Source organism: Bos mutus, chromosome 5 (genome assembly GCF_027580195.1).
Source record: "Bos mutus isolate GX-2022 chromosome 5, NWIPB_WYAK_1.1, whole genome shotgun sequence".
Lineage (NCBI taxonomy): Eukaryota > Metazoa > Chordata > Mammalia > Artiodactyla > Bovidae > Bos > Bos mutus.
Window position 1 is genome coordinate 20024468 of NC_091621.1, and position 144179 is coordinate 20168646.

Sequence of the window (144179 nt, forward strand, 5' to 3'; positions counted from 1 at the left end):
AATACAGTATTTGTTTACATAAGAAATTTTTTAAATTACTATGTACTGCTTATTAGAAATAGCAAAACTTGGCACCTTGAGTAAGTTAATCAAGTCAAATATCCAATTGCCTTCTCTTAACACTTTTAGGTAAGTATCCTGAACAACAACTCAACTATAGTAATAACATAGTCTTTGTAAATGATAAATATTTTGAAGGTGAGATCTGTGTCAATTATTAGGCTATTATCTCTCAACTCTAAATCTACCTTTCTATACTTTTGTGACTCTGTGGCTATGACCCTGCAAATTACATTTCTCTTCTCTCAAATTACGTTTCTCTCAGCTACTATCAAGGTGCATTCCTGATAGGTTCTGCCAACAGGGAACACTAGAGGAAGACCAAAAGGCAAAATGAGAGGAGGAGGGATTGCTTCCTGTCCTGGTGGCTAGTCACCCTAGGCATGACTCCTCACTCTTGTGTCAGCCACCTGCCTATTTTGGTACTGCCACAACTAGCTAGCCTCACTGCAGCCCTCAGAGGCACTGGCAGCTGTGAAGCAGTCTCCTCTCCCCAGAAGTCTTGGTCAGGGATCTGTGGCACTACTTCCTCATGGTACCAGGAGAAACTGGGTTACATCCCCTCCTTAGAAGTTTCAGGTTCAGCTCCATAGGGCCTCACCTTTTCTTTTACTCATTCAGCCCCAGGAGATCTAGCTGCTTCTTTGTAACCTCAAATTTTCCATTTTTGCATTTTTAACCTTCAGAAACTCAAGTCCCAGCTCCCTAAGGTAAATTACATTCTCTCTATTGAAGAAACTAATGTGGGTTCTGTCTTGTTGACTAGACTGATACACAGCACACATTTATATTAACAGTGCCCAGAACTATACTCAGGGGATGATTAATAGTTATTAAACAAATATTTATTTTTGCTTTTAGGAAAAGCAGTGAAAGGGGTGAGGAAAGAACATGGGTGCCAACTGAAAATAGGTGCTCACTTCTTTCTTGTTTTCCCTTTCCTCCCTTCTTTCATTTCTCCTTTTCTTTCCCTTGTCCTTCATTTCTTCTTCCTTTTCTATCTTTGTTTTCTTCCTTCCTTTCATTATATTACTTAAATAACTGGAAAGTAAATACTATCACCCTGAATTTTACAAGCTAATAAACTGCGTCTGAGAAAATTAAGGTGACTTGCCCAAGTGAGAAATCTACTAAATGTTGGTGAAGGATTTATACAAATCCATTAAATGGCAATGAAATATTTATACTGCCTGCACCTAAAGTTCAAGTATGCTTTATTACATCACACTTAATGAATATAAACCAAATCATAATCTGAAAAGAACAAAGAGGAGAAGTAATTTCTTCTCTTCTGTACTCTCTAGAAATCAGCATTTAGTCTAAAAACATCATGTAGTTTCACATTAATGCTTGGGGTTTGGCTATCAATTTTTGGTAAGAATTAATGTTTTTAATATGTACTTCTAACTTACATGCTAAGAACTATAAAACATTGATAAAGGAAACTTAAGACAATTCAAAAAATGCAATGATTTTTTGATTTGTCTTCAGATCCAAATCCTGTCTTGGATTTGAAGAATTAATGTTGTTAAAATGGCCATACTACCGAAAGCAATCTATAGATTTAATTCAGTCCCTATCAAATTACCCATGACATTTTTTGGAGAACTAAAACAAATAATCCTAAAACCTGTATAGAACCACAAAAGACCCAGAATTGCCAGAGCAATTCTGAGGAAAAAGAACAAAGCTGGAGGTATAAACCCCCCAGAGGTCAGATAATACTACAAAGATACAGTAATCAAAAAATGATATTGGTACAAACATATGAATCAATGTAACAGAACAGACAGCCCAGAGATAAACCCAACACCCATAAACTCTCCTATTTGACAAAGAAGGAAGGAACATAGAATGGAAAAAAGACAGTCTCTTCAGCAAGTTGTGTTGGGAAAGCTGGACAAGTACACAAATCAATGAAGTTAGACCATTCCATCACACCATACACACCATACACAAAAATAAGCTAAAAATAGCTTAAGGGCTATATCCAGTTTTAAGTACTGGATATATTGCCACTTGATAAATTGCCCAGTGTCCAGTTCTCAAAAGATGGGAGAAACAGAGCATGACAAAAATTACTGCAGAATCAGAACAATTTCTAGAAGCATTGACAATGTACACCTTTAAAATTTAGCAGTTCATTTTCTATGTTATTTATTTCTAGACAACAATTCCCAATTTGTTTCATATTACTTGTGATTTGCAAATTATTTTTATCCTAAAATTTTAAGTAGATTTTTCATGAAGAGCATTCTGTGCGTGTTCTATTCTGTAATCTGTGTATACCGTTCTGTTGCTTTCACATACAAATGACAAGTAATATGCAGCACAGAATTCTATGTCACATTTTTTCCTTCACTACCACGTGCAATATCATTTCATCATTACTATACCATTCACGACTGCATGCAAGAAGTCAGAGGTAAGTCCAATTTTGCTCGTTTTAAATATTACTTCTAAAGTCTTGGATTACTGTGGAGTCTTTTTCCTTACCTGTAGATTTGGTAAACCCATCAAGATTTTTGTTTGCTTTTATATCTTTAGTATGTATTTATTTTTAGCTATGGTTTCCTGAAACTTGACTCAGGTTCTATATTTTTTGCTACAGTCATTTCTTTAAAAATCAATTCTGCTTTTTTCTGTTATTTTTTTTTTTTTCTAATTTTATTTTATTTTTAAACTTTACATAATTGTATTAGTTTTGCCAAATATCAAAATGAATCTGCCACAGGTATACATGTGTTCCCCATCCCGAACCCTCCTCCCTCCTCCCTCCCCATACTATCCCTCTGGGCCTTCCCAGTGCACCAGCCCCAAGCATCCAGCATCGTGCATCGAACTGTTATTTCTTAAGTATCATTTCCGGAGAAGGCAATGGCACCCCACTTCAGTACTCTTGCCTGGAGAATCTCATGGACGGAGGAGCCTGGTAGGCTGCAGTCCATGGGGTTGCTAGAGTCGGACACGACTGAGTGACTTCACTTTCAATTTTCACTTTCATGCATTGGAGAAGGAAATGGCAACCCAATCCAGTGTTCTTGCCTGGAGAATCCCAGGGACGGGGGAGCCTGGTGAGTTGCCGTCTCTGGGGTCGCACAGAGTTGACACGACTGAAGAGACTTAGCAGCAGCAGCAGCAAGTATCATTTCCTCTCTGTTTTTCCTAATATGTTCTCCAGGGCATTTATCTTTTCTCACAGTTTGAACATTACTTTATCCTTTTCATCTATGTTCTTAGACTATGTTTCTAATATATCTCCTACTAAAGTAATTTGATTTTCTATGCATTCAAATTCTATCCCCCCTAATGCTGTAATTGTGATTTTTAATCCATACATCATTGCTTTGCTCTACTTATCTCAAAATACTTCATCATTTCAGTTCAGTCACTCATTCGTGTCTGACTCTTTGTGACTCCATGGACTGCAGCATGCTAGGCTTTCCTGTCCATCACCAACTCCTGAAATTTGCTCAAACTCATGTTCATCATCATGATGTATATTTTAGACTAATTCATGCAACATTTTCTTGAAATTTGTTGAGAACACAAGTCTAATACATTCTTTTTTCTAAAGAGAAATTCGTTCAGATACTCATTCAATTTCCTAGAGTGGTTCTCTTCTTTTTAAACCCCAGGATATTTTTTAAGATTTCATGATTTTTTTTCCCCCCCCGTTTGCTTCTCTTTAAAAGAGCTGTGCTGACTTACCCTAATTTCCCAGATATTAAGAGATAGTGAAGGACTGGGAAGCCTAGCATGCTGCAGTCCATCGGGTCACAAAGAGTCAGACATGACTTAGCGACTGAACAACAACAATTTCTCATACGTCTTTGATTCATGTTGTACTGAAACTGAGTTCTGTAAGAATTTATCAATTCAGGTTGCCTCCTGAATTTTTATTAGTAGAATCTTTTGAGTCTGAGTTGTAAGGATACTTATTTATAGACTTGTTTTGGTTTTACTGTTGTTGTTTATTTTTAATGCAACTGTTTGATGCGGTATGAGGGTATGGTTTAAGAAGAAAAACAGAGTATTTATTCAAAGTAAGGCATTTCATCTCTGTGACACAGGCATGGAACAATCATCAGTTGGAAAATATCCACTTTTCATCCCTAGATTACAGAACTGGGGCATATTTGGAGCTAAATGAAAAGGTACATTACTGGAAAATATTATTCCTCCTAAAAGTGACAACACTTTTAGATTACATGCGACACTTTGGAGGTTGGTGCTCTGTTTACTTTTGCTTTAAACTTCAATCTGGGAGTGAGGTTCTGCCTATCAGTATACTCTCCTCTACCCAAAGTTTTGTAGCTGGGATAGGGGTCAGGAGTTAGTGCCAGAGAGAAGAAATCGGGATTAAGCTAACCAAAAATAAACCTCAAGAGGAGTACAGAATTAAACTGAGCTGTTGACAAATGCTAAAAGCAAACATGAGCGACGTCAAGCTCATTTCAAGTCTGCCAAATACTAGAAAGTCATGGAGAGTTTGCCAGGGCTGAAAGTGGCCAAATGAAGCACATCAAGTTTAGGAGCCGGCAATTAAGGTGTAGACTTATGAGAATATCGTGAGGATGTGGACATAACTCATCAAAAAGGGAGGAGAATGATTCAGAGGACTCAAGAAAGGGTATATTTATAGTATACCCACAAAATGAAAAATAAAATCCAAATTTGTTTGAACATATGAATAATTATTTTTCTGAATAATGAATAGGTAAAGCTTTTATAAAATGTATGAAAAATGTTACCATATAAAGGATTTTTTTAACAGAACTTAAGAAATAAGAAAGGAAAAATATAAATTTACATGCTTGGGGTGTGGTGTTGTTTTAATTGACCTATTTAGAATGAGGTACATCAATCTGAAAGAGATGGGAATACCAGGCCACCTGATCTGCCTCTTGAGAAACCTATATGCAGGTCAGGAAGCAACACTTAGAACTGCACATGGAACAACAGACTGGTTCCAAATAGGAAAAGGAGTGTGTCAAGGCTGTATGTTGGCACCCTGCTTATTAACTTATATGCAGAGTACATCAGCCCAGAAACACTGGGCTGGAGGAAGCACAAGTTGGAGTCAAGATTGCCGGGAGAAATATCAATAACCTCAGACACGCAGATGACACAACTCTTACGGCAGAAAGTGAAGAAGAACTAAAAAGCCTCTTGATGAAAGTGAAAGAGGAGAGTGAAAAAGTGGGCTTAAAGCTCAACATTCAGAAAACTAAGACCATGGCATCTGGTCCCATCACTTCATGGAGGATAGATGGGGAAACAGTGGAAATAGTGTCAGACTTTATTTTGGGGGCCCCAAAATCACTGCAGATGTTGATTGCAGCCATGAAATTAAAAATGCTTACTCTTTGGAAGGAAAGTTATGACCAACCTAGATAGCATATTCAAAAGCAGAGACATTACTTTACCAACAAAGGTCCGTCTAGTCAAGGCTATGGTTTTTCCAGTGGTCATGTATGGATGTGAGAGTTGGACTGTGAAGAAGGCTGAGCACCGAAGAATTGATGTTTTTGAACTGTGGTGCTGGAGAAGACTCTAGAGAGTCCCTTGGACTGCAAGGAGATCCAGCCAGTCCATCCTAAAGGAGATCAGTCCTGGGTGTTCATTGGACGGACTGATGCTGAAGCTGAAACTCCAATACTTTGGCCACCTCATGCAAAGAGCTGACTCATTGGAAAAGACCCTGATGCTGGGAGGGATTGGGGGCAGGAGGAGAAGGGGACGACAGAGGATGAGATGGCTAGATGGCATCACCGACTCAATGGACGTGAGTTTGAGTGAATTCTGGGAGTTGGTAATAGACAGGGAGGCCTGGCGTGCTGTGATTCATGGGGTCGCAAAGAGTCGGACATGACTGAGCGACTGAACTGACTGACTGAACTGACATCAATCACTCCCACTATTACAATTCTTGGGATTTTATTCCAATGTGATTCTAAAATCCCACTGTAAATTCCTATATAAGTAGGTTAGAAGCCTAGAATTTATTTACTTAAATCTATTCTAAAAGATTTTCCAAGTGCAGCAGAGTAGAAATTAATACCAAGGACAAAATTTCATAAGATTCTGGCAGGAAAGGAAGAACATCTTTATAAAATGAATATATGAAATTGCTTGTTTAAGCAACAGTATAGCCCTGAGATATACAAAATCACTTTTATCTGTGAACAGGATTTATTAATTTTGGAATAATAAAGTGTAGCAAAGACAGAATTTGTAAAAGATGGGCTATAAGAAATTATGATGTTACAATAATCCTATTATCCTCCCTCAACTTTTATTTTGTTTAATTGAGTTTAACAAACAGGGTGAAAGGGTAACTGCATTCCCTTCACCAACACCCTTGTAGTTGCAGTCCCCAGAGCATGGCACTACATTTAAGAACTACACTAATTGTATTAGTAATGAAAGTGTATTTCCCAGACAGACCATTATCATCTTTCTTCCACACTGAACATTAGCTAAAATGTTTAGGCACCAATCCTTTAACTCTTTCTGACTTTGTGTGTTAGTACAATTATTATTTGCCTGTATACCCTCAATGAACTAAATATGATCTTCTTCTTTACATTTTATCTTAAAATGTGTATTTCAAGTGGTTTTTAAGACGTATATTATTACAAGATAAAATGGAAGTGAGAATTTGAAGAAAAGCAAGATATAAGATGAAACTAACAGGCTTCCTAGGTGACTCAGTGGTAAAGAATCTGCCTGCCAATGTTGGATATGCAGGTTCAATCTCTGGATCAGGAAGTTCTGAGAAGGACATGGCAGCCCACTCCAATATTCTTGCCTGGAAAATCGCATGGACAGAGAAGGCTGGCATGCTACAGTCCACAGTGTTACAGAGTTGGACATGAGAGCCACTGAGCACACATGCGAGATGAAGCTAAGGTTAGGAATTTGTCACCGAAAATTCATGCCATGTATTTTTTAAGTCAAATAAAAGAAGAAAACAGGATAATTTTATCTCTTTTTATAAAAAAATTCTCCACTGAAGAGTGTTTACATAGCTTCAGAGATGCTATGAGGCAGGAGCAAGAAAAAATTATCTCAAGTCTCATGTTTATCTTAAACAGTCCTAGAAATTTTGTTTTCTCCTTCATAATACATACAGATTAAACATTTTACTTGTTTGAAATTATTACCCATGGGAAAAGCAAACTAAAATTTCCATCACATTATCTGTGATTTTGCTTGTCTCTTGTTACATTATGTAACATACTCTACTTTGGTAAAAACAATACACGGTAAAAGTGTCTGTAAAATAAAAAAAAAAATTAGTTGCACAGGAGGTGCACTATTTTACCAGTCATAAGACCCAAGATATTTTTTCTTATGAATTTTAATTTAAAAAAATGTATGTGAAAAATGACTTTCCAAATATACCTATGTTGAAATGGAAGATCATATAATAATGGTTTGTATCAAAATTAATACTAGCATTATTAATTTATGAAACTCTTATATCTTATACTATTCTTCAGTATAGTATTTCCTATCTATGACACAAATTTCAATAACACATTAATAAACTTTGCAAATTATTTTATGCAGCCATTGAAAGATTATTCCCCAAGAAAATTATACACACACACACACACACACACACACACACACACATCTCACAATAACCAACAGATCAGTAGTGGAAAGCCCTCATGATTCTAATATAAAATATTGTGAAATAACCAATAGGTATCTTGAGTAGCAATTAGGATAGACCACAACATGGTGTTAAGCAGCCTTTTCTAAATAAATCACTTAGGGTCATTAGACTGTATTGCTAATGAGAAACCAAAATATTAGATTCAATCCTTATATAGACATGCTTCATACAGATGGAAATAATAACCAGGAGCAAATCCCCTACATTATAAATAACTTGTTTTTCAGTCAAATGCCTATATTTCCCAGGCAACTAGATTACAGGCCTCACAGCTCTCAATGAAAAGACATTAGCACAGCGGGTATATAAGAATGATAGTGTGCATAAAGAATGTTTTCATAATAAAAGTGATAGCACTGCCATTGTATCATCAATAATAACAATTTTCATTAAATTGTATATTACCTACAGGAAATAATAAACTGTTCATTACAAGTGACAAATACTCATTAAATAATTTATTTCCTAGATCAAATTTGGTATATATTATGCTATCTATATTTGTACATATATTTAGAAAGGAAAATCACTGCTTTTTAAATAAAAACTTCATTGAGTAATTAGCAAAAAAAAGTTACAAAAATTATACATTGAAGGCATTATATACAGCACTGATGGTGTTATCAAAATAAATCACTTCCTGGAAATTCTTGACTGCATTGCTTATAGAGAAAATTCACAAAAGCATTTACGATGTATGTTTCAGTGTGGTTTCAAAACACTTAAATTTATAATACTCAGTTGTGCAAACTGTGATGAAATTTGCAACTGAAGAATAAAAGCAATGCTATCTCCACAGTTTGATTAGAGGAATGCAAGAAAGGTGCTGACCTTCCATTGTTTCTCAGTTAGATAAAATTATCTGACTCTCTGTTGTTGATTTGTTGCTTTTTGAAGAATTTTAGGTCATCTCAGTTCAGTTCAGTTCAGTCGCTCAGTCGTGTCCGACTATTTGTGACCCCATGAATCGCAGCACGCCAGGCCTCCCTGTCCATCACCAACTCCTGGAGTTCACTCAGACTCACGTCCATAGAGTCAGTGATGCCATCCAGCCATCTCATCCTCTGTCGTCCCCTTCTCCTCCTGCCCCCAATCCCTCCCAGCATCAGAGACTTTTCCAATGAGTCAACTCTTCGCATCAGGTGGCCAAAGTACTGGAGTTTCAGCTTTAGCATCATTCCTTCCAAAGAAATCCCAGGGCTGATCTCCTTCAGAATGGACCGGTTGGATCTCCTTGCAGTCCAAGGGACTCTCAAGAGTCTTCTCCAATACCACAGTTCAAAAGCATCAATTTTTTGGCACTCAGCCTTCTTCACAGTCCAACTCTCACATCCATACATGACCACAGGAAAAACCATAGCCTTGACTAGACGAACCTTTGTTGGCAAAGATCTACCTAAATATTCATATGTGTATATTCAAATACAAAATGAATATACACAGAGTGAATATTCAAATACCTTCCCTCCCCTAACACCTCTTACCAGTTCACAGGAAATAATGTGTTTTTTTAAATTATTTTTTCCATCACCTAAACAAAGAAAAGTGTAGAAATTGATTGTCTTGTACACTGCTGCATACCTACTGCTTCTTAGAACACTATCTGACGCACAGTATGTATCCAATATATATTTTACATTGGATAAATGCTTACTAGAGAGGGATACACTTTAAAGTCACAGTTTGAAGTAAGTTTTAGCAGTATAAGGTTACTAAACCTTTTCCCTGATCCTTGGCTGGTAAATGTGATAATAAAGGCATTGGACATGAACTTGGGCAAACTCTGGAAGATGGTAAGGGACAGGGAGGCCTGGAGTGCTGCAGCCAATGGGGTTGGAAAGAGTCAGATACGACTTAGCCACTGAACAACAACACAGCACATTGGATATAAATACGTGTTCTGCCTTAATCAAATAACCTCATTTGGAGGTTAAAAATGGCTTTCAACTCATCAACACCCTTTGTGAAAAGTGAATGTGAAAGTGAAGTCGCTCAGTTGTGTCAGACTCTTTGCAACCCCATGGACTGTAGCCTACCAGGCTCTCCGTCCATGGAATTTTCCAGGCAAGAGTGCTGGAGTGAATTGCCATTTCCTTCCCCAGGGGATCTTCCTGACCCAGGGATGAAACCCAGGTCTCCCACACTGCAGGTAGATGCTTTACCATCTGAGCCACCAGGAAAGCCCAACATCCTGTGTAATTATCCATATTTTCATTTGCAGCTGTTAAGCCAACTCTTCTTCAGAGTGTTTTCTATCTTGATCTCCCTTGTTCTCTCTCCTGTCTTCTACCCACCAAGTTTGAATGCATCTGTTGATTATGTACACTGTCTTCTTCTTCCACTCTTATCATAACTTTAGGCAATACCTCTCTGCAAAGGACTTCAAACTGCATCTGTAATTCCAAACTTTCTCAAGAACAAGACTCGCATTTTCATCTGCCTAATGGACACAACACATTAATTTTTCATTTACTTCTTAAACTCAACCTGTCTAGATCTTAATTCAGTCATCTCCATCTTTAAACACTTCCCTTCTTCTTCCCCTCTTGGTGTAATATGGGGTGTTCTTTCCACCCCACTCCTTACATAGAATAAAGCCTCAATTCTTGTCAACTCAACATCTATCATGTTCTTCTTTTCTGTCTTATTTGGACTCTCTTATCACCATTCTGAATCAGGAGCCATTTTTCTCAAATTCTGCCCTTTCTATAGTGCCTACTGCCATCTCTGTTCCATACCTCACTACTTTTGACATTAAAAGTTCACTGAAATTAAAAGCTCAGTCTCACTTTCACAGATAATACCATTCTCATACCATTCCTCTCTCAACCTGATGTAGTCAAGCTTTCTTCAAATCTGCCCTAATCTATTCTTTCCAGGCTTACTCCATTTGTCCCAAATGATCCAAAAACTGTTTCAACTATATTTCTCAAACATGTCTATTTCCTTCCCCATCACCTCATCTTTATTCATAACACCACATTTTTTTCTTGGCAGGCCAACTGATAGCCTACCCATTCTCTGAGACTATGATTAGTTTTCACTATCAACATTTCTGACACCAGATGTGTGAGTTTTCCACACCAAGCAACAAGCAATTCTCTAATTTTCTGTCGGACATCAGGGTGTCCTACAATTAAATTGAATTCTGACATTATTCATTCAGAGTTAGCCCAGCAGGTTAAGGGATTAGTCCCACAAGGCTGCTCATACTTCAGATGCCAGTCTCAAGTACCAGGGTGTCACTTGTACTTCTGAGACCAATCAGCTTTTAACTAGGGTTTCCCACAATCCTCTTTTCACTTTTAATAATTTGCTATAATAGCTCACAGAACTCATGGAATTGCTGTACTTACACTTCTCAGTTTATTACAGATGACAGTACAAAGGATGCAAATGGACAGCCGGATGAAGAGGTACAAGCAAGATGAAGAGGGCGAGGTCCAGAAGGATCACTAGATCAGGAGTTTCTGTCTCCACGGAGTTGAGATGCACCACTCTCCCAGGACTTGTAAAAAATTCTCCGACTCAAAAGTTTTCTGAACCCAGTAGTTAAAGGGATTTTTGGGGGGCTTCCTTGGTGGCTCAGATGATAAAAAATCTGCCTGCAATGCAAGAGACCCGGGTTTGATCCCTGGATTGGGAAGATCCTCTGGAGAAAGGAATGGCTAACCGAACCCCAGTGTTCTTGCCTGGGAAATTCCACGGGCAAAGGAGCCTAGCAGGCTATAGTCCATGGGGTCACAAAGAGTTGGACATGACTGAGTGACTAACACTTTCACTATGTAGGCATGATTGATTAAATCACTGACCACTGCTGATTAATTTAATCTCCAGCCCTTCTCCACTCCTTAGAGGTCAGTGGGTAGGACTTAAAGTTTCAACCCTCTGTGGATACCTGGGTCTTTCTGGTGATCAGCCCCCATGCTGAAGCTACCTCAGGCCTCTGGTCACCTCATTAACCCACAAAAGGACACTCATATTGTGCCGGAAATTTCAAAGTTCTCAGAATCTCTTTTGTCAGGAACCAGGGACAAAATATTGTAACAAAAAATGTTTTCCTATCATCCCTATGACTCAAAAATGTCCAAGAGTTTTAGAAGCTTTAGTCCAGAAACCAGGGATGAAGACCAAATAGAGAGCTCTTATTATATTACCAAATTACAGAGACTCACCCAAATGTCACCATTTCAAGGAGGCCTTCTATGATTTTTCAATTCCAGTGCAATCCTAATATTCTCCAAAACCCTTCAGCACCTTGAATTTTCTTACAGCACATTTTACACACACTTTTGAATAGTTGTTATTTGTTTGCATCTTGCCTCTCCTACTGAAAAGCAAGCTATGCAAATGACATTACAGTATATTACAGTTACCCACCAAATATATTGTACTTTATATCATATCAATGTGTTTATCAAATAAATAATTACTACAAAATACATTTATTGAGTTGCTTGAAACATAGATCATAACAGAAAACAAAAGATCTGTGAAATAGATCTATTTCAAAAAAGAAGAGAAAAAAGGTTAGCTATTGGAGATTATATGAGCCTGAACAAGTTGCCTATCCCTACTGAATGCAGGTTATTTTCCTGTAAAGGAAAAAGTTGGCCTTCGTGATCTCTGAGGTTGTTCCTAACTTTAACATTCTATAATTTCACGATTCACTAGAGACTATCATAACTCAATGCGAGCAGTAGGACATGCCTCCAGCTCCTAGCTGCACTGTCCACTTTTTTTTCATTCCTCTCCAGCTATGCTCCTATAGACAAGAAGTCAAAGTGACAAAGTGGTTTAATTCAGCATGCAAATTAGCACAGCTCAGAGCCTAAAAGAAATCATGCTGTGGGCAGGTAAAGAAAATTGGAAAGATGATCCACAACTCTACAATGTGTTGGTCTGGAGTAAATAATTTTCTCATATATGAGATGCATAATCTCTATTAATTGAAGTTAAAGGAAAACAGGCAGGTTAAGAAGTTATTTTAATATGTACTCAATATATGCATATCATACAAATATATTCACATGCCCTTACTGTAATTTTATTGTTTGCTATACATTTTTAAAAGTAACTAAGTATAACACTTTTGCTCCCAGTTTTCACATACACATTTACAAGTAATTGACATCTGTCATTTTATATGAAAGCCTAGTTTCATTACAGGAAAGGAAAATGCTGAGTTGGTGGGGGTGGTGATTCATTGTTATTCTATTCCAATAAGACTTCAATTAATCATCATTCAAAGTATAACAGGGCTTCTTAGTAATTATATTGGAACAAATCTCCAAACTGACTTTCTTTTAAAGGCATCTGAAGATTTTAATGCTGAGTACATCAAAATATCACAAAACAAAACTCAGTGAGAGTCACCATTTTATTCCAGTTAACTCTCACAATTTAATTTTCTCATATTTTCCTGTAGACACATATTTCTAGAACATATTTTTTACTTTTGGTTTGTAGTTTTCCCATATCCAAAAAGACCACCACACACTACTCACTCATCTGTATAAGCCGAATACCTAGATTTATCATTTATTCCTCCTTCTTTCTTAATTTGAACTTGCAATAAATTACTGTATCTTTCCAATTGCACTTTGTAAACACCTCTTGAATTCATCTATGTATCTCTCCTTGTGCTTGTATTCTATTTTTGGTTGATATCACCTCTTGTCTGCTGCTGCTGCCACTAAGTCACTTCAGTCATGTCCGACTCTGTGTGACCCCATGGACAGCAGCCCATCAGGCTCCTCTGTCCATGGGATTCTCTAGGCAAGAATACTGGAGTGGGTTTCCATGTCCTTCTCCGACCTCTTGTCTAGAGCAGTGTTTATCAAGTCTTTACCATGATTCTATATCAGTGGAAACCTTAAGCAAGTACTTCTAAAATGTATACATTTATTTTTTTTATAAATCATGCAGGTAAGCTTACATTATTCAATCTTTAAATATTAGAGAGCATAAAACAGAAAGTACACAAAGATAAGTTGAAAAATAAATAGCTCAAATACTCTTTTCTGCATGGGTGGCATGGATCTGATCTCCTAGGAAGCACGTGCCACACTTGGGGAACAACTAGCCTTCAGTTTTATGACAGTCACCTGCCTATTGCCAGGTTAAATAGCTTTGGGTCAAATCCCCCTCAAACAATGAGCTTTCTAAAATGTAAGCATGTTCATATCCTCTTCTCTGCCTTCTTTTTCCCCCTTAAGGTGACATACAAAGCCCTTAAGATGCTTTACAAGGCCCATTTATAACCTAGCTACTCACTGCTTATTTCTCCAATTGTATCTCTTGCTATTCCTGCCCTGGTCTTTCCCCCTATCCACAGCCACACACACACACATTCCTGCCCTGGCCTTCCTCTACATCCCCACAAACATGTACCTTGTCCAAGCTGAACTATTTTCAGATCCTCCAATAGATGCCCATGCTTTTTTCTCATCACCAAGTCTTTGCATACCCATTTAATTTTGCTTAGGACATTTTCTACTTCCTCCCAGCCTCTTCATTTGGTTGAACCGTCCTTGATACAACATTTTAGATCTCATTTCATCTCACTGAATGAGACAGACCACTTTAGCATTAGAAAATGCATCCTTATTTTGACCCATGCCACTGAATTTTAGTTGTCAGTTTGTCTTTCACATTGACTCAGAGATTATTTCACTTTGGCATAAGAGAAATCACCTAGGAAGCTTACTTAAGTGCAGGAATTTTTTTTCTTTTTTTCAGCTGTATCACAAGATATTTTGGTTTTATGGGTCTAGGATAGAGCTCAGGAATGTGCATTTTCAAAGCACCTGAATAATTCTTATGTAGGTGTTTTTACTGGAATAGATGACTATTACATCTTCCATTTCTTTTCAAGAGGGTTAACTCAACACTGTTGTTTGGTCACCAAGTCATGTCCAACTCTTTGTGACCCCATGGACTACGGTCCACAAGGCTCATCTGTCCATGAGGTTTCCCAGGCAAGAATACTGGACTGGATTGCCATTTTCTCCTCCAGGGAATCTTCCTGACCCAGGGATCAAACCTGCATCTCCCACATTGGCAGGCAGATATCTTACCACTGAGCCACCTTTTTAGGTAGAGGTACTAGTAAAACAAGAAATGAATGTGCAGAATTTCAATCTTTAAAAAAAGATTTATCATCCCCTCACCCCCAAAATGCAAGACTGTAAAAATGCAGTGCCAGAGAAGTAACATACTTAAAATGAATGAACTAACCTGAAGATATTCTGTCTCTGCAGTAATGAATGGAGAAGTTTCAGGCAAGTATAAACTACCTTCCATGTGAGTTTTGAAAAAGAATAACACAACTGGTTCAGTTAGGTTTAGGGATAGGTAGCAGAAAGGAAGAAGAAAAATAGAGGTCAAAGTGCATAGAGTTTCATAGGTTTTCATGTATTAAAGAGTTTGGACTTTATTCTAAAGATGCCATCCTGGTCTCTAAGGAATACTGACTTAACTCAGAATACTGACTGGATAAGGAGTATTAACAGAGACCAAACCTTCAGAAGTTGGGGCTCATTTTCACCTGGTTCCCTGTCTTGAAGAGAACCACGAGATTCATGCTTAATTGTTCCTGCCCACTCTTACTTCTAATCTACAAATGCCCACTGACAAGGTTCAAAGGCAATTGCCATCACCACTGTAGAAAGAGAAAAACGGCAGACATGACCCAACCAAATTGTTGACAACTTTTCCCAAGTCTCTGCTGAATTCTGTTGAGGCCCAAGAGGCCATTATTTTCTAGAATATGAAATATTCTCTCCTCCAGTCTCCTTTTATCTTCCATAAGCTCACACTGACAAAATGCTTCCAACATTTTTCAGAACCCAAAACTCACTCTTCTCCTCATTTTCATAAGATGCTTATTGATTGATTTGTCCCCAGTTATTTCTCCTTAGTCCTTGTCTTTCTTGAAATTTGAGAACAGTAATAATAACCCTTTCCTCATATTCAAATTTGTAAAATATTGTGAGATAAACATATGAGTATCATAGCCAGAGATCCAAACATTAGAGCAAGTTTGGAAAATATGGTGCTAAGACCATCAGGCAAGTGAGTTTGCTAATATATTAACCCAGAATTAGCTTTATGCACTCTAGTTATACACTGAACTGAAAAACTGTACGCTTCTCTCCAAGGACCTACCTTATGAAATTTACTGTACAGAAGAATAAAGGTGGTCATGATACACAGTCTGTGCCCAGGGCAGTCCCCAAAACAAGAGGTCAGAGGGATGCTCAACACACACATCTAGCTCATTTTCCTAAGTTCACTACTCACTGAGGTCAACCTACTAGATTAAATAAGATGGAGAGAAAGACAAGAACTATCATTTTAAACAATGTCCCTCTCTATGGGAACATGAGTGAGGAATAAATGATCCCCTCCAACAGACCATAATTTTCTATTAACAATCCTTTATCTCTTTAAATGTAAAGTCCCATTCCTCTATAGATTTCTTAAGCATAATGAGCTTACTTTCTCAGATTCACCCACAGTAAGTCTTAAGTTGAAATTATGCTTTCAGTCAGCACACTCAATGCTATTTTTAAATCTTTCTTTGGTGAATACCCCCCCACTTTTTTTTTTCTTTTTTAAGGCTTTTACTGCTTGTTTCTATCACTGTTTAATACTTCTCACTGTTTTTGTATCCTTCATTAGCAAAAGTATTTGTATGTGGCTCTTAGTGTGCATTTCCATACCTACAGGTCATGCAGAGTTATAAATTCACCGTCCATTTAATGATTTCTCCAACCCAACTAAACTATTTACACTAATAGGCACATTATAAACACATACATAATTTCACCTCAAAATCATTGATTGAGGCATGCCACTCAGCAGATACCTTCCTTTATCTCCTTGGCATAATCAAGTATCACTTCAGGCCTTCATATTTAAGTATTCACTGAAGACCCCTCTGAAGGTCTCTGGAGTTATCTTCATGTGTAGCTTCAGTCACTCAAGTAGTCTCCCCTCAAGGTACCTTCCCTCATTTAAATCTCTCTCTCCTAAACTCTGCAAGGACATTGAGATGTTCTGATTCCTGTTCTCTAGACATCATTCTGAACAAAGTTCCACACAAAAGGTAAGGGCATTCATAGGGCTTGCCTCATTTGATTCTCTTCTCTTTGGGATCATGGTTCTGCACTTTCTGATGGTCAAATATAAGAGGAGTTATTTCATTTATTCTGACACTTTTTCAATGTTTGGTGGCAGCATAATTGTTGACTATGTAACAACCTCATAGAAAATAACAGAATTTAGAATTAAACCCTATTTTTTCCTTTATATAGTCATCTCAAAAATGATATGAGGTAGTTATTCTCAACCTCTTTTTACAACTAAGGAAAACCAGTGTCATAGCTAAAGAAACATAGTGAATTCATAAGTAACCAGGACTTGAAACCATACTGCTAACTAAAATATTTGAATTTATTTAAAAATTTGTGATTTGATATTTACTATATTAGTAATTTGACAGTCTAGAGGGTGCAAGACACTCTGATAGGCACTATATATTTTTAATTGCTTTAAACATAATAACGGGAGCAGAAAAATATCTTTAAAATATTGTGTTTTCTCATTAATGCTGATTTTTATGAAAAATCTATTCAAAATTTTCAATTTCAAGTCTGTATGCACTATCAATCATCTTTCAGTTGTAAATTAAAGAGATTTTACAATGATTCTTAAGTATCATCCTCATTTTTAACTTATGTTTTGATATTTGTCATAAGATATTTGATTTTGATTCCCTACCAACAATCGATAAAGCTGGAGGACACTAACTTTTCTTCAAAAAGATAACATTCAACCATCTAGATGAATTCTTCAGTTTACACATTTTGAAGAACTCATCACTATGTCAGTAAACATAAAAATCAATATTCATTTCTCAAAATAGGCTTCATTCTGGTTAGACACTACTATGACACCATTCCTTCTCCAGATTTTGATGTCTTCCAGTGGAGGTGTGTTAATTGAATCTTCCTTGTCATTTGTGTATATGATGGATTAAGGAGAGTAAGAATTGTCTCCCTCCTGTGCATAATAGAATTCCCTAAAAAAACATTTATTCAGCCATTATACATTTATTGGCTTTACATCCTCAAATATAAATGTTTTAATATCTGTTCCACCCTAAATTAAAGTCTAATGTGACAATAACAGATTATAGGATGTGCCATGTTCACCAATGAAGAGCCACAATGCATAACTTTGAATTTTATACCACATTTAATACAGATAAAGGCTTCCCTGGTCACTCAGCTGGTAAAGAATCCACCTGCAATACAGGAGATCCCTGTTCAATTTCTGGGTCAGGAAGATCCTCTGGAGAAGGGATAGGCTACCCACTCCAGTATTCTTGGGTTTCCCTGATGGCTCAGCTGGTAAAGGATCCACCTGCAATGTGGGAGCTCAGATGCTTCAGACATGTATGACTCTTTGAGATGCCATGGATTGCAGCCTGCTGGGCTCTTCTGTCATGGGACTCTCCAGGCAAGAATACTGCATTGGGCTGCCATTTCCTTCTCCATTGTGGGAGTCCTGGGTTGAATCCCTGTGTTGAGGGACTGGAGAAGGGAATGGGTTTTCCACTCCAGTATTCTAGCCTAGAGAATTACATGAACTATATACTATATAAAGTCCATGGAGTCGCAGAGTTGGACAAGACTGAGCGACTATCACTTTCAATTAAAACAGATAAGATCTGAAAACTCAAGTGAGAAATAAATTTATGATGCTATCAGATCTTAGGATAACACACAAAGAGAATAAGCAAAAAAATACTAAAAAAGCTATTGAACCTGCGTCTCTTTCATTTCCTGCATTGGCAGGTGGATTCTTTACCACTAGCACCATCTGGGAAGCCCTTTGCACCTAATGGGTGTATGTTTACCCCAGATTTTTTTCTACTTGGTATACTATTATTTCACATATATAAATATGTCCACATATAGGTCTGATTTTTATAACAATTTCATGCATATCTGTGGCACAGTTAACATGAAAATTTTCATTTTTACAATTTACAACTGAAAAATGATGATATGATGATGATGACAGCAATTCCACTAATAACAATAACACTTACCATTTATTAAATTACAGGTATGCTCTACACCCTGATTTTAATACTTAAGTGTTCTATTATTTAACTAAAGCTGTGCATATCTCAAAAGTTGCTGCACATTAAGACTATCTATGGGATTTTGTTTTAACAGTAATATCTAGATATTGCCAATCAAAGATTCTGACTTGATGGTATGAGAACTGGCTACAGTAATTTATTAAAATATTTCCATCTTCACAATGGCTTTAATAAATAGTGAATAATAACTTTCACTCTAAACTGTGTTGATTCCAAATAAGATTTTAGTAGATATATTGTCCCATTTCCCCTCCAATATTTATGGTTTGAATGTGGTAGATCCTGACAGGATGGAGATAATACGTGTCTTCTGTAGCTATTTAAAATTGTATACATAAAAATTATCTCAATATTCATAAAATAATAGATCAGAAAAAAACAAAGTAAATTTTTTATATTAAAATGTTGATGCTACATTTGAATATGCATTAATAATTAAAAGTATGAGGAGTAAATCACAGATAACTGGAGAGTAGTAAAAATATGAACTATCAAAAACAGTTATGGAAAACTGATATGCAATTACATACAATTATAATTATTTGCATATTTTATCAAAGATTCATGATCTCAGAGAGAAAATCAAGCCCTTTCAAACAGTGATAGCTGGAATTCCTATATTTTTTAAAAGACATTTCACTGTGCTTTGGAATAAAAACACAACTTTTACCTTTACTGCATGTATTTAAAACTCCTGAGTAAAATAAAAGAAAATGATCATGCATTCTGCATGATACACTTTCCTAAGACAAGCTACTTCAAAGGAGAAACCAGCAATCACTCTGCAGGGAGCAATTACTGAATTCTGGAGCACTCTGATATGATCATCTTCAAATAAGGTACACTAAACCATGAAGCACAACAATAATCAGCAACTTCTAGACCATTAATTCAAGTAAAACTTAATTTTAATACATGTCGGTATCAAGATAACAAAAATGAACATTAGTTGCTATCATAACCTGAAACTACCTCACAAGCATGTATTATTTCAATCCTGTTATAGAACTCTTACTTGTTAATAAACACTGACTTATACTGATAATTTTATGTAGCATCTATAATAAAATAATTTTCAAAATAAGCCAATATCAATATCTGCCTAATGCTATCTGCATAAGATTTGAATTTTTTTACTGACTTGGTTGACTATCAGGAAATGTAAATACAGGGCTTTAATGATGACCCCTTGAGATTTTATGAAAATTATGGGAAAACTGTCCATTCTCCCTACCTATGTGTTGAAACTCAGGAGAGACTGAGCAGGAAGGAAAAAGTTGACAGTTTAATGGAACCGAAGCCAAAGTGGAATTATGAATTGGTTCAGGGATGTCAAGTAAGATATGTGCCCACTGGATTTAGTAACAGCAATATCTGGAGTGACACTGCAAACACAGCTTAGTAAAGTGGTCAGGGCAAAAGACAGAAAAGGTGTTAGAGTAAAGAATTATGGCTGTAAAGGAGAAGAGCTCATTCAGCAGCAGAAATGGAATGTGGGATCAATGGAAGGAATTCACTATTAACTTGCTTGTTTCTGAGGACCAGAAAAATTTGAACATTCTCAAATGCTGCAGTAGAGAAGAGAGAGGTAGCCGAAGCTAAAGAAAAGATATATTAAAGCTTCTATTTCCCTCCATTCTGACTACCACTGTCCCAAATCGAGCCATCACCACCTTTCAGCTGGATTACTAAGTTTCCTCCTTGATCACTGGTTCCATTTTGCCACACTCTAATCCATCCTCTACATGGAAGCCTGAGGGATCTTTGGATAATGAAAATCTTTTTATACTCTACTGGATAAACTCCATCAAGGCAATACATTCCTATTGCACTGAAAAGAAAATTGAAATGATTTTACATTTCCTAGTAGGTCTTTTGTATGATTCCAAAGTTGTTATCACACTACTGTCATCACCTACTCTGCTTACATCTCACATTAGCCTGTAGACCATGGGTGAGCAGAGTTTATATCTGTCTTATTCACTATCACATACATGCATCATCTGGCACATAGCAATAATAATAAATATTAAATGATCAATAAGGGAATGATAGATCCTCTGAGGATAAAATCTCTTCCAAGCAACTTAGAAAGGGCAGTTGGCTCCAAGGCCTGCTGCCTTGTCATGAAAGGGCCTGTTTAAAGGCCTTTGCCATTACGGCATATGATCTGGCTGTTTATTTTGCCACCTTTGCTTGGTGATGTGTTCAGGCTGTTCTTTTCTTCATTGCCTAAGTATGCAGTTGGAGCTGGGGAGAGAAGGAGTGTGCGTAAAAATTAAGATAATATTTTTGGCTTTATTTGATTCTAGGCTCTAAGCTACAACTAATTTTTTAGTTTTACACCAAATAGCCTAACTGAGTGGGTTTCCATATTGGGTTTAGATCCACCCATGGAGATCCACATGGTTAGGACCCCAGCTGGGAGTCAGAGAAATTGGAAGATTCTAGGTGACCTGAATGACCACTACATATACATATATTAGGGAAACTTCAGTACACATTGGTACAAAGGTATTTAAAGGTGGCTGTGACTAAACAACAGGTGACCCACTCACTCCCTTTCAGGTTTCTCTCTCTTGTCTTCTTTCTTCCATAGTAACTTACAGTGGGTATTCAGGAAGAGGAAAATCACACATTAATCTGTACCTGAATATGTAATAATGAAAAATATCGGCTCTTCCTTAAGTCCAGAGAAAGCATTCACTTGAGAAACACAACTTTTTTGGTTGCTGTTGTTCTAGAGGTACATTTACATTCTATCCTAATAAAAGATGGGACTTGCAACCCCACCCACCATGGCAGTATGAAATCTAAACTAAAACACAGGAAAAATGAAGAAAAAGAACTTAAGTTTCACATGAATACTTATGTCTTGATACAAACTGTTCAGTTTCTTGCTCTCTTCCCAATTTTTCAGTACTGAAATAAATTATTACCCCTTTTATTCTTTGTTCATTTCAATCTAAACTTGGGTGAAGGGCAATTAAATGTGTTAGCATAAATCACAATCTTGATTCGGCAATTTCAGAATCTTTTTTTAAAAAAGAAATTCAATTAACTAGATTTTGTGCATTTCCCATGTCATTATATATTCCTCAAGGCATGATTTTTAATGTCTTTATAATATTCCTTTACTTGAAAGTATAATAATTTATTTAACACTCTCCATGTTGTTGATTATTTCAAGCTGCTTCCAATTTTGTACTATTATAAATAATTCTATCATGAATACCACTGTACATAACTCTTTGTCTATATCTCTGTTTATTTCCTTAGGACATATTTCTAAAAGCAGATCTATTGTGTCAATGGCCCTTAATACATATTACCAAATGGCTTTTCAAAAAATTGGCATCCATTTAAAACACCACCAATAGTATATGTCAAGAATATTACAACTCATATAATTGCTTATATGACATTCCATATTTATCATATTTTATTACTAATTCATCTTCATACTTTTAGAGATTATGTATGCCCTTAAGCCTTTCTACTTGTATATTGTAAATTTTTTATATTAGTATATTATAGCTTTTAGTAGTTCTTAACATATTAAAAATATTAATCATTTTTGGCCTTTTTCTCATTTGTTGTTAGCTTAATGTTTATAATGATTAGTCATAGATGGAATATTTTTCTTTTTACATTTTAGTCAAATATATTAATCTTTTTACTTGTGATTTCTTTTACTCCACATTTAAACCATATTTTAATTCAATTTAAACCACATTGCAGCTTATTGAATACAAAGCGAATACATGTAACTAATTGTTTTGCAATTTTATATTTTCACATCTATTTACTTCATCTGAATTTCTTTTTGGTTTGTGTATAACAGAAGAATTGTATTACTTAGGGTTCCACAGGGGCCTTCCTGGTGACTCAGATGGCAAAGAATATGCCTGCATTCCTGGAGACCTGGGTTCAGTCCTAGAGTTAGGAAGATCCCCTGGAGGAGGGCATGGCAATCCACCTCGTTATTCTTGTCTGAAGAATCCCATGTACAGAGGATTTGGCAGGCTACAGTCCATGAGGTCGCAAAGAGTCAGACATGACTGGGGAACTAAGCACTGCACACAGGGCTCTCCAGAGACACAGAACTAACAGGGTATATACAGCGAGAGTAAAAGAGTGAGACAGAGAATTTACTTTAAGGACTGGCTCACACAGTTGTAGGGGCTGGCGAGTCTGAAACTGATAGGGCTGACCGGCAGTCTTGATATTATTCAAGTAAGTGTTGATATTGTACTCTTGAGGTAGAATTACTTTTTCAGAAAATTAGTCTTTTTCCTTAAAGCCTTCAACTGATTGGATGAAGTCCACCACATTATAGAGGGTCATTTACCTATGCAAAGTTGTGCATGTGTATGAGCTAAGTCACTTCAGTTGTGTCTGACTCTTTGAGACCCAGTGGTCCATAACCTGCCAGGCTCCCTGTTCATAGGTTTCTCCAGGCAAGAATACAGGAGTAGGTTGCCATTTCCTCCTCCAGGGGATCTTTCCAATCCAAGGATCGAACCTGCAACTCTTAGGTCTCCTGCAGTGGCAGGAGGTTTCTTTACCACTAGTGCCACCTGGAAGCTCTTATATAAGTCAACTGATCATAAATGCTAATCACATCCATAAATCCTTCTATAGCAACATCTGGACTAGTGCTTGGCCAAATAAGTGGACGCCAAAGTCTAGCCAATTTGATTAGGAGGATGTAAATTTACATCTGTACTGTATCTATACTGTATACTCAGTATCTGTACTGAGATAATTTCCCATATTCAGTCATCTCAAGTTATTATCCTATAATAATATTTTTTATCTTTCATTTATTAAGTTCCTTTGTGCTCTAGTAGTTATTTCATATTTTTTCTATTCCATTTTACACGTTGATATTTTGTAACATGGAAACATTATTGAGTCTCTGTAATACATCTGAATAACTAAGATCCTATGACACATCTCCTTATATTAACTAAAAAAAAAAAAAAATACCCTTACCTCCCTCCAATGGCTTCCCATTTCACTTGGAATCAAATCCAAAGTCCTTGCCATGAACCATAATGTCCTAATGAGCTTGCATAATGAGCTTGCACCTTCAACTGTCTTTCTGCCTTTAATATCTTATTCACTGCTGTCCAACTACATTGTCCACCATGCCATGCACATTTCCAGCCCACATTCTTTCAAGTACTCTTTTTCTTCTTTAGGTATCCATATGATTCTGGCTCTAATTTCATTCAGGTTTCTGCTCAAATGTCATTTCATTGCATATGCTCTTCCTGGTCACTGAACATACAAAAGCTCTACAGCCCTGTGACAGAATTAACTGTTAGCTCACAGCTTTACCCTCAAGCTTCCATATTTTCCTCTACACCTCTATGGAGCCGAAGCTGAATGATCTCCAAACCATGTTTCTTAGTTCACTGCCAACCAGTCTCTTGCTTGTTTATTTCACTGAGAGGCAACTTGTGCCCCATTAGAAGGTGGGAAGGTAGAAATCACTCTACTTTTGAATAATGTTTCCAGTGACAGCAGTAGCCTTGACAATACCAGGAACCATGGCCCATTAGTGACAGACAGATACTAATAGTCCACAGCACTCTGATTTCAGCAGTGCGGGGGACAGAAGCTCCATAGTATTAACAACAAGGACTGCAGCTCCAGCAATTACAACAGTGTACATTGGTGTCACCTGGCAGCGACTTCTCTAGTGAGTGTGGGCTTGTTGTTTCCAACCCAGTAACAATGGCAGTTTTCTCTTCTCAAGGTAGCATTCCATTTCCACTTTGTACTTCAGCTCATAAAAACAGTAATTTCTTCATCTGGGTTATACATAACCTCCCCCCTTTGCATTACATCTCAGGCATAACTGGAGCTTCCTAGTCTCAACATAAGATATTATTATTCTCTGTGGGTCCTCCAGATTTTTTTTTAAAAGTTTGTATAAATTCCCCTTTTTTATTCCCTCTTTATTTGAACTATCAGTGATTTTTTGTTTTTTTCCTGACTAGATATTGACCTGGTATATTCCCATGTTCCTTGCTCAGATGAAGTTAGTTAACTACCTTCACATGTACTCTTAGTAATAGAAACTCCTGCATTTCTACTGGACACATGACTGCCTACGTACAAAATGTATTTCACAGAGCCTCCTGTAGCTAGTTATACTCATGTGGCTCAATTCAGGACAAATGAGATTATAACTGACAGCAATGTGTTCAACTTGTGTACAAACATCTTTAAGGGTAATTTTATCTTCCTTCTTTCCCAATGACTGGAAAATGAAAATGAGCAGCATGACCTTGGAGATGACAGAATTTCCCCACTGGCCCCGGATCACCAACTCTGGAGTATTTTTATATGAGGAAAATAAACCTTTACTTCACTTAAGCCACTATATTTGTGGGGGCTATCCATGAGCTTTGCCACTCTCTCCCACTAATTTGTGAGTCTTCCTTCTTCATCTATCCCAGATCTTCCACCTCCAATTCCTCATGCGTGTTCTAAGAAATCTAGTGCCCATCTAGGCTACAGGGTGGAGTCTGTCCTCCCCACAAACACCCCCTGCCACTGCAGCCCTGCCATTTAAATACAAGAAAAGAGAGACACAGATAAGCAGATTTCTCAAAAAGAGTACCCAACTCATCACCATTCTGGCCACAAGGATCAACAGAAGGAAGGAGCTTCTCTGTATTCCTGTTCTTTTACCCTTTTGTTACTCACAGTGAAAGTCCCATTCACTTATATCTCCTCACAGTAGATTTGGAGGCAGGTTTTCCATAATCTATGCAAATATGATATAGTAAATAAATAACACATTAACTCTGAACTGATTATAGAATTTCCAACTGAGGTAACAATTTGATAGAATGGAGCTTGTGCAGTTATTGGGTAGGTATGTAGATTCCGTTTTTAAATAAACAATTTAGGTGTATATTTTCAGATGGAAATGCTACAAAATTAGGAAAATCATTATCATAAAAATATAGTAAAAGAAAGGAGAATGGAATGTATAAGATTATCCAGGGAGGGTATAAGACAACAACAAGACTTAAGCCTTGTGAGACATCAATATTAAAAGAAAGGTCAGAAAATGACAAATATTGGAAATAAAGAATCCAGTAAGCACAGGAAAACTAGAAAAATGCAGTAGGAAGAAAAGAAGATGAGTTTTAAGGAGCTGAGTGTGAGCAGAAATATCAAAATAGAGCATAAATATTAATACTAAGATAGTAGGCACTAAAAAGTCTACTTGATTTTGGCAGCTAAATGACACTGGCACTCAACATAAGTAGTCCCCTGGAATGATCCAAAAAACCTATGCTTCTAAATTTTTAGGGAAATTGCATTGAGATCAACATATAAACATGTATCTTACAGATTAAAATCATTTCCAAGTGCTAAAATTAATTAGAAAGACTAGTTACCGAAAATATTGGGAGAAGGCACAATAAAAATATTTGTGTCACTTAATTAAGTTCAAAATATACTTACTAATGAATCCATATTTTGAGTCAAGATAACATAAACCTAGCATCTACAGTCATTTTCAGAAACAGCACAACACTGGCATAAATACAAAATCACAGAGGCACACTCTATCTAGAAATGTTTTAGCTTGTTTTTGTTTTGTTTTATATTGTTTTTGTGGTCATGGAAGACAGACTAAACATGAAACAGTTTTACATAAAAGGTAGCATACTTTTTATATTAAATATTAATTCCATGTAGGCCTACATTGACTCAAAACTGTTACTGTTTACTTCTCTTCTGAATAACTGCTGATTCCTTATATTAATGACAGTACCATTAAATATAATTTCACTGTGCCCTATTTTATGCAAATACTCTTTGAAAATTATACTCTGAAAATGCATTGACTAAAAATAATTACGCCATTGAGCAGTGAGTTACCCAGAAGTGTCACAGATATTTTAAACCTGGAACTAAGCATTTAACTCTCTTGATCATTGAATCATCTTCATTGAAGAACTTTCTCAGAAAAATAAGATTAGTCATTTCAACATTAGAGGAAAAAGTATATGATACATAGAATATACTTGACCATATATGTTAACTTCTGAAATTATATAAAATATTACCTTCCAGCTAATTTTCCACTATCTTCATTGCTGCTGATACTTTTTGTTGATGCTTCAGTTTTAACACTGTGGACAAGAGAAAAACAGGTTTCCAGTTCTCTATTAACCTAGTGTTTCTTTACTTGGAGGCCATGACTGGTTCAATGTACTTCTCAGTAAATGTACAAAAGATATGAGATGTTTTAAATTATTCTAACGTGTGTACGTGCTTAGTTTCTTCAATCATGTCCGACTCTTTGCAACCCTATGGACTGAAGCCCACCAGGCTCCTCTGTCCATGGGATTCTCTAGGCAAGAATACTGGAGTGGGTTGCCATGCCCTCCTCCAGGGGATCTTTCCCACCCAAAGACTGAACACACATCTCTTATGTCTCCAGCATTGGCAGGCAGCTTCTTTACCACTAGTGCCTCTAAAGCAGCACCCTAATTAAGAGAAAAGGACCATGAGGAATGAGTGTATCTTCTTAAGGAAGACAGGAACCAATTTCAATTCTCCTGACTAATAAAGTTTTCTTTTTCCTTTTATGTTTACTTCTAACTGCTCTGTTTCATTCATTTCTGATATAAGTAAAACTTTCCACATATATGACATAAAATTACCTATAGCTATATGCTTTTGAACTGTGATGTTGGAGAAGACTCTTGAGAGTCCCTTGGACTGCAAGGAGATACAATCAGTCCATTCTAAAGGAGATCAGTCCTGGGTGTTCTTTGGAAGGAATGACGCTAAAATTGAAACTCCAATACTTTGGCCACCTCATGTGAAGAGTTGACTCATTGGAAAAGACTCTGATGCTGGGAGGGATTGGAACAGGAGGAGAAGGGGATGACAGAGGATGAAATGGCTGGATGGCATCACTGACTCCATGGACATGAGTTTGGGTGAATTCCCAGAGTTGGTGATGGACAGGGAGGCCTGGCGTGCTGTGATTCATGGGGTCACAAAGAGTCAGACACGACTGACCAACTGAACTGAACTGAACTGATACATAGTGTAGTCATAAAGACAAAATACAATCCATTCTTTAATTACGAATTTGATTGTTCACTTTGTGATTTAATCACTTTTTGGTTGTTTGCTACCTACAGGACAGATCTATCTTACCACTTCCCACAAAAGGGAAGTTATGTTATGACTGAGTCTTTATTGCAGCACACAGACTGGCATGCAGGCTTATGGGATCTTAGTTTCCCAATCAGGGATGGAACCCACGTCCCTGGCATTAAAAGGCAAATTCTTAACCACTGGATAACAGGGAAGTCCTCTGATTCTTGTGATTTGGCTTGAATTTGGAATGACAGGATGTAGGTCTCCAGGTAACAGTACCATCTTCTAAAACCTAAACATCTCTGTAAGAGGTTGAGGACTCTAAAGTGTTACTCCCTCAGTCATGTCTGACTCTTTGTGACCCCAAGGACTGTAGCCTGCCAGGCTCCTCTGTCCATGGGATTTTCCAGGCAAGAATACTGTAGTGGGTTGCTATTTCCTTCTCCAGGGGATCTTCCCGACTCAGGGATTAAACCCAGGTCTCCTTCATTGCAGGCAGACTCTTTACTGTAATTATTAAAATGGTCATATCAGAGAAAATATGTACTATTTAAATATGTAAGCTCTATTATGTATTTCAAATTATTTAATTTTTTACTTATTTCTAGAAAGTATCCATTATATCATGGTGAATTTTAAGTGTATATATTCATGTGTCTGCATATACTTATATGCCTGAGTATGTAGTTGTGTTTCAATGTGATTATGTGTCTAGGGGTATGGTCATGTTTGTGAGTATATGCATACATATGTGTGTATGCCCATACGTGTAACTATGTTTGTATGTGTTTAATGTACATGTGCCTGTCTGAGTTTGTATTTGTTTGTACACATATGTTCATGGCTCTGTCAGTTTGAAGGTGTCACATACATATGTCTATTTCCACTTGCGGGTGAGATCCATATTTGCATCGGTTTTGTGTGTTGTATGTTTTCACATGTGTACAAGGATAAATTTCAGGAAGTATCTTCATGGCATGTTCCCCTGATTTGAATGTAAAGTTTTTGAACTAATTTATATTAACATAAGACTTCAGAAAATGCTTACATTACTTATCCACTAAGGAACCAAACCAGACAAGCTCCAAAAAAGGAAAGCTTTAAAATAGAATCTGAAATTTCAAGGGAAGCTAAATCCACTAATGTCAAAACCTCAGAAACATACAGAGAAATCAACATCCTACATTTTTGCAAATGGGGAAATTAATCCACAACTCATTGTAAACTATCTTGCCAGTGTATTAGAGTTTAAATGAGAGATGCACAAAACTTAGCAGAGAACCTGAGACACCTTAGCATTCAAAATGATGATTATCATCATCTAACTTATCGGTTTAGTTTGTGTAGAGATTTTAAGCAAGAAAGCAGTTGAACACTTCCCTTGTGCCAAGTAAAGAAGTGTGTTTTCTAAGGGAATTCAAGCAGTTCACTTTCTCCCAAGACATCCTGCATTCTGCATTACCTTGATTCATTCATCATAACCTAGTACCTAATGTGCAATTCCATGTGAACAGAAACCTAATCTTATCATCGTAATGAATATATCTTCATTTGTCAGAGGCATGCCCATATTATTCAAAATTGTATGTGATACATGAAATCTGAATATAAATCTGTAATTACAAAGTGGCAATAAAATTAGCATGTTTTATAGAGTATGTATGAACAAGAAAAGTTAGCTCAGACCTGGTAGACAGAACTACATGGAAATATAGATCATAATCATAAGTCCCTTAATGAGCAGGTAGACCAAACACAAGGAGATATTTAACTGAATCAAATATTAAAGTAATTAGGCTAAGACACACTGTCCATCTCACAATAAATATGTTCTTGCTAATAAAATGAAAATACTAAAAACTAATGACTAAAATTTTCTTATCCATATTTCATGTTAACACCAGAAATGACATTGTCAATACATACAGGATCTATTTGTTTACAATCATCACCATCAACAGTTTTCCTATGTTCCTGGAATCTCTTTAAATATTATTGCATATACCTTTCATAGATATTAATAAATTATGCTGAAAATCTAATTTCTGTTTGGATATCCATTTCTGTTTAAGGTATCTTTGCATATCCCTATTTGCAATCTGTACTTCCTATTTTCAATTTAACTCATGAAGGGATATTTTAATTTTCTGTTTTGTAATGTTTAAGGAGTAATTTACTCTAACTTATAAGTATGTCATGTTTGGCTCAAGGGTTTGTGAAAGTCTTTTATCTGTATTAACTCTATTTCAGCCCTTGACATCTTGAAGATCTGTAGTCTCAGCCTTTGTATAGTGTGCATGCATGTATGTCTCCCAGATGGTTCTAAACTCTCAGACAGGAAGTAAAAATAATCTCAATCAATTTTGAGTCTCTACCATCAATGACTCACCTATACACATCTGGAGCATTAATAGTGTACACTGTTTGAATAATAATGAAGAAAGAATGAACATTTCATTACTGAAGGCAGTAAAATATATATTTGGATTAAAATGTATCTTTGGATTAAAAATTAGACTGAGGACAGAAATTCCAGAATGTCAGACTAAAAAGATTGGTAGACACTTCTCCCAGAAAAACAATTTAACAGATTAATATTATTTTTTAATGATAATTTGTTACTGTAAATTGTCCTATGAGGAAAGAACAAATGTAGAAAATGTCACTGAAGAAAATATGCTAAATCTCAGCAGGAACAGTGAGAACCTGTGACATTTGGGCCACCAGTGAGAACTTGTGGCATCTGGGCCACAACTTGATCCCTTCTCTCTCCCATACAGCACCATCTTATGGAAACTACTCAGAGCATTCTCCTCTATGCAAGTCAGCCAAGAAAACAGGGTTCCTTATCCCCCAAGATCCAAGACTAAAGCTAATACTTCAGAAGGCGCAGACACAGTTGTTCCTTATTTCTCCAGTTCTGTGTCCTAGAAACTTCACTCCAGATAGGTACAGCCAGGAAGGCTAGAGCTCCCTCCTCAGATAGGGAAGCCTGAGGATAAAAGGACTCCAATTGCCCCTGCTCCATCATGTTCACAGAGGAGAAGTTCCTACTAGGAGAGACAGTCCAGAGGATCAGGGCTTGCCATTCCCACCCATGACCACTCATAGAGTGGGAATTTCACTTTAGGGAAAGTGAGTCATCAACTCCAGTTCTGGTACAGAGGTGCAAGGATTCTGCTCAAGGGAGAAGGCAAGCCATTAAACGAAGAGCTCCACATCTGCTGAAGGGGATTGACATTATTTAGAACAGAGTGGAGAACAACTTGCCTGAGGGCAGCATTGAAAGCAAGTAAAAGGATATGAGCAAATATCAAAGGAACTTGAAGTTTAATGGAGAGAATCTGGAAAGGTTTGTCCAAGAGTCTTCCTGGGATTATAGTCAAATTTAGGGATTGGGAAGACTGTGTACATGTGCCAAACTACAACCACTCAGGGGTACTCAGAGCAGGATGAGACCAGATTTGAAAGCATTCTCCCATCTGTAAACAAATCAACCAACAAAGAGTAGAAACAACCCAAATGTCCATCTACAGATTAATGGACACAGAAAAAGTGGTATATTCCTGAAATGGAATATTATTCAGTCTTAAGAAAGAAAGAAGTCCTGCCAGTTGCAACAACATAGATGAATCAGGAGGACATCATGCTAAGAGAAATAAGGCAGTCACAGAAGGACAAATACTGCATGATTCCACTTATATGAATTACCCAAAATAGGAAATTTTATAGAGAACAGAACAATAGTAACCAAGGGCTAAAGGAAGGGAGATGGAGAGTCATTTGGTATAAAATTTCACTTATATGATATAAATTAGCTCTAGAGAAATGCATAGTCCCTACAGTCAAAAATTATATTGCTGTACTTTGCACTTTAAAATTTAAGAGGGTAGATAACATGTTAAATGTTATTAACTCCAATTATAGTCTCCAAAAAACAAGTAAATGAGCAAAAACCCACAAAGGGACACAAAGAAGCTTTTGGTGATAGATGTGTCTATTAATTCGAGACTGTGGTGATGGTTTCACAAGTATATGCATATGGCCAAACTCATAAAGCTTTACACATTAAGGATGTATGGTTAATTGTGTATTAGTTACATCTCAATTTGGCTATACTGAAAAATTCATATGCCCCTGAAAGCAAAGACCAAATGACATGTAGTAAAATATCATAGACTACGAAGAAGGAACAGATAAATCAACAGCAGTCATAAAAGACATTAATAAGTCACTTTCAGTAAAAGACAGAACAACTAAGCAAAAATCAGCAAATAAACAGGAGACTTGAAAAATACTATATAAATAAAGTAGTACGAACAAAGGTTTTTACAGCATAAACAGCCATGTGAACATTTTTTTTTCAAATGCGCATTTAACATTCTCCAGGGTAGACCAGATGAGGCCATAAAACAAGTCTCACTTCATGTAAAAGGACGGAAATTATATAAAAAATATTTCTGGGTCACAAAGAAGTTAAATTAGAAATCAATTACAGATTGAAAATTGGGAAATTGAAAGATTCATATAACTTAAATAATATACTCTAATAGACCAATGAGAAAAAGGAGAAAATTTCAAGCAAAACAAGAAAATTATTTGAGGTGAATGAAAACAAAAATGCAACACATCAAAGCTTATTGGATGCAGGGAAAGTAGTGTTCAAAGGGAAGTGAAATGGAAAAATACCTACAAACACACAAAGTACCAAGACTAATCCAAGATAAAGTAGAAAAATGTAAACAGACTGATAACAAGTAGAAATTGAAACCAGTAATTTAAAAATTATCCAAAAAGAAAAGTCTAGGCCCATATTACTTTGGTGGTGAATTCTACCAAAAACTTAAAGAGAAATTAATATAATTCATTATAAACTTTCAAAAAAAAATAAAACAGAAGAGAAAAAAATGCTTCTCAACTTGTTCTGTAAGGCCAGTATTGCTTTGATGCCAAAGCTAGTTTAATCATCACAAGAAAACAAAAATGTGGGCTAAAATCTCCAATGAATATAGGTACAAAATCTTTAAAAAATACTAACAAACAGAATCTAGAAACATATGGAAGATTTATACACCATCAAGTGGAGTTGGTGTATATTAATTTTCAAGAAAGGCATGCAAGGTCAGTTTCACATACAAAAGTTAATCAATATTTATATAATATCAGTAGAATAAAAGACAAAAACATGATCATCTCAGTAGAGGCAAAAAAAGCATTTGACAAAATCCAACATCCTTTATGATAAAAGCACTCAACAAATCTATAGTAGAGTGAAACTTCCTCAATATGGTACAGGGCATCTAAACCCCACAGCTAACGTCATACTGAATAATGAAAGCCAAAAACTTTAAAATCAAGAACAAGACATGGATGTTCTCTCTCATTACTAGCCAGGGCAATTAGGCAAAGAAAGTAAACAAAACATATGCACATTGGAAAGAAGTAAAATTATCTCTGTTCGCAGGTGAGATCATCTTTCATTCAGAAAGCCTAAAGACTTCACTAAAAAATAACTAGAACTAATAAACAAGCTCAAGAAGATGGCCAGACAAAAGATCAATACAGAAAAATAAATGTTATTTCTATACAAGAGCAGTGAACCTTCCAATATTAAAATTAAGAAAGCAATTTCATTGATAATAGCATTTAAAAATAAGTGCTTAGGTATAAATGCAACAAATACAGGATTGTACAATAAAAATTACAAAGCATTACTGAAAACAGTGAAAGATCCATATAAATGATAAGGCACTGCATGCTTATGGATTTAAAAAAAATTAATACAGGTAAGATGGTAACACTACTCAAATTGATTCACAGTTAAAATGCATTTTTTATTCAAATCTCAGTTGTCTTTTTAAATAATTATCATTTGTAAACCTTGTGCACTGTGGTTGGACATGCAAATTCAGGCACCCATTTTGGAAAAGAGTATGAAGGTTTTTCAAAAATCTAAAAGTAGAACTACTATCTGATCCACCAATTCCACTTCCGGCTATTTACACAAAGAAAATGAAAATACTTAATTTAAAAGATATATGCACACCCACATTCATTGCAGCACTGTTTGCCATAGCTAAGATACGGAAACAATCTGTGTCCCACAACTGAAAAAGAGAGAAAGAAAATTTGGTATATAATTATATATAATATACATATATATACACCTACACACACACACACACACACTCACACACACACACACACACACTCACACACACCATGGAGTATTATTCAGCCATGAAAAAGAATGAAATCTTGCCATTTGTGACAACATAGTTGGATCTTGAAAGCGTTATGAGAAATGTCAGTCAGAGAAAGACAAAAACCATTATAATCTCACCTATATGTGAAATTTTAAGGTGAACAAGCAAACAGAGAAACCCTCATAGACAGAAATACATACACAAGTTCATAAATATAGAGAAGAAATTGGTGGTTGCCAGAGGCAAGTGTTGAAGGTAAATGAAGTGAGTGAAGGGAATCAAAATGTACAAACTTCCAGTTAGATATAATGCATGTGGATGTAATGTACAACATGGCAAATGTAGTTAATATTGTATTGCATATTTGAAACTTGCTAAGAGAGTCAATTTTTAAAGTTCTCATCATAAGAAAAAAAATTCTGTAAATATGTATGGTGATGGATGTTCACTAGATTTACTGTGGTGATTGCTTCACAGTGCAATGTTATACACCTGAAACTGATATAATGTATGTCAATTATACCTTGATTTAAAACAAAAAAAAAAACCTGACAAGCTGATTCTAAAATTCATATGGAATTGCAAGGAACCCAAAATAGTCAAAACAACCTTTGAGAAGAAGCATAAGAATGAAATACTCACACTTTCCAACTATGTACCTATGGTAATCAAGAGTGTATGGTACTGGCACGTTGACAGACATATAGATCAATGGAATAGAATTTAGTGTAGAGAAATTTATCTTTGCCTTTAACTTTGATTATTTTCAACAAGGGTTCCAACACAATTAAATAGGGAAAGAACTGTCATTTCAAAATATGGTCCTGGGACAAGTGGAAATCAACATGTCAAAAACAAAACATGATCTCTACTAATCACATTTACAAACATTAACTCGAAAACATTCAACATATTCAAACAGTTCATATAGCACAACATAAAAAAATTAACCCAATTTAAAAATGGACAGAAGAACTGAATAGACATTTATTTTTTCTAAAGAGAAAATGAAGATGGCCAACAGACACATAAAAAGATTCTCAACATCACTAATCATCAGGGAAATGAAAATCAAAACCACATGAAATGTAAACCCATACCGGTCAGAATGACTGTCATCAAAAGGAACACAAAAAACAAATGATGGTGAAGATGTGGTGAAAAGGAAATCTCAGCATACTGTTAATAGCAATGTAAACTGGTGCAGCCTCTATGGAAAACAGCATGGATGTTTCTCAAAAAACTAAAAATAGTACTACCATATCACCCAGAAATTCCACTCCTGGATATATATCCAAAAAAAATCCCCACAGAAATACTAATATATAATAAAATCATATATATATGTACATATATATATACATATATATATATATAACTGAATACTACTCATGCATAAAAATAAATATATTTTGCCATTTGTACCAACATGGCAGGACTTATAGGGGATTACATTAAGTGAAATAAGTCACGGAAAGATAAATATTATATATCACTTATATGTAGAATCTAAAAAATGCAACAGACTAACAATATAACAAAAACAATTTTCAGATATAGAGAAAAAAATTAGTGGACTAGTGGTTACCAATAGGAGAGGGGGAAGGGTTATCCAGGGATGCAGGAGGGAAAGATAGGCTCAAAGATGTATTGTACAACACAGGGAATATAACTAATATTTTGTAATTACTGTAAATGGAAAGTAACCTTTAAAAATTGTACACAAAATTTTTTTGTTGTTGTTTTTTTTAATGGATCCATGACCTATTTAATAACTAAAACTATAAAATGGTTAGAAAACTACAGTATTAAGTCTTGGTGATTTTGGAGTATTCTAGTTTCTTAGACATGACCCCAAAAGCACACACCAGAAAAGAAAATTATAAATCTAAGAATATTAAAATTAAAAATTTTTCTGCCATAATTGGGCTTCCCTGATAAGCTTAGTTGGTAAAGAATCTGCCTGAAATGCAGGAGACACTGTTTCAGTTCCTGGGTTGGGAAGATCCTCTGGAGAAGGGATAGGCTACCCACTCCAGTATTCTTGGGCTTCCAGGGTGGCTCAGCTAGTAAAGAATCCACCTGCAATGTGGGAGACCTGGGTTTGATCCCTGGGTTGGAAAGATCTCCTGGAGAAGGGAAAGGCTACCCACTCCAGTATTCTAGTCTAGAGAATCCAAGGGCTGTACAGTCCACGGGGTCACAAAGAGTCAGATGTGACTGAGCAACTTTTACTTTCATGCTGTAATTTATTCCATCATGAAAGTGAAAGGATAATCCATAAAATGGTATAAAAATGTTTACAATTTACATATTTAATGAGATGTATACCCAGAATATAAAGAGTTTCTAAAATTCAAAACTAAAGAGAAATAATATGTTTTAAAAGGCAAAGAATTTAAACATAGATTCCTCCACAACAGAGATGTGTAAGACCAATTAGCACATGAAGATGTTCAACATCATTAATAAGAGTGAAATGCAATGTCACAATAAAATGCCACTCATACCCACTTAGGTGGCTTTAATCAAACATGTAAAGAAATTAGAACCCTCCTATACTGAATGGGAAAGACTAGAGATTTCTTCAAGAAAATTAGAGATACCAAGGGAACATATCATGCAAAGATGGGCTCGATAAAGGACAGAAATGGTATGGACCTAACAGAAGCAGAAGATATCAAGAAAAGGTGGCAAGAATACACAGAAGCACTGTACAACAAAGATCTTCATGACCCAGATAATCACGATGATGTCATCACTGACCTAGAGCCAGACATCCTGGAATGTGAAGTCAAGTGGGCCTTAGAAAGCATCACTATGAACAAAGCTAGTAGAGGTGACGGAATTCCAGTTGAGCTATTGCAAATCCTGAAAGATGATGCTGTGAAAGTGCTGCACTCAATATGCCAACAAATTTGGAAAACTCAGCAGTGGCCACAGGACTGGAAAAGGGCAGTTTTCATTCCAATCCCAAAGAAAGGCAATGCCAAAGAATGCTCAAACTACCGCACAATTGCACTCATCTCACATGCTAGTAAAGTAATGCTCAAAATTCTCCAAGCCAGGCTTCAGCAATACATGAACTGTGAACTTCCTGATGTTCAAGCTGGTTTTAGAAAAGGCAGAGGAACCAGAGATCAAATTGCCAACATCTGCTGGATCATGGAAAAAGCAAGAGAGTTCCAGAAAAACATTTATTTCTGCTTTATTGACTATGCCAAAGCCTTTGACTGTGTGGATCACAATAAACTGTGGAAAATTCTGAAAGAGATGGGAATACCAGACCACCTGACCAGCCTCTTGAGAAATCTGTATGCAGGTCAGGAAGCAACAGTTAGAACTGGACATGGAACAACAGACTGGTTCCAAATAGGAAAAGGAGTTCATCAAGGCTGTATACTGTCACCCTGCTTATTTAACTTACATGCAGAGCACATCATGAGAAATGCTGGACTGGAAGAAGCCTAAGCTGGAATCAAGATTGCCGGGAGAAATATCAATCACCTTAGATCTGCAGATGACACCACCCTTATGGCAGAAAGTGAAGAGGAACTCAAAAGCCTCTTGATGAAAGTGAAAGTGGAGAGTGAAAAAGTTGGCTTAAAGCTCAGCATTCAGAAAAACGAAGATCATGGCATCCAGTCCCATCACTTCATGGGAAATAGATGGGGAAACAGTGGAAACAGTGTCAGACTTTATTTTTCTGGGCTCCAAAATCACTGCAGATGGTGACTGCAGCCATGAAATTAAAAGACACTTACTCCTTAGAAGGAAAGTTATGACCAACGTAGATAGCATATTCAAAAGCAGAGACATTACTTTGCCAGCAAAGGTCCGTCTAGTCAAGGCTATGGTTTTTCCAGTGGTCATGTATGGATGTGAGAGTTGGACTGTGAAGAAAACTGAGCACCGAAGAATTGATGCTTTTGAACTGTGGTGTTGGAAAAGACTCTTGAGAGTCCCTTGGACTGCAAGGAGATCCAACCAGTCCATTCTGAAGGAGATCAGCCCTGGGATTTCTTTGGAAGGAATGATGCTAAAGCTGAAACTCCAATACTTTGGCCACCTCATGTGAAGAGTGACTCATTGGAAAAGACTCTGATACTAGGAGGGATTGGAGGCAGGAGGAGAACGGGACGACAGAGGATGAGATGGCTGGATGGCATCACTGACTCGCTGGATGTGAGTCTGAGTGAACTCCGGGAGATTGTGATGGACAGGGAGGCCTGGCATGCTGCTATTCATGGGGTTGCAAAGAGTGTGACATGACTGAGTGACTGAACTGAACTGATACTGTTGGTGGGAATATTAAATGGTAAACCAGCTTTGGAAAAGAGTTTCCTGGTTCCTCACAATGTTAAATATAGATCTAACATGTGACCAATGAAGTCTACCCCTAGGGAAACGTCCAAATTAAAAAAAAATAGATGTACACAAATGTTGTATACAATGTTGTACACAACTGTTCAAAGCAGGATTATTCTTAATATTCAAAAAGTAAAAACAATCCAAATGTCCATCAACTGATTAAGTGATAAGCAAAAGGTGATATGTACACAAAATTATTTATCATTCATCAATAAAAAAAGAAGTAACATAGGTTCATACATGCTCTAGTTTATTCTATTTTCGCTAAGTTGGTCTGACTTTTGCAATCTCATGGACTGTAGCCTGCCAGGCTCTTCTGTCCGTGGGATTCTCCAGGCAAGAATACTGGAGTGGGTTGCCATTTCCTTCTCCAGGGGATGTTCCCGACCCAGGAATCAAACTTTCATCTCCTGCTTTGCAGGCAGATTCTTTACTGACTGAGCTATGAGGTAAGCTCATACATGCTACAGCATGTTAAACTTCAAAACATTACACCAAGTGAAAGAAGCCAATCATACTCCTCTAAATTCTGTATTATTCCATTGATATAAAATGTCCAAAATATATCAATCAATAGGGATAGAATAGAGATCAGTGGTTGACTGTTATTGGAGGGAAGTAAGGAATGACTGGTACTGGGTACAAGGTTTCTTTCAGAGGGAAGGAAATGTTCTAAATTACATTACCGTAATGACATACAGGGAGATCTAACCAGTCCATTCTGAAGGAGATCAGCCCTGGGATTTCTTTGGAGGGAATGATGCTGAAGCTGAAACTCTAGTACTTTGGCCACCTCATGTGAAGAGCTGACTCATTGGAAAAGACTCTGATGCTGGGAGGGATTGAGGGCAGGAGGAGAAGGGGATGACAGAGGATGAGATGGCTGGATGGATGACAGAGGATGAGATGGCATCACTGACTCGATGGATGTGAGTTTGAGTGAACTCCGGGAGTTGGTGATGGACAGGCAGGCCTGGTGTGCTGCAATTCATGGGGTCGCAAAGAGTTGGACACTACTGAGTGACTGAACTGAACTGAAGTGAATGACATACAACTCTGTGAACATATTAAAACAACTGAACTTTATACTTTAAATAAGTGAATTATATGGTATATGAATCATATCACAATAAAGCTCTTAAAAAGAAAGATGAAAAACTGGGATGAGCTCTAGTTTAGATAGTCAAATACGAGAGGATAAGGGATGTTGATATGAATCTTGAAGCTTATCTAAGTGAAAGTCTTCTGCAAATCATTATGGGCTCATCCAAAATAGATTTTTGCACCCCCCAATCCTTCTTTACGAAATGTAGTTCTAGTGTCCAAGTTATTCAGAAGGATTTAATCTAATCACAAAACTTACATATACCATTTACATGTCTTATCTGCCCTTACCATATTAACCTTTTGATTTTTTTTTGTTTGTTTTTCTTTTCTTTTTTTTTTAAATTTTATTTTGTTTTTAAACTTTATATAATTGTATTAGTTTTGCCAAATATCAAAATGAATCCATCAAAATCCCATCCTGAACCCTCCTCCTCCTCCCTCCCCATACCATCCCTCTGGGTCGTCCCCAGTACATGAGCCCCAAGCATCCAGTAGCATTGAACCTGGACTGGCATCTCGTTTCATACATGATATTTTACATGTTTCAATGCCATTCTCCCAAATCTTCCCACCTTCTCCCCTCCCCAGAGTCCATAAGACTGTTCTATACATCATCTCCTCTTGTACACAGGGGGTTATCATCTTTCTAAAGTGCGTTAGTATACTGTATTGGTGTTTTCCTTCCAAGCTTACTTCTCAGCTCCAGTTTCATCCACCTCATTGAACCAAATGAATTCTTTTTAACTGGTAATACTCCATTTGTATATGTACCACTGCTTTTTTTTTTTTTTTTTTTTTAATTTTTTTTATTTATTTATTAATTTTTTTCTAATTTTATTTTATTTTTAAACTTTACATAATTGTATTGTTTTGCCAAATATCAATGCCATTCTCCCTCCTCCCCTCCCCATACCATCCCTCTGGGCCGCCCAGTGCACCAGCCCCAAGCATCCAGCCCATCGAACCTGGAGCAACTCGTTTCTACATGATATTTTACATGTTTCAATGCCATTCTCCCAAATCTTCCCACCCTCTCCCTCTCCCACAGAGTCCATAAGACTGTTCTATACATCAGTGTCTCTTTTGCTGTCTTGTACACAGGGTTATTGTTATCATCTTTCTAAATTCCATATATATGCGTTAGTATACTGTATTGGTGTTTTTCCTTCTGGCTTACTTCACTCTGTATAATAGGCTCCAGTTTCATCCACCTCATTAGAACTGATTCAAATGAATTCTTTTTAATGGCTGAGTAATACTCCATTGTGTATATGTACCACTGCTTTCTTATCCATTCATCTGCTGATGGACATCTAGGTTGCTTCCATGTCCTGGCTATTATAAACAGTGCTGCGATGAACATTGGGGTACATGTGTCTCTTTCCCTTCTGGTTTCCTCAGTGTGTATGCCCAGCAGTGGGATTGCTGGATCATAAGGCAGTTCTATTTCCAGTTTTTTAAGGAATCTCCACACTGTTCTCCATAGTGGCTGTACTAGTTTGCATTCCCACCAACAGTGTAAGAGGGTTCCCTTTTCTCCACACCCTCCACACACACACGCATTTATTATTTGTAGACTTTTGGATCGCAGCCATTCTGACTGGTGTGAAATGGTACCTCATAGTGGTCTTGATTTGCATTTCTCTGATAATGAGTGATGTTGAGCATCTTTTCATGTGTTTGTTAGCCATCTGTATGTCTTCTTTGGAGAACTGTCTATTTAGTTCTTTGGCCCATTTTTTGATTGGGTCATTTATTTTTCTGGAGTTGAGCTGTAGGAGTTGCTTGTATATTTTTGAGATTAGTTGTTTGTCAGTTGCTTCATTTGCTATTATTTTCTCCCATTCTGAAGGCTGTCTTTTCACCTTGCTGATAGTTTCCTTTGATGTGCAGAAGCTTTTAAGGTTAATTAGGTCCCATTTGTTTATTTTTGCTTTAACCTTTTGATTTTTATGTTTGTGATAATTAAAATATATCTAGTTCTTTTAAGAAAATTATCTGATATCCAGTTAAAGACAAGTTTTGCCAGATAAACTTATCTTTTTTAATAAAAACAAAACATATTATCTCATCTCCAATAATCTCAGCCTTTATTATATCAACTTAAAAAAAATCCTTTAGGCAGTACTTTTTTCTTTTAAATCAACAAATAAAGGAAATAGCACATTTCTTTTAAATATGCTATTAAAAATAATTTATCATTCATTATTTAGAAAGTAGTTGTTTTTACTAGATTACTCTTTATTGTCCTACAGATTTTTCTCAATAAATGTCTTCATTTTCCTACTCTGATTCTAACAGTAATTTAATCAAATTTTAATCAGTAATTTGATCAAATTTCTCTTACCTTTTCCCTGCAAGCTATTATTATATTTTTAGTAGTGCTAGATTTTCTTTTCCTCTTTCCACTTTTTGATTTCACTTCTGTTTTGTTTTTATCCAGCAAGCCTTCATCACTCTTTCCAAGGCAACATACTGTTCATTTTGTCTATTGCTTTTTTAAGGAAATTGCTAACAAATTTTAGATACAGTACCTAGCCACTGATTTTAACATTATTTTGAGGTTAGATAATTTAAAATCTTCTAGCATTCTAATGGACTTCCCTCATAGCTCAGTCAGTAAAGAATCCACCTGCAACACAGGGATCTGTCTGCAATGCAAGAGACCCAGGTTGGATCCCTGGGTCTGGAAGATCCCTTGGAGAAGGAAATTGCAAGCCATTCCAGGATTCTTGCCTGGAAAATCTCATGGACAGAGGAGCCTGGTGGGCTATAGTCCATGGGGTCGCAAAAGTCAGACACAACTTAGCAACTAAACCACTAATGCTTCTATCAAACTCAACAAATTTACTAAATCTATCCATCTCCTGGGATAAAATGTACTCACATATCTGCTGGCAGTGTGTACTCATATTTTATTAATCTTATAATTGTTTTTATATCATAATTTTTTGTTTGTTTTCTCACAAACTTGTGTGAGAGACATACATGACATGGTATAAATAGGTAGGATAAGTTGGAAGTGAGGGTAAAGTATTAATGCAGTTTGGGAAAAGAACTAATCCATAACCCAAGTCAAAAACTAAAGTATTTCCAAAATTTTCCCTACTCAGCCAAACAAAGAAACAAAATAGAGCCATTTGCAGAGATGTGGAGAGATCTAGGGGCTATGATACAGAGTGAGATAAGTCAGAAAAAGAAAACCAATATCATATAATATCATCTACATGTAGAATCTAGAAAAATGGTACAGATGAACCTATTTGCAAAATAAAGCAGAGACACAGATGTAGAGAACAAACTTATGGATATCAAGGAGGGGAAGGGGGTTTGTGGGATGAATTGGGAGATTGGGATTGACATATATATATATATATATATATATATATATATATATATATATATGACATATATATACATTATATGTCATATATATGTCAATAATATATTACTATATATACAATAGACAATTAATGAGAACTTACTGCATTGTACAAGGAACTCTACTTAGTGCTCTGTGGTGACCTAAATGGGAAGGGAGTCTAAAAAAGAGGGAATACACTGATTCACTTTGCTACACAGCAGAAACTAACACAACATTGTAAAGTAAATGTAATGTAATGTAATGTAAAGTAATGTAACACAACATTGTAAAGCAACAATACTCCAGTAAAATTAATAAAGCAAATATTTTACAATGTTTAATAGAAATTGGAAAATAGTGTTAAAAAGTAATACAGCCATTGTAAAAAAAAATGTGAAGAGAATTAAAAAAAAAGAAAGCCATGCCTGAGCTCCCTATACACACACATGTGCATACATGAGCAATTTTGGTCCCTCCACTGTTTATCTTCACAAAGGTAAATATCAACTGAAAAAGAAGACAGGCTGTCTCCTCCTCTGATACACTACCAGTCAATCATGAGATTGTTGTGTTAATAATTCTGCTTAGTCAGTGTCTCTTGACAAATTGAAATGAAAGTGAAATACAGTATATTGATTTGGCCTTGAAAATGCTGCAACCCATAACCATAAATACTGCTTCATTTCTATAAAAAGGAGTAACAAGACCTGTATGTTATTACATGTAATCTACCAAGTGAAAGGTCACAGCTCCTGTAAGTATAATGCTTATGATTTAAGAGTTTACATTTCTAGATATTATACTAGGCTTTTTACTATTGTCTTTATCTTAACCTAAAGTACTTTTGCCACTATTCTTTCCATTATTAATTTTCAGAACAGAGTCACTTTAAGTGCTCTGATATATAGTGCAAAAGAAATTGCTTGAATTAAAATACCTGGAAAGTTCACATGTAGGGTAAATTTTAAAAGATGAAAAATGCTCTGTTATCAGAAGGTTATTTCCACATGTCTATAAATTAATAGGTTTTGTTGCCATTAGAATAAAAATATACTTAAAATGAGCCTCTAAATTGTACTTTTATCCTTAATACATTTATTAGAAATGTGTATTTCTTTAGGCATTGATTGGTAGGACATTTTACATTTAAACTATACAACTATTTTGTGCCTCAGTATCATAGAACTTCATTCACTACCCCTGATCCCCTGATTTTAGAACACATAATTATTAAATGTCATACAGTAAACATCAGGACTATTAGAGAAGACTGACGTCAAATATGCTGGCTGTGCCCCTGTAAATCAAGGATCACTACACTTATGTACCTGAGCCAAACCAACTACACAAAGGTCACAAAACTCCTCAGCAAGTATTAGCCTAAAATTTCCAATTGTTTTTCTTTTTTTATTTTTTTTTTTTTATTATTTTTTTTTTTTTATTTTAAAAAAAAATCACATGCTCCCCATCCTGAACCCTCCTCCTCCCAACCTCCCCATACCATCCCCTGGGCCTTCCCAGCGCACCAGCCCCAAGCATCCAGCATCGTGCACTGAACCTGGACTGGCATCTCGTTTCATACATGACATTTCACATGTTTCAATGACATTCTCCCAAATCTTCCCACCCTCTCCCACAGAGTCCATAAGACTGTTCTATACATCAGTGTCTCTTTTGCTGTCTCGTACACAGGGTTATCGTTACCATCTTTCTAAATTCCATATACATGCGTTAGTATACTGTATTTATGTTTTTCCTTCTGGCTTACTTCACTCTGTATAATAGTCTCCAGTTTCATCCACCTCATTAGAACTGATTCAAATGTATTCTTTTTAATGGCTGAGTAATACTCCATTGTGTATATGTACCACTGCTTTCTTATCCATTCATCTGCTGATGGACATCTAGGTTGCTTCCATGTCCTGGCTATTATAAACAGTGCTGATGAACATTGGGGTACACGTGTCTCTTTCCCTTCTGGTTTCCTCAGTGTGTATGCCCAGCAGTGGGATTGCTGGATCATAAGGCAGTTCTATTTCCAGTTTTTAAGGAATCTCCACACTGTTCTCCATAGTGGCTGTACTAGTTTGCATTCCCACCAACAGTGTAAACACACCCTCTCCAGCATTTATTATTTGTAGACTTTTGGATGCAGCCATTCTGACTGGTGTGAAATGGTACCTCATAGTGGTTTTGATTTGCATTTCTCTGATAAAGAGTGATGTTGAACATCTTTTCAAGTGTTTGTTAGCCATCTGTATGTCTTCTTTGGAGAAATGTCTATTTAGATCTTTGGCCCATTTTTTGATTGGGTCATTTATTTTTCTGGAGTTGAGCTGTAGGAGTTGCTTGTATATTTTTGAGATTAGTTGTTTGTCGGTTGCTTCATTTGCTATTATTTTCTCCCATTCTGAAGGCTGTCTTTTCACCTTGCTAATAGTTTCCTTTGAAAAGCTTTTGACCCAATTGTTTTCTAGAAAGTTAATTTAATTGATACTATAACTGTTAGTTTTAATTTGTTACTTTTATCTTGGACTACTATACAAGTTGAGACTTTGGAACTTCACTATTCCTATCACATCAACCTCACTATAAAACAACACATCATGTTATCTTTTACTCTGAATGACTTTTCAAGTGCTGCTCTAAGCCACAAATGATTCCTTATTCGGAGGGAGAAATTTTCAATATTTGTTTTTGATGTTCACAATGTTTACATATATGATGAAGATATGTTCCTAGAAAAAGTATGTTGTGCCACTTAGAGAGAGAGAGAGAGAGAGAGAGAGAGAGAGATACATATATATAACACAGAGAAAGAATCTGCAAGGACAAATACTGTAATACATGAGATCTTTTAATAAAAAGTAGATCACTGGTCAGAATATTTCAAATCAGACACTGCACAGAAAATTCAATGGGTGGGGAGACTGCCATGAATAATATATTTCCTCAAGTAGTCTTCTAAATTTATACTTGGAAGAGCCTAACACATTTATAGAATAATTTAGAATTCAATTCACTACCAAAACAAGAATATACCAACTAAGTGGTCAAAAAATTTTACATAGCTTTGTTTCTGTTGTATTATTTTATCAAATAACTGGATCATTCAGCCCAGTGAAAATCCAAAATAGGAATTATAAAAGAAGGCCTTCTTATTAGATGAGTTTCATAGACTTCTTAGCAATCCAAGACATTAATAAATGTTAAGCCATTAAACTCTTGTAAAGGTTATTAATATTTACATGAAGTACTGTAGTGACATCTTTGCAAAGTATTTCTTGGGCCAAATAAATCAATTTTCTAAAACCAACTGTTAATAATTATGCACACTGAAATATCATAAAAATTATTCTCTTTGAATGTTTCCAAATTATTAAGTGTTTTTTCCATCCAATCATATAAAAACATGTAAAGGGACCTGTATTACAAAATAATAATTCCCTTATTATAAAGGATTAGTAATCAAAATCATGTGATAATGTAAACTTGAAGTTTAGGAAAGTTCAAGACCAGAGCTAACATATGTGATTAAAATGGCATTTTAAAATCAGTGAGAAAGAGATGGATTATTCTGTAACTCTGACCATTGGGAGAAATAATACCATACTGATTATATGCTTATAATAATAGTTAAATATAAATCATATTTGAATTAATTTAGTCTTTGCCAAAGGTATATATCTGGGGACAAAGACAGGAATTTAAATCATGAACTCACAATGTCACCTATCCTAGAAATCTAACTATAACAACATGCTGAGTCCCAATTTTCTGAATACTTACCTTCTATCAACCAGGAGAAAATCTTTCAAAATATATCTGCAAAAGAAGAATTCACAAATAAAAAGTTGACATCATATATTGTCTATTTGTGGCCAAAAATGTTCAAATCATATCTCAAATATAAAGGAAAATATTGTTAGGCATTCTCAATAATATTCTCTGAAAGTGTTAGTTGCTCAGTTGTGTCTGACTCTTTGCGACCCCATGGACTGTAGCCTGCCAGGCTTCTCTGTCCATGGAATTCTCCAGGCAAGAATACTGGAGTGGGTTGCCATTTCCTTCTCCAGGGATCTTTCCAATCCAGAGATTGAATCCAGGTCTCCTGCATTGCAGGCAGATTCTTTACCATCTGAACTACCAATGAAGCCCCCAACATTCTCTAGGGCACACATTTTTTCCCCCATTCAAAGCCCTATCAGCTCCATAGAAAACATTCATAGTCTACAATTTTTTTCAGTCCAGGCAACACTGAAAATCAAGAATTTCCATCCCTGCTAAAGCAATCAGACAATTAGAATTCAGGTCTGTTCCATAGAATATATTTTTAATAGTGATTTTCAAGTATGATACAATTATATTAAGTGTATTTTCATCCCGATAACATGGTAAAATATTGGACAAAAGCAGAGGCTCCAAATATGGATTTAAATATGGATACTTATCTTGTACCATACTTATATGATGGATACTTATACCATATCCAAATATGGACATTCTGTTGTATTTATTCTCATAAATTCTGTATTCCAGAGCCTAAATGCTGACCTACTGATAACGGGTGTCTGAAGTGAAGTGAAGTGAAGTTGCTCAGTCGTGTCCAACTCTTTGTGACCCCATGCACTGCAGCCTACAAGACTTCTCTGTCCATGGAATTTTCCAGGCAAGAGTACTGGAGTGGATTGCCATTTCCTTCTCCACGGGATCTTCCCAGCCCAGGGACTGAACCTGGGTCTCCCACATTGCAGGCAGATGCTTTACTATCTGAGCCACCAGGAAAGCCAAGACAGGTGTCTGGATTACTCTAATTGTGAGAGAGAGATTTGCACAAGTACTGAGGGGAATGGAGTAACTCCTCTTGACCAGATGTCTCATATGCATAATTAACAAAGCCTCAGGTGACACTGAACCAAAAAAGGAAGCCAGCAGAGATAGAACCATTAAGAGATCCAGTGTCATCTTCAATGCTAGAGAGAATATTAGCTTCAAAGCAGACTCCAGGGTGAGCTCCAAGCTTCAGAGACTCTAAAAAGCTGTCTGATGCATCACACTGGATTTGTTATTTGTTATAAATCTTGATGATGCCCATACTGACAGACTTGAAAGACAATAGCTAAGTTCACATGTGTAAGGTACAATGTTGCTGTAAACCATTGAGCTGAGAAAACGCACCAGATAAATGGGAGAGTAGAAAGTTCAGTTCATATTATTTACCTTTCCCAAGACCATAGTTGCTACTCTACCCTAGAGAAGTAATTTAATTTTTCCAGATGCACACTTTCAAGAATTGTAATTCAAACATTTTAAATATTATATACCAGTTAATAATCATTTTTGTCTTGCTAGGTTAGTTTTATTTTTTTGAAAGATCCAAAAGATTGAAATTTTATTTTAATAAAGCACAGAGAACAATAATTTGAAAACTAAAAATTTCTTTTCAAAGCTGTGCATTAATATGTGATTGTGTTTACTTCAGAACTAGTCAAACGGTATGGCCTAGTGGAACAAAGCGGCAATATATTGTGAAGTGTCCTTGGATCCGTGTGCTTAAAGTTAATAACCACCCATCCTCAATTTTACAACGCAGGATGATAATTGTGTTTGGAAAATAATAGGCGGTAGACAAATAGAAAAATAATTTCCACTTCAGCAACCTGCAGAGGAACCACACAGCTTAACTTCAGAGCAGAAAATCCAGGCTGGAAAAACTGATATTCAAAGATGCAGTAATGGGATGTTTAAATATGTTAGCCCTGCTCCATCCCTTCATATTTTTTATAAGCACTGCATAATGTTTGGTTTCCCGTGGGGCTGCCTGAGACAGTGGTTTTCATTGGGACAAGTCATAAATACTGTCCTGCTGCTCTATGCTTTACTGGGGTTGAGGGTAATTGTGTGAAGCTTAAAAATATATTGGTAGCATGACCTCCTGCCCCCATGAGCTCTACATGAAAAGAGTGTCATGAACATAGAAAGTTTCCATTTTATTTGAGGGTCACAAAGGATGAAAAGAAACAACACAAAACCCCTTGGCATATAAGATGATCTAAAAACTATTTCACAGAACTGGGAAATGGCTATGACTGTGAGAGGGAAGAAAGATCCCCTTGCCTCTCCTGTGTAGCTGATTAGTGCATGTGAAAAGTTACTCTATAATTTGCTCAGAGATGTATTTTAATGAAAATGTGGGGAGAAAGTTCATCAAATGGGCGCTTGAAGCCCTTAAATTCCCCCAAGTAACCCCAAGTCATATTATCATCATTTACAAACAGAAGTTAATTAGTGTTGGCATCTCAGCCAAAATTACTTTAGTTGGTAAAGATAAACGGGAGCAGGAAAGATGCAGTTTAATTTCTTTTACTAAATTTAAGAGTTATTCCAACCAGGGGACTTGAATTAAATACTCTGTTCCCTAGGCTGCATTCTATAAGCACAAGGTTCTATGCCTCCCTTTAACATAATCAAATACACCTTCAATATTATGACACAGCTGATGCTAAATGGTAAGTCAAAGAAACTTGCATTTCAAACCATTTCATGACATTTTCTTCCTTGAGGCATACTGCACTTCCATTAACAGATTCTTTTGTGCCTTTAAATACGCCCTATAATTTTGTCCTATGACTTCTATTCTTTACAGATACATTTTGAGTGAATTATGCACTCATAAAGCAAGTCAGTCCAAGAGAAAGCTTTTCAGGAAGGCCACCTTCCAACATTAGTTCCAAAGGACAGAGTATAAACATGGTTCTGGGCCTTGTGTAGACAGAGTATGGCTAGATTCTAAGGCTGTTTAGTCACTAAGTTGTGTCCAACTCTTTGCAACCACATGGACTGTAGCCTGCAGGCTCCACTGTCCCTGGGATTTCCCAGGAAAGAATACTAGAGTGGGTTGCCATTTTCTTCTTCAGGGGATATTCCTGATCCAGACCCAGAGATTGAACTGTAGTCTGCACTGGCAGGATTTGATAGGCAGATACTTTACTCCTGAGCCACCAGTGAAGCCTATTCTAGCCCTGAGTAGTACTAAAATGAACAGGTAAGTGATCAGTACTTCTTGGTCATACCAAAAGCACCATATTTTTAAAACAAATATTTTGTAATATCCTTTTTACTACCTGAAATGAAATTTATGTATAAACCTACACATACAACTTTTTAAAAAAATACAGATCTTTAATATAGGGGAGAAAACAAGAATAGTGTATAATGAAATAGTTTAGTTATGTATTCCAAAGTATCAATATTTAAATATGACTACTAAACCATACAGTAGTCAAGTGCCTGTACTAACATATATTTAACAAGTTTGACCACAAAAAAAATATGATCAACAACCTACCTTGAAATAACTATAAGAAAACAAACAAACAAACAACAAAAAAAGGATAGACACTAGAATAAGTATCAGTGATAATTAAATATCTGAATACAAACGGAAGAGATTACATTGGCCAAAGGGGGGGAAAAAAAAAAAACGTATCCATCACAAGTGGAAAAAAAGAGAAAGCAAAGTTTTTCACAAATTGTTCAGTTGCTAATTTGCGTCCAACTCTTTGTAACCCCATGGACTACATGGACTGCAGCACACCAGGCTTCCCGGGTCTGCACTATCTCCCAGAGTTTGCTTAAACTCAGGTCCAATGAGTTGGTGATGCCATCCAATCATCTCATCCTCTGCCACCCCCTTTTCCTCCTTCCCTCAATCTTTCCCAACTTCAGGGTCTTTTGCAATGAGTCGGCTCTTTGCATCAAGTGGCCAAGGTACTGGAGCTTCAGCATTAGTCCTTCCAATGAACATTCAGGACTGATTTCCTTTAGGATTGACTGGTTGGATCTCCTTGCTGTCCAAGGGACTCTCAAGAATCTTCTCCAACACCACAGTTCAAAAGAATCAATTCTTTGGCACTTACCCTCTTTATGGTCCAGCTCTCACACCCATACATGACTACTGGAAAAACCATAGCTTTAGTGGTGGCTTAGTCACTAAGTCATGTCTAACTCTTGTGACCCTATGGACTAGCTAGCCAGGCTCCTCTGTCCATGGGATTTTCCAGGCAAGAACACTGGAGTGGGTTACCATTTCCTTCTCCAGGGGATCTTCCTGACCCAAGAATTGAACCCAGGTCTCCTGCATTGCAGGCAGATTCTTCTTCTTTTTTTTTTTTAATTTTATTTGTAAACTTTACAAATTGTATTAGTTTTGCCAAATATCAAAATGAATCCGCCACAGGTATACATGTGTTCCCCATCCTGAACCCTCCTCCCTCCTCCCTCCCCATAACATCCCTCTGGGTCATCCCAGTGCACTAGCCCCAAGCATCCAGTATTGTGCATCGAACCTGGACTGGCAACTCATTTCATACATGATATTATACATGTTTCAATGCCATTCTCCCAAATCTTCCCACCTTCTCCCTCTGCAACAGAGTCCATAAGACTGTTTTATACATCAGTGTCTCTTTTGCTATCTCATACACAGGGTTATTGTTAGCATCTTTCTAAATTCCATATATATGCATTAGTATACTGTATTGGTGTTTTTCTTTCTGGCTTACTTCACTCTGTATAATAGGCTCCAGTTTCATCCACCTCATTAGAACTGATTCAAATGTATTCTTTTTAATGGCTGAGTAATACTCCATTGTGTATATGTACCACTGCTTTCTTATCCATTCATCTGCTGATGGACATCTAGGTTGCTTCCATGTCCTGGCTATTATAAACAGTGCTGCGATGAACATTGGGGTACACGTGTCTCTTTCAATTCTGGTTTCCTCAGTGTGTATGCCCAGCAGTGGGATTGCTGAATCATAAGGCAGTTCTATTTCCAGTTTTTTAAGGAATCTCCACACTGTTCTCCATAGTGGCTGTACTAGTTTGCATTCCCACCAACAGTGTAAGAGGGTTCCCTTTTCTCCACACCCTCTCCAGCATTTATTATTTGTAGACTTTTGGATCGCAGCCATTCTGACTGGTGTGAAATGGTACCTCACAGTGGTTTTGATTTGCATTTCTCTGATAATGAGTGATGTTGAGCATCTTTTCATGTGTTTGTTAGCCATCTGTATGTCTTCTTTGGAGAAATGTCTATTTAGTTCTTTGGCCCATTTTTTGATTGGGTCATTTATTTTTCTGGAGTTGAGCTGTAGGAGTTGCTTGTAAAAAACCTCGAATAGCCAAAGCTATCTTGAGAAAGAAGAATGGAACTGGAGGAATCAACCTACCTGACTTCAGGCTCTACTACAAAGCCACAATTATCAAGACAGTATGGTACTGGCACAAAGACAGAAATACAGATCAATGGAACAAAATAGAAAGTCCAGAGATAAATCCACGCACATATGGACACCTTATCTTTGACAAAGGAGGCAAGAATATACAATGGATTAAAGACAATCTCTTTAACAAGTGGTGCTGGGAAATCTGGTCAACCACTTGTAAAAGAATGAAACTAGAACACTTTCTAACACCATACACAAAAATAAACTCAAAATGGATTAAAGATCTAAACGTAAGACCAGAAACCATAAAACTCCTAGAGGAGAACATAGGCAAAACACTCTCTGACATACATCACAGCAGGATCCTCTATGACCCACCTCCCAGAATATTGGAAATAAAAGCAAAAATAAACAAATGGGACCTAATTAAACTTAAAAGCTTCTGCACATCAAAGGAAACTATTAGCAAGGTGAAAAGGCAGCCTTCAGAATGGGAGAAAATAATAGCAAATGAAGCAACTGACAAACAACTAATCTCAAAAATATGCAGGCAGATTCTTTACCCTAGCTTTGACTAGATGGCCCTTTGGCAGGAAAGTGATGTCTCTAATTTTTAAGATGCTGTTTAGGTTTGTCATAGCTTTTCTTCCAAGAAGCAAGAATTTTTAAATTTCTTGGCTGCAGCCACCATGATTTTGGAATCCAAGAAAATAAAACCTGCCACTGTTTTCCATTTTTTCCCCATGTATTTGCAGTGAAGTGATAGGACCAGATGCCATGATCTTAGTTTTATTAATGTTGAGTTTTAGGCCAGCTTTTTCATTCTTCTCTTTCACCTTCATCAACAGTCTCTTTAGTTCCTCTTCAGTTTCTGCCATTAGGGTTGTGTCATCCACATATCTGAAGTTACTGATATTTCTCCAGACAATCTTTTTTCTTATTTTTCCTGCAGTTATTTTTTCAGAATTAAATTTATTTATTTTTAATTGAAGGATAATTGCTTTACAATATTGTGTTTGTTTCTGCCAAACATCAACATGAATCAGCATAGGTATACTTAGGTTCCATCCCTCTTGAACCTCCCTCTCACCTCCTTCCCCAACCCCACCCCTCTAGGTTGTTACAGAATTCAGTTTGAATACCTTGTCATGAAAATAAAAATAAACAAGTGGGACCTAATTAAAAGCTTTTGCACAGCAAAGGAAACTATAAACAGGATGAAAGACAACTCTCAGATTGGGAGAAAATAATAGCAAATGACAACTGACAAAGGATTAATTTCCAAAATATACAAAGAGCTCATAAAACTCAATATCCAGCAATCTTGATTTCAGCTTGTGAAATTAGCTGAGTCTTTTACAAACCAGCTGAATTTTATTCACATGACCAATGAGACTATAATTTCCTATGTCATAACACAGAATAAAAAAGACGATCCTAGACATCTTTCCCATTATATCAACTATCTTAAAATGTAATCGTGAATTAAGTCTCTAGTACTTAAAACATTAGAACCATAATCTTCATAAAATGACATACAGATTGAATTTTTTAATTGAAATAGTATGTCAGTGTCCAGTAAGAAGTTTTTCAGTATACTTTAGATAAAATAGAGAGTTTAGGTCAAACCCAAAATAGCTTTAAAAATTATCATAAAATGTATCATGATTTTAATCTCACTTTTAAAACACTTAGAGTAACAAAATTTTTAAAATAGTTTCAGCATGTAATTTTTATAATATATACTGATTAACATTTAAAAATGGATGTTTGTGGTGTTATTAAATATTTTTAAAGCAAAACCTTTATTAGTGAAATTCAGTGAATTTCTTTCACTTTATGTATCTCTATTAAATTAAAAATATTTCTTATACATATATAACCTTTTAACTTATTTTGATCAATGAAGTTATTTAAAAGATCCAAAGTGAAAAAACATGTAAAATTAAATATTTTAATACTGATGATACAAAGTGTTTTACTTCATATTTGAAGAGTAACTGCCTCTAACTTCAACTCAGAAAACACACTTTTGTTATGCTTGCAGTACCTGTACTACTGCACTGAACTCCTTTGCATCTGTGTAGTTGCATATGGTATGAGAAATACCACAGGTATAAAAATGGGAACAAAAGTTAATTGAAACCAAAAACTTCGGGTAATTTGATTAAATTTTATTTTAGCATCAAAGGTTTTATTATTGTTTTCAGCTCACTATAAAAAAATGGACAAACATGTTTTATATTCATGGCAAATGTATAAATCATATCTTTTTAATAAGAGAAAGTGAAAGAGGAGAGTGAAAAATTTGGCTTAAAGCTCAACATTCAGAAAACAAAGATCATGGCATCTGGTCCCATCACTTCATGGGAAACAGATGGGGAAACAGTGGAAACAGTGTCAGACTTTATTTTTCTGGGCTCCAAAATCACTGCAGATGGTGACTGCAGCCATAAAATTAAAAGACTTACTCCTTGAAAGAAAAGTTATGACCAACCTAGATAGCATACTCAAAAGCAGAGACATTACTTTGCCAACAAAGGTCCGTCTAGTCAAGGCTATGGTTTTTCCTGTGGTCATGTATGGATGTGAGAGTTGGACTGTGAAGAAAGCTGAGCACCAAGAATTGATGCTTTTGAACTGTGGTGTTGGAGAAGACTCTTAAGAGTCCCTTGGACTGCAAGGAGATCTAACCAGTCCATTCTAAAGGAGATCAGCCCTGGGATTTCTTTGGAAGGAATGATGCTAAAGCTGAAACTCCAGTACTTTGGCCACCTCATGCGAAGAGTTGACGCATTGGAAAAGACTCTGATGCTGCGAGGGATTGGGGGCAGGAGGAAAAGGGGACGACAGAGGATGAGATGGTTGGATGGCATCACTGACTCGATGGACGTGAGTTTGAGTGAACTCCGGGAGATGGTGATGGACAGGGAGGCCTGGCGTGCTGCAATTCATGGGGTCGCAAAGAGTCAGACACAACTGAGCAACTGAACTGACCTGAACTGAAGTAGAGGCAATATATTTTTCCAAATCACTTGGAAATACACTTTAAGACTATTTTTATCAAAATCTCTCAATTTTGGAATATAACAATCACAGCAAGAAAATACTTTTAAATATATAAATGTTTACTAATCTCACAATTCCTTTAATTTTAATGAGGCTTATCTAGGGAGTTTTTTCTGTTTCTTAACATCATTTAAACTTACATTTGTTTAATTGAGACGTGTGATACTGTGAAACATTTCAATTTTGATATTTATATTTCACTGATTTTAATGTATCAACAAATTCTAGATAGAAAACAATATTTTTAAGAAAAAAATTTTGGAAACTCCTCTTATTGTGAGATGAGATAGTTAAACTAGTCTCCATTGCCACTGCATACTTTAAGAAATAATTTATCATTCAAGGAATTAAACTTAATTTTATTAGTAGCATCTACTGAAAACAATTCAGTGATTACTGACATGTTTCATTAGTTTCCACTTGATTTTTTTTTTAATAATGATACTTGAACAGTTCTAATAACTTGGCAAGATTTTTCCCCAATGCTGCGTAGATTAGGAAACTTTAGTACATTTTGTATTTTCCATAAGAAATAACAATGTGCATTTTTTATAGGCAGTTTTATGAACATTCTAGTGACGAATTCTGGATTTCAATAGGTTTGCTTAAGTTTTCAAAATACAATAAACCTTTTCCTGTTTTTCTAATATAACTCTTTATAAAATATTTATGCAGTGATATAACAGCTTTTGTAGAGAAAATAAAATTTACATTTTGAGTATTAAAAATGTCAAGCTTTTTTCCTGTACCTGATATTTTAAAATATAAGTAAAAAATAAGTGAAACGTATCTTGCAGGTATTCTGATATTCTTGGACCTTGCTTGCTAAATGTCAATTGTGACCCTGAGACACGTGAAAAACAAAAGTATCAGCACAGTTTCAAATTTTTTATAAGTAGTGGTTTGGGCATATCAAGAGTCCCTGAGCTATATAAAGAATAGGATGTTAGATTGATAGAACAATAAACATTAAGACAGATAGGCAGATAAATAATACTTTAAATGCTAAAGCTGATCAAGGCAGCATTACTCCTACTTTTACCAACAGTGTCCTTAGAGGATCATTTACATCCAGAAATTCTCTGCTAGGTTAAAAAGTTCATATTTCCACAGATTAAATGGTCTAAAAAAATCGTGGTCCACACAGGCCCTGAATAATCATCTTGAGTTTTCATGTGTGATGATTTTCATACATATTATGTTCAGATATTATTTGTATTCTTTTTTTACTATAGGAAAAACAAAAGGGAAAAAGATATTTATTATGGTAAATAGGACATTTTAAGTAAATAGAGTAGATAAATGAAAAGAATGGGGAAAGATAACTCCAAAGAAGCCTAGAAATAAAAACAAAGAGAAAGAAGAAACTTAGTCAAATACTTTCAGAGAAAAGGACAGGAGAGAAAAATAAGAGAGATTAGAAGGTCCTGAAGAGATGGAGTAGGTAATAAAAACTATCCAAAGAAATGATGTGGTGATAAACTGAATCTGGACTAGAAAAAGCCTGGCCCTATGGAGTCAAATATAGTTCTAATCTAAGACTGCTAATGCTGATTGGACAGGTAGGGTGTTGTTGGTTGAAATCATTTTGTTAATTTGAAATGTTAGCTGTTAAAAAAAAAAAAAAAAGAACATCTAACTAGGCCAATGATTCTCAATATTTCCTGCATATTGCACCCCTCTGGGTCATTTTAAAAAATACCAAAATCTGGGCCTGACCTTCCTCACTCTCAGAATTCTGATTTTTATCAGTTCAGGATATGTTGTGAGATTTGGTATTTCTGTTTTAACACTTTGGGTGATTAAAATTTAAATTCAGGACTATGAATTTTCAGGCTAGAGAACAACCAGTGGTGTTCAATCATTAGTATGAGTCAGCTGGAAGACAGGCTATTAAAATACACTATGCTGGGTCCTACCCTACAAGATTTTTTTTTAATTAATTTATTTTTTTGAAGGATAATTGCTTTACAGAATTTTTCTGTTTTCTGTCAAACCTCAACATTAATCAGCCATAGGTATACATATATATTATTCACTAAGGTATACTTTTTCCAATGAGTCACCTCTTCACATGAGGTGGCCAAAGTACTGGAGTCTCAGCTTTAGCATCATTCCTTCCAAAGAAATCCCAGGGCTGATCTCCTTCAGAATGGACTGGTTGGATTTCCTTGCAGTCCAAGGGACTCTCAAGAGTCTTCTCCAACACCACAGTTCACAAGCATCAATTCTTCGGCGCTCAGTTTTCTTCACAGTCCAACTCTCACATCCATACATGACCACAGGAAAAACCATAGCCTTGACTAGAAGGACCTTTGTTGGCAAAGTAATGACACTGGGAGGGATTGAGGGCAGGAGGAGAAGGGGACGACAGAGGATGAGATGGCTGGATGGCATCACTGACTCGATGGACGTGAGTCTAAGTGAACTCCGGGAGTTGGTGATGGACAGGGAGGCCTGGCGTGCTGCAATGCATGGGGTCGCAAAGAGTCAGACGCGACTGAGCAACTGAACTGAACTGAACTGAAGGTATACCTATATATTATTCACTAAGTGGGACCAAAGAAGTCACATATCTAATATGTTCCCAGATGTGTTTATGCTATTGGTCTGGGAACCACACTTTGAAGACCATAAAAATGGAATAAAATAAATCTTAAACTTTTGAAAGTGAGAGAGATTAAAAAAAAATCAGAAGCGCTACTGACATTTTCTACATTCAAAATATTGCAAATAATTTTACATATTTCACAAAGTTACTGAAGCCCATCCATTGATCTTCTAGGAATTAAAACATCTGAGGACACAACCATTCATTCAAAGAATTTCTGATTTTATCATCTTTTAGTTCAAAAATTCAATGTCATAATTAGCCTTTGGAAAATAAGGCATTTTTGTGAGTCAAAAATAAAAGAATTAGACTAATACTAAAGTAATCATATCAGAAAATTATGTGTTTTAAAATACCCAAAATACTGTTGAAGCTTTAGATTAAAAATTAACATTGTTCTTAACTATTTTTTAAATGTATACACTGCCTGCTTTAGCATAGGAATTAAGTATAACCTTGTGATAAGTAAATTCATAACTGTTTTCAACTTTTTTAAATAAACTCTAAATATTTCATAGATATCCTTATAATGATTTACTCCACACTTTAGTATTTTATACATATTTTAACATATTTAACAATATTTATTGAGAATCAGTTAGTTCCAGGCAGTGTACTTGGTGCTGGGATGCCACAGCGAGATGAACAGACATTATTCTGGTCATCAGGGAACTTAATCTATAAATGATTTTTGGCATGAAACAGCTTCTGCATTTTCAAACTCTTCCCACTATGTTTTTAAACTTGCACCAGAAGCACAAACACAGTCTCTTAAAGATTTCAAAAGACTTGCCTATTATTATGTACTTTGATGTTAGTGGTAAATACATTTTGAACAAGTTGGCAACAAAGGTAACTGTACTGAAGATGCTTGATATAGACAGATATTATAAATGATGGCAATATATCTTGGGCGCCAATGCTTCATCAATAATTATCCTGAATTCTATGCTGAGAAAATATCTTTAAATTTATTAAATCTAATTTTTGGTGATTGAAATATATTCAATAATGGCAATACAAAGGCAATATTGCACAGAAGAGTTCTATAGTAAGGTTCAGTATGTAATTGTATAAAGAAATGCACCTGTTGATGTAGTGTTAATTAAGATCATCATGTTCTACATGTCACTGAAGCATTGCTTCATAGACCTACAGAATGTGCCACTTTTGAATTTGATACGTTTTTCTTTCCTCATTTAGGTTTTAATTCTTAACATGCCTAGTTTCAGTTTTACAGATCACTGTTGCTTGATGTATTTATATTCCTTTTATTTATTTCTTTAACTTTAGGAAGAAAAAAAGCCTCACCTCATGTCAGTTTCATACAGCTTCTTGAGTCATTCAAAGGCAACTTATGATCATAATAAGCAGTCAGACATGCCAATATTAGGTTAAACTATTTGTTTTTATTTTAATCTTTGCTGCTCTAATTTTATGTAAAACAAACTCACAATTTATTTCCTAAACCTGAAATAATGCCTAGCCTATAGTCGGGTCATAACTTTTTTTTTTTCCCCATAACTTTAAAATATATTTCTTTTTACAATTTTAATTACTTTAAAATCAATATTATTTTTGTTTATTAGACTATATAACTAAATGAGTGGATGAATTTTTTTTAAGGACAAATATAAATTAAATATGAGGCTTACCTCTCCCTGTAAAATGAAGAGATTTCTCTTTCTTCCATTTTCTCAGAGATTTTACCCTAGAAAATGTAATTTTAAGATTTTCTTATTTGCTTAAAATGTATGTAAATCTTTTTGAAAAACTAGACAGGCCTTCTGTCATTTGGTCTTTTATAGTTTATAACCCAGAGATGGCTTTCTCAAGGACCTGGGCACCATCCTCTGGAAATGCAAACAGTGAAGAAGAGAACCCCTGGATCCCTGTGTTTGGGACAGAGCAGGAGCAAATTCCAGTGGGTACCTTACAAAACTACCTCCTGTCATAAAATGTGACAAGTTTATTTCTCCTCTGGATTAAGCCAGTTACTGAACACAGATGGTCATCCAGTTACCAGGTGAATTTAGGATGAAGTAGTTTGACAAATGATGCTGTCAGTTCCTCTAACTTGAGGACTGCTGCTGCTGCTGCTAAGTCACTTCAGTCATGTCCAACTCTGTGCGACCCCATAGACGGCAGCCCACCAGGCCCCCCTGTCCCTGGGATTCTCCAGGCAAGAACACTGGAGTGGGGTAAGCATGTATGTAATGGGTTATGTCTCCTTGGCTATATAAGCATGTGATGATTTGCAATCTGTATTTGCAATCTCTTAGCAGATTGCCTGGAGAAGGCAATGGCACCCCACTCCAGTACTCTTGCCTGGAAAATCCCATGGACAGAGGAGCCTGGTAGGCTGCAGTCCATGGGTTCGCTAGGAGTCAGACACAACTGAGTGACTTCACTTTCACTTTTCACTTTCATGCATTGGAGAAGGAAATGGCAACCCACTCCAGTGTCCTTGCCCGGAGAATCCCAGGGATGGGGAGCCTGGTGGGCTGCCGTCTATGGGGTCGCACAGAGTCAGACACGACTGAAGCGACTTAGCAGCAGCAGCAGCAGATTGCCTGTGCTCTTCATTATGTTCTGCTTTAACACATATTCAACAATAAAAGTATTCCCGTTCTCTATTACTTCTATAGAGAGGATTTCTGGAGTGGGAGATTTTGTTTTGAATTGTTTTCCTCAATAATTTTTAATACAAGTGTTGCTGCTGCTGCTGCTAAGTCGCTTCAGTTGTGTCCGACTCTGTGCGACCCCATAGACAGCGGCCCAGCAGGCTCCCCTGTCCCTGGGATCCTCCAGGCAAGAATACTGGAGTGGTTTGCCATTTCCTTCTCCAATGCATGAAAGTGAAAAGTGAAAGTGAAGTCACTCAGTCATGTCCAACTCTTAGTGACCCCATGGACTGCAGCCCACCAGGCTCCTCCATCCATGGGATTTTCCAGGCAAGAGTACTGGAGTGGGGTGCCATGGAGTGTTAGGTAGTTAGAATAGGAAAAAGGAGTCCAAAATGGCCGTGGCTAAAAGACAAGGGGAAAAACCCGTGAAAATAGAACAAATAAAGGTCCGAGGACTGGAGTGAGAACCTCAGGTGAAGCAAACCGCACTCCTGGCTAACCCAATTTACACAGGGCATGCCCAGGGAGAGGATAAAAAACATATATAAAGAGGAGCCAAAACTGGGCTGGGGCTTCTCTTCTCTTCATGTCTTTTGGGTGGGCATTCCCTCATGCCTCAAGGATGTATTTTCCCTTACATTCGAAATAAAACTGAGCTGTAACACAGAACTGTAACACTGGTCCATCCAAGGGCTGTAACGCTGGTCCGTCACTTCAAATTTTTGTTGCGATGAAACAGAACCAAGGAAATTACACACTACCCTGACACAAGCAAGAGTATCTCCTTTGGTATTTATAACGTAAAGGTAATAGAAGAAAGTACTATCATAGTATCTCTCACGCTTTGAAGAGCTAAAGGCCTGATGTGGGACTTATGAAATAACAGTGAAGATTTTGCACACAGAACACAGGAGACTTTTCCCATAATCAGTGGCTTTATTTATATTAATATATTTGATTAATAGGAATCTACTTAAGACAGATACATTAATTATGAATTATCTTACCAATGTCTTTAAATTTTAACTTTTTACATTATATTAATCATACTACAAAGCTTATTTGAACTGAGATGAAAGATGTTGTTAAACCAAAAAAATAAAATAAAATAATAAAATAACTCTAAAGAAAAAGACTTCTGGGAACACTTCCTGAAGACTTACATGCTTAATGAAAATGGACAGTTTCTCAATAGGCTTAGGAAGAACAAAGGCAAACACCAAAGCAGACCAAACTTCAGGGTTGGAGCACAGCTGCCAGAAATAGCAAGATGTTCTGCCTTAGGAAGTTAAACTGCTTTGTCTTAAAATTCTTCCCATAAATTTATGAAAAACTACCACCTTGGCATGCACTAAAGAAAACTTTTGAATGTCTAAATTTAACAGAGAAATAAACTGGAATGAATCTAGTCCATGTATTAAACCCTGGAATTCAGAACAGCAATTACATTATCAAGCTGCTTATTTTTGAATGAACAATTCTGTAACTTTTAAAAATTATATACAAGCATTGTATCTTATTCATTCCAATTTATTCACCCATAAATTCCTAAAAAAAAAAAAAGACAAAACTAGATAATATCACCATGGATCAGAACAAGCAGGTATTTATGTTTTAATGCTACCAATGGAGTGACAAATGTTCATGATACTAAAGTAAAACTGAAAGCAAGAGGAAAAGAAAACAAAAACAAAGGGAGGATGTAATACTTCCAAAGCTTTTCAGACTGGTCAGGAGCTATCCTTTCAATCCTCTTTCAAACATCATCAGTGTATTCTCTTTATTGTTCAATTAAATCAAACTATTTGGTGAGTTAAAATATATATCTTATGTCCCTATCTTTGTACTTTAGCAACTCATTTCTCTGCAACAGCATATCCTTCTCCCATCTCTAAATCTTAAAATAATATGATTCTGTATTTATACCCTCATTACAAAATTTATCTACATGCATGTTTATATGTGTTGGTGCTTTACATTCCCTACATACTATAAATCCCTGGTGGCAGAATCTGTGATTTGTTTTCCTTTCAGAAACACATGAGAGGGAAAACAGAATGGAATACATATTGCCTTGATAGTCAGATATATTACATATAAGTAATGCAGGTCAGGAAGCAACAGTTAGAACTGGACATGGAACAACAGACTGGTTCCAAATAGGAAAAGGAGTACATCAAGGCTGTATGTATATTGTCACCCTGCTTATTTAACTTATATGCAGAGTACATCATGAGAAATGCTAGGCTGGAAGAAGCACAAGCTGGAATCAAGATTGCAGGAAGAAATATCAATAACCTCAGATATGCAGATGACACCACCCTTATGGCAGAAAGTGAAGAGGAACTCAAAAGCCTCTTGATGAAAGTGAAAGTGGAGAGTGAAAAAGTTGGCTTAAAGCTCAACATTCAGAAAACAAAGATCATGGCATCTGGTCCCATCACTTCATGGGAAATAGATGGGGAAACAATGGAAACAGCATCAGACTTTATTTTTCTGGGCTCCAAAATCACTGCAGATGGTGACTGCAGCCATGAAATTAAAAGACACTTACTCCTTGAAAGGAAAGTTATGACCAACCTAGATAGCATATTCAAAAGCAGAGACATTACTTTGCCAACAAAGGTTCATCTAGTCAAGGCTATGGTTTTTCCTGTGGTCATGTATGGATGTGAGAGTTGGACTGTGAAGAAGGCTGAGCACAGAAGAATTGATGCTTTTGAACTGTGGTGTTGGAGAAGACTCTTGAGAGTCCCTTGGACTGCAAGGAGATCCAACCAGTCCATTCTGAAGGAGATCAGCCCTGGGATTTCTTTGGAAGGAATGATGCTAAAGCTGAAACTCCAGTACTTTAGCTACCTCATGCGAAGAGTTGACTCATTGGAAAAGACTCTGATGCTGGGAAGGACTGGGGGCAGGAGAAGGGGATGACAGAGGATGAGATGGCTGGATGGCATCACTGACTCGATGCACGTAAGTCTGGGTGAACTCCGGGAGTTGGTGATGGACAGGGAGGCCTGGCGTGCTGCGATTCATGGGGTCGCAAAGAGTCGGACACGACTGCGCGACTGAACTGAACTGAACTGAATATCTCAAATGATACCCACTCCATGTTTTTCTAACTTAAGATTAGAGAAGAAAACAAGATATTGTTATTGTAATTAAACTCACACAAGCATATTCAGACATGCAAACCATTTCTTATCACAGTTTTGGACTACTTTGCAAATTTTTTTCCTATTAAGTCTCAGAACTTTGCAGGAGGCAGTAACTGTTTCTTGTATGATTATTAACCTCACACATAATTTATTATTATCATGATGGATCTATTACAGAAGCCAAAACAATTCTATTTAAGTTTTTATAAATTGCAGAAGTTGCTTTTCAATATATTAAATCAAATGAAAGGTGAAAACTATAGTTTTTTCCACCAGACACTGAAAATAAGTGTGAGGAGCTAAAATATCATTATATTTTATTGAATTGGTGGAATTCATTTTTGCTTTGTTATTAAATATATTATTTTTTATGAATTCAAACAAAAAATACTTAAAAGTATAGATATAATGATGCTCCCAAAAGCCTTTTCTGAGTTTACAGGCCTCTTCATTGAGAGATCATTTCAAATGGTTGAGTTTAGAATAATTTCTAAAAATAAAGCCTAAATTATTTCTAAAAGTAATGCCTCAAAGCATTTTTAAATATTTTTCTGAGAATATATAATTAAGCTTACACTACTAGCAGGAAATACTATAAATTGTTTTAAAATCATTGTATTTTCAATAGATGGAAAAAAGGAAGGATAACTGAAATGGCATAATAGTAAATGGGAAACTATATTTTAATAAACCACTTAAAATCTAGGAAACAACATCATACAGATAAAAAGCATTTTTATTTTCTAAAATGGACAGAAAGATTTCTAGGGAAAAGGAGTAACCTAACTAAACACATATATTTGATTCTGCGCTCCACTCCCACTTTAAAATAGGAGAAACTTTTCACTAGTTACAGAAATTAACAAAGATATCAAAATCATATCACTTCAATAAAGTGTCAGTAGAAGGTAGAAAAGACTAGATTCAGTGTGAAACCCTTGGGTTGCAGTCTTTTTGTTAGAACTTACTTCTGAGGATCCTAAACCAACTAACATACTCTGTGTTGTAGAGAGCACAAACTGAGGCAGAATTGGTCTCTGAGTTCTACTGAAAGCCTAAAATACTTGGCTTTGAAAACAATATAATCTGAGGGCTATATTGGTTGTAGAACATGTACTGAGTGTTTAGTTGCTCAGTCATATCTGACCGTTTGCGACCCCATCAACTGTAGCCTGCCAGGCTCCTCTGTCCATGGAGATTCTCCAGACACAAATATTAGAGTGAATTGCCATTTCCTTCTCCCAGGTCTCTGACATGCAGGCTGATTCTTTACCATCTGAGCCCCCAGGAAAGCCCAAAGAAAAGTCTGTTTCCACCCAGTTACAGAGCACGTCATTGCTAAGTCACTTCAGTCATGTCCAACTTTGTGTGACCCCATAGACAGCAGCCCACCAGGCTCCCCTGTCCCTGGGATCCTCCAGGCAAGAACACTGGAGTGGGTTGCCATTTCCTTCTGCAATGCATGAAAGCAAAAAGTGAAAGTGAAGTCTCTCAGTCTTGTCTGACTTAGCGACCCCATGGACTGCAGCCTACCAGGCTCCTCCATCCATGGGATTTTCCAGGCAAGAATATTGAGTGGGTTTCCATTGCCTTCTCCGGTTATAAAGCATAGTAACTGCCAAAATAACAATCTCCTACAAGCTTAAATTAGCTTTCAAATTTTTTTTCCTGCCATCAACTGGGATCCATCTGAGAGAATTTAACTACTCTAGTCAGAGGACCACAGCCAGTGAGAAAAGGAGAAGCAGAGATCCAGTGAATTGAAAAATGTAATTAATAAAAGGAGTACAGGTCTCCATGGACAGGAAGATTGGAATTGATGTCCATTAATATTAGAAGTTTTAATAGTGGAGATAAAGCAGACCCATCATTATGGACAGGTGACAAGATTGTCAATCTGAGAGACTCAGCTAAGAAATGATTATAAATAATAAGAGAATTCAATAAGATCAGAGGGTAAAATACTAAGACATATAACTTCTGTATAACAAATAATTAGCAACTAGATAATGTTTCTACATTTATTGAGATTATAACCAAAATAGAATTAGTTAATACTATCATCTGCATATCAGATATGCAGATACCACTTTAAAGGCAGAAAGTGAAGAGGAATTAAACAGCCTCTTGATGAAAGTGAAAGAGGAGTGTGAAAAACTGGCTTAAAACTCAACATTCAGAAAATGAAGATCATGGCATCCAGTCCTATTACTTCACAGCAAATTGGAGAAAATTGAAAACAGTGTCACATTTCATTTTCTTGGACTCCAAAATCAATGTGGACAGTGACTGCAGCCACAAAATTAAAAAATACTTGCTCCTTGGAAGAATAGCTATGAGAAACTTAGAAAGTGTATTTAAAAAGTAGAGACATCACTTTGCCGACAAAGGTCCGTCTAGTCAAAGCTATGGTTTTCCAGTAGTCATGTATGGATGTGAGAGTTGGACCATAAAGGCTGAACACCAAATAATTGATGTTTTGGAACTGTGATGCTGAAGAAGACTCTTGAGACTTGATGCTGAAAGATAGAGTGAAAGTAGAGAAGGGGGCCGGAGAAGGCAATGGCACCCCACTCCAGTGCTCTTGCCTGGAAAATCCCATGGACAAAGGAGCCTGGTAGGCTGCAGTCCATGAGGTTGCTAAGAGTCGGACACAACTGAGCGACTTCACTTTCACTTTTCACTTCCATGCATTGGAGAAGGAAATTGCAACCCACTCCAGTGTTCTTGCCTGGAGAATCCCAGGGACGGGGGAGCCTGGTGGGCTGCCGTCTATGGGGTTGCACAGAGTCAGACACGACTGAAGTGGCTTAGCAGTAGCAGCAGAGAAGGGGGCGACAGAGGACAAGATGTTTAGATGGCATCATGGACTCAGTAGACCTGAGTTTGTGCAAACTCTCGGAGATGATGAAGGACAGGGAAGCCTGGTGTGCTGCAGTCCATGGGGTCACCAAGAGTCGGACATGACTAAGTGACTGAACAACAACTGGACCCTTCAACCAACAACTTCCCTTGTATCCTTTTACCAACAATTTCCTACCTTCCCACACTGCCCAACTTCTGGCAACCACCATTCAATTATCTAGTTCTACGAACTTGAGTATTTTAGACTCTATTAAGTGAGATCACACAGTATGGCCTTTGTCTAACTTAATTTCACTGAGCATAATGCCCTCTAGGTCCACCCATGTCACAAATGGCAAGATTTCCTCCTTTCTTGTGGCTCAGTAATACACTACATTGTATATGTACATTTAGATATACAATACATATCAATTGTGTGTGTGTATGTAATCCATTCATCTGTACCAAGACACACAGTCTGTTTCTACATCATGGCCACTTTGAATAAAACTGCATTGAACGTGTGAATGCAGGTGTCTCTTTAAGATAATTATTTCACTTTCTTTCAGTATACATCCAGATGTGGTTTGCTGAATATATGGTGGTTCTATTTGTAATCTCTTGAGGAATCTCCATCTCCATACTGTTTTCAGTAGTGGCTAAACCAATTTAGATTCCCACCAAGAGTGCATAAGGGTTCCCTCTCCCCACGTCCTCTCCAACACCTATGATTTCATCTTTTTGACAATAGCCTTTCTGATAGGTATAAACTGATATCTAATCGTGGGTCTGATGTACACTTCCCTGAAGATTAGTGATGTTGAACATCTTTTTTTAACCTGTTGGCCATCTGTGTAACTTCTTTGGAAAAACACCTATTGAGGTCCTCTGGCCATTTTTCAATCAATTTGCTTGCTTTGTGCTATTGAACATATGAGTTTTAATATATTTTGGATATTAACTCCTTATCAGATAGACAGCTTTCAAATACTTTGTCCCATTCCACAGGTTACCTCACATATAGATTCAACTAATATTTGACAAAGGAACTGAGAACTCTTGAGAGAGAGAAGAATCTCTTGAATAAACAGTTTCAGGTAAACTAGTAATTACACACAGAAGCCTGAAACTGGAGCCTGATCCTACACCACTCACAAAATTTTATGTGGAATATGTTAAAGGCTTAAACATAAGCCCTGAAATCTAAAACCCCCTAGAAGAAAACATAGGAAAAAATCTATTTGACATTAGCCTTTGCAAAGATTATTTGGGCATGATACCAAAAGCAAAAGGAAACTCCAGAGTACTAAGTGACAGTTTTAGAGAACAAGGGAATTTACACAGGAGGCCTGTCTTGGATTACCACAGATGAGTAGACTTTTGCATATGTCCACTAGAATCTTAACAGTTTATGTAGAAGCCTTAACTGGGTTTGATCATATTCAGTCCAAGTGGGTTTCCCCAGTGGCTTGGTGGTAAAGAATACACCTACAATTCAGGAGATGCAGGAAACGTGGGTTCCATCCCTGGATCAGGAAGATCCTCTGGAGGAGGGTATGGCAACCCACTTCAGTATTCTTGCCTAAAAATACCATAGACAAATACCATAAGGTCACAAAGTGTTGGACACAACTGAGCAACTGAGCATGAGCACAGTCTCAACTGTACCTTATGCTTTTAAGGCTATGTCCTTGAAACAATTCCTAGTGTGGAAATGGTGGGTGAAGCATACATTCCAAGGACAAGAGGGAAGGTAAGGAGACCAATTGCATGGGTCCAGCTTGCAGGTGACCCATCTATCATGTCCTCTCTATGACCTACTCCAACAGGAAAGGACTACCTCAAACTAAAAAGTTTCAGCCAACAAGAGAAACAACCAACTAGATATTTTAATTAAAATTTTCTAAAAAATGTATAAAATCTAGATCAAGACTCTAGCAAAATGATAATGGCTATAAGGAAAGAGGAAGAAATAGAGACAGAACAATTTGAAGAAACAGCATGAAATTAAAAGATACACAGATGAACATAACTTGGGATAACACCAAAAAAAATCCACAAATTTTGAAAATAAAATGCTATTAGTTTGTTATTAAAGAATGAAATGATAATTATCTAAGGGCTCAAAAAGTAGAAGGCAATGGTTAAAATATGTCAGGCTTCATAGGGGAATTGGGTACATATCTTTGACAACATTACTGAATACTATACTATATTCGAAACTAAAAGCTACGCCCTCTACTCACAGTGATGCAAACTTCAACATACAGTGAAAAACTTTTTATCTTCCCACCCACTCTCCTCCACTTCTTAGTTCCTTTAAGAGAGGTTTAGCTTCCACACACATTCCCACACATTAAAAAAAAATAATAAACAGAAAAATATTTTAACTAGCTATCTAATTGAACTCAGTCCAGTCCAAATGTGTCAGGGGGGGAAAAAAAAACAGCTTGTCACTAAAAGACTTCACTATGAACAATTTTTTTCAAGTTTGAACCATACTGTAAATTAAAAGAAAAATTCTAATGAGTAAAAATAAATGTGACTTTTCAAATGTGCCTCCATTTTTTTCTTTTGGAAGACCTTCAGGTTTTCATAATTAAATGTATTTTAAGGAAAATAATTGTCAGTCTAGTATTTGCTACCTATGAATATTTTGGTCACACAAAGAACAAATACCTTTTAAAAATCCTCAATATCTCATTCCTGGATACCATGAAGTTTTGCACTTTAAGAGACCAAACTCAAATGAAAAATAGTAATTGTATGACCAACCTAGGAAGATAACAGAAATTATGACAATTTATTCCAATATAATAGCATGAAGCCTTCAGTCAATGAAAAACAATTATTCATATTACCGGGCTTCCCTGATAGCTCAGTTGGTAAAGAATCCGCCTGCAATACAGGAGACCCGGTTCAATTCCTGAGTGGGGAAGATCCACTGGAGAAGGGATAGGCTACCCACTCCAATATTCTTGGGCTTCCCTTGTGGCTCAGTTGGTAAAGAATCCACCTGCAATGTGGGAGATCTGGGTTCAATCCCTGGGTTGGGAAGATACCCTGAAGAAGGGAAAGGCTACCCACTCCAGAATCCTTGCCTGGAGAATTCCATGGACTGTATAGTCCATGTGGTTGCAAAGAGGCGGGCACAACTGGGTGACTTTCACTTTCACATTCATATTACTGAACATGTGTAAATATTCTCTAAATAAATAAAACTTTACTTTTAGAGATTATTCCAGGTGCATTGGGTTCATTTATCATTTTTTTCCAATAGACACTTTATTAGTTTAAGTGCTTCTAGAGAGAGATTATGACATAAAGGGATTTAAAATTAGGGGCTGTTTCTTATATAAATCTAATATATATATATATATATATATATATATAAAAATCTAAGGTAAGGTTATACAGGATTGGCTAATTTGAACTCTCAAAGACACCATGAAAAACCTAAATTTTATCCTGAATAGTGACATAGCCTTTCATCATCACAAGATGCAGAACTTCCAATCATTATATTTGGACAAAACATTCCATAGAAGCTTTATCACTTTGTATGTTTGATTTTAGATGTGAGCAAATTATCATAAAATACCTCCCATCCACTCCACATTTTTCTCATGAATTATTAGCCAAATTTTATCACAGGCCATCTTTAAATATAATTCCATTCAAAAGCCTAATTCAAGATTAGGATTTAGTCATGATGACTGACTAGAGTCAATTTCATCCCAACTGAGTTTCTATTAAATAAGAATTACATAGTTAAATAAAAAGTACTATGTCTTCACCTAGGGTAACTCATAATGTGTATAACATCTAACATTGATATATTAAAAATCACTATTTTTAATCTCCTCTGAAAATTAAATAAAAATAATTCTGACATGGGTGCCAAAAGTTTTCATCCAGGATCTACCATTTCCAGTCACATGACCTTTGATAAATTTTTATTCTTTCTTGAAACTGAATTTGCATACCTGTAAAGTGAAAATACAATTAATAGCCCTACATACTCTTTAGATTTGAGGATAGAACAGATAATGCATTTCAATTCAGTTTATATAATTTGTTGTGTAGCCCTGATTTGTAATTATTATTTAAGTTTTACTCCTCTCAGCACTATCAATTTTCATTGCCAGTAAGGAAACAAGTAGGCAGTAGCAAAGCAGTGAAGAGCAGGCAATTCAACAATGTATATTCAGGCAGTGGAATATTGTAGAAATTTTCTTCTTTGTACCTCTGCAATTGCACTGATTTCAACCCTAGGATGTTTTATCATATAAGCACACTGAGAAATAGCAGAACTAGTAGTTGGAGTTGTTATCAGTAAATACACACAGATGGAAAAGGAGCAAAAGTACCAAATTTGTATAATCAGTGTGCTATGTGCATCCTATGTACATAGAAGATGAATAGATTAATAAAAGCCAGTTGTGATTTCAAAGGAATTCTGCAATATAGCTGAAGAGACAACCATGGACATGTATGATGCTTATGAAACCATGAGAATGTGATGGAGTCAGGAAGATTTAGATTCATCTCCCAGCTCTGGCAAAGAAAGCTGATCTTTTTAACCTTGCACAATGTATTTTTCATTTCTAAGCTTCACAGATCTTTTTCCTATACATGCTGCTCCCAAACTTGATTTCTTATTACTTATTCAAAATTAAGAAACCAACTTATTAATATAATAAAGCAGCTTAGCTAAGACTTACTATATGACCTGTCAATTGATAAGTTGTTTACAAGATTCTTTATAAGTTTTTAGCACTTTGGGGAAAAAGGAATATAAAATGTGAAGAAAATTGCTCTACGCATGAGCTTTTTAGTTTTCTAAAATAAATAAAATTATACATTAAAGAGCAAATAAATTCAAACTATTATTAGTAATAAAACATAAACAGTTTGATTAAATTACATAGAATAAAATGCATCAGTCCAAACATGTTTTAGTTCTACTTCTGTTCTCTAACCAATGGAAATATACAGTCACATTTTATGGCACCTCAGTTCAGTTTCTCAGTCGTGTTCGACTCTTTGCAACTCCATGGACTGCAGCATGCTAGGCCATTCTCTCCATCACCAACTCCTCAAGTTTACCCAAACTCATGTCCATTGAGTTGGTGATGCCATCCAACTATCTCATCCTCTGTCATCCCCTTGTCCTCCTGCCTTCAATCTTTCCCAGTAACAGGGTCTTTTCAAATGAGTCAGCTCTTCGCATCAGGTGGCTAAAGTATTGGAGTTTCAGCTTCAACATCAGTCCTTCCAATGAAAACTCAGGACCGATCTCCTTTAGGATGGACTGGTTGGATCTCCTTGCAGTCCCAGGGACTCGCAAGAGTCTTCTCCAGCACCACAGTTCAAAAGAATCAGTTCTTCGGTGCTCAGCTTTCTTTATAGTTCAACTCTCACATCCATACATGACTACTAAAAAAAACCATAGCCTTGACTAGAAGGACCTTTGTAGGCAAAGTAATGTCTCTGCTTTTGAATAAGCATATAATTCTTATTATATATATAATGCTTTTGAGTAAGCATCTTTTAATTTCATGGCTGCAGCCACCATCTGCAGTGATTTTGGAGCCCAAAGGATAAAGTCTGCCACTGTTTCCCCATCTATCTGCCATGAAGTGATGGGACAAGATGCCATGATCTTAGTTTTCTGAAAGCTGAGCTTTACGCCAACTTTTTCACTCATCTCTTTCACTTTTATTAAGAGGCTCTTTAGTTTTTCTTCACTTTCTGTCATAAGGGTGGTGTCATCTGCATATCTGAGGTGATTGATATTTCTCCTGGCAATCTTTTTTTTTTTTTTAACTTTACAATATTGTATTGGTTTTGCCATATATCAACATGAATTCTATCATATGTTTCCTCCAGCCTAGTGTTTCTCATGATGTACTCTGCATATAAGTTAAAAAGCAGGGTGACAATATACAGTCTTGATGTCCTCCTTTTCCTATTTGGAACCAGTCTGTTGTTCCATGTCCAGTTCTAACTGTTGCTTCCTGACCTGCACACAGATTTCTCAAGAGGCAGGTCTGGTATTCCCATTTCTTTCAGAATTTTCCACAGTTTGTTGTGATCCACACAGTCAAAGGCTTTGGCATCGTCAATAAAGCAGAAATAGATGTTTTTCTGAAACTCTCTTGTCTTTTTTATGATCCAGTGGATGTTGGCAATTTGATCTCTGGTTCCTCTGCCTTTTCTAAAACCACCTTGAACATCTGGAAGTTCACAGGTCATGTATTTTTTAAGCCTGGCTTGGAGAATTTTGAGCATTACTTTGCTAGCATGTGAGATGAGTGCAATTGTGTGGTAGTTTGAGCATTCTTTGGCAATGCCTTTCTTTGGGATTGGAATGAAAACTGACCTTTTCCAGTCCTGTGGCCACTGCTGAGTTTTCCAAATTTGCTGGCATACTGAGTGTAGCACTTTCACAGCATCATTTTTCAGGATTTGAAATAGATCAACTTGAATTCCATCACCTCCACTAGCTTTGCCCACTTGACTTCACATTCCAGAATGTCTGGCTCTAGGTGACTGATCACACCTTCGTGATTATCTGGGTCTTGAGGATCTTTTTTGTACACTTATTCTGTATATTCTTGCCACCTCTTTTTAATATCTTCTGTTTCTCTTAGATCCATACCATCTCTGTCCTTTATTGAGCCCATCTTTGCATGAAATACTCCCTTGGTATCTCTGATTTTCTTGAAGAGATCTCTAGTCTTTCCCATTCTATTGTTTTCCTCTATTTCTTTGCACTGATCACTGAGGAAGGTTTTTTAATATCTCCTTGCTATTCTCTGGAACTCTGCATTCAAATGGGTATATCTTTCCTTTTCTCCTTTGCTTTTCACTTCTCTGCCTTTCACAGCTATTTGTACAGCCTCCTCAGACCTACTTAAAATCTAATCATACAGTCTGCTTTAGTTTTTTTTAATGCATCATTATGTACAGAACTGAGATAACAACCACTTAATATTACTATAACCCTGACATTTGATTGTATTAAAAAGTAACAGTGCAAGAACTGGTCATATTGGCCCATTTGAACTTGTCAGCAACAAATGTAACTTAAAATTGTTACTCAAATAATGCCCCAATTGAAATTTTTTGATGTGGTTCAACTCTATTTCTCTACATAAGAGCAAATCAAAGCATTCCAATTGGTTTAAAATTTCTGTTTATATCAAGCTAACAAAAAATCTTGATTAGAATAATCAGGATTATCAACCAAATTCAATTTAGATGTGAGAGTTGACTGTGAAGAAAGCTGAGCAGCTTTCTTTACAAGAATTGATGCTTTTGAACTGTGGTGTTGAGAAGACTTTGAGAGTCCCTTTTGACTGCAAGGAGATCCAACCAGTCCATTCTGAAGGAGATCAGCCCTGGGATTTCTTTTGAAGGAATGATGCTAAAGCTGAAACTCCAGTACTTTGGCCACCCATGAAGAGTTGACTCACTGAAAAGACTCTGATGCTGGGAGGGATTGGGGGCAGGAGGAGAAGGGGACAACAGAGGATGAGATGGCTGGGATGGCATCACAAAACAAAACTACATAACAATTTCTATAATAAAGAGGTGACAAAGACTATGCAATTCAAATTACTAATTAAAGAAGCTGGCATAATATGATTACATAGAATTTTGAGAAAATCAGCATTAATGAGAATAATGAGAAACCATAAGAAATAAAATAAACAGAGAGAACTTAGATCATATATGTTGTGTGTTCTAATAAGCATTAAAAATGGTTACTGGATTATTGAAACAGTTCAGTTTTCAATGAACTGATAGTCTTATGAAAGAGCCCCACATGTTGATAGGCAATTTAAAGGCAGTATAAGTATTCTATAGAACTCTGGGAGAGCATAGTGTGACACCCAACTCAGTCTGGTGCAAAGGGTCAAGAAGTTTCCTAAAGTCAGTGTATTTTAAGCAGAGTAAAATAAAATAGTTGAATTTAAGGAAAAGGAGATTAGTCCATGGAGACGTGCAGAGGGAACAACTTGGGTAAAGCCTTGGAGAGATGGGAAAGAAAGCATGAAGCACTTAGGCACTTTAAAGCACAGCTCTAGCATCTGCTACAAATGGTGAAAACTGGGAGGAGAGAAGTGACAAGGAATCAAAAAAGGAGACTGAACAAACAAATAATCCAGTTATGCTGAATTTGAGCTTTTTTTCTGAGAAAATAAAAAAGAATTGAATATGTTTACACAAGAAGGACAAGTCTCAATATGGTCTAGAAAGAATTCCAGAAGACAAGAAGGAAGAAGCAGAGTTATATAGAAACCACATAAGAGATTAAGATGATCTAAAGTATAAATGAAACTTTTAACTCTGGGTTTAACATTTGAAAATGAAGTTCAGAAAAACACAAAATTTCAATCTTTCATGGAAACAAAATGTTCACATTCGTAATTATAAGTGTTTCAAGTTTTCATCAATTGCATTGCATAATGGCATAGATGTCTCTAAGAAAGCACTTTTTCATTTACAGAGATGCTTGACACATTACTTCCTGATAAATCTTGGTGTGTCTATAATATCTTGGTAGGTTTTCCATCTCCTCGATTTGTTAGCACATTAAAATATAGGAAAAATGTATTTACAAAGCATATTAGTCAATCACAGTATAAATCATAAAGGGAGTAGAATAAGATATTTATAACATTAAAAATTCATTGCTTCATGCAAATATTGGCACAACAAAATACTTAGGAAAAACTATGCTAAATTTTGTATAATGGAAATTATATATGCATATATGTGTACATATATATGAATAACAATATAATGCTCTGGAATTCCATGATTCATATCTTTATGGGATAAGATTTATTGAATGAATGTCAGTGTACATTATTATGAAAATAGCATAACCAAGAAAAGACACTCATAAACATGACAGTACTCTAGAATAAAGCTAAATCAATATTGACATTGAGATCAAAATATATTAATAATGAAGAAGCAAGTCAAGACAGCAAAATAAATAATTCAGAGAACACTAAGGTAATTTTTGTACCAGTTCCCAACTTAAAAATATATTTAATTGCTACTTAACAACCAGTACAATTTGACACATAATCTTACAAATGATCTTAGGAAGTACAGACCAAGTCATTCTAGAAGATATATTCTAATTAAAGGTAAAATAAAATTATATAGAATGCAACATGTCTCATGCATATGCTTTTCTTCATTTTCACTTTCATTACCCTAATAGAAGCTGAAATTGAACGGTTCTCTGAAGACCAATGAGAACTTCTAGAACTAACGCTAAAAAACTAACAAACTAACTAAAAGACTAACTAAAAAAAAAAAAAAAAAGTTGTCCTTTTCATCGTAGGGAACTGGAATGCAAAAATAGGAAGTCAAGAGATAACCTGAGATAACAGGCAAGTTTGGCCTTGGAGTACAAACGAAGCAGGACAAAGGCTAATAGTGTTTTGCCAAAAGAATGCACTGGTCATAGCAAACAACCTCTTCCAATGACACAAGAGATGACTCTACACATGGAGATCACCAGATAATCAATACTGAAATCAGATTGACTTGCTTTGTAGCTGAAGATAAAGAAGCTCCATACAGTCAGCAAAAACAAGACTGGAAGCTGACTGCAGCTCAGATCATGAACTCATTGCAAAATTCAGACTTAAATTGAAGAACACAGGGAAAACCACTAGGCCATTCAAGTATGACCTAAATCAAAATCCTCATGATTATACAGTGAAGTGACAAATAGATTCAAGAGATTAGATCTAATAGAGTGCCTGAAGAACTATGGATAGAGGTTCATGACATTACACAGGAGGCAGTGATTGAAACCATCCCCAAGAAAAAGAAATGCAAAAAGGCAAGATGGTTGTCTGAGGAGGCCTTACAAATAGCTGAGGGAAAAAAAAAAAAAAAAAGAGAGAGAGAGAGAGAGAGAGAAGCAAAGGCAAAGGAGAAAAGGAAACACATATCCATCTGAATGCAGTGTTCCAGAGAACAGCAAGGAGAGATAAGAAAGCCTTCCTAAGTGATTAATAAAAAGAAACAGAGGAAAATAACAGAATGGGAAAGACTAGAGAGTTCTTCAAGAAAACTGTAGATACCAAGGGAACACTTCATGCAAAGATGAGCACAATAAAGGAGAGAAACTGTATGGGCGTAACAATTAAGAAGAGGTGACAAATATACACACAAGAACTATATAAAAAGATCTTAAGTGAAAGTGAAAGTGAAGTTGCTCAGTCGTGTTGGACTCTTTGCAACCCCATGGACTGTAGCCTACCAAGCTCTTCTGTCCATGGAATTTTCCAGGTAATAGTACCGGAGTGGATTGCCATTTTAATGACCCATATATCCATGATGGGGTGATCACTCATCTAGAGCCAGATTTGCTAGAGTGTGAAGTCAAGTGAGCCTTAGGAAGCATTACTATGAACAAAGCTAGTGGAAGTGATGGAATTCCAGCTGAGCTATTTCAAATCCTAAAACATGATGCTGTTAAAATGCTACACTCATTATGCAAGCAAATTTGGAAAACTCAGCAGTGGCCACAGGACTGGAAAAGGTCAGTTTTCATTCCATTCCCAAAGAAAGGCAATCCCAAAGAATGTTCAAACTACTGCACAATTGCACTCATCTCACACGCTAGCAAAGTAATTCTAGAAACCCTTCAAGCCAGGCTTCAACAGTATGTGAACTGAGAACTTCCAGATGTGCAAGCTGGATTTAGAAAAGGCAGAGGAACCAGAGATCAAATTACTAACATTCACAGGATCATAGAAAAAGCTAGAGAATTCCAGAAAAACACCTACTTTTGCTTCACTGACTATACTAAAGCCTTTTATGTAGATTAGAAGAAATTGTGGAAATTCTTAAAGAGATGGGAATACCAGACCACCTGACCTGCCTCCTGAGAAATCTGTATGCAGGTAAATAAGTAACAGTTAGAACCAGACATGGAACAATGGACTGATCCCAAATTGCGAAAGGAGTATGTCAAGGCTGTTTGTTGTCACTCTGCTTATTTAATTTATATGCAGAGCACATCATGCAAAATGCTGGGTTGGATGAAGCACAAGCTTTAATCAAGATTGCTGGGAGAAACATCAATAACCTCAGATATTCAGATGACACCATTCTTATGGCAGAAAGCAAAGAGGAACTAAAGAGTTCTCGATGAAGGTGAAAGAGGAGAATGGAAAAGCTGGCTTAAAACTCATCATTCAAAAAATGAAGATTGTGGCATCTGGTCCCATCACTTCATGGCAAATAGATGGGGAAACAATAGAAACTGACAGACTATTTTCTTGGGTTCCAAAATCACTGCAAATGGTGACTGCAGCCATGAAATTAAAAGACGCTTGCTCCTTGGAAGAAGAGAAATGACAAACCTCAATCAGTCAGTTCAGTCGCTCAGTCGTACCTGATTCTTTGTGACCCCATGAATCGCAGCACACCAGGTGTCCCTGTCCATCACCAACTCCCGGAGTTCACCTAAACTCTTGTCCATCGAGTTGGTGATGCCATCCAGCCATCTCATCCTCTGTCATCCCCTTCTCCTCCTGCCCCCAATCCCTCCCAGCATCAGAGTCTTTTCCAATGAGTCAACTCTTTGGCATGAGGTGGCCAAAGTATTGGAATTTCAGCTTCAGCATCAGTCCTTCCAAAGAACACCCAGGACTGATCTCCTTTAGAATGGACTGGTTGGATCTCCTTGTCGTCCAAGGGACTCTCAAGAGTCTTCTCCAACACCACAGTTCAAAAGCATCAATTCTTCGGCGCTCAGCTTTGTTTACAGTCCAACTTTTACATCCACACATGACCACTGGAAAAACCATAGCCTTGATAAACCTAGAAAGTGTATTAAAAAGCAGAGACATCACTTTCCTGACAAAGGTCAATATAGTCAAAGCTATATTTGCAGAAGGGGACGACAGAGGATGAGATAGCTGGATGGCATCACTGACTCAATGGACGTGAGTCTGAGTGAACTCTGGGAGTTGGTGATGGACAGGGAGGCCTGGCGTGCTGCGATTCATGGGGTCGCAAAGAGTCGGACACGACTGAGCGACTGATCTGATCTGATGGTTTTTCCAGTAGTTGTGTATAGATGTGAGAGCTGGACAATAAAAAAAGCTGAGGGCCAAAGAAATGATGCTTTTGAACAGTGGTGCTGGAGAAGACTCTTGAGAGTCCCTTGGACATCAAAGTAATCAAACCAGACAATACTAAAGGAAATCAGTCCTGAATATTCACTCCAAGGGCTGATGCTGAAGCTGAAGCTCCAATATTTAGGCCACCTAGATATTGGAGCTGACTCACTGGAAAAGATCCTGATGCTGGGAAAAATTAAAGCCAAGAGCAGACAGAACACGAGATGGCTGGATGGCATCATCAACTCAACGGACATGAGTTTGAGCAACCTCTGGGAGATGGCCAGAGAAGCCTGGCATGTCACAGTCCATGGGGTCACAAAGAGTCACATACGACTGACTGAGTGACTGAACAACAACCCTAATAGAGGCCACCATTTTCCCTCACACAGATACCTCAAACTTTTTCTCAATTGAATATTTCCACCACTATCCTAAGGATAAAATCCAAACTGCTAAAAACAATTTGTAAAGCCCTTCACAATACTGTACATGCTTTACAAAGTCTCCATTTCATTTTTGCTTTTTCTTTTGTACCAGTACTGCTTTATTGGAGTATAACTGCTACACAATAAAGCACATATATTGGAGGTGAACACTTTGATCAGTTCCGAGATGTGTACACTAGCTTAAAATCATAACCATACTAAATGCAAGGAAGATATCTTCATTCCCCAAATTTTCCTTGTTCCTCTCCCTATCACCCTACCTTGTGAAATATGATGCAGTTACCGATCTGTTTTCTGTCAATATAGATGAGTTTGCAGTGCCTAGACTTTTAATAAATGGAATCATATAATAATTACTATTTTTATCCTGCTTCTTTCACTTAACCTAAATAATTTTGAGATCCAGCTATGTGGTTAGTCTATCAGTAGTTTATTTTTACTGCTGAGTACTAATGTGTGAAAGTACCATAATACGTTTATGCATTCACCTGTTTATGTATATTTAGACTGTTCCCCATTTTAGCTATTATAAATAAAGCTTCTATAAACATTTGTTTAAAAGGCTTTGTGCAGATGCACATTTTTATTTTTGTTTAGTAAATAAGTAGGAGTAGATTAGCTGTGTTCTATGGTAGATGCATATTTAACACTTCAAGAAAGTGTCAAGTTGTTTTCCAAAATTGCTGGACCATTTTACAGTTCAACCAATTATTACTTCAGTTGCTCCCCATATGCTTCCCAGGCACTTCAGCCAAAAATCATAGAAAAGGTTAGGTATACAGTAAAGGTTTTTTTTGGTTTTTTTTTTCCCCAAAACTCAGCTGTAACTAGGTTTTAATAACCAATTATGATAAAAATTAATATATTTTTACTTAAACAGTGAGATGAGCAGTTATTCAACATTTCAATTACATTTCAAACAAATCAACTCCAAATAAAATCTCAGCAAATGCAGCTTCACTCAGAATATATTTGAGTTTCACATACTTAGGCACCTCAATTTTTTTTTCTTATACTGGCTGCAAGCCCTTGGAGGCACAGCAGACCTCTCTGAGTCATTTTCATACTAAAAGGAGGGTTCATAGATATTTCACTGTTATCCTTTTAACAGTGAGACATCCTTCAGGATCATTTCCTTGAAATTTTTATCCAAGCATTGCTACCCTATTATTCACATGCTTTGCTGAATATGGTGCTTCTCTATTGTAACACAATCTCCTTAAGCTACACTCCAGGAAGCTAGATATAGACTCCTTTATGTACTACTGCTGCTGCTGCTACTGCTAAGTCCCTTCAGTCGTGTCCGACTCTGTGCGACCCCAGAGACAACAGCTCACCAGGCTCCCCCGTCCCTGGGATTCTCCAGGCAAGAACACTGGAGTGGGTTGCCATTTCCTTCTCCAATGCATGAAAGTGAAAAGTGAAAGTGAAGTCACTCAGTCATGTCCAACTCTTAGCAACCCCATGGACTGCAGCCCACCAGGCTCCTTTGTCCATGGGATTTTCCAGGCAAGAGTACTGGAGTGGGGTGCCATTGCCTTCTCCGCTTTATGTACTAAGATACCCCCAAATGTAGGAGCTCCTGTCACCATCTCACTGGAATAAATCTGGCAAAACATTACAAGGATAACCGTATTGCCCTTCTTTTCCTATACATTGTTCTCCTTCCAGCTCACTGACTTTAGCACTAGTTCATCTGCTATTATTTAAATATTTTTGTTTTTCTTCATTTCTGTAAGTTTTTTCCCTACATGGTGGTAATTAAATATTATCACTCAAAAAAGACTACTGACTCAGGTGACTACTTTCTTTTACATACTAAAGGAAAGACTGAAAATAAAAATTCATCATTAAGATTTCAAAATATTATTCCTCTGCAGTTCTAAAGATGGCAAATACTTTGGTTTGTGCAAGGATACATATACTTCTACAGGATTTCTAGACCCAGTTATCTACTGTAAATTATTTTTCCAGGATGGACAATAAGTATATATGTAGCTAATTTCCAGAAGAATTACCTAATTACTTGCATACCTACCCCAAAGGTCAAGCCTCCATCCTGTGGAAACAACTTTGTGGAATCTGAGCAATGATGAGTAAGCAAATGCCTTTCCTTAAACCAGGAAACTGGCTTTCATGAACTGGCAGCCTGGCTAAAATCTCCTGCCATGCGCTTCTCCTCCCGACACCTCTGTTTATGTTTGGAAAAGGCAGTGGTACCTGGGCTCTTCTGAGACTACAAAAGCCCCCCTTGCCCCTCCCTGCCTCCTAAGTTCTCCTTAGCTTAGCTGAATGTCCACATTACTTGTAGGAATTTATTTACTGTGAAATTTTTGGTTTTACTACAAACAAAATTGAAAGAAGGAAGCTTCCACTCCCTCTAGCAGTTACCTGAATCCCTTTCAGGGTAAGCAGTATTCTTCCTGGTCTGGCCGTGGAGTCAGGTCTCTGCTAATATATCCGTCTGTTCTGTCATGTCCCAGGTGACCTGTGCTTGATCTGTTCTTAGGTCTCAGGGAAAGTGTTCAGTTATTTGAAGCAGAGTTGAGATGAATTGCCTCAGCTATTCTAAAATATTTGCTCGCTCTCCTATCCTTCCACTTATCGCCTTGTATCTACCCTCTCAAATTCACTCTTATAATTGTCCAGGAGTATTTCCAAGATCAATAATGATTTCTAAGACTTCATCTTATCTGTGCACAACACTTTTTTTCACAGGGTGACAGCTATTGCTTGAAGATAACCTGACTTTGTAATTCTGATCTATTCTGACCCTGGTATAGATATACACCTCATGTCCATTCTTAGAATTTTGGCCACAGGTCACATATAATAGGTGTATACTTCACACTGTCTTCATAATGCAGTTATTAAACAAACAACAGTACAAACAAACCTAAATTTATTTTCCCGAAAACTCAATTTCTAACTCTTGAATACATGTGCATTCAGCCTTAGAGCAATAGCCTAGCTATTTTAAAGCATATTCAAGTCAAATACACTTACAAATACATTTGGGGATTAAACTAATAAGATGATTGGGGTGTGTGTGTATGTGTGTGTGCTCAGTCATGTCCAATTCTTTGTGATTCCATGGACTGTGTGTGTGTGTGTGTGTATGCTCAGTTATGTCCAACTCTTGGTGACTCCATGGACTGTAGCCCACCAGGCTTCTCTGTCCATGGAATTCTTCAGAGAAGAATACTGGAGTGGCTTGCCACGCCCTCCTCCAGGGGATCTTCCTGACCCAGGGGTCAAAGCCACATCTCTTGTGTCTCCTGCATTGGCAGGCAGTGGCTTTATCACTAGCATCACCTGGGAAGGCCGAATAAGATGATAATAAATTTTAATTATAATTATTCAGGAATCTTCTATTTTTAGTTATGTCATTGATGGATGAATTACAGAAAACTCACACATGAGGAGTTTCACTATATCATGTAGTATTTATTACTTTCAGTGAGGTAGGTATTATCTTTGTTACAGAGAAAGAAAAATTAAAACTTAGCTGTCAACTATGTTTTCTACAGTTACCCACTGAATCAGTGGGTAGAACCTAGAGGTCTGTCAACTGTACCCAAAGCTCCTTTTTTTTCTGTCAGGTTATACTTATTTTGATTTAGATAAGATACACATGGTCCTGATCCTTTTGGAAATTAGGAGGATTTTAAATCTATGGTTCAGAAAATTGGAATTCTAGAGTCTTGAACAAGATGTGCTAACCATCCTGTGCTCGAATTCCTGTTTCAGAAGATAAGCTGGCAGAAAAACAAAATATTTAAATGATCTTCCAACTGGACATTCCAAGATTTTATCCACTTTAGCAAAAGGAGAATATCAGCAAGTGACAGTGATGTGGGAAGACATTTTATTCTTCATATTTTCATCAAACAGCATTTTCAAACTAGGTTATAAGGAAGAGGAATAGAAATGAAAGGATAATTATTAAAAAGAGATAAAAGAAACATAACTGCTAACATGGTATGTACACTGTCATACAGTTTAAATGTGTAAATAGACGGGAAATGTGAGAGTTAAATGGAAGAGAGTCAGAAAGAAACAGATTTCTCTTGTTTCGAAAACCAGGGAAGAAGACAGTCACATGAGGGCTACTGCTGGTAGAGTGAAATTTCAATTTTCTTTTTTTACTTGGGGGTGAGGAAAGGCATAGGGCAGAAAATACAAAACTCTAATTTTGGGAAGGAGAGAAAGTCAGAGAAAAAATGTAGATAAATATCAGCAATGAAAATCAGAATGAAAAAATCATCAGTCAGAAATCAGGAAGCATAGGAAAAGCAGCAAAGTTTTATGGGCTATGATCTTGGTATTTTAACAACATGTAGGAGGCAATGGTTTGCATAAACTATATACCATGAAGTAAGGAAGATATTAAAAAGCAGAGACATTACTTTGTCAACAAAGGTCTGTCTAGTCAAAGCTATGGTTTTTCCAGTAGTCATGTATGGATGTGAGAGTTGGACTATAAAGAAAGCTGAAGAACAGATGTTTTTGAACTGTGGTATTGGAGAAGACTCTTGGACTGCAAGGAGATCAAACCAGTCAATCCTAAAGGAAATCAGTCCTGAATATTCATTGGAAGGACTGATCCTGAAGCTGAAACTCCAATAGTTTGGTCACCTGATGTGAATAACTGACTCATTGGAAAAGACCCTGATGCTGGGAAAGATTGAAGACGGGAGAAGGGGATGACAGAGGGTGAAATGGTTGGATGGCATCACCGATGTGATGGACATGAGTTTGAGCAAGCTCTGGGAGTTGGTGATGGACAGGGAAGCCTGGTGTGCTGAAGTCTATGGGGTCGCAGAGTCAGACACAACTGAGCAACTGAACTGAACTGAAGGAAGACATGGAGGTCACAGACAATTTTTAGAAGTGAGATATTTAACAATGGGGGATTTCTTAAGTGCAGATGTGAATGGTCATGTAAAATACTGTATACAATGTAGTTCTACATTTTAAACTAAAAACTCATTTCTTAGAGCTGCTTTTTTATTGCATGCTAACAGAAAATCAAAGGAAAGGAAACCTTCAAAAGTGCTCTGTAGGTTTTATGATTATGTATAAAATATAGTTAACTAAAGTTCTTATTGCTTCTTGATTTCTTTTTTTCAAAGGCATGATAGAAAATGAAAAAGACAATTGCAAAAGGAAGAGTATAGAACTATTTTCTCAATAAAAAATAAAATATCCAAGATACTGAAATGAGTAATTTGTTGGCCTTCCCATAAGCATTTAGCATCTGTCAATGAAGACTTACCATAAAATCCCAAAGCACACAATACTTACAATGCCAAAATATTTTATTTATTTTTTAAAAATATGTAATGCAAAGATTTTCTGATTCTGTTCCCCAAACTCCCACGACGGCAGTCCCTGAAGAGAAGGTCAAGAGAAGAGAGTAATGTTATCTGTGTCTAAGAAAATCCTTTGTGGGTACTATGGCACTATTTCAGATTTCAAGTTTTTCCCTATATACATGAAAAATGTACAGATGTATGTGTATATATGCATACACCAAGAAGTTTTATTTTTACTGAACATGAAAATGTACATGTTCAGAGATACATAGAATAGAAATATAAAGCCTCACTTTTCAAAGGTCTCCCTCAGATGGATTAAAATATAAGAACATATTTTGGATTTCAAACTGTTATTAACATTCAAGTGAACTTGATTACTTTTTCTATTTGAACTATATATCCTTAACAAAGGCAACTGGTCTCATTTCAGTTCAGTCACTCAGTCGTGTCTGACTCTTTGCGACCCCGTGGATTAAAGCATGCCAGGCTTCCCTGCCCATTACCAGCTCCGAGGGGCTTGCTCAAACTCATGTCCATTGACATAGTGATGTCATCCAAACATCTCAATCTCTGTCATCCCCTTCTCCTCCTGCCTTCAATCTTTCCCAGCATCAGGGTCTTTTCCAATGAGTCTGTTATTCGCATCAGGTGGCCAAATATTGGAGTTTCAGCATCAGCATCAGTCCTTCCATTGAATATTCAGGACTGATTTCCTTTAGGATTGACCGGTTTGATCTCCTTGCAGTCCAAGAGTCTTCTCCAACACCACAGTTCAAAACCATCTATTCTTCAGCACTCAGCTTTCTTTATTGTCCAACTCACATCCTTACATGACTACTGGAAAACCCATAGCTTTGACTAGATGATCTTTGTTGACACAGTAATATTTCTGCTTTTTAATATGCTGTCTAGGATGGTCAAAGCTTTTCTTCCAAGGAGCAAGCATCCTTTAATTTCATGGCTGCAGTCACCACCTGCAGTGATTTTGAATCCCAAGAAAATAAAGTATGTCACTGTTTCCATTGTTTTCACATTTATTTGCCATGAAGTGATAGGACTGGATGCAATGATCATGCTTTCTGAATGCTGAGTGTTAAGCCAACTTTTGTACTCTCTTCATTCACCTTCATCAAGAGGCTCTTTAGTTCTTCTTCACTTTCTGCCATAAGGATGGTGTCACCTGTATATCTGAAGTTATTGATATTTCTCCTGGCAGTCTTGATTCCAGCTTGTGCTTCACCCATCCCAGCATTTCACATGATGTACACTGCATATAAGTTAAATAAGCAGGGTGACAGTATACAGCCTCGATGTACTCCTTTCCTGATTTGAAATCAGTCCTTTGTTCCATGTTCAGTTCTAACTGTTGTTTCTTGACCTGCATAAAGATTTCTCAGGAGGCAGGTAAGGTGGTCTGGTATTCCCATCCCTTGAAGAATTTTCCACAGTTTGTTGTGATCCACAGTCAAAGGCTTTGACATACTGAATAAAGCAGAAATAGATGCTTTTCTGGAACTTTCTTGCTTTTTTGATGATCAAGCAGATGTTGGCAATTTGATCCCTGGTTCCTCTGCCTTTTCTAAATCCAGCTTGAACATCTGGAAGTTCGCGGTTCACATACTTCTGAAGCCTGACTTGGAGAATTTTGAGCATTACTTTGCTCACATGTGAGATGAGTGCAATTCTGCAGTAGTTTCAGCATTCTTTGGCATTGCCTTTCTTTGGGATTGGAATGAAAACTGACCTTTTCCAGTCCTGTGGGCACTGCTGAGTTTAACAAATGTACTGGTATATTGACTATTACCCTAGCTGTTTCTTATTCTGTGTGATGATTTGGTGCTTCAGTGCTGCCCTATAGAAGATTCTGCATGGTGCAAATAGTCTATAACTGTGCTATCTACTGTGGGAGCCTTTAGTCTGATGATTATTAAGCTACTGAGCACAGGATATGTGGCTAGCATGACCAAGGACTTGAACTTTTCATTTTAATAAGCATTAATATATTTATGTTTAAATAGACTATGGGGTCACGCAGAGTCGGACACGACTGAAGCAGCTTAGCAGCAGCAGCACATTTTAATTGGTTAATATGGAAAAGATTTTGGCAGCCCTCTTTTCCTAACTTGTCATTTTCTACTCTGCTTTGAAACCTGTGTAGTTTCATTTCTTTCATGCTTTTAATCTCTTCATTTCATCCTCTATATTGGCACTTAAACATACACTGGCCCAAAAGCAAATCTTTGAATAATTATTAATCATTTATTATCAACAGAAAATCTTTCAAGTAATTGATCTTTGCTCCAGCTCCAAATCACTTAGAATGTCATTATGGATGTCTTATAATAGGGTAAGAGGGGTATTCAACCAAAACAAAACTGTGCATGGAGGACATGTTATAAATTCAGAAATCCTGAAACTATCAGACAACCATGCACATCTCAGAATTCCTGAAAAGAAAGCAGAATGGGAGGAACTGAGACTTCCACAACAATGAAATACTTGAGTACTTTGATTTTTCCTTGCATTCCAGTTCTATCTTTTCAAGTCTAAGTAGGTTCATAATACTTATAATATTATATATCACATTTTAGAAGATCATAACACAAATAACTTTCAGGTATTGTCATCATATAAACACAAACACGTATTCCATCTAAAAGTCAGCTTTCTGGTCAATAGCAGCAGCACAATGTGAAACTACAATTCAAGCTCATTAAGTTTTTAGCTTGATGTTTCCAGCGATAATCAAGTCATCTAGGAAACACGTTATAAAATAACTCAGTGACATATTGTAGACCAATAAATTGGAATTAGTTTCCAATATCCATAATGACAGTGATAATTAGAAGGATAGAAAACTGGTAAAAATAATATGATACTAATCTATTCAGAAAACAGTTTAAAAATATTTTTAACCTAAAATTTTATATTTTCTCACAATTGGAAATTAATTGTTTGAGAAAGGTGAACAGGCACTTCCAACATTACAATATTGACTGTTGCCCTCTTGTTCATCTCTTTCAACATTCTGTATGACTTAAAGAGAAAGTCTCAATATTAACAGTAATTATTGCCCCAAATATTATGCTTTCAACTCTTCTCACAAGTTACTGATGATACCAGTTCACACTGTTAATATTGCTTTGAGTTTACCATTTTGTACAATACACAAGGAGCACCAAAACAGAAGCTACTTTGTTTACTGAATAAATGGATATAGCTACATACTTACAGGAGTAGCTTAAAGACTCCAGTTCTATATTCTTTCAAACATTCCTCAGAAAATACAATGCAGAAATAACCTTGATATAAATATCAGACTATGATATAAAATATACATTCTATCCCATCATCTATCATAATATAATTCAAAATTTCCCAATTTTTCCTATATAATTTTTGGTCACAAAGCAATTATTTCTATTATAGGAGAAGCTTCCAGTAACTTTAACAAATTACAGCATAAGATTTCTAGGAATCACAGGAATTATAAGATTCTCGAATCAAGCATCTGAGTGAGACCTTTTATTTCCTGAAAAGAGATGACTTTTTCGCAGCTACAATGAGAAGCTTTTAGATAAAATGAGAAGATTTTTTAGCAGCAGGATTCCATGCTCTTGTGGCAGTTAATATATAGTCAGTGTTGTTGTGGTGGCCCAATATTCAAGTAAACATTAAGGAAATGTTTGTGCTGCTCCTTTCTTCTACAAAGTGAAAAGGAAGAGGAAGGGTAGTGAGGAAAAGAAAATGTAAGATAAACTGGAAGATACCTTCAGAACAAAAAAAAGACATGTTTTTAGATAGCAGAATAGTGTATTATGATAACGGTTCAAATTCTTATGTTCATTATGCGAAAATGTTAGAAATACATACTTATTACAAAAGACATTATTCATCTATCTCCTATCTAACATGAACAATTTATTCAACTACACAATTAAGAGCATAAAAGTTTTATTTCTAGAAGTGCTGACATTTTTTGAATGGAGATCTCAATAAAAAACAAATGTTTTCAATAACTACACATCTAAGGAGAAGAATTCTGCTATTATAACTGGCAAATAACATATAAAGAAAAATCTGCTGATAAAAGCTGAAAATTAACTCAAAGTGATGACAGGTGTCTCTATATTTTCATCTCATTATCTTAAGTATTTTTTTCTAAATTTATGCATAATTTACTTAAAGTAGAATAAAAGTGTTACAAAAAATCTACAACACAATAATCTGAAAAGAGTTAAATTTACACTAATCAATGATATTAACAATGTTATTTACTTTTTATTGTTAACACATACTCTATTCCTCGAATTAGAATGTACAAACAGTTGTACAAAAGTGATGAAAACAAGACCTCACACTTATATAATAACGCTTCCCAATACACAAGATCCTGTATATACATCATCTTTTTTATCCTCCAAACAGTTATGGGAGGCAAGTATTACTCCACTTAAAAGTAGATGTAAACATGTATAATATCACATAAGAAATGAATCACCAGTCCAGGTTCGATGCAGGATACAGAAAGTTTGGGGCGGGTGCACTGGGATAACCCAGAGGGATGGTATGGGGAGGGAGGTGGGAGGGGGAGTTCAGGATTGGGAACACGTGTACACCCGTGGCGGATTCATGTTGATGTATGGCAAAACCAATACAATATTGTAAAGTAAAAAAAAAAAAAAAAAAGTAAATGTAAATTTAGAGTCAGCCAGTTAGTCTGCAAATAGCCAGTTTCACTCATTGAAATAACAAAGTCTCAACACTAGTGATTTTTCCATAGTGCTCACATGTATTTTGTTGATATTTTATTGAATATATGGCACAAAAATTTAGTGGGTATAAAATATAGAGAGTTTTTAAAAATTAATGACAGCATATAACCATTATAATACTGTATTTCTAATAAAATTTATTGTTAGAACATTAGATTTACAACACAGGACTGCTCTCCATAAAGATAAAACATTTTGTTATTGATGAAACTGGGTTAAAATATTCTGAAAACTTTGCCTACTCCCTCTGTTCTTTTAGAATGACGTTCTTTCACATTAACTTAAATACAGGGCACACGAAACTTCAGAAGTGTACAAGTGTAATTTTTCATTGCAGGCAGATTGTTTACCAGCTGAGCCACGAGGAAAGCCCTTCTCCAAAAATAGAGTATCTAAAAGAATCACGAATGCCTATCACAAACTCTTAGGAATTTTAAACAAATTTATACACTAAACGTAAGTATCTACATTTTTTCTTTGTAAGAATCTTCAAACTTTCATTTAAAATAGATGGAAGTAAAATCATTAAATAAATATACTTAGTATCATCCAACAAAAATAATTTTCTTATCTTTGAAAGTTTTTATTATGGTGTACATTTCCCCCAAAACAGCTTTAAATAAAATACGTACTTTTGTGATAGTATAGGAACCCCTCCTTAAAAATGTGCTATGCTTCAATAAGTTGTAGGTAAACTTGCAAAATACTCTTTCAAACAAGCTAAGTCACATATAATGTAATATAGCCATTTTTAACTCAAAAATACAGTTCAACTTAGTTTCTAAACTATAAAAATATGGTTTACTTAGATTTTAGTGTTAGAAGCAAAGAATCAAGTGGCACTGAAAGTAAAAGAAATAAAGATGCTGCACCCCATATGACATATAGTAAAATGGATATCAGTTAGAAGTAAAGTCATCTGCTGGAGTAAATTCACACTAAGATGTACAGGACTGACATCATCTTACCCTGTAAGATTTATTTGTATTCTTATAGGAAGATCATTTTATCATAAAAGTATTAATTAGATTGTCCCTCAAATAGGTTTTAAAGTTTTAATTTTTTAGGTAATTTGTGAGAAAAATGTATTGGGGTGTTACGAGTTAGAAACGAGAAATATGTTTCTTCTTATGAATAGAATTTTGACATCAACTACCTTTGGCTCTTCCAAGTTTTTGCGTTTTTCTTTTGTTTACTTTTGACCAGATAGAGAATAACCATTAAGCTTTTCCACATTACTCAGCATACTAGCATACTAGTAACTCTCATTCTGGGAAAGATGAGATGAGGCAGAAATATATTTCTAAGTATAATTGCTTCTAAGTTACTCAGCATGTTTTCTGGGTCTACATCTTAGCCAATTGTCACCCAAAGTTTAAAGATTCATATAACTCCATTGAACAGGAATTTCTACTTGTGTTAATAAAGAAAATATGACAAACCTATTTTATAGGAATGGATCACATTAAATATATTAATCATTACTTGAAATGTGTCTAGAATTCACATAAATAGTCTTTATGCAATATAATGAACATTTATTTCTGTGACAAATGAGTGATTTGAAATGTTAACTACAAAACAAAGCAAAAGCATGACTTTTCCAAAAAATGCCTTCAGGAAGTTCAATGGTTCATAGTTAATTAGCATTATTTGATTTAGGAGAGGTCAGAGATCTTAAAATTTGATACAGGCATTTCCATGAGGGTATTTGCAAGGCCATGCAAGTATTTGTTTTCACCCTCATGTGAAATTACTGGAGGAATCTTCCATGTTATAGAATTATTTTGGCCAAAATATTTTTTTAAGAAATAAATATTTTAATGATAATTTTTGTTTTTTAAAATAAACACCACTGATTTTTTTAAAACTAAATCCCTCTCTAATACAACAACATATCCTGCTTTTGTATTTTTTTTTTTTGATTTGGATTTTTGAGAAATATCATGACACTAAGTTAATTAATATGAGAGTATTTAGCCCAGAAAAATTCTCATTGATACATGCAATTATTTTATAGCAGTAAAATCAGGTGACATTCAAATATAGTAATTAGAATTGCTTTAGTTATATGATACCACAGTGATATTAAGGTATTTAAAAATACTTTATTATCTCTTGATTGATCACAAGGAAGATAAACTATTTTGAATGCAGTTTTATCTTTCCTTAATCACCCTGAAATAAAAGCAATAGGGATTTGGCTAAAAGGTACTGTCAATGTAGATAATCAATTGCTGTTTCAAAAAATCAATTGGTTCTATAAAAATGCAAATTAACTTTTTTTGATCATTAAACAACTCTATTGACTTTTTTCTTTTATACCTTTTGTTTCTGTGGCTTGGGATCAGATAATATGTTAGCGCAGGCCCTTGGCACAACTTCAAAAGAAAAAAGCATATATGTCATTTAAGTCTGTATTTTAGAAAATGTCTTTGAAATTAAGCAAATCTTTCATTCCTTAGGAATTTCCATTAACAGGATTCTCAAAAGTCTTTAATATCTAGCATCATTTTTTAGTAGAAATGTGGTCAATAATCAGTAATTCTAGTATTCTTACACTATACTATAATTGTGTGTATATGTGCATTTTTAAGTGGCCCTGGCATAATAATAAAAATGTATCAATATTCAGGAAAATGTTACATTTTAGTATAGTAATGTTATAAGCAATAAGACTTGTACTAGTGAAACAGTATGTATTTATCATATTATATAAACTATTGGTAGCATATGTAACAATATTAAAGGCATTCTAAGTTTGTAAACAGATATTAAATATTTTCCAACACTAAAATCCATCTGATTAGATGTTTACTTTCTTCAAAATGTACCTGAACAAAAGCAAGCTCATCATATACTATATCTTAAATTATGAAGTCAGTTCCTCCTATTAAAAACACCTCGGTATATTGTGCCATGACTGAAAATGCTTTAAGGAATATCTGTGATCTACAAGTTTTTGGAACCTAAACATGTGAATTAGTGGATCAAAATACTAAGATCACTAGAGTTGAGAAGGAAAAAAAGCCAGTGTATTGCTTGCCAGGCAAAGCAATGCTGCACCACCTAAAAGAGAGTTAAGTGAAGCTCTCAGAATTACAAGTGGAAGGACTTAACATAGCCTTAAAAAGAAGTTTAGGGAAAGGACTGTAAATCTGTCTTTGGGACTGGACATCATACTGCTTTATATCACAGAAGAGCATAGTTCTCACAGGTCTAGAATGCAGTGCTTAGAGCTCAAGGTTACACTGCAGGCACATACTGACATGCATGCCAAAAGATAGATAATATTTTCTTTAACACACTGCTCATTTCTGATGCAAGTATAATTCCATACTCAAGGAAAAGAGGCTGTATATAAAAGAAGGCCATGCAAGTATTTGTTTTTGTAACACACACATGCACAAAGCATGAGTCTACACTGCTAGGGAAATTTTCAAGTTGATAGTTCTGTGTAACATCTTCTGATTTAAGAAACAGAGTATCTACCAACACCTTGAAAATCAACCCTCGTGGCCTTCCATGTCTCCAGCACTTAAAGGTAATTACTATTCTGATTTCTATCATCATAGATAAATTTTGCCTATTCTTGACCTTCACATAAATGGAGTTATAAAATATATACTCTTTTGTATCTGGCTTATTTTGCACAATAATATGGCTTGAAGAATTGTCCATGTTGTTCCATGTAGCCATAGCTCATTCCTTTGCAATGTTGTTCAACATGTCTTTGTATAAGACACATCGCAATCACTATATTCATGTTTGCCTATCCATGAGAACATAAAAATATTTTCTGGATTTTCTTCTATACGTCATGTTGTTTTATGCTGCCAAAAACTAGGATAGCTCAAATGTTCATACAAACATCCCATCAAACCCATTCCTGAAAGCATGACAGATAAAGGTTGTACAGCTTGTAGTGATTTCAAGTTCTCATGGAGTTAGTTACTACATCCTCTTCATTTTTCCTATGGGAGCTTTAATTTCTCTGACTATGTCTCATCAAGTAATGATGTCAGGTTTTCTGCTTCAGAGAATTTGAGTCCATGCAACCTTGAACATAGAAATAACCCTGAACTGAGTCCTACTGCCACATTTATTCCAGTGGGCCAAATGAGTCTTTATGTCAGCATCACCATCAGAGAATAATTTCACATCTCCAACACACACTCTACCATCTTGCTGGAATGTCATCCATGCCTGATTTCCTAAGGGGCTTTCTAATTCTCTTAGTTCTACTAGAGTTTTCACTACATTGTTTCACAATAGTGACAACTTGACTATCTTCACACTATATCTTCAGGAAAGTAAGGATCATCTATGTTTATTTCTTTACTTCTATATTCTTGATGCTATCTAATTTTTGGAAAATAAGCTTTTGGATCAATAAATTCTGAATTAATGAATAAATCAAAGATTTTTCTAAAATACTTAAGTATGCTGGTTATTTAAAATCCAGACAGAGAGAATCCTTGCTTAAGAAAATTAACATTTTAAAGAAGCAAGGGAGATAGAGGATTTGTTCCAAATGAGCTCTTACATGTCAATTAAAAGATAAATAATTGAACAGAAAAAATAAGCAAAAAACATAATTATTCAATTTCCTTAAAAACCATGTTTAATAATGGCAAATGTTTATTCTATCTTAAAACCTATTCTGAATGACTTTCATATGTTAACCTAGTAATCCTCACAATAACAAGAGGTAAATAATATCAGTCTCATACCATTTTACACAAGATAAAAGTAAGGCACAGGGAAGTTACTAGAATATGGTGACACCGCTATCGTATGGTGCAGTTGAGATTCAGACAATCTAGCTTCAAAGCCTGAATGTTCAACCATTATTCAACACTGCTTTAAGAGCAATAGATACAAGAAGAGGTGGTCCACCTTACTCATGATGAAAATGTAAATTGAATAAAACGGGTACCACATTTCAACTCTAACAGAGATGCAAAGGTTGACAGATAGATACTCCATATCTGTGACTGGTAGTATAAACTGAAGGGAAAGTTGGCAAGATCTGTCCAATGTACCCATATGTGTACAAAGAGACGTACACAAGTAAGTTCAAGACTGAACTGTTCATAAAAGGAAACAAGTGGAAACTGCCTAAATTTACAAGGAAGCAGTTCTGATTACATATATGGTTATATATCCAAACAACAGGATAATGTACAGTTGCTAAAAAATACCAAAATAGGTGTATCTATACTAACATGGAAAAGCTGTCCCTGATATAATTTCAATTTAAGAAAAAAGACCCAGCAAATTCCTGAAAAGAATATATTTTAGTCTTATGGATAAGAGTTAATATGTTAAATATACTTCATAAATCTCTAGAAAGCTATACTTTAAAATATTAACAGTGGTTATGTCCATATAATTGGTCAGCATGCTGAGGGGAGATGGATTTGGGACCATTTGACTTTAAAATGTACCTTTCTATTCCAAATTTATTTCAATGGGTGTGTATCACTTTAATATTAAAAAAGTCAACAGTGACAGTAATATAAACCCCTTACCCTCTTTTATAAATACTAAAGTAATACATATAATGACCAGCACACACTGCCCAAAATACACATGGTGGCATCCTCACTTGCAAGTGAGATCCAGACCCAAGGTGCCCACCCCCAGCAGAGCACTTACATTCAGAACATAGTAGCCAGTGTCTACTGTGGCCCCATTAGATTCCTGACAGAATCTCTCCCGGCAAACCATCTCTCCAGGATAACTCTAGTGTTATCAGTCTTACAAACAGCTCCCCAGAGCATTTCTTCTTGTTATTTGTATAGCAGTTTCACAAAACCATAGCATAATGTAAGTTTCCGAAAACTGCCATTGGCTTCCAGAAGTAGGAGCTCAGGTGGCATTTTCTTTTCTTGGCTCCTGGTTCCGTGCTTTAATGCAGTATCTAGATTCCCTGGAGGACCATTATAGACCTACTGCCTCTTTCTTAGGAACTTAAACTGACTGGCCATATGTCATCAGACTCTCAACCCACACCACAATTCCCCATTATTTTCAGTGGAATTTAGTGTCCAAAAAAGAATATGAATGATAAAGCATTTACTTTTCTAGCAAAATAGTACCCTCCCCACCCTTCCACCAAATCTATACTAAAAGTAGTAGTTTCCTCCAATAAAGGAAAAGTCAGAAGGCTAGGACTTGGACCACATAAAACAGAAACATTTTTATTTTGTTTTTCTTTGCCTTAATTTTCTAGAAGATTTACATCCATAAGAAGTTTCAGGAGCAACGCAAATACTAACTAAAAGGATGGCAATGCAATGCAATTTGTAGACAGAAAAAGCTGAAGAACAGGCTCTGAAACTATAGACACTCATGATTCTAATATATGCTCTTAAGAGTTTACTAAAGATCTTAAAGCTGAATCCACTATTGGCTGGTCAAGAGATAATGTGACAATATAATTTATCTTCCAAAACATAAAGTTTTGGTGGAAAGTGAGATATTATTAGTAATACTGTGGGATGACAGGCATAAAGTAGGAGTCTCCCAAGGAAAACAGAATATGAGGTCACCCTGTCAGAAGGACAGCATAACCAGTAGATTGATTTTGGCCTTGATGTTAAGTAGACTTGTATTAATACTTTAATTACAATTCCTCAGTTTTAGAGTAAAACTCTTATATGGGTCTCAAAGTCTTCTTTTATCAAATTTACTTAGTACAGAGAGAGCTTGAAAGTGTGGAAACATTAATATACATAAAGCACATACTTCACTGCAGGCATTCAAAATAGTAGTTCTATCCTTATATGAATAGCTTTGTAAAAAGAATAAAGCTCCGTCAGCTGACCTCTCTACATTTAAAGTTCTTAACTTCAGTATGTTAGATTATCAGACTTTTCAACCACAGTGCTTTTTGCCAGAAGAAAATGGGAGTCAGATATGCAAAATATTCCAATTAAATATAAGCCAAGAGTTTATAAAAGGTACAGATAAACTGTTACAGATATATAACAGTACCTTTTACTGTTATAAAAGGTACAGATAATACAGATAAAGCCACAGGCTTCCCTGGTGGCTCAACAGTAAAGAATCTGCCTCCAATGCGGGAGACCTGGGTTCAATCCCTGGGTCAGGAATATTCCCTGGAGAAGGGAATGGCAACCCACTCTAGTATTCTTACCTGGAGAATTTCATGGACAGAGGAGCCTGGTGGGCTACAGGCTATAGTGTGGCAAAGAGTTGGACATGACTGAGCAAGTAACACTTCCATGTTTACAGACAAACTATTATCAGTATGGAAGAGCTCAGAGAATACTGTTCCCATGAAAATCTACTGAGGAATCTACTAGAGTAGGCAGGCAGATAACTATATAGACACTGGCATAAAGACTTGTGATAAGCATTAAACATACAATTAATTGTGGAACTACAATTAGAAGAGATTAGAAAGGAGAAAGCATAGTGCGTCATGGCTAGTATGCACACAGAATAGACTATGTTGGTAGTGATACTAACAATATCGATATTCTGAGACTATTGTGATTACAAGGTACAATAAAAGAAAAGAGGACTATTCTAAAGTTATTATGAAAACCTTGAGAATGATGATTCCTGGTTTGGAAGAAAGAAGATACAAATATAATATAGAAAAGATTAAGTTTAATTAATTTGATTAGAAGAATCAGCATGAGATCTTTAAGTAGTTTATCACATATTTTATATATATTTATATATGTGCTATATCTATATGTATAAAATTAGCACTTCCCAAATCACTGCAGATGGTGACTGCAGCCATGAAATTAAAAGACATTTGCTCCTTGGAAGAAAAGCTATGACCAACCTAGACAACATATTAAAAAGCAGAAACATTACTTTACCCACAAAGGTCCATCTAGTCAAAGCTATGGTTTTTCCAGTAGTCATGTGTGGATGTGAGAGTTGGACTATAAAGAAATCTGAGCGCCGAAGAATTGATGCTTTTGAACTGTTGTGTTGGAGAAGACTCTTGGACTGCAAGGAGATGCAATCAGTCAATTCTAAAGGAAATTAGTCCTGAATATTTATTGGAAGGACTGATGCTGAAGCTGAAACTCCAAGACTTTGGCCACGTGATGCAAAGAACCAACTCATTGGAAAAGACCCTGATGCTGGGAAAAATTGAAGGTTGGAGGAGAAGGGGCCAACAGAGGATGAAATGGTTGGATGGTATCACTGACACAATGGACATGAGTTGAGTAGGCTTTGGGAGTTGGTGATAGATAGGGAAGCCTGGTGTGCTACAGTCTATGGGGTCACAAAGAGTCGGACATGACTGAGTGACTGAACTGAAATGAGATGGTTTGCTAGTGGTAAAGAACCTACCTTCCACTGCAGGCAACGTAAGAGACCAGGGTTTGATAGCTAGACCGGGAAGATCCCTGGAGAAGGAATGGCACTTCAGTATTCCTGCCTGGAGAATACCATGGACAAAGGAGCCTGGTGGGCTACAGTCCATAGGGTTGCGAAAAGTCGGACATGACTGAAGTGACTTGGCATGCACTTAGTACACGTGCATATTATACCTAACTTTAGGTATGACCAAAGAGGTCAAAAAGCAGTGACCAGCCAGGTAACACTGAGCATCTCTAGTGCACAGGTTCAGTCTTAAACTACTATTACACAAATAAACAAATGAAGACTTCTTAGAAAATTATCTCCTTCCAAGCCTAGGTCAGGGAATGCACAAGGTGAGCCTAGAACATCTTATCATATCAAATTGTAAAGAAGTTTTCAGGCTCAGGTAAGGTCAAAAAGCCTCTGGAGTCAATCTAATGAATCTCCTTTTACCCCAAAGATGGGAAAATTATAACTTCCTTCTTATATTAAATGCAATTAAACCTTCCAAGCCTTCCAAACATGCATGAATCTAAGAGTATATAAAATTATTTTAAGGAAGATGAAGAATGAAAGGAAAGTATTTCTTTATCTTAAATTGGTAAATAAAAAGAACCAAGCATTTATTTTACCTTTCCTATATAAACCTTATTACTAGATAACCAAATAATAAAGTACTGAATTCGACTATCTCCATTTTCAGTATCTACTAACTCAGGTTCTTCAAAAGATAGAAAGTGAAAGTTGTTCAGTTGTGTCTAACTCTTTGCAACCCCATGCACTGTACAGTCCATGAAATTCTCCAGGTCAGAATACTGGAGTGGGTAGCCTTTCCCTTCTCCAGGGGATCTTCCCAACCCAAGGATTGAACCCAAGTCTCCTGCATTGCAGGCCGATTCTTTGCCAGCTGAGCCACAAGGGAAGCCCAAGAATACTGGAGTGGGTAGCCTATCCCTTCTCCAGTGGATCTTCCCAACCCACAAATTGAACTGGGGTCTATTGCATTGCAGGCAGATTCTTTACCAACTGTGCTATCAGGGAAGCCCAAAATTGTAACAAAAAAGGATGAAGCCATAAAAGAAGTAACAATGATTTTTAAAATAGCAAGATCAAATTATAGTGTCCAAACTGCAGTCTTGGGTAAGAAAACTGTAAAAAAAAAAAAAAAAAACATGAAGAAGTGATTCAGTATCCAGTAGTTAACTACTTTGGGGGAATTTTAATGAGAATGAAAAAGTTATATTTCTGGTATATGTGGTGGTTATCAGTATAATAATCTACAGAATAACACATATTTGGGTGAGGGTTCACATCTTACAATACAGAGACAGAAAATGCCCACACCTTGTTCTATTCCCAAAGTTTCTGATTTCACTGATGGGGCAGGGTTAGAGCACTGTATATTTTGTTGACTTTCCACAGATGATTTTAATGTGTAAACACAATTTTTTGCCCTGCTTCTAATGTTGAAAAAAAAAATGATGAGATATTTGAACTTGGGAAACTTACAATTTAGACAAAATAAAAAGTATTTTATACCTTATTGAGTCACTGAGAGGTAGATACCTACTGGTAGATGTCTGCATAAATTAGACATATTATATAGACAATGGAATATTATTCAGTCATAAAAAGGAATGAAATCTTGCCATTATGCAACAACATGAATGGACCTGGAGGGTATTATGCTAAGTGATATAAGTCCAACAAATGCTATATATAACTTCATTTATATGTAGAATCTAAAAAAAAAAAAACACACAAATGAAAAAACAAAACGGAAGCAGACCCACAGATACAGAGAACAAAGGTTTCCAGAGAAGAGGGGGTGGGGGATGAGAAAAATGAGTAAAGAGAATTAAAGAATACAAACTTCCAATTATAAAGTAAGTATAGAAGTGTAATGCACAGCATAGGGAATATAGTCAGTAATATTATAGTTTCATATGGTGACAGATGGTTAATAGACTTAACCTGGTGATAAATTTTTAATGTATATAAATGCCAAATCACTGTGCTGTAACTCTGCAACAAATATAATATTGCATGTCAACTATACTTTCATAAAAATGGGAAAAATATTTTTTAAATGTGACTTAAGAAAGAGATTCATCAAATCATATTTTTCTTAAAGAACAACAATTCGTGTGTCACTGATTCTTTTTAATCAACAATTTAACAACTATTTTGATGTCACTGATTATTTTCAATCAACAATTTAACCTTTAAATTCTTCAAAGTTATCTCTGGTATTTGTACTCCCATAAAGCTAAAGCAAAGTCCATTTTGTCTTTTTATAACTGTCAAATATTTTTATTGAAAAAACACAAATGTATATTTTATACATATTATAATTATAATATGAAATTTATACAATATGAACTATAAAACTATACTTTTTATAAAACTATATGTTTTCATCTACAATTTTATATTCTATGATATAAACTTTTCCTAGACTTCTCATAATAACCAAGCTTTCACATTTCATCAGTTTTTCAGACTCTCTTCATTGTAAATGTTTTGGTGGTGATGGTGGTTTAGTTGCTAAGCTGTGTCCAACTCCTGTGACCCCCATGGACTGTTGCCTGCCAGGCTCCTCTGTCCATGAGATTTCCCAGGCAAGAATACTGGAGTGGGTTGCCATTTCCTTCTCCAGGGGATCTTCCTGGGCCAGGGATCTAACTGTGTCTTCTGCATGGCAGGCAGTCTCTTGCATAGAGGGTGGATCCTATACCTCTGGGCCACCAGAGAAGCCCCTGTAAATGTTTTGCTCTTCACTAAAAGCATTTTTCTCCTTCACTCTGCTTGAAACATAAAATCTTCAATATACCACCATCCAGGGTTTGCCGTGCCATAGATTCCATAAGTGAGCCAGGCCCCTTGACACTTTTCTCACTGCTCTTGCTCTTATTTATTTACCTTTCCTTTGTTTACTTAGCATTTTCACAGAGGATAGTTTAGAAGAGGAAAATTGCTGGCATCCAAATCAAACTAGTTCATGTTATCACACTTTTTACTAACAGCAGCTAAGGGAACAGAGTAAATCAAACTCTCTGCATTTCTGGCTGTCAGTAACCAAGCAGAGGATGACAGTTCATCACTGCTGCTGCTGCTGCTAAGTCACTTCAGTCGGGTCCGACTCTGTGTGACCCCATAGACGGTGGCCCACCAGGCTCCCCTGTCCGTCCCTGGGATTCTCCAGGCAAGAACACTGGAGTGGGTTGCCATTTCCTTCTCCAATGCATGAAAGTGAAAAGTGAAAGTGAAGTCGCTCGGTCCTGTCCGACTCCTTGTGACCCCATGGACTGCAGCCTACCGGGCTCCTCCGTCCATGGAATTTTCCAGGCAAGAGTACTGGAGTGGGGTGCCATCGCCTTCTCTGCAGTCCATCACTAGAGGAAGTATGATTTTTAGTTTTCTTAATTGATGTAATAGTTACATTTTCTAGCATGTTAATCATGTTTTAAAGAGGCAGTAGCTATTAAAGATGCTATAAAACCCAGGCATTTGATAGTTATCTAGTCTAACTGAGCTACTCCCTGCCATTATACATAATTGAAAGTTGATTTACCCATCAACACTAAATAAACAATACTGTACCCTAAGAATAAATATTTTAATAATATATTATCTTTTTATTTCAGTTACAACAAAACTATGATCCAAAGCAGCCTACTCTAGCATTAAATGACTTACTTCATTTTGCTTACTTCATTTTTCCTCTAAATTCATAATTAAGAGTAAAAAAAAAAAAACTCTTCTACATATTTATTTTAGGAGGGCACAAACCAAAGCTAAAAGTAACCCTCAAATGTCCTAGCTAAAGACCTGCTGATATTATAGCAGAATCTAAGAACATAAGTAAAAGGCTCTCAATTATTTTTTCATTCTTAAATTATACTGAATTGCTGCTATCAGAATGGAGAAGAAAAAACAGAAGAAAAAGATGGGGTTGTAAATTCCTTGATATTTAAATAGATTCCTCAGTAAATATTTAATCTTGAATCTTAATTTTCTTTTTCTAAATCTGATATTAAAAACTAGAGTGGTTTGACCAGACACATTCTCTAGACAAGTTACAAAATATATTAACTGAAACACACTTGTTATTCATAACCATCAGTGAGTGCATCATGGCCTAAGTCGACTGCCAGGAAGTACTAAACAGACCATTACATTTCAATCCCAACATCATCTATGATGCATTATAGGTCCATTTTTGATTGGCTGAAGGGCCTTATTAAATGATTGGCCTTGTATTGCATGAGTTTTGTAGTTCACATCAGAATGCACTGACCTTGTCTGTCAAAACCAAATGTACTGTTCCAGAGAGAGAATTTCCCAGCTGTTGAAAATATTAGGTTTCACATGATCTGATAAAAATCTTAGATAGAGCCTATATTTCTTCCTTAGTAAAGAGACTATATCAAGTATAATTTGACTTCTACTGATGACTAATAATGAATTTAAACAACTGTTACAGTCCACTCTAGGTATATAATTACTTTAGAAGATATGAAGGGTTTATGATTCAATTATTAAAAAGTATTGTTTGCCTTTAGTAAATTTGGTCCTTTATAATCAGAACCTTTGGACACAAATGGAAGTGTATTTTAATTTAATTTTAATTACACATTTGCCCCACTATCCAAAAGTAGAGCAGATCATTCTCATGAAATCTTGAAGCCAAAATGGCGTAAAGCAAAAAAGCAGTTACCTTTTTTCATGAAAGTAAAAATCCTGTTTGATTTCTTTCAGTTAGTAAAAACAGATACTCTTACAGTTTCTTCGTAAAAGCTACATGGGAAAAAGTAAACTTTCAAAAAGACGGTACCTATATTTCTCAAATATATCTCAAGAAAATTCTGTTCTATTCAACCAAAGTAAATTCATAACAAACCAATATGTACAAATGGCAATTTTTACAATATCATGATTTCATCTTTGAAACAAGAATCAAAATCATATGAATGCTATACAGTAAAAAGTGGATTGTTGGTAAGCAATGACCCCATGAATGAATGAGAAAAGACACTCATGGTGGGCCTTAGGAGCAGCCAAGAGAACTTCACCCAAGAAAAGAGGCAACCAACACAACAGATAAAGGACCAATGATGCTCACTGCTCCTTGAGAGAAAAAAAATAGTTCAATGGTAAAGGAGTACCTCTAAAATTATTAACAATAGAGAAAAACTAATACATATGTAAAATGTTTTCATAAAATTTAATTACTGGAATTTCACATATTATTTTCATTTAAATAATAACTTGAAAATTTTAATAACTACCAAATATATATCCTTATCATAGTAATTTTGGTTCTGCTTGATCAAAGTAAATTCAAAATGAAATTATAATACCTTTGTATTTACACCTAATTGCCCATATAAACCTAATTGCCCATATAAATCTAATTGTCTCAAAAAATACATTCACTTGTTAGAACCTCCACAAAATATAAAAAATAATTACTTTACTGGCTATCAAGATAACAGAAGGACACAGAACTCACCTTCTCCCACAAAAATATCAAAAATATATCTACATGTGGAACAATTCTCACAAAATACTAACTGAACATGGAAAGAAGATCTCACACAACCAAAGTCGCGAAAACCTGCAACCTAGGATACTCTACCCAGCAAGATAACAATTTAGAAGAGGAGATAAAGAATTTCTCTGAGAAGCAATTAAAACTAAAAGAATACAACAATATTAAATCTATCATAAAAGAACATTGAAAAATACTCTTTTTAAAATTGCATCAAAATAAAATACTTAGGAGCATACCTGACAAAAGAAGAGAAAGACTTATATGCTGACAAGTATAAAATATTGATAAAAGGAATTTAAGTTGATTCAAAGAACTGGAAAGATACCTCAAGCTCTTGAACTGGAAGAATTAATATTGCTAACATGGCCAAACCACCTGAAGCAATCTACCAATTTGATGTAATCCCTATCAAATTACCATGACATTTTTCAAAGAAGTAGGCTAAATAATCTTAGAATTTATATCGAATCACAAAAGATCCAGAATTGCCAAAGCAATCCTGAGGAAACAGAAAAAAGCTGGAGGCATAACTTCCCAGACTTCAGGCAATACCACAGAGCTACAATAACCAAACAGTGTGGTACCAGCACAGAAACAGAATCAATGGAGTAGAATAAAGATCTCAGAAATAACCCCACACTCCTACAGCCAATTAATCTTTGACAAAGTAACCAAGAATATACAATGGAAGACAGTCTCTTTAGCAAGTGGTGTTGTGAAAGCATGCAAATCAATGAAGTTAGAACACTGCCTCACATCATACACAAAAATAAACTTAAATGACTTAAAGACCTAAATATAAGATATGATATCATAAAACTCCTAGAAGAGAATGTAGGCAAAGCATTCTCCCACATAAATCACAGCAACATTTTCTTAAGTCAGCATCCCCCAAAAAAAGCAAAAATAAACAAATGGCACCTACTAAAACTTATAAGCTTTTGCACAGCAAAGTACATAAACAAAATGAAAAGACAAACTACAGACAGGGAGAAAATATTTGCAAAAAATGCCACCTACAAAGGTTTAATGTTCAAGATATGCAAACAGCTCATACAATTCAGTATCAAAAAAAAAATTTTTTTTTAAATGGGCAGAAGACCCAAACAGACATTTCTACAAAGACATACAGATAGCCAACAGGCACATGAAAAGATGCTCAATATAATTAATTAGAGAAATAAAAATCAAAACTACAATGAAGTATCACCTCACACACATCAGAATCAGTCCAGTTCAGTTGCTCAGTCATATCTAACTCTTTGTGACCCCATGGACTGCAGCACGCCAGGCTTCTCTGTCCATCTTCCCTGTCCAACTCCCGGAGCTTGCTCAAACTTAAATCCATTGAGTCGGTGATGCCATTCAATCATCTCATCTCCTGTCATCCCCTTCTCCTCCTGCCTTCAATCTTTCCCAGCATCAGGATCTTTTCAAATGAGTCAGTTCTTCACATTAGGTGGTCAAAGTATTGGAGATTTCAGCTTCAGTATCAGTCCTTCCAATGAATATTCAGGACTGATTTCCTTTAGGATTGACTGGTTGGATCTCCTTGCTGTCCAAGGGAATCTCAAGAGTCTCCTCCAACACCACAGTTCAAAAGCATCAATTCTTTGCCACTCAGCTTTCTTTATAGTCCAACTCTCACATCCATACATGAATACTGGAAAAACCATAGCTGTGACTAGATGGACCTTTGTCAGCAAAGTAATGTCTCTTCTTTTTAATATGCTGTCTAGGTTGGTCAGAGCTTTTCTTACAAGGAGCAAGTATCTTTTAATTTCATGGCTGCAGTCACCATCTGCAGTGATTTTGAAGCCAAAATAAATAAAGTCTCTAACTGTTTCCACTATTTTCCCATTTATTTGCCATGAAATGATAGGACTGGATGCCATGATCTTCATTTTTTGAATGCTGAGTTGTAAGCCAGCTTTTTTCACTCTCCTCTTTCAGTTTCATCAAGAGGCTCTTTAGTTCCTCTCCACTTTGTGCCATAAGGATGGTATCATCTGCATATCCAAGGTTATTGATATTTCTCCTGGCAATGTTGATCCCAGCTTGTGCTTCATCCAGCCCAGCATTTCACATGATGTACTCTGCATATAAGTTAAATAAGCAGGGTGACAATATACAGCCTTGACGTACTCCTTTCCCAATTTGGAACTAGTCTGTTAATTATATGAAGTTTATACTTCATATACTGAAACACATACTAAAGTAGACATCAGAATAAATAACATCAAAAAGTTTACAGATAATAAATGCTGGAAGTAGGTGTGTAGAAAAGGGGAGCTTTTCCTACACTGTTGATGGTAATGTAAATTTGTGCAGCCACTATGGAAAACAGTATGAGGATTCCTTAAAAAAATAAAAAAATAGAGTTGGCAACCCCAATCCTGGACACATATCCAGAGAAAACTCTAATTGGAAGAAATTCATACATACACTCCAATGTTCAAAGCATCACTGTTTACAATAGCTAAGACATGAAAGCAATCTCAGTGTTCACTGACAGATGAATGGTTAAAGATGTGATACATATATCACAAATTTACTTGTACACACATATACACACACATAGGAATATTATCCAGACGTAAAAAAAGAGAAAAATAAGGCCATTTCCAACAAAGAGGATAGACCTGGAGTTTAATGTATATAGGTGAAAGAGAAATACAAATACAAATATATGACATCATTTATTTGTGGAATATTTAAAAATGATACAAAAGAACTTATTTGTATCATTAAGTTCAGACATAGAAAACAGTCTTATGGTTACCAAAGGGGTAAGGGGTGAGGGATAAATTAGGAGTTTGGGATTAACAGGCACACACTACTATATATAAAACAGATAAACAATAGGAGCCAATGTATAGCATAGGCAACTATATTTAATATACTGTCAATCCAGTGTTCTTGCCTGGAGAATCCCAGGGATGGGGGAGCCTGATGGGCTGCCATCTATGGGGTCGCACAGAGTTGGATACGACTGATGCGACTTAGCAGCAGCAGCAACATAAGCTATAATGGAAAAGAATCTGAAATTTTCATATATATATATATATATATATATATCTGAATCACTTCCTTGTATGCCTTGAAACTAACACAAACTTGTAAATCAAGCATACTTCAATTTTTAAAATTATAAAACAGAAAAGAATTAATTTGTATTTTATTTGTTGAAATTAGTGATCTTGCAAAAAGCCTCTTTATAATTAATTGTCTAGAGGAGACCAATGTATTATCTAGCCCTCAGGTGCAATGACTAACATACCAAATGATGACCTTGACTTATTCACTTCTTTGATTTGCAAAAAGATATTCTGTGTTTCCTTCCACCTTATACTTAACCACTATTATCAAAATAATTTCATAAGTACCCAAGAAATCATCTGAGGCCCCAAACTTTTATAGAATGTATAAAAGAAAATTGTATAATTTTTACAAAAATAAATTTGTGTTATGTGCCTGAAGTCACTGCAAAATATCAAAATATCTATTTATTAATCATATTTTATAACTAATATTTTCATTTATAGCATTTCTATATTAAAGCTACTTATGATTAAAATGTAGTATATAAAAATCAAAATTCATACAATTATATTATTTTTAAAACTTCAAAGCACAGATCCTCAAAAAGATAAGAAGCTTTACAAAAAAATACTGATATCTGAAATAAAAAATCATCTTCACAGCACGTTAATTTTTTATCCTGAATTTAAAGACATCCTATAGTCATATGTGGCCCATTAAATATAAAGCAAGTGTTCAGAGATTTGACTATTTAAAATATAAAGTGCAAGAAGTACCTAAACCAAACAAGGCATGGGACTTGAATCTCTTCCTGACCATACGAGAGTTTCCCCTATGACCAGATTTGCCTTCTGAAGTAAAAGTCACCCAGAACTGAACTTTTTCAACTACACAAGCTTTGGATAAAACCTTTTACTAAATTAATAAATTGACCTGCAGTTCTACTGATGAGAAATAATGCCTAGCTTCTGAATGATTATATTATAGGATCAGTTAATTTCTTTCCTGTATGTTTATTAAAACTATGTCCCTAGGGAGTCTATATTGCCATCTTCCTTGTGCCAAGATTTAAAACAGAGAGGAGAAGGTGTTTAGAAGATTGCTCTGGTGACCGCTGGCTTCCCACAACCACTTCAGCCCACGACCAAGACAGAGCCAAGCAACTTACTTAGGCTCAAAACTTCTGCTCCAGAAACTTGGAGTCAGATCTTGCACCCAAGGGTAGCGAAGGTAACTGAGATGACAGGGAGAGCTTACACCTGATACCTGGCTCCAGCCTCTCATCCCTAGCCTCACCTCCTATCAAGATGATTGTTGCTAGTACACACTGAGGAAAGATAAGACACACAAAAAATGGAAAGATATCCCATGCTTTTAGATTGGAAGAATTAATATTATTAAAATGTCCAGATTACCCAAATCAATGTAGTCTCTATCAAATTCAATGTAATCTCTATCAAAATATCCTTATTTTTCCCAGAAGTAGAATAAATAACCCTATGGAATCACAGAAGACCCAGAATTGCCAAAACAATCCTAAGAAAAAAGAAAAAAAGCTGGAGAGATCATCTTTTCAGACTTCAGACTGTACTATGTAGCTACAGTAATCAAAATAGCATGATATTGGCACAAAAGCAAATGTATAAATCAATGGAAGGGTTCCCTGGTGGCTCAGTGGTAAAGAATCCACCTGCAAATGCAGGAGATATGGGTTCAGTCCCTGATCTGAGAAGATTCCACATGCCATGGAGCAGCTAAGCCCATGCACCGCAACTACTGAGCCCGTGCTCTAGAGACTGGGAACGCCTGGCACTGAGCCCACGTGGCACAACTACTGAAACACGTGCAACCAGGAGCCCATGCTCTGCAACAAGAAAAGCCGCCAAAGACAAGCCTGTGAACCACTTCTAGAGGTGAGTCCCCACCTGACAACACTAGAGAAAAGCGCAAGCAACAACAAACACCCCATACAGACAAAAGTGAATTATAAACAAAAATTTTAAAAATAAAACAATGGAATAGAATAGAGAGCCTACAAATAAACCTACACACCCACGTCTAATATGTGAAAAACAAGGCAAGAATACACAATGGAGAAAACACAGTCTCTTCAATAAGTTGTACTGGAAAGAATGAGATTAGAACATTTCCTCACACCACATTCAAAAATAAATTCAAAATGGATTAAAGACCAAAATGTAAGATCTGAAACCATATAACTCCTACAAGAGAACACAAGCAGAACACTCTTTGATATAACTGCAGCAATATTTATTAGAATCTATCTCCTAAGGCGAGAGAAATAATGTGATAATAAATATTCTAATTAAACTTAAAAGTTTTGTACAGCAAATAATGTGATTTCCATTGACAAAACAAAAAGACAACCTACAGAATGAGAAAAAATAATTGCAAATGATAAGACCAACATGGGTTAATATTCAAAATATGCAAACAACTCATACAAATCAATAGCAAAAAATAAGTAAACCCAAACAATGCAGGAAATAGCAACTCCAATAATTCTTGCCTGGAGAATTCCATGGACAGGAGCCTGGCAGGCTACAGTCAATAGAGTCACAAAGAGTCACACATGAATTAGTGAAAATATTATAAACAGCCCAATCAAAAAATGATAAAAAGACCTGAATACACATGTTTCCAAAGGCACACAGATGGCCGAAAGGCACATGAAAAGATGCTCAATATGCATCAGGTAGCCAAAGTATTGGAGTGTCAGCCTCAGCATCAGTCCTTCCAACGAATATTCAGGACTGATTTCCTTTAGGATATACTGGATGGATCCCCCATGCAGTCCAAGGGACTCTCAAGAGTCTTCTCCAACACCACAGTTCAAAAGCATCAATTCTTCAGCGCTCATCCTTCTTTATAGTCCAACTCTCACATCCATACATGACCACTGGGAAAACCATAGTCCTGACTAGACAGACCTCTGTTGACAAAGTAATGTCTCTGCTTTTTAAAATTTTGTCTAACTTTGTCATAACTTTTCTCCCAAGGAGCAAGTATGTTTCAATTTCGTGGCTGCAGTCACCATCTGCAGTGATTTTAGAAGCCTAAAAAATAGTCTGTCACTGTTTCCCCATCTATTCATCTATTTGCAATGAAGTGATGGGACAAGATGCCATGATGTTAGTTTTCTGACTTCTGAGTTTTAAGCCAACTTTTTCACTTTCCTCTTTCACTTTCATCAAGAGGCTTTTTAGTTCTTCTTCACTTTCTGCCATAAGAGTGGTGTCATCTTCATATCTGAGGTTATTGATATTTCTCCCAGCAATCTTGATTCCAGCTTGTGCTTCATCCAGCCCAGCATTTCACATGATGTATTCTGCATATAAGTTAAATAAGCAGGGTGACAATATACAGCCTTGACGTACTCCTTTCCGATACGGAACTAGTCTGTTGTTCCATGTCCAGTTCTAACTGTTGCTTCTTGACTTGCATACAGATTTCTCAGGAGGCAGGTCAGGTGGTCTGGTATTTCCATCTCTTTCAGAATTTTCCACAGTTTGTGGTGATCCACACAGTTAAAGGCTTTGGCATAGTCAATAAAGCAGAAATAGACGTTTTTCTGGAACTCTCTTGCTTTTTCGATAATCCAACGGATATTGGCAATTTGATCTCTGGTTCCTCTGCCTTTTCTAAATCCAGCTTGAATATCTGGAAGTTCACTGTTCACATACTGTTGAAGCCTGGCTTGAAGAATTTTGAGCATTATTTTAAAAGTTGTGTGAGATGAGTGCATTTGTGCGGTAGTTTGAACATTCTTTGGCAATTGCCTTTTTTGTGATTGGAATGAAAACTGATATTTTCCAGTCTTGTGGCCACTGCTGAGCTTTCCAAATTTGGTGGCATATTGAGTGCAGCACTTTAACAGCACCATCTTTTAAGATTTGAAGTAGCTCAACTGGAATTCCATCACCTCCACTAGCTTGTTTATAACGATGCTTCCTAAGGACCACTTGACTTCACAGTCCAGGATATCTGGCTCTAAGTGAGTGATTACCTATATTTTTATTATTAGGGAATGCAAATCAAAATCACAAAGAGGTATCTTCTCACACTTGTCAGAATGGCCAACGTCAAAATGTATACAAATAAGAAATGTTGGCAAGGATGTGTGGAAAAGAGAACCCTTGCACAATGTTTCTAGGAATGTAGACTGGTGCGTCCCCTATGGAAATAGTATGGAGGTTCCTAAAGAAACTGACAACAGAACTATCATATGATCTAACAATTCCACTCCTTCGGTATATATCCAGAAAAAACGAAGACACCAATTTGAAAAGGTAAATGCACCCCAATATTCACAGCAGCGTTATTTAAAATAGTCAACCCAAGATGGAAACTCAAATGTCCATCAGCAGACAAATGGAAAAAGAAGATGTAGCGTGTGTGTGTTTATATAGTATATACATGTAAATATTATACACAGATGGATCTAGAGAATATTATGCTCAGTGAAATAAGCTAGAGAAAGATATGATAGCACTTACATATGGAAACTGAAAAACAAAGTAAATGAATATATACACAAAACAGAAACAGACTGACAAATGCTGAAAACAAACCAGTGGTTAGCAGTTGGAGAGGGAAGGCAAAGTAGCACGATATGGGAAAGGGATTAAGTCTAAAAACTACCATGTATAAAACAGATAAAACAACAAAGATGTATTATAAAGCACAGAGAATAATGGTCATTATCTTCTAATGGCTTTTAATGGAATATAAACAGCAAAAATACTTAATCACTAGGCTAGTCATCTGAAACTATGTATAAATAAAATTGGCAGGGGAAACTGTCAGAATTTAATAGAAAAAAAAGTTTACATAGTTCACAAAATAAAATGGAATATCCTTTACTCTTAAAATAGAAAATGCATTTAATTTACTCATAATTTGAAATAAAGTGATACTGAGTATCTGATTCTTATCTCAAAAACTGCAAAAACAGTTAACAGTCTGAAAATAGAATCTGTTGTGTAGCTTTTGGGTAGAAACAAATACTCTTATGTATTGCTAGTGGGAATTTAAAACTGGTACAAAAATTTTAAGTACAATTTTGCAAAACCCATCAAAATTGCATGTCCACTTACCTTTTAATTCAGCAACTGTACATTTAATAATTTACCCAAATATACATACTCAAGTTCACTCACTGCATCACTGTATACACAATCTCAACAATGGCCATACATAGGTGAGTGGTTGAATAAAATATAGTAACTATATATTATGAGGAACAATGAAGTTGTTTAAAAAAAAGACAAAACAACTTCTATGAACTGATGGGAGTGACTGCAGGTTTAATTATTACATGACAAAAAAAAAAAAAATATTTTAATAGAAATATAAGAGAAAATAATAAAGTGTACATGCATCTATTCACTTATGCAAATTAGAAACATAGATGGGATAAATCAGAAACTAATGAAATGAAGGTTATATAACAATGGTTCACAAGGTTTTTGCATAAAAACTGGGTGGAAAGAATAGGAGAAAAAACAGATTAGATAGAATCATAGGAGCCATATTGATACTACTGTAAATAAAGTTTTTATGTATTTCTACGAGGAGATTCAACCAGTCCATTCTGAAGGAGATCAGCCCTGGGACTTCTTTGGAAGGAATGATGCTAAAGCTGAAACTCCAGTACTTTGGCCACCTCATGCAAAGAGTTGACTCCCTGGAAAAGACTCTGATGCTGGGAGGGATTGGGGGCAGGAGGAGAAGGGGACGACAGAGGATGAGATGGCTGGATGGCATCATTGACTCGATGGACGTGAACGTGAGTCTGAGTGAACTGCGGAAGTTGGTGATGGACAGGGAGGCCTGGCATGCTGTGATTCATGGGGTCACAAAGAGTCAGACACAACTGAGCGACTGAACTGAACTGTGTTACTATTTTATAGATTTAAATAAGTAAATAAAATCAACATGGACAGAGTTTGGAGGCCAACATGGAACAACAACAACAAAAAAAAAAACAGATGAATCTGGCTGCTCTGCAAGCAGATAATATAACTCATTTAAGAGGCAGGGGGAGAATCAATGTAAATAACCTTGGAAAATAATATTTTTAATATATTCTCCAAGGCTAAGCATAAAAAAGAAAACACAAATATTGTACTCTAGTTCGCAGGGTTTTTACTACAGGATGTGGGTTAGCAAATATGAAGCTATTTTGAGCATATTCTAGGTTTGAACAAATAAATACACATGCAATGCATAATGAAAACCATATTTCTTAGTATTATAGAAAATAGTTGCAAGAAATGAAAAAAAATATGTTGAGAATGTGCTCCTCAGAAAGAGTGAATAAAGCAATGTAATTATAAAAACATAACATCTGGAATAAAGAAAATTCAACACATATGTAACTAACAAAATCACCAGGATATAGGTAAGGAGAAACACAAGGATGAGATTTGAGAAAGAAGCCAATTGATGGACCAGTGCAGAGAGGAAAAGAGTGATCCAGGATTTCAGGAAAGATGTTTGTAAGAGAAAAAAAGGACATATTGAATCATCTGATATGTTTGGTCCATCCAGGGAGGAGTTTTATACTTTTGACAGAGAGATGTGAATAAATTATTGCTAGAGAACAAGAAATGAACCAGCTTTTTATTCCAATAAAGTTAAAAAAATATACTGAAAAGGACAAATAATCATAATGTATGACATTATATTTTTCCATAACAATTTACTATGCAAAATGATCCTGGAACATAATTTTCAAAGAATAAGAGTTAAAATTTTGAATATAAAACTTCATATTCAGTTGAATTATTATTTGAAATTCATGGCATAATAAAACTATTTCCATCATTCATGGTTTCAGATATTTAGTCTTATAAAGACCTACACTGAAGAAACTTTTGGATGAAGTTCACAGATAAGGAAAACAAATCCAGAAGATGTGGGGAAAGAAGATAGTAATAGTAAAAAAATAAGCATTAATTTTTAATTTAAGGACAATTACCATAAGTTTCAAGAGTATATAATTTTAAGCCAACATAATAGCTTCATTTATTCAATGTCAAGCAGAAATAGACAAAAACAGAAACAGAAAGTTCAGTAAGTAGAAAATTTGCAAACTAAGGCAAAAATAAATTCTAATATAAGAGAAATTACTGTAGGTGTCTATTGGTTACACTCACCCACTGAAATCTAGAAGCTCCTAGACAGAATAAAAAATATTGAATTAAAAGAAGAAAAAGCTAATATTGAAATGTATGTGGTTTCAAGAGATACATATAAAAATCAATGGGACTGGAAAATAAAAAGATGCAAAAGGGAGGGGAGGGGAGGGAGGAGGGTGGAGGGTTCAGGATGGGGAATGCGGGTATACCTGTGGTGGATTCATTTCGATATTTGGCAAAACTAATACAATATTGTAAAGTTTAAAAATAAAATAAAATTGAATGTCATATTAAAAAAAAAAAAGATGCAAAAGAAAAAAGACACAGGCAAAAATGAATCAAAATCACACCAGAATAGAAATCTTACTATGTCAATAAAGAAAAATATATCAGAATTACAAAAGACAAAGACAGACACCATCTACTTCTAAAGGAACAACAGGGCAGAATGATATAACCATCATAATCATATATGCAACTAAAAATTCAGCCTCAGAATACATAAAGCAACAGCTCATGTGTAGGAGAGATTTTTATTACATTATGTCTTGTCTTTTTTCTCTTAATCAATGTTCCCAGAGTTTTATCTATATCATTAGCCTTTTAAAAAACAAAATATTAATTATTGATGCCAGCTACCTCATTTTTCTGTCATTAGTTTTTACTAGGTTTTATTTCTATTCATACTTTCTTTGGATTATGCTGCTGGATTTTTTCTCTTCAAAATTCTTAAATTACATGGAAATCCCAAGGACAGAGGAGCCTGGCAGACTACCGTCCATAGGGTCACAGAGAGTCAAACACAACCAAACATGCTTATGTTTACCTTGTTACTTTTTAATTTTTCTTTTCTTTATTTCAAAAGTACATGTTATTATTTAAATTTCTTTGAAGTTATAGAGTAGGATGGTAATAAATAAAGTATTCTCTTCATTTCTGAGCTTAGCTAGCAAAGTATTGCTCAAAATTCTCCAAGCCAGGTTTCAACAGTATGTGAACCATGAACTTCCAGATGTTCAAGCTAGATTTAGAAAAGGCAGAGGAACCAGAGGTCAAATTGCCAAATTCCACTAGATCGTAGAAAAAGAAAGAGTTGCAGAAAAAATATCTAGTTTTGCTTTATTGAGTACGCCAAAGCCTTCGACTCTGTGGATCACAGCAAACTGTGGAAAATTCTGAAAGAGATGGGAATATCAGACCACTTGACCTGCCTCCTGAGAAATCTGTATGCAGGTCAAGAAGCAACAGTTAGAACTGGACATGGAACAACAGACCGGTTCCAAACTGGGAAAGGAATACGTCAAGGCTGTATATTGTCACCCTGCTTATTTAATTTATATGCAGAGTATGAATTCCATGCTGAATGAAGAAATGCCAGGCTGGATGAAGCACAAGCTGGAATCAAGACTGCCAGGAGAAATATCAATAACCTCAGATATGCAGATGACATCACCCTTATGGCAGAAAGTGAAGAGGAACTAAACAGCCTCTTAATGAATGTGAAAAAGGAAAGTGAAAAAGTTGGCTTAAAACTCAGAAGTCAGAAAACTAAGATCATGGCAGCCAACCCATCATCTCATGGCAAATAGATGGGAAACAACAGAAACAGTGACAGATTTTATTTTTGGGAGCTCCAAAATCACTGCAGATAGCAACTTCAGCCATGAAACTAAAAGACACTTGCTCCTTGGAAGAAAAGGTATGGCCAACCTAGAGAGCATATTAAAAAGCAGAGACATTACTTTGCCAACAAAGATTTATCTAGTCAGAGCTATGTTTTTCCAGTAGCCATGTATGGATGTGAGAATTGGACTATTAGGAAAGCTGAGTGCTGAAGAATTGATGCTTTTGAACTGTGCTGTTGGAGAAGACACTTGAGAGTCCCTTGGACAGCAAGGATATCCATCCAGTCCATCCTAAAGGAAATCAGTCCTGAATATTCATTGGAAGCTGAAGCTGAAACTCCAATACTTTGGCCACCTGATGCAAAGAACTGAGTCATTTGAAAAGACCCTGATGCTGGGAAAGATTGAAGGTGGGAGGAGAAGGGGATGACAGGATGAGATGGCTGGATGACATTACTGACTCAATGGACATGAGTTTGAGTAAACTCCAAACTGTGGTGTTGAAGAAGACTCTTGAAAGTCCCTTCGACTGCAAGGAGATCCAGCTAGTCCATCCTAAAGGAAATCAGTCCTGAATATTCATTGGAAGGACTGATGCTGAAGCTGAAACTCCAATACTTGGCCACCTGATGCGAAGAACCCACTCATTGGAAAAGACCCTAAGGCTGGGGAAGGTTGAAGGTGGGAGGAGAAGGGGACAACAAAGGATTAGAGGATGGCATCACCAATGTAATGCACATGAGTTTGAGTAGGTTCCAGGAGTTGATGATGGACAGGGAAGCCTGGCATGCTGTAGTCCATGGGGTCACAAAGAGTTGGACACAACTGAGTGACTGAACTGAGATGCAGCATTTTGGCACTTTACTATATAGGAATTTTTTTGTATCCATTCTTTTTCCATGTACTTTTTGTAACTATGGGAAGATTCCAGAGCATTGTAAATGCCAGTTTCTTTGTAAAGGCACACTACAATATAAATTGATACTCCTTACCCACATTTGAGTATTTTTCATTATGTCAATTTTTCATTAATGTGATACTTTGAACCATTCTCAGAATGTTTCTTAAACATATGGTTCTTAAAATGAAAAGAATAAAGACAGATTAAAAACTTGGAATCAGATAATCCTAAAGAAGAAGGGACTGATTTTTCAGCTTCTTCATGTCTTGCTCTTGAACATGAACAGTTAAGATCACCTGTAACACATAGAAGAATAGAAAAGTGGTGTCTCTAAATGCATGTTGTCCAGCAGGCCTGCTGAATAGGAACTGCAGTTTATAGCAGAAAGATAGAGAACTGTCAGACACGACCAACAGACTAAGCAAGTACAAGTATAGACTGCCGGATCTGAAATGATGACTGTCTCTTAGTGGCCATATTACCTTGAGTTAGTCACTGAGGTTCTCAAAGGTTCAGCTTCATAATAACAATGATTATAATATCAGTACTTCCTACCTCCAAGTTGTTTTCAGGATTAATTAATTCACATAAAACATTTATTCAAGTATTTGGCAGAGGGTCCTGGTCAATAAGCAATAATCACTTTTACCACCCGATATCAGTACAAATAAATCTATACACACACTAAGCTCACAGTAATTTCTTATATTTTAGAATTTCCTGAGTGGCCTTATCTGTTCTATATTTACAAGAAGGAGGGTGGTTGTGTAGATAATGGACAAATCTCTACATGACTACCCTCCTGCCTATAGAGTCAGTATTCATTATGCCAATAGCCACATGTGGCTAATTAAATTTAAATTAATGAAGTTACATAAAATTAAAATTATTATTTTCAGTTATACTTATATTTCATGTGCTCAGTATTCACGTAAGATCAATGATTACCATACTGAATCATCACAAAAAGTTTTCATGGGCAGTGCTGATAGAGGAAGATACAACTTTAAGCTGAGTCAATCACATTCTCTCTCATAGGAGACTGAGTTTGGAGTGAATATGGAGTCTGGAAGCAGTTAGGCACAAGCGCCATTTTTATTAACACCTTAGAAAGAATGCCACAGAGCTGCTCGGACCTGGGAGGAGCACAAAACGCAGCCCCAACTGAGTCTGCGCCTCTGAGGACTACCTGAGTGCCTGAACCTGAGCGGCTTGGACCTGGGAGGTGCATGCAACCCAGGCCCAGCCTCGGATTGTTCCCGGCAGAACAACCTAGAGCCTGAGCAGTGTGGGCAGGGAGGCTACAGCGCCGTGAGCGGGGCAGACCCAGTGTGGCTGAAGCACTGACGCCAGTGTCATTTGTTTGCAGCATCCCTCCCTCCCTCCCCATAGCGACTGAACAAAGAGAAGAAATACAGCTCCACCCACCAGAACACCGACACAAGCTTCCCTAACCAGGAAACCTTGACAAGCCACCTCTACATACCCACACACAGCGAAACGCCACAAATAAGAGAACTCACAAACTGCCAGAATACAGAAAGGACTCCCAAACTCAGCAATTTAAACAAGATGAAGAGACAGAGGAATACCCAGCAGATAAAGGAACAGGATAAATGCCCACCAAACCAAACAAAGAGGAAGAGATAGGGAATCTACCTGATAAAGAATTCCAAATAATGATAGTGAAATTGATCCAAAATCTTGAAATTAAATGGAATCACAGATAAATAGCCTGGAGACAAGGATTGAGAAGATGCAAGAAAGGTTTAACAAGGACCTAGAAGAAATAAAAAGAGTCAATATATAATGAATAATGCAATAAATGAAATTAAAAACACTCTGGAGCCAACAAATAGTAGAATAACAGAGGCAGAAGATAGGATTAGTGAATTAGAAGATAGAATGGTAGAAATAAATGAATCAGAGAGGATAAAAGAAAAACGAATTAAAAGAAATGAGGACAATCTCAGAGACCTCCAGGACAATATTAAACGCTACAACATTGAATCATAGGGGTTCCAGAAGAAGAAGACAAAAGAAAGACCATGAGAAAATACTTGAGGAGATAATAGTTGAAAACTTCCTAAAATGGGGAAGGAAATAATCACCCAAGTCCAAGAAACCCAGAGAGTCCCAAACAGGATAAACCCAAGGAGAAACACCCCAAGACACATATTAATCAAATTAACAAAGATCAAACACAAAAGAACAAATATTAAAAGCAGCAAGGGAAAAACAACAAATAACACACAAGAGAATTCCCATAAGGATAACAGCTGATCTTTCAATAGAAACTCTTCAAGCCAGGAGGGAATGGCAAGACATACTTAAAATGATGAAAGAAAATAACCTACAGCCCAGATTATTGTACCCAGCAAGGATCTCATTCAAGTATGAAGGAGAAATCAAAAGCTTTTCAGACAAGCAAAAGCTGAGAGAATTCTGCACCACCAAACCAGCTCTCCAACAAATACTAAAGGATATTCTCTAGTCAGGAAACACAAAAAATGGTGTATAAACTCAAACCCAAAACAATAAAGTAAATGGCAACGGATCATACTTATTAGTAATTACCTTAAACGTAAATGGGTTGAATGCCCCAACCAAAAAAGACAAAGACTGGCTGAATGGATACAAAAACAAGACCCCTACATATGTTGTCTACAAGAGACCCACCTCAAAACAGGGGACACATACAGACTGAAAGTGAAGGGCTGGAAAAAGATTTTCCATGCAAATTGGGACCAAAAGAAAGCAGGAGTCACAATACTCGTATCAGATAAATTAGACTTTAAAACAAAGGCTGTGAAAAGAGACAAAGAAGGTCACTACATAATGATCAAAGGATCAATCCAAGAAGAAGATATAACAATTATAAATATATATCCACCCAACATGGGAGCATGAGTATGTAAGACAAATCCTAACAAGTATGAAAGGAGAAATTAACAATAACACAATAATAGTGGGAGACTTTAATACCCCACTCACACTTATGGATAGATCAACTAAACAGAAAATTAACAAGGAAAAAAAAAAAAATGTATCTATAAAGCTCACTAAAGCAAATCACAGTAAAATGAGGTATGGCAATAAAAGGCGTTAAATTTATCAAATAAAAAAAAATAAAGTGCTGAAAAATTAAAGCTGTCAAAAAAAAAAAAAAAAACAAAGTAGGGGCAGTATTCTTTAACAATGACAATATCATAAAAAACAAAGAAAGGCTGTAAAAGTGTTCCAGATTAAAAGAGACTTTATCAACATGACAATGAAATGCAATATCTGATCCTGGACTAGATCTTGTACTAGAAGGAAAAAGTGCTAAAAAGGACACTGAGGGTCAGTTAACAGTATTAGAATACAGACAGTAGATTTAATAAAAGTATTTTATCCATGTTAAATTACTGAAGTTGACAACTGTACTATTACAGTTATTAACCGAATATCCCTATTCTTAGGAAATTCAGAAATATGTACTGAAGTATGTGGGATACTTCATGGGAATAAAAACCATGATATCTGCAGCAGGCCTTCCAAGAGTTTAGAAAAAACTTTTTGGGTGGGGAGCAGACAAATAATAAAGAAATGGGGTGAAATGATAAGAACAAGTGAAAAAATCTGGGCAGAGGTTATATGGATATTATTTGTATTATTTTTTGGAACTTTTCTTTAAGCTTGACATTAAAAATTAAAAAAAAATGTGCAAAAAAAAAAAAAAAAGCACAGCAGAGACAAAAAAAAAAAATATCAGCATACACAAAAGTAGAGAGATAGTATAATGAACCCCCATATATCATTACCAAGTTTCAGTGATTGTAAACATTTTGTCCATCTTATTTCATGCACCCTCCTAAAAAAAAAAAAAAAAAAAAAGAAAGAATGCCACAAATCCCTGGTGCTAGGTGTGAGATGTTCTGATTAACTGGCCTTTCCAAAGTATGGGTGTCGATCAATTCCCTAAAGTTTTCAATGTTCCCTAATAAGTAATAAAGCAAAGAAACTCTACTTAGTTGGAAAGATCTTCTTCCAATGAGTTGCTTTGTTTTCACTTTTTCTTACAAAGATTTTCAAGTAAAAAAAAAAAAATCTAATTTTTAATTAAGTTGTATCTGAATTATTTTATCACTTCAGAGAGTAACAGTATGCTTAGGTAACCCTATCCATTTCCACAGGTATAAAATTTCTTCTAGAACGTGTGTAGGTTCATGCTGTTTCTGTTCATCTTGTACCCACAGGATTAATTTCCCAAAGTGGCCCTGCTAAATGTGTGTTGATTTTATTGTTTTGAGATACAAATAATGGTAAATAATTTGAACCATGAAAAACAATAGAAAATGGCAGTTAAGTTCTCTGACACCCTGATCCACCGTCTTGCAGTTCCCTTTCCTAGAGGGAAACACATTTATCAGTTCTGTGTGGTTACTTCAGGAGAAAATTGTCTCCTTTTATGGTTGGCAGTTTAGATTTCTAATCAACTTCTAATTTATTCTGTTTAGTTTAAGGGAGAATTTTTTTTTTTCAAATAGCCAATTATCTCAACTTCATTTATCTATAGAATTCATCATTTCCCTAAGGTTTTATAAACAACAGCATTTTCATATTCCAACTTCCAATTTATGTGTTAGCCATTCTTAGCATTCTCTTCCATATTGCTGACATACTCCATTTTCTATTCTCACACTACCTGTCAAATATTTCTAAAATTATATGTGGAAAGATAGAGTAAGATAGAATTAAAGAGAGATTTACCAGGGAAACTAACTTTAAATAACATCTGGTTTCAGGGCAAGGCAAAGCTCTTCAAAGTTTTTCCTTTACAATCTCATTGTGTCCAGAGGACCTCTGAATCAAATTTGTAAGATCCATTTAATATTCGTTGGAAATTGGTTTAGGATTTGTTTAAAGTTGTGAATTTAACTCAGATGTCCATTATATCTACTACTGTGGGCAGGAATCTCTTAGAAGAAATGGAGTAGCCATTGCAGTCAACAAAAAAGTCTGAAATGCAGTACGTGGATGACAAAATGAACCCTGATCTTTTCCAAGGCAAACCATTCAATATCACGGTAATCCAAGTCTATGCCCCGACCAATAATGCTGAAAAAGCTGAATTTGAATGGTTCTATGAAGACCTACAAGACCTTCTAAAATTAACACCCAAAAAAAGATGTCCTTTTCATTATAGGGGACTAGAATGCAAAAGTCGGAGAAAGCAATGGCAACCCACTCCAGTGGGTTGCCTGGAAACTCCCATGGATGGAGGAGCCTGGTAGGCTGCTGTCCATGGTGTTGCGAGGAGTCAGAAACAACTGAGCTACTTCACTTTCACTTTTCACTTTCATGCATTGGAGAAGGAAATGGTAACCCATTCCAGTGTTCTTGCCTGGAGAATCCCAGGGACAGGGGACCCTAGTGGGCTGCCGTCTCTGGGGTCTCACAGAGTTGGACACAACTGAAGTGACGCAGCAGCAGCAGCAGCAGAATGCAAAAGTAGGAAGTCAAGAAACACCTGGAGTAACAGGCAAATTTACCCTTGGAGTGCAGAACGAACCAGGGCAAAGGCTAATAGAGTTCTTCCAAGAGAATGCACTGGTCATAGCAAACACTGTCTTCCAACAACACAAGAGAGACTCTACACATGGACATCACCAGACGGTCAACACCAAAATCAGACTGATTATATTCTTTGCAGCCAAAGATGGAGAAGCTCTATACAGTCAGCAAAAACTAGACCAGGAGCTGACTATGGCTCAGATCATGAACTACTTATTGCCAAATTCACTTAAACTGAAGAAAGTGGGGAAAACCACTAGACCATTCAGGTATGACCTAAATCAAATCCCTTATGACTATACAGTGGAAGTGAGAAATAGATTTAAGGGACTAGATCTGATAGACAGAGTGCCTGATGAACTATGGATGGAGGTTCATGCCATTATACAGGAGACAGGAATCAAGACCAACCCCAAGAAAAAGAAATGCAAAAAAGCAAAATGGTTGTCTGAGGAGGCCTTACAAATAGCTGTGAAAAGAAGAGAAGTGAAAAGCAAAGGAGAAAAGGAAAGATATACTCATTTGAATGCATAGTTCCAAAGAATGGAAAGGAGAAGAAAGCTGTCCTCAGTGATCAATGCAAAGAAATAGAGGAAAACAACTGAATGGGAAAGACTAGAGATCTCTTCAAGAAAATTAGAGATAACAAGGGAACATTTCATGCAAAGATGGGCTCAATAAAGGACAGAAATGGTATGGACTTAACAGAAGCAGAAGATATTAAGAAGAGGTGGCAAGAATACACAGAAGAACTGTACAAAAAAGATCTTCACGACCCAGATAATCATGATGGTGTCATCACTCACACTCACCTAGAGCCAGACATCCTGGAATGTGAAGTCCAGTGGGCCTTAGAAAGCATCACTATGAACAAAGCTAGTGGAGGTGATGGAATTCCAGTTGAGCTATTTCAAATCCTAAAAGATGATGCTGTGAAAGTGCTGCACTCAATATGTCAGTAAATTTGGAAAACTCAGCAGTGGCCACAGGACTGGAAAAGGTCAGTTTTCAATCCAATCCCAAAGAAAGGCATGCCAAAGAATGCTCAAACTACTGCACAATTGCACTCATCTCACATGCTAGTAAAGTAATGCTCAGAATTCACCAACCCAGGCTTCAAAAATATGTGAACCGTGAACTTTCAGAAGTTCAAGCTGGTTTTAGAAAAGGCAGAGGAACCAGAGATCAAATTGCCAACATCTGCTGGATCATCGAAAAAGCAAGAGAGTTCCAGAAAAACATCTATTTCTGCTTAATTGACTATGACAAAGACTTTGACTGTGTGGATCACAATAAACTGTGGAAAATTCTGAAGGAGATGGGAATACCAGACCACCTGACCTGCCTCTTGAGAAACCTGCATGCAGGTCAGGAAGCAACAGTTAGAACTGGACATGGAACAACAGACTGATTTCAAATAGGAAAAGGAGTGTGTCAAGGCTGCATACTGTCACCTTGCTTATTTAACTTATATGCAGAGTACATCATGAGAAATCCTGGGCTGGAAGAAGCACAAGCTGGAATCAAGATTGCCAGGAGAAATATCAATACCCTCAGATATGCAGATGACACCACCCTATGGCAGAAAATGAAGAGGAACTAAAGAGCCTCTTGATGAAAGTGAAAGAGCTGAGTGAAAATGTTGGCTTAAAGCTCTACATTCAGAAAAATAAGATCATGGCACCGGTCCCATCACTTCATGGCAAACAGATGTGGAAACAGGGGAAAGAGTGGCTGACTTTATTTTGGGGGGCTCCAAAATCACTGCAGATGGTGACTGCAGCCATGAAATTAAAAGATGCTTGCTCCTTGGAAGGAAATTTGTGACCAACCTAGACAGCATATTAAAAAGCAGAGACATTAATTTATCCTCAAAGGTCCATCTAGTCAAGACTATGGTTTTTCCAGTAGTCATGTATGGATGTGAGAGTTGAACTAAAAAGCTGAGAGCCAAAGAATCGATGCTTTTGAACTGTGGTGCTGGAGAAGACTCTTGCGAGTCCCTTGCACTGCAAGGAGATCCAACCAGTCCATCCTAAAGCAGAACAGTCCTGGGTGTTCATTGGAGAGACTGATGTTGAAGCTGAGACTCCAGTACTTTGGCCACCTGATGCGAAGAGCTGATTCATTTGAAAAAACTGTGATGCTGGGAAAGATTGAGGTCAGGAGGAGAAGGGGACAACAGAGGATGAGATAGTTGGATGGCATCACTGACTCAATGGACATGGCTTTAGGTAGACTCTGGCAGTTGGTGATGGACAGGGAAGCCTGGCATGCTGTGGTTCATGGGGTTGCAAAGAGTCGGACACAACTGAGTGACTGAACTGAACTGAATGACATTATTAAGGAAAATGTAGTTTTTAATGTAAAAAATTCTTCAAGAAAAAAAAACAGTTATGCAGTATACACACAGGTGCTTTTTAAAAAATTGTAAAAAGCTACATAAATTATTGCAAATCATTTAAAACTGCAAGGAAATGTTATGCACTAAATATTAAAGCATGCCTGTCATGAGACAACCTCCCCTTTGCACACTTATCGAATACCTTTTGTAATTACAAGGTAACTAAATTGGATGGCATGACTATAGTTAATAAAAGCATATAAATTTCATTTCAAAAGAATGACTATAATTTAAAATGTTTTTAAATAAAGTTATTGCTTATGTAGACAGGTATGGAGGTCAAAGTTGTCAGTGAGATAACAATTCAACTTGTTCCCATGGCTCAGAGCTTTCCTAAAGTCACACATCACCATAAGGAAGTATGGATGTTTCAGTACTCTGACACATTAGGCTCTGACACCTTATTTCAAACTTGGATTTTCCCCATTCAAATAATCATGACATTGTCATATCTTTATAAGTGTTGTTTTAAAAGTCATGTGAATAACTCTGTTGTTACTGCTAGTCTTGCATGTGTGCTGATCACATGTATCTTCACAAAATTTTTCCTCTCTCAGCACTTTCTAGGAACTGTCCAAAAATTGTTTCCTTCCTATTTTCTCCACATGTGAAACAATTTCCCTATAGACCTTGGCAAAACTTCCATTACTTTTGGGAAGCCTATCAAAATCCAACAATCTTTCACACTCCGATTAAAGGACAAGACTAATCAGATTTTAACAATATAATAAAAAATACTGAAAAAGCACAGTATGTATAGTATACCTGCAGTAGCATGAAAACTACTAACCCTCTTAGAATATGAACTACACAGAATTATACTAAATGTTCAAAACTAAACACATTTATGTTTGGTTTTGTGTGGTTTGAGGAAAAAAGATTGGTTCTGCCTTTATAGCCTAAGAGCCTACAACAAAAGTTGCCTGTGGGTCTAGACTGCAGCTTCTGAATTCTCTTCTACCATTGGCCTTAAAAAAAGGTTAAATGTAAGCATATTATAATGCTGTTGGTACTAACAGTGCCATGATACCAGTGGTCTACTTTTTGTCTGAGATAAACATCTCCCTAAGTGAGATAAATCCTTTGGCCATACTCCTAAAAGGACTGTTTAACCATTTCTTAAATGAGACTATCAGAACTAATGTTACTATTTTTATCACCCATTTTATCAATTTTTAAATTCAATCAAAAACACATCAGTTTCTGTCTCATATATACTATATACTGCTACTGCTACTGCTAAGTCACTTCAGTCATGTCCGACTCTGTGCGACCCCATAGACAGCAGCCCACCAAGCTCCCCCGTCCCTGGGATTCTCCGGGCAAGAACACTGGAGTGGGTTGCCATTTCCTTCTCCAATGCATGAAAGTGAAAAGTGAAAGTGAAGTTGCTCAGTCGTGTCTGACTCCTAGCGACCCCATGGACTGCAGCCTTCCAGGCTCCTCCGTCCATGGGATTTGCTAGGCAAGAGTACTGGAGTGGGTTGCCATTGCCTTCTCCCATATATATAGTACTTTCTAAACATTTCTTCTAGATGTCCAAAAACATCTTAAGATGAACAGATCTGAAACTCAACTCACAAACTACTCCAACTCTAGTAGTGTGCAAGAGAATCACCAAAATACTTGTAGATTTTGACTGTTATTCTTGCGCCCTTTAGCATTACATTCAGTTGATCACAAAATCACTACTGATTTTGCCTTCTAAATATCTTTAGAATCCATCCATTTCTCCCAAGCACAATTGATGACTCCACAGTCCAGTTCTCATCCTTCATAGTTCATCTTTTATTCATACTCCATTCTATCTCATCCCCCTCAAACTAGCTATTCCCCTACAGCTAGATTTTCTTTTTTCAATATGAAAATCTAATCATGTGACGTCCCCATCCCCATTTAGACTATGCCATTGGCTTTTCACTGCTCCTAATATAAAGATGCAAATTACAATATGCTCTACATGAGGTAGCTACCTCATGTAGTTTACCTCTCATTCCTCACATTATTCCATGATGCCCTCAAGTTATTCTCTAAGCTCCACTTACCACTGATTATTTGCATATGCTTTTCTTTTCTTTCTTTTTCTTTCTTTACAACTTTTATCTTCACCTCTTTCCCACTGCACACTTAACTCCTCTAAGATATTATCATTTCTTCATGGAAATCTTTACTCACACACATCTTATGACAAATCCATCTTATTTATATCTCTTAACTCTGTGTGTCATTTCTAAATAGAAATATCCAAGCTGAAGTTTTATATCTTATTCTATAACTGTTTTCAATGAGATATCTCTCTCATATACATGCAAGGAGGGGAGAAACCAGGTCTACCTTGCTCATCATCATAACTTCAGCTCAGTGCCTAGAAAATCAACAGCTAATTCAATAAATAATTGCTTAATGAATAAGTAAACATACTGTGTTCCCTACCATGTGAGCTCATTCTATTAGCTCTGTGGGGGGAAAAAAAAAAAGATGAAAAATAAATTTCTTTCCCTCATACTTTCCTAAGATCATTTCCATATTTAAAACTGAAAACTTCCTCCCCCACTACTCAAATAATCCTAATCCTCCTCATCCTGCCTTTTTCCTTAGCACTTCTCACCTTCTAATATACTGTAAAATTTAATATCACATCCATTGAAAGCAGGGATTTTTGTCTTTTGCTGACTGATGAACCCCAATCACTTAAAACAACTCCTGGCACATGGTATGAATTTAACAAATATTTGTTGAATGAAGGAATGAGTATTTCCAAAAATAATTAATCACAGAACATCTTATTCAAAAGAGCTGTCTCCTACAACATTGACTTCCAACTTAGTTAACTACATTATACAACTATAACAATGGTTTTCAACAGTTCTTTTGCCTGTTTGGGAACATTTGGCTGATGTCTGAACATATTTATAATTGTCAGAGCTTGGGGTGGGGGAAAACACCGGTATCTGGTGGATAGAGGGTAGAGATATTTCTAGATATCATCAGTGTACAGGCAGCTCCCCACAACTAAGAATTAGAGGGGCCCCAAAATACCAAAAGTGCAGAGGATACAATATTCTGAACCTCAGTCTCTACTGTTTGAGTCCCTGCATTCTTTCCATGAACTGACAGCACTTCTTTCTGCCATGTCAAAGACTTCCCTTCAGCTGTGCCATTTCTTCTCTTGCTTTAGGCTTGTCAGTATGATCCTGAGATTTGATTACCACTATGTATGCCTTTTGTAAAATTTGGTGAATTTAAATTTATCAAATGAGATGCCCTGTTTAATTTCCTCTCTTCTACAGAGCCTAGAACATAGAGATATCACACTTCTATTTCTGACAAGGCTGTTTGAAATCAGTAAGCTTAACTCATCTTTCTGATTGAATTTGTCATTTAAAATCAAATGTTACTTAGTGATATTCCAATAGCTTCCATTAGAGACCAGACAAGCAATCTATTCTAAAGATACATGTTCTTAAAGTTTGACTGCTGATAATAACAGGCAAGTTTGGCCTTGGAATACAAAATGAAGCAGGGCAAAGGCTAACAGAGTTTTGTCAAGAAAACATACTGGTCATAGCAAACACCCTTTTCCAACAACCCAAGAGAAGATGCTACACATGGACATCAAAATATGGTCAAAACTGAAATCAGATTGATTATATTCTTTGCAGCCAAAGATGGAGAAGCTCCATACAGTCAGCAAAAACAAGACTTGGAGCCAACTATGGCTCAGATCATGAACTCCTTATTGCAAAATTCAGATTTAAATTGAAGAAAGTAGGGAAACCACTAGGCCATTCAGGTATGCCCTAAATCAAATCCCTTACAATTAAGGGATTTGATAATGGTAAATAAATTGAATCTAATCATCACAGTGGAAGTGACAAATAGATTCAAGGGATTAGATCTGGTAGACAGAGTGCCCGAAGAACTATGGACAGATGTTCATAACACTGTACAGCAGACAGTGACCAAAACAATCCCCAAAAAAAGAAATGAAAGAAGGCAAAGTGATTGCCTGAGGATAGCTGAGAAAAGAAGCAAGGTGAAAGGCAATGGAGACATGGAAAGATACATTCAGCTGAACACAGAGTTCCAGGAAATAACAAGGAGAGATAAGAAGACATATTTGAAATACAAGAAATACAGGAAAACAATAGAATAGGAAAGAATAAAGATCACTTCAAGAAAATTGGAGAACTCAAGGGAACATTTTGTGCAAGGATGGGCATAATAAAGGACAGAAATAGTAAGGACCCAACAGAAGCAGATGTTAACAAGAGGTGGCAAGAATACATAGAATTACTACACAAAAAAGGTCTCAATGACCTGGATAACCACAATGATGGGGTTACTCACATAGAGCTGGACATCCTGGAGTGTGAAGTCAAGTGGGACTTAGGAAGCATTACTATGAAGCAAGCTAATGGAGGTGACAGAATTCCAGCTGAGCTATTTAAATTTCTAAAAGATGATGCTGTTAAAGTGCTGTATACATCAGTAAATTCAGAAAACTCAGCAGTAGCCACAGGACTGGAAAAGGTAAGTTTTCATTCCTATCCCAAAGAAAGGCAATGCCAAAGAATGTTCAAAATACTGTACAACTGTGCTCATTTCACATGCCAGCAGCATCATGCTCAAAATCCTTCAAGCTCAGCTTCAGCAGTATGTGAACTCCCAGATGTACAAGCTAGGCTGAGAAAAGGCAGAGGACTCAGAGATCAAATTGCCAACATTCGTTGTATCATGGAGAAAGCAAGAGAATTCCAGAAAAACATCTACTGCTTTATTGACTATGCTAAAGCCTTTGACTCTATGGATCAAAACAAACTGTGGAAAATTCTTAAAGACATGGGAGTACCAGACCACCTCACCTGTCTCCTGAGAAACCTGTGTGCAGGTCAAGAAGCAACAATAAGAACTGGACTAGTTCAAAATTGGGAAAGGAGTACAACAAGGTGGTGTACTGTCACCCTGCTCATTAACTTATATGCAAAGTATATGGTGTGAAATGCCAGGCTGGATGAATCACAAACTGGAATTAAGATTGCTGGGAGAAATATCAATAATCTCAGATACACAGACGATACCACTCTAATAGCAGAAAGTAAAGAGGAACTAAAAAGCCTCTTGACAAATGTGAAAGAGGAGAGTGAAAAAGCTGGCTTAAAATGCAATATTCAAAAAACTAAGATCATGGATGGCATCCAGTCCCATTACTTTATGGCAAAAAGAACGGGAAAAAGTAGAAGCAGTGACAGATTTTATTTACCTGAGTCACCAAATCACTGCACATGGTAACTGCAGCCATGAAATTAAAAGACACTTGCTGCTTGGAGGGGAAGCTATAATAATCCTAGACAGTGTATTAAAAAGTAGAGACATCACTTTGCCTACAAACAAAGTCAAAGCTATGGTTTTTCCAGCAGTCCTGTATGGATGTGAGATTTGGACCATAAAGAAAGATGAGCCCTGAAGAACTGATGCTTTCGAACTGTGGTGTTGGAAAAGACTGTTCAGAGTCCCTTAAACAGCAAGAAGATCAAACTAGTCAATCCTAAAGGAAATCAACCCTGAATATTCATTGGAAGGACTGATACTTAAGTTCCAAAACTCTGGCCACTTGATGTGAACAGCTGACTCATTGGAAACAACCCTGATGCTGGGAAAGATTGAGGGTAAAAGGATAAGTGGGAAGCAGAGGATGAGATGGTTAGACAGCCTCATCGAGTCAATGGACATGAATTTGAGCAAACTCCAGGAGATAGTAGAGGACAGAGAAGCCTGGAAAGCTGCATTCCATGGGGTCACAAAAAGCCAAACATGATCTAGTGACTGAACAACAACATAACCTCTCAGAGAACTGAATTTGAGGCCCCATCTGATTTCAAGCAACTTCAGTTTCCCTTTCAAAAATTTTACTAGGGATAATATACAGTCACTCCACAGAATCTGGATATAATTCCTTCAGTTCAGTTCAGCTGCTCAGTCATGTCCAACTCTTTGTGACCCCATGAACTGCAGCATTCAGGGCCTCCCTGTCTATCACCAACTCCCGGAGTTCACCCAAACTCATGTCCATTGAGTTGGTGATGTCATCCCACCATCTCATCCTCTGACGTCCCCTTCTCCTCCTGCCCTCAATCTTTCCCAGCATCATGGTCTTTTCAAATGAGTCAGCTCTTTGCATCAGGCAGCCAAAGTATTGGAGTCTCAGCTTCAACATCAGTCCTTCCAATGAACACCCAGGACTGATCTGCTTTAGGATGGATTGGTTGGATCTCCTTGCAGTCCAAGGGACTCTCAAGAGTCTTCTCCAACACCACAGTTCAAAAGCATCAATTCTCAGCACTCAGCTTTCTTTATAGTCCAGCTCTCACATCCATACATGACTACTGGAAAAACCATAGCCTTGACTAGATGGACCTCTGTGGACAAAGTAATATCTCTGCTTTTTTATATGCTGTCTAGGTTGGTCATAACTTTTCCTTCCAAGGAGTAAGCGTCTTTTAATTTCATGACTGCAATCACCATCTGCAGTGATTTTAGAGCCCCCCAAAATAAAGTCAGCCACCATTTCCACTGTTTCCCCATCTATTTGCCATGAAGTGATGGGACCGGATGCCATGATCTTAGTTTTCTGAATGTTGAGCTTTACGCCAACTTTTTCACTCTCCTCTTTCACTTTAATCAAGAGGCTCTTTAGTTCTTCACTTTCTGCCATAAGGGTGGTGTCACCAGCATCTGAGGTTATTGATATTTCTCCCAGCAATCTTCATTCCAGTTTGTGCTTCATCCAGCCCAGTGTTTCTCATGATATCCTCTGCATGTAAGTTAAATAAGCAGGGTGACAATATTATCTAAACAAAAAAAAATTACTTGGGAATTATTCACATTCTGTGAAATAAAATATATTTGACTACTAAGTAAACCATATGTTCCCAAATAGGATAACATGTACCCTTCAGGTTAGAATTATTCAGGATATCTTATTTACCATTTTACCTTTGTGCCTAATACGTCATTATCACATACTAGGTACAAGGTTTCAATAGAAGTTTGGGAAGGGCATAAAGCAAATGTATGACATTAATGACTACTTTTTACTAGCTCACATGTGAAAACTTTATACAGAGTGAAGTAATCCAGAAAGAAAAACACCAGTACAGTATACTAACGCATATATATGGAATTTAGAAAGATGGTAACAATAACCCTGTAAACGAGACAGCAAAAGAGACACTGATGTATTGAACAGTCTTTTGGACTCTGTGAGAGAGGGAGAGGGTGTGATGATTTGGGAGAATGGCACTGAAACATGTATAATATCATATATGAAACGAGTCACCAGCCCAGGTTCGATGCAGGATACTGGATGCTTGGGGCTGGTACACTGGGATGACCCAGAGGGATGGTATGGGGAGGGGGGAGGAGGAGGGTTCAGGATGGGGAACACATGTATACCTGTGGTGGATTCATTTTGATTTATGGCAAAACCAATACAATATTGTAAAGTTAAAAAATAAAAAAAAAAAAGAAAAAAATATGATATAAGTTTTATTCCTTCTGACTTTCCAAATTAGAAGATAATTGGACAGATTCTAAGAAAAATCCCAAGTCTGTATTGAGGTTTACTGGAGAGGAAGGAGGGGAAAGGTGAATAAATTACCAATGTCTGACATGAGTGTAAAAATTGTAAGGGTAGCAAGAGTAACATGCATTTAGCGCCCCAGGCTAACCCTGTTCAAAATAACTAGTATTTTTCTTTCACTCTTGGTTTTAAATAAGGCCCTCATTTCTGTATGGGACCTATCACAACCACTTTCTTTCATACCAGTTGACATCAGTGCACATTAGCTTGTTACCTACTTGGATTGAAGCAGTCTCAGTTTCCATTTTTGTTAAGTGCAAAGTGATCCAGGTTGAGCTCACCTTAGAACTGAGGGTGAAAAAAGAAGGAACTCATCTTTGTGAAGGCACATGAAAAGGAGTGTTGAGAGAAGTGGGAAATTAAGAAGGTATGACCCCTTTGATTGGTTTCAAAATGCTATAAATGAAGAGGGATATGTTTTCTATTGTTTCATAACAGGTTACTATACATTTAGAAGGTTAAACAATATCCATTAATTATCTCAGTTTCTGTAGGTGAAAAGTCTATCATAGTTTAAATGCATTATCTGCCCAGGGTCCAGTAAGTTGAGATCAAGGTGTTGACCAGGTTTGGGATCTCATCTGAGACATGGGCTCCTCTTCTAAGACTACATTATTATTTCAACAACTCAGTTCCTTGCAGCCATGGAACACATGGAGGACTGTAGGCCAACAGGAGAATCACTGATCTTTCTTTTTTTTTTTTTAAATTTTATAGGATCTTTTTTAAATGTCTGTTTACATGTGGAACCCTCCTCCTCCTCCCTCCCATACCATCCCTCTGGGTCATCCCAGTAATCACATCCAGTATTTTGAACTTAGTGCAAAATTTCTTACATGATATTTTACATGGACTCCCAAATCTTACCTCTCCCACAGAGTCCATAAGAAAATCTTTGCTGTCTCGGATCTTTCTTAAATGTCTTGTCTGTTTTGCCAGTAATCAACATGAGAATGACTCTCTGCAAAAATCTCACCTTTGCCATATAACATGAGAATGACTACTGAATCCTGTTCACAGGTCCCCTTTTCAAGGGGAGGAGATTAAATAGGGCATGTTCACGGATCTTTGGGGTCATCATAGAACTCTACCCAACATAAACCCAGTTAGAGAAGAAGCTAAGAAAGCTGGTTTCACATCCAGTATCACTTATAAGAGACAAAGGGAAACACAGGCTGGGAGAGAACCATCTTCCATCAAATCTCACAAAATATCTGAGAAGGAAAGGGATACTGAGGGCTCAGGGTGACCCCAAGGGGAAAGCTAGTCAGAGGCATCACTGGCATGACACATAGCAAGACAGAAGTCCTTTTGTGGGTGGGAACCAGCCACAGTGCCACTGTGAGCTTCTCCAAGGATGGCCAGGAGTGAAGAACCTGAGTGACCCTAATTCCAAATACATATTTGTAAAATATTGTATAAAGAATCTAGAATTTTCCAAAGAGATTTTATTAAGGGTTGGGGAAGAAGTCATCTGATTTGAGGAAGTTATAATTGTAGTGGGTGTGAAATACCAAAATGTATTTCCATAGATTTGACTTCTGTTTTATGTATAAGTTACTTAGAGTTGCTCAATTTTAGGCAGACATTATAGATGGCATTAATATGAATTCTATGACTTTAGTGATATCCGCTCTAATTAACAAACCACACACACAAATGGAAAAAGTGAACACTGGACAATAATGAAATGCTACAGGCTCGACTCCTCTGTGATGGACATGTTTGAAGTTTGCTTCTTTGAGATACTACAGTCCCTGGAATTTTGTAAGATTCTGTGTTTTAAATAAAAGAAAATAATTGGACATCTGAGAACTATAAGACAAGCATTCCTCTATTACAAAAAAAATCATTGTACTATATGGTTGTTTAATGTGTCCTCCTATTAAATGTCTCCAAGGCAAGCACTTTGAGAAAAAATATTTTCACTTTCAGCCTCACCAGGATTTTGTGTCAAACTGCCTCATGGCCTCTTGTATTCAGGATTACCCTCACTCCTGAGTTATTATGTAACATAATAGAGATCACTGCTACTTCCAACTGGCCTGTAAGCAGCAGGAGAAAGTATAACTCTAATCTACTCTCATAAAATAACATATTTCTATTCTATCTTTCACCATTCTCCTCCCTTACAACTGGGAAAACTCTTCAGAAAACATATTCACCTAAAGGATCTGAAACGGGAGTTGCTTTGTTAGCAAAATGATGACATCAAGCAATAAACAGAGGACTTTTATGAGCAGAATCAAATATTTAAGTTATCAACAAAAGGCATACATGACTGCTCTTTAAAAAAGAGCTGCAAGCTGTGAATATGTCTGCTGACTGATTTTTTTGAGATGGGATTCTAAAGCTAAATAAGCACTAGATAATTCTTTCCCTTACACAGGCCATCAGAATCAAGGGGATTCTGACAAACTGATACTGCTCTTGGGACCGGGGGGGAGAGGATGTACTTTTGAATAAGAGTTTGAATTAGGAAAAAAGATTCTTATATTTACATAATTAAAAATTGCATTCTCCACATTTGCCTTGCTTGGAAGAAACACCAAAGCCCTAATTAACCCAGAATGACCCATTGCATTCATGTATGACTTTATAATTTTCAAAATGCTGTAAATATGTTACTTAAGCCTCACTAAAACTGTGCCCAGTCTGGTAATAAAAGAGAATAAGAAAAAAGAAGTAGGACTCCATTTTACATATATGAAAGGTAAAACCAAAGAAAGCAAGTTACTTTAACATTATATAGAGATAGTTCCTTATGTCTGCATATATGGCATAGCCTAATATTTATTTTCTGTCACCCCAAAGAGAAAAGAGAATTAAATTAAGAGGGTAAATCTTGAGTTCTCATCAGACACACACAATGTTTTCCTTTTCTTTTATTTTGTATCTGTATGAGATATTAGATGTTCACTAAACTTACTGTGGTAATCATTTCATGATGTGTGTGAAATCAAATCATTATGCTACACATCTTAAACTTATATAGTTTAAGATAGTGATAGTAGTATAATTTCCTGTTTTCAAACTGTGGTGGCAGATAGAGAACACTCCATGTAACACTTTGTGATGGGATACAAATGGCAGGTCATATTCAAATAATGACATTCTCACAGACATATCCACATTTTGATCAAACAAGACACTCTTTGGTGGGAAAGTAAGGAAAATTGCTATTCATTTGGCCTTTACATATGAAGTTAACTTATAATGTAATTTTATAAACATGAAAAAACTAAATCAAAAATTTAGAGAGATCAAAAATTGATATTCTGTGAATAAAAATAAATGTGTGACTTATCTCACTTACATAGTATTAAATTTTATTTTAATACATTTTAATGTTTTTAAGACTCCATATACAATACCAGCAAAGTGACTTAGTTATGGACAAATGAACAAACATTAAAATACACACTATTATAATTATGACTGATTTGTGCTGTTATATGGCAGAAACCAACACATTACTGTAAAGCAATTATCCTTCAATTAAAAAAAGTAAAAATAAATAAAAATGCACTATGACCCAAAATGTAATATATAGATTTCATTGATTAAGACATAATATCATTGCTGCTTTTACCTGTATCCTGAATGATAGCTTTGATTTAGCCAACATAAATCATTTTAATGACTTATTTATTTCAGGAAAACATTTTAATAGGATTTAAGGAAATTTAAGAAAATCATTTTAATCATTTTAATGAAAGGAATTTAATTCCTTTAATGATTAAAGGAAATCATTTACTTGTGTAAGATATATTCTTTTTCATTAAAAATTCTGTCAAACATTTACTCTGTGCTAAACATGGTTTACAAGAAGAGAACACACACAGAAGTCCCTACCTTCATAAATGTTTTATGGGAAGATACGAAAGAAAACAAATTATATAGCCTACTGAGATAAGTGCCAAGAGAAAATAATTAAAGCTGAGAAGGTAAATGTGAATTATTGGGTGAAAGGGGATGGGATGCAATTTTAAATAGGGTGGTCACTTGAAAAAAGTAACTCCAGACAGAGCATGCCTAGGTGGTTTTTCAAAGAGAAACACGACTGGAATATTGGGAATAGATGAAAGAGAGAAGTAGGACAAGAGTTCACACAAGTAATGAGAAGAAAGATTATATAGAGCCTTGTAGGTCAAAGAACAGGGCTCTGGCTTTTACTTTTTTAAATGAATTTTTGAATTTGAGTCAGTCCTAGTGAGGTGGATGAACCTAGAGCCTGTTACACAGAGTGAAGTAAGTCAGAAAGAGAAAAACAAATATCATATCTTAATGCATATATATGGGATCTAGAAAAATGGTACTGGTGAACCTATTTGCAGGGCAGGAAGAGACACAGACATAGAGAACACACTGGTGGGCAAAGTTTTGTGAGGGAAAGAAGAAGGTGGGACAAACTGAGGGAGCTGCATTCACATATATACACTGCCATGTGTAAAACAGATAGCTAGTGGAAAGCTGCTGTAAAGCTCGCACAGGGAGCTCACCTCGGGGCTCTGTGTGACCTAAAGGGGTGGGATGGGGAGGGAATGGGAGGGAGGCTCAAAAAGGAGAGGATATATGTATACTTATAGCTGATGCACATTATTGTACAGCAGAAACCAATACAACATTGTAGTTATCTAATTAAAAACAAGTTAAAAGTCAAAAAAAAAATTAAATATAAAAGCAAAGGATTTTGAACAAGGAAGAAATATAATCAAACTCATATTTTAAAAGGTCACTCTGGCTTCTGGACTGAGTAGAGATCAGAAGAGGGCAAAGATGCAAATACTGAGCGCCATTAGGAGGGGATTGTCATAATCTACGTAAGGGTGATGGAAGCTTGATCAAGAGGTGCAGTTGTGGTTGTATTCTTATACATCTGTAAGTTAGAGGTGAGAGCATTACCTGACATGTTAGAAAAATGTGTTGAAATAAAGAAACAACCCAATTGTCTCAGATCTTTGACCTGAACCTCTAGAATGGTGGGGTTGCTAAAAACTAAACGGAGAAGATTATAGGAGAAGCAGGTTTGGTGCAAATTATCAGAAACTCAGTTGGGTTCATTAGGCTTAAGATGTCAACTGAACAGGTCAGAAGAGATTTATTTAAAATCTAATCTAATTCTAGTCTTTTTTACTCTCTTATTTATAACTAACCCAGTGGTAAAACTTGGAAGAAAAGTAACCATAGAATCACAATTGGAAAGCCCAGCAGTGTTATATAACCATTGTGTTTGGGTGCTCAGTCACTCAGTCCTGTCTGACTCCATGGACTCTAGAAGGCTTCTCTGTCCATAGAATTTTTCAGGCAAGAATACTGGAATGGGTTGCCATTTCCTCTTCCAACCCAAGGATCGAACCCACACCTCCTACATTGAAAGGTGAATTGTTTTACCACTGAGCCACCTGGGAAACCCACTATATAACCACTGCCTCAATTATATATTAATATGGACTATGATAGTGATAAGACAAGTTATGGATTACACCAAATTTCTGATGACCATTCTTGACTTACTCCTTTCTTTACCTCTCAAGAGACTGATATGTCATGCTTGATTGCAAAAATAATTTGAAATAGTTAACACTTAAATTAGTACTACACTTTAGTACTTGACCTATTATTTAAAAAAAAAAAAAAAAAAAACTCCATTCAACATCTTTAACAATTACCAAAAGTTAAGAACTGAAAGGATAAGGTGAAATCCAATCAGTGGCATGTCAGAATTGCAAGGACTTTCAGAAATTTTAGGAGGGAGGAGAAAAGAAACTTCAGTTTCAACATCACAGACCCTTTTACTTCCTAAAACCTATTTATAAACGCATGTAAGTTGGTAAAAGAATTATAGCTTAATGGTAGATATCTGTTCTCAGAATCATCCTTCCATTAGCGCTTTGTGAAAGAGGCTTTGTCATCTTCTCCTTGGGAGAGGGTAAGTTCTTTCCCAACAGCCTTCTGTGTCCCACATATAAATGGATGACACCTCCATAACTTAACGAATCATTCCAAAACACGTCCAGTCCTAGCTCAAGTTCAGCCTAATATGAATTGATAACGTGTGCAGAGACAGGGAGGTGTGTGTGTGTGGTATCTCTCATACAGGCACATACATCTATCCGATGCAAGCACACGGGGTCATGGTTTTAGAATGATGATGGTTTTAATATGCGACCCTGTTGCTCCCTGAAACTTGACTGAATGAAAGAGATAATGCAAAAGGAATAATGTATCCTAAATGATGCCAACTATGTGTACTAATTTACAGAGGTTACTCACTGCTGCTTTAGAAGACTTATGCATCACAGATGTAACTATTAATTACAATGTTACTGGAATATTTGTAATCACTTCAAAATTAACCTTTATATCCTCAGGAGGTTTGCATTTATAAGAGTCACTTGGTGTCTCATAGAGAAACTAATTAGTCAACAAATGATAAGTACAGAAAGAACACAAATTAGTTCTTTGTTTACTGCTACATGGTGGTACCATGTAATTTGTATTGTAATTAAAATGTTTTATATTGCAAACAGAAAATATTTAATTCAGCGATAGATAATAATAGCAGTTTCAAGTGTTCCAGGAAATATGTTGACACATTCACTGGGCTTTACTCTTTCGGTATTCACAATGCAAGAAAGAAATGGTGGAAAAATAAATCTAACCATTATCAAGGGCATTTCTCTCTTTCATTACCATTGCGAGAGTCTCGGAGTAAAATCTTCATAAAAGCTAGAAAATACTTTGGAATAGACAAAACAAGAAAAATTCAGAAATAGGGGACAGGTAATTTTTTAAATATAGAAAAACATTTTTATAACATCTCATAAGAAGTAGTTTTCCAAATATAAGGATAAAAGGTTTATAAAAAAAATCCTCTCAGTCATCCCTAAAATGTTACAAGTACCACTCTGTGATGTTATTAATCTTCTTCTTGTTTATTATTAATCTTCTTAATTATTAATTTCTCTAGATTAACTCTTCTAGCAATGGAGGTTTTACCCAGATCCTGAGCATTGGATTATGTCCAATTCCTCCCATCCTCCAAGAAGGGGGATTTAAATAAGCTTTATCCCCAGTGACAATTGTAAGTCTTATTTTCATCACCTTTCACAAACCTTGCAACCTCAGTGCAGCCTTTGCTTTCTATCCATGAGATCTGCTCTGTTCTCCTACCATAAATGAACACTTCTACTAGCAGTTCCCATCCGCAGGAGGATGATTTGTTGCTTTAGTCCTATTTGTCCCCTTGTATTTTGGTTCCATAAGTGGAAGAAAGATGCTTATTTTTAATTTACAAGTTTTCTAGGTTCTTCAGACTCTATTCTTCTGAGATGACAAAAAAAAAAAAAAAAAGCAAAACAGTGCCGCCTTTCGAGGTGAAAAGCAGGCAGCGTCTGCTAACTTTGCTCTCTGTTCTTATTCTCAACCATATTGTTCTTGGATGTTCCTTCCTTTCTGTCCTAACAATATTTTACAAAACTGAGTTTCCACTGTGGTCTAGTAAAACAAAAATTTTTGACATAAAAATATCAAAGTCGTTAAAGACATCAGCTTTGACATTAGAGAAGTAGGGTCAGTCTTATCACTTCAGTGAAACATTTATCCTTCAAGAACTTGCAGTCTATCACATAAAATGAAGATAACAGTATTACCACAAAAAAGTTTAGCTGAGAAGAATAAATGAAGGGTGCTTAATTAAACTGGCCACACAATATTAACTATTTATATACTTAAAACCAGTTATTTGTCTTACAGACTACCCTGTATTGAAAATTATGAACCTCAAATAGGGAAAGATGAAAACATCACCTGCAAATCCAAATTCTTCAGCTTATACTTGGACCTTTAAATTTACTGGAAATATATGCACATTTTTTTGATCATCAGTGCTCACCCGCCATGGGTCAAAGAATGGTAAAGAGTTGGAGGTTCTGATGTTCCTTTTAGCACTTTACTTTCTGGATATGAACTCCCAGAAGAGCAGGCAACTCTAAATTTACCATGTGCTACACACTCTTCACCACTGAATCAGTAAGCACCACATTTATGCTTAACATAATGAAACATGGAATTTTATGCACCCATAAGGAAATCCTCCCTGTAATTCTTGGAATATGAGTTATTTGCTATTACAGTAGTAAAAACTCACTGAACATTTCACTTACTGTGTGCCCTTAAATACATTAATATATTTGACTGTCTCTCATCTCTAAAATGAAGAAATATTGTATCAGTTCATTGTGAATATTAAATGAGGTAATATATGTAAATTGTTACCAAAATGTCTGATAAGCTAATAATGCAAAATTTACTTCAGGTCTACTTCCATCTTTGTCAACAGGTCTATCTTCAGGTTTCAATGAGAAGCCATCCTAATAGTTGACTAACTTCAATAGCATAATGCCTGTTAAAATTTATTCATCTTCATGCTCCACTATAGACTATTTCCACCATAAAATTTGTAACAAATATAAATTTCCTGATCCAAACTCTTCTAAACCCCTTATTTTATGTCTGACTTTTTGTTAGACACTATAAAAAGGAAAAAATTCCATTTTCTAACCTCACATGCATCTTAGGAGTGGCCATGTGACACAGTTCTGGCTAATGAAATATATGTAGAAGTCCACATATGCCTCTCCCCTTCCTTTCTTCCTATCCAAAACATGGATGTGACACCTAAGAGATAAAGAGTTATCTTTCAGTTACCAGGCAACGTGTTGAAGATGATGAAATGTTAAGAAAAGGCTTGGATTGCTAGGAGGATCACCTGCATTAACTTCTTCCAGAGAAGAAGAAAAAATAACTCACTATTTGATGTAAGACACTTGATATTTGCTCTTGAATGTCCTTCTATGTGGGACTAGCGGTAAAGAATCCGCCTGCCCATGCAGGAGACTCAAGAGACATGGTTCCAATCCCCAGGTCAGGAAGATCCCCTGGAGGAGGAAATGGCAGCCCACTCCAGTATTCTTGCCCAGAGAATCCGATGGACAGAGGAGCCTATTGTCCTCTGGGGACCCTATGGTCCATAGGGTCTCAAAGAGTCAGACACAACTGAAAGCGATTTAGCATGCATACGCACATAATACTATGTAACTTATCATTGAAGCTTTGTACCTGAGTGAGTGAGAAACTGGAGGAAGCAATGTTACAGTAAGAAACCTAAAAATCTATAGTCACTCAGATAGCAGTTACAACCTTGAATGTAATACTTTCTCTAAATAACCCATTTCTCTTTATTTTGTTCTATTCTTTCCTCTGCTTTGCTCAGTTTAGTCACTCAGTCATGTCTGGTTCTTTGCAGTCCCATGGACTGTAGCCTGCCAGGCTCCTCAGTCCATGGGGATTCTCCAGGCAGGAATACTGGAGTGGGTTGCCATGCCCTCCTCCAGGAGATCTTCCCAACCCAGGGATCAAACCAAGGTCTCCTGCATTGCAGGCAGATTCTTTACTGCCTGAGCAACCAGAGAAGCCTAAGAATACTGGAGTGGGTAGGCTACCCCGTTCTGCAGCGGATATTCCTGACCCAGGAACAGAACCAGGGTCTCCTGCGTGGCAGGCGGATTCTTTACCAGCTGAGCTACCAGAGAAGGTATACCTCCCTCCATCCATATTATTTAACTTTTAAATTAAAATAATATACATATTAGATAAATATAATAGTAGATAAATACTTGTAATCCAAAGATGGTAATTCTTTGACCAGGTACTCTGAAAAAAAATGCCTGTTTACTCTTTTTGCTTATTTCCTCCTGCTTTTCTCCATGTTTCTACAAAATATACTTATAATATTTCTTAATAATAAATATTAGACACTATAATTTTCCAATATTATATATGATAATTTGGCTACATTTAATCCTATATCTCTAACTTCCCCAGTAGGTTATATCATTTATCTCATTGAAATTTCTAATCAGCCTTTGAACAAAATGAACAAAATAAAAGATATATGCTTATACTTTGTTTTTATGCAGCTTTTCCTGCTAGAATTTTTATTTGCCTGAAATTTAACAGGATGCACTTAATGATTAGTGTATTTTATTCATTTCATTGAGCTCTCAATGGATCCATTCAAATGACTGACATGTTTCAGTTCTGAAAAATTTTTTGTCATATATATTATCTTTGTTCCATTTTCTCTGTTTCATCCATCTGATATTGAATCTTACAGAATCTCATCTCAGTTTTTATTTTTCCTCTCATAGTTGTTATCTTTCTATCCTTTTTTCCTAACAGATTTCTCTGCTTTTATCTAATCTTTCTTCTGGATTTTTTTTTTCATTATGGTCACATCACAGTTTAAACTTCTAAGGGCTCTTTGTTATTTTAAATAAGGTGATATTATTTTCTATATATGCAATTATTTCATACACCTCTTAACATGTGAGGATTGGACTTTCTTGCATTTTTGTAGTATAGAGAATGGAAGTTTTCTTTTGTTCTAAAAGATAACAATATTTATTCATGGTTCACATTTTTCTATTTTTATAATCTCTGCTGCTCATGTTCAAGGGTTTATTCACATGTTTGTTAACCACTGATTCATCCATTATATTTAATAATAAAATAGTCAAACAAACAAACAAAAAAAAAACTGATTAGAAGTTCTGTGGAAGAAAGAAACAGTCTATGTAAAGTGTGTTTGGAAAAAAGCTTTCATTTTCACTGATAAACTATTCAGGTGTCAGTTTTACCAGAAGCTCTAGAAAGAGTAGATACCAAGCTCCTGGTATTTTGTTTGAGGGTTGAGAGTGTAGATTTTAGAAGTTAACTATTTGATACCAATACTTGAAGCAGAGACATCACTTTGCCAACAAAGGTCCATCTAGTCAAAGCTACTGTTTTCTAGTAGTCCTGTATGGATGTAAGAGCTGGACCACAAACAAAGCTGAGTGCTGACGAATTGATGCTTTTGAACTGTGGTATCGGAGAAGACTCTTGAGAGTTCCTTGGACTGCAAGATCAAACCAGTCAACTCAAAAAAATGCCTTTGAACTGCAGCACGCCAGGAGTCCCTGTCCATCACCAACTCCCGGAGCTTGCTCAAACTCATGTCCACATAACCAAATTCTGCCTTCAGTCTCTACTTGGCATCTCTGATTCTTTGATTGGCTCTTTATTTTAATCGAGTGGAGATATAGTCATTTGTCCACTCAGTGAGCAGGGTTGAGGAAACATTGGTTCTGCTTCCTCCAAATACTGACTTCCAACCAATCCTCATGTTATGTCATTTAATTTGTCCCTGTACTCTGTTTCAAGCAGCATCTTTGAGATGGCAACATCTTTTGGATTCAGTGACTCTAATTGACTTTCTTTTCATTCATATCAGTATGATGTGAAAAGTATATTCTATACCTTCCTCCTCTCTCTAGCTTCATTTGTACAGAAGCTTATGAAGTCTCATCCACACATTCTCAGTCCCATTTTATCTTTTATAAATTTTCATCTTTTCAATGGTTATATATTTAGAGTACTGAGTAAACTAAGAGAGAAACTTATGCAGTCAATCCACATAACCAGTAAACAATATATTTTAGATGACATATGGTATATTTATACAACAAACAAAAGCTAAGTTTAGCTGAAGGTATACAAAAGATAGCAATTACAATGTGTTCTGAAATGCTTATCTTTCTATGGATATGGATTAGACAGTGCTTACTTTAAAGAGCCAATCATTTGGTAAAAGAAGAGCAGGATAATGAGTATTTGAAAAATAATGCCAATTAGAATGGCTTAAAGTAATTGGGAGTCTTTGGCCTAGAGGCGATAAGCTGGCAGTGAGAGATGACTTAGTGCTCAGATGTCGTGACTAGTTCTCCTCCTTTCTTTCATCTGAACAGACAGACAAGCAAATAAAATGTAAAATACTTGCCTCAAAAGAAATTTTAAAGAACCGTCCCAATACAAAAATGCCCATGTACTGAATTGTAGAATTTCTTTCACATAGACAGATGATTTAGACAAGTAATGCAAATTCAGTGTATATGAAGTATAGGTATATGGAAATAAAAACAGAGGTCTAGATTAAAAGTGCAAAAAAAAAAAATACTAATAACAAATGCAGGCAGTCTTTAATTTTGCACAGTATCTGTAAATGAAGTTGTTTGCATTCGTTTCCCAGACTGCCATAGGAAATTACTATAAACTCGGTGGTTGAAATAAGAAATTTATTTCCTCATGGTTCTGAAGGTCAAAAGTCCATAATCAAGCCGTAACCAGGGCCCTACTCCCTCTGGCTCTAGGGAAGAATCCACTGTTTGTCCTCCTCTAGTTTCTGGTGGCTGTCAGCAATCCTTGATTTACAGGCACATAACTGCAATCTCTGCCTCATAATCACATTGCCCCCTCTTCTGGCTTCTATTCTTCCTGTCTCAAATTCACCTCTGCCTTTGTCTTATTAAAAAGATTTGTCATAATTTACAATGGCAAAGATTTTATTTTTAAAATAAAGTAACAATCACAGGTTCCAGGGTTAGAAGACAGACATACATTTTGGGGGTGCTACCATTCAACCCACTAAGATCATGTGTATAAG